Source organism: Antedon bifida, chromosome 2 (genome assembly GCF_963402885.1).
Source record: "Antedon bifida chromosome 2, ecAntBifi1.1, whole genome shotgun sequence".
Lineage (NCBI taxonomy): Eukaryota > Metazoa > Echinodermata > Crinoidea > Comatulida > Antedonidae > Antedon > Antedon bifida.
In genome coordinates, this window is record NC_136227.1 from 9410002 (window position 1) to 9554180 (window position 144179).

The window sequence follows — 144179 nt, forward strand, 5'->3', positions numbered from 1 at the left end:
TCAATATCTGATCCCTAGGTATAGTAGCAGAGCATCTAACCCACCAAGCTACATAAAGATGAAATGATATCTGATTCCATATTCGATTTTTTTTTCAACTTACTTGAAGGAATGTGCCTGATGCATTACGCAGCTCTAAAATGATGAAGATTGGAATCAAAATTATTGTGGAGCATGTAATGAGCCATCCAATTGTATGTGCCCAGGTTGGGAAGCCTCCGTTGTAAGATGGAGCACTCCAGTTGACAAAGCTGTACACTTGTACAAACTGTAAAATCAACATATTTCTCAGTCATAGACTTAAGTTAGTAAAACAGTCAGTTGACTGCAGTAACTAACACAATCATAGAAAAGCCAAGTCGACAAAGGTTTTTCTACTTGAAGGAATGTGCCTGATGCACTTACGCAGCTCTAAAATGATGAAGATTGGAATCAAAATTATGGTGGAGCATGTAATGAGCCATCCAATTGTATGTGCCCAGGTTGGGAAGCCTCCGTTGTAAGATGCAGTACAGTACAAACTGTAAAATCAACATATTTCTCAGTTGACTGCAGTATAACTAACACAATCATAGAAAAGCCAAGTCGACATAGGTGGTCCAAGGAATTGCCGAATGGAGGGCCTGATGCCCCAGCATTATTTTTTTCTCCTATCACATCAAGTTATGACAGAAATATGGCATAAATTATGACATTATAGGGGTGCTATATAAGCATGGATATAATCAAATAGTTTGTGTCAACAAGTTTCGCCAAGACAAATGTGGTGTAGGCTTCAGTCTAAGGAACTGGAGCCCTGGGTTCAATGCCCATCAACATCATCTGTGTTTTTAAATGGTTGAGATTTAGGAAAAGGTCAGCTATTTTGAAAATAATTAGGCTCATGCATTATTCATGATTTCTGCTCTAACCTGATGGGAAGGGGGATCACCAAATATGTCTGCAGAAATTGGCGAAAATTAATTAAAGTTTACTCACACTGAGCAGAGCTGGTGTGATAAAGCACCAACAGACACGCCAGTAATTGAAGAGTTTGTTGTTAACTATTGCAGAACCAATCATGGTGGAGATGTCTTCCTTCAATCTCTCATAGCCATACACCCAGCTTACAATTACACATTCCATGGTGGCAAAGGTCAACATGACAAAGCTAGCTGAGTCCAATAGAATCACCCAGTAAACTCCAGCCTGTAAAGAGAAATTCTTTAAGCCTCCTGATAATCATGGATCCAAATATTTCAGTGATCTCCTGTCTACACCTAAAGGTAAAATCTCTCACAATTCTTTTTCTCTCTTTTAGGCTCTACTACTACTCGTTTGGTTAAGCTATTTTTAACAGACTATTTATATTATATGTTAACACTTCCTCCATTTGTAAAAATACCTCAGTGACACAGATGAGAGAGGCGAGGCACATCATTGTACAGCTGGCTACGAGAACCTTTGGTTTGTTCCTTCTCAGATTTGGAAAGAAATCCATAATGAATGTCATAATCGTCTCCATGAGGGTGAACTAAAATCACAATCATTGTTATAGTGCATTGGTGACATACCATTACAATTAATACATAATATTAACAAAAGATAGGTTAATTTTATGAAAGAGGTTCCCCAAAACATGAAAGTTTAAAGTATGAATACAATATATCATAGAGAAAAAAAAAGTGATTATTATTATTAAAAAATAATTTAATTTAAACCAAAAAGTTGTAAAACTTGGCCAATGGGCTTTTCAGTTGACTATTTTTTCTTTGAATTATGTTTCAAATATTTTTGGTCAAAGTGAATTTAACTACTGCTATGTTGTCATCATTGATGGAGGATAAATACTTTCTAGTCTGATGAGGAAGCGGTCTATTTCTCAATTTTGAGGGTACTGTACATGTATCTAGCACAGATTTTGTGCTTTCTTGAGATACATCACCCTCTGATACCTGAGATTCGATGTCTTCTATGTTAGCAATCAGCTACACAACAAATAGATTTTTAAAAATACATAATAGATTGTAACAATCATATAGTGTTGTCTGTGGTTTTTTTATTCTCTCATTCTCAATAATATTTAGGGTACAGGTCTAGTAGGCTACAGTACTGGTGAAAACTATATCCATATATATATGTTTATAAAGGTAAAGTTTTTAAATAATAAACCAAAAAAATTAAGATGCTTACTGCCATCATTTTCGTAAAACAGATAAGGAAATCTCCATACTCCAGACAAACAACGGAAAATCCGTTTGCTTGTCCCAGGTTCCAAGACTCGAGGTGCTATTTTCATTACTTTGTCCTTACTATGTCCCAGAAGCCATCTGATCCTCTCTGACCTGCTCATCATTGATGGAGGAATGAATTGAGACTTTCTGGTCTGATTAGGAATCGGTCTATTTCTCAATTTTTGCACTTTGATTTTATTTTTTACAACGCCAAGAGCAATGATCGTTGGAATGGTGCTTTAAAATCGATTGATTGATTTATTTTGTAAATGCTCCCTCTTTCTTGACCACCTCAAGTGATCCCATTAATTATGAGTATTTTACAAATTTATAGCCTACATAATGTTAATACCTTGGTCTACTACTTCACTGACTTCTCGTCCAAGTTCATTAGTCATATAGCCCATGATGGAAAAGATAATCTGTCATAGCCGGCCATACACCCAGCATACAATTATGCATTCCATGGTGGCAAATGTCAACATGACGAAATTAGCTGATAGGAGTCCAATAGAATCACCCAGTATACTCCAGCCTGTAAAGAGAAATCATTTAAGCCTCCTGATAGTCATGGGAATATTTTCAGTGATCTCCTGTCTACACCTAAAGGTAAAATTTCTCACAATTCTTTTTCTCTCTTTTAGGCTCTACTGCTACTCTTTTGGTTAAGCTAGTTTTAACAGACTATTTATATTATATGTTAACACTTTCTACATTTGTAAAAATCCAAAATACCTGTGACACAGATGAGAGAGGCGAGGCACATCATTGTACAGGTGGCTAAGAGAACCTTTGGTTTTGTTCCTTCTCAGATTTAGAAAGAAACCCATAATGAATGTCATAATCGTCTCCATGAGGGTGAACTAAAATCACAATCATTGTTATAGTGCATTGGTGAAATACCATTACAATTATTACATAATATTAACAAAAGTTAATTTTATGAAAGAGGTTCCCCAAAACATGAAAGTTTGAAGTATTAATACAATATATCATAGAGAAAAAAAAAGTGATTATTATTATTAAAAAATAATTTAATTTAAACTAAAAAGTTGTAAAACTTGGCCAATGGGCTTTCAGTTGACTATTTTTTCCTTGAATTATGTTTCAAATATTTTTGGTCAAAGTGAATTTAACTACTGTTATGTTGTAATGTCATCATTGATGGAGGATAAATACTTTCTAGTCTGATGAGGAAGCGGTCTATTTTTCAATTTTAAAGGCCAGGTGCGGGCAAAAAATTTCTATTGATCATACATTCCAATAATTATCGATCTATAGTTTCCCCTATGTTTCATAATTTTTGGGATTTTATTTTTGTTACACGAGCTTGTTGAAAATAAGCACTTTCTTATCAGTGGGGGGATAGTTCAAATTACACAGTAAAGTCTCTATTCTTTTGTACACACATTTTGTAAATAGAGAGGAATTTTAAAAAGCTATAAAAAAATAAACGGTTTGGTAAAAAATGTCATCAGATGACTAAATATAGGTAATATAACTTGAATTTTACATTTCTGGTATTTTTATTCAACTTCAGATTTTTATTTTCATGCTATAGCAAAAATTATCCACCGTATATCCACCATCTTTTTTCACCTTCTAGGGAGTCACCAGACATGTTATTACATTAGGTTCAACTACCTAACTACTGAAAAAAAGTCTTCCTGGTTTTTATAGCAGAATTTTTCCAAATTTTGTATTTGACCATTTTAAGAGAAATTCATGTTTTTTTCGTCTTGATTTCTGTTACAAATATTTGATTTATGTACAATTAACCAGATATTATATTCAAAATTCATGCCTGTACCTGAGCTTTAAGGGTGCATGTATCTAGCACTGATTTTGTGCTTTCTTGAGATACATCCTCTGATACCTGAGATTCGATGTTTTCAATGTTATGTTAACAATCAGCTACACAACAAATAGATTTTAAAAAATACATAATAGATTGTAACAATCATATAGTGGTGTCTGTGGTTTTTTTATTATCTCAATAATATTTAGGGTACAGCTCTAGTAGGCTACAGTACTGCTGAAAACTATCCATATATATACAGTATTTATAAACATTTTAAATAATAAACCAAAAAATTAAGATGCTTACTGCCACCATTTTCGTGAAACAGATTAGGAATCTCCATATATTGCATACCCCATAGACAGACAACAGAAAATCCGTTTTCTTGTCCCAGGTTCCACGACTCGAGGTACTGCTTTCATTACTTTGTCCTTCAGACAGACTCTTGTCTTTTGAGTCCTGAGATGTCCCAGAAGCCATCTGATCCTCTCTGACCTGCTCATCATTGATGGAGGAATGAAATGAGTCTTTCTGGTCTGATGAGGAATCGGTCTCTTTCTTCAGACAAAACAACAGAAAATCCGTTTTCTTGTCCCAGGTTCCACAACTCGAGGTGCTGTTTTCAGTACTTTGTCCTTCGGGCAGACTATTGTCTTTTGGGTTCTGAGATGTCCCCTCTGACCTGCTCATCATTGATGGAGGAATGAATTGAGACTTTCTGGTCTGATTAGGAATCGGTCTATTTCTCAATTTTTGCACTTTGATTTGCTTTTTCACAACACCAAGAGCAATGATCATTGGAATGGCGCTTTAAAATCGATTGATTGATTGATTGATTTTGTAAATGCTCCCTCTTTCTTGACCACCTCAAGTGATCCCATTAATTATGAGTGTTTTACAAATTCATAGCCTACAAATGTTCACACCTTGGTCTACTACTTCACAGACTTCTCGTCCCAGTTCATTATAGCCATAAAGCCCAGGATGAAAATGATAACAACTCCACCGAATACACTGGTCATGCAATTGGCTAGGGCTATTAATACGGCATCACTGTAAAGGTAATCTTATTTATTACTGTCATGGCTGTGAAAACGCTAAATTATTATTATATATATATTATTATTTTTATATAAGTTTATCATGTAATAATAATAATAAAAGGTTTGCATGGTGAAAAAACAATTAAACAAAATTTCCGACGTCGAAAACCAAGCTATGTTGATGTTAATTTATTGTACTTATGCAGGGATATTGGATATGTGTTTTTTAGCTCCAACCCTTGACCCAGTTTTGATGGACCGATGACACATTGAGTTGGCATTGGTCTTCGCAAAATGAAAGCAATTCCTGTCAGATTCCGTCAATAGAATATTTCTTCCAAGTTAATAAATAATAGTATTTTTCTAGGTGCCGAATAGATATTTGGTTCCAACCAGATGGTCAAATTTTTTCAATATTAACATATGCAAAATATTTTAGTTTAAAATATAAAACAGTGATTTACTCACAGCAGTTGTTGTGAAACTTGTTGTATGAGGACAATGTCAGTAATCCACCAAATGATGTACTAAGGGAGAAGAAAATCTTAATTGCTGCATCCAGCCATACCTAAAAAAATAATGAAATGGTGATTATTTGTATTTGTGTGTATTGTCAAGTGCCATCTTCATCTTATTTTAAATAATGAAGTAAGAAAATAAAATGTTTATTTGAAATTGAAAGGTCAGGCGGCACCATGGCTTCATGCTGACAAGAACCAGAACACCATTATTGTAACCCCTTATTTATGAGGAAGGATGAACTGGGTTCTCTCTAATGAGCACACAAGCTGTGTGTACTTCCTGTGTGTACCTCCATTTTGAAGTAATTATTAGAAAGAGTTGTTCCACCACCAGAACTATGTATGAGGAGAGCTCCAAACTGGGCCTGCATTAAAGTGTTTGTTTCTTTCTATATTTGTTCATTAGCAGGATTACTCAAAAAGTTATTGTTCAATTTTTATACGATTTTAAAGGATGGTTTCATAGCTGTTGTATGGTAATACATGATTTCTAGTTGTTTATAAACCACATCAAAACAATACTGTAATAAAATAGCACCATCATAAAAGCATGAGACATTTTAGTAGTGTCACTAACAGTTTGTTCTAAGGTAATTTCTAAATTCAGTACATAGTACTATTAGTACTACAAGATGAATATTTACAACCATAAACGTTGAGAGCAGATTTAGTTATAATCAGATAACATACCCAATGTATCACATATTTTACATGTGATATCCCAAAGTTGCTGTTATATTATTAACAAGCAAGTCCAGTTGAATAGATGTATCCTTCTAAACTTTATACTACCTAGATGAATGACAATATCCACACCCACAATAATAAAGAGATTTAACCAGGGAGGTATACCTCCCTGATTTAACAAACTTACTTTTGGTTCATAGAGGATTTCTCAGCGTGGGGTGAGGAAGAACTTAATGCCGTAACTACCTTCCAATGTCAGTCCAAGTATCAAGAAAAGTACCAATAAAATGTATGGGAATGTCGCTCTGAAGTACGGTATACCATTGCCATCTATATAAAACATGATAGTCAAACATAATGTCATTTTACACTAACCATATACATTTATTGGTTACTATAAATAAAAACCTTACATGCAATTCCCTAGTATCCGACCACATTCATTAAATAAACTGAACATCTATTTATATGAGATTAAACCTATAGACATTGAGAGATGTTTTCTCCCATTAAATGTAAAGATTTAATTATTATAATATATTGCATTGCTTACTTTTCCTGAAGATTTAATGCCTTTTTGAAGACAGAAATAGATGATGAACCAAGCAAAGACAAGACAGCTTTAGTAATGGCCAAAAAACAGTGCCCAATTCACCAATCCCAGATGCCTCATGCAGGACAGCATTCCTAAAATAAAATTAGTGAGTTTTTGCAACCATTTGACATTTCAAGTTCTGAGCTGATCCCTGTTTCAATTCATCAAAGTTGATTTTATGAATGTCAATGGCTAATGTTCGTAAGTACAATATGAACATAGTACTTGATCTATTACCTAGCCATCATATTTTAGAAAGCATATTCTATATTTTTAATTTCTATTTTTTTCTCAAGTAAAAAAAGTACATGTTTAGAGTTACTCTGTGGTATCACTGATAAAACAGTAATCTAATCAGACAACATCAATTTTCAACTCTTTATAAAATAAGAACTATATTACTTGAAATACTCTTCGCTGGGAAGTTTCTGTTTTGACTTCAATTGATCGATGTAGTTACTTAGATCTATTTCTCCTAGTGTGTCGAGTCCAATACTGTAAAAGTCAAGTTGTTCTTCTGGTCGACACCAACACATGTGTTGTTCACCGTCATGATCTTGTTACCAGTGCTCAGACACTCGTCGTAGATGCTGTTACACATGTCCATGTTCCAAGGGTTGTTACATCCGATCCAGGGCAGTTTGTTAGTGAATGAAGCAAACATGTAATACAATATGTATGTTATGATCACATTGTAGTAAAGGCCGATAAAAGCTGAAATCAGCACCATTCCGTAACCCATTCCTATACATAACAACAACAAAACTAAGTTTGAAAACAATTATTCCTCAGGAAGGAATAGGAAACAAAGACCGTAGCCAAAGAGAAGTGAATAAAGAATTAACAAAACACATTTATAAAGAAAAAAAACATGTCATGAAAGGGCGACCAAAACATTTGATACAAAACTGGAAAAACGTATAAACAGATTTTAAATTTTCCCATCATGATGCAGTAACATTCAATCTAACAATGTGAAATGATAAAATTGAGACAATTAGTGGGACACCCCTATTTAGAGGACATCCCTATTAAGGAGACACTTTCCCATGACATGAACAATGGAAATATATAAATAAGGGGACACTTTTTTTGGTCCCAAAGGTGTCCCCTTAGTGTTATCTTTATTCATTATTTAGCGTTTTGGATTTACCTCTAAACATTGAAGCGATCCTCCAGACAGTTGCTGGTCCACTGCTGGAGTACTGTCCAAGGCAAAGCTCCATGAAGAACATGGGAAGTCCAGCTAAAAACAGCATGGTTGCATAAGGTATAAGGAATGCACCGTCTTAGTTTAAAAATAATGATTCTTCAGGAATAAAGAATAGGAAACCATAGAGAGATCATAGCCTAAACGGTTTCTGGAGTTGGCTTACAAATTCCAAGTGAATAATGATATTAATAATTATGTTAGTCTTAACGCCTAATACAATGTTTCTAAGCACTTTACACAAAAACATGATCCATAAAATAGCCTAAAATACAACAAAAAAAAGAAGAAAAGCAGTGGAACCATTTACACCACTCTGTTCTCCAGAACTTTGAAGCTCCCATATAAGAACTCGCCGGAACAGTATTCACTGGAGCTCAAGAATAAAGAATTAACAAAATACATTCATATAGAAAAAAAAGACCAAAATATTTTATTCAAAACTGGCGAAATTTTAAATGAGTTTCCGGTCATGGTGCAGTAACATTAAAATGTAGTGTTGTTTTTATTCATTATTTATAATTTTGGATTTCAAACCATCATTTTTTTGATCTACAAAGAAAAGTTTAATGACCTACAGGAGTGGGAAAAAAATATAAAAAGACATAAGAAGACCGAACTGGACTTTAAATTTCTCCAAAATTGCAAAAAGTTCGAAAACTGAATTTACTTCTAAACATTGGCGAAATCCTCTGCTGATCCGTTTTCTTGTCCCAGGTTCCAAAACTCGAGGTGCTATTTTCATTACTTTGTCCTTCAGACAGACTTTTGTCTTTTGACCATCTGTGACCAATTAATAACAATATTTATTTGTTCATAGTACAGTATACGTTTATTAGAATTATTCATAATTGATTTTATTTACTACAGATTTTGAAAGTGTTTTTTAAGGACCAATATCTTTCAAGACACTAGATGCAAACACTCATGTAAACTAGCATTTACTCTATTCACATTACAATATTATATATTCTTACCCATTCAACCAGATCTGATGGTGGAAACTGAAATTTCAGTTCACTTTGTTGAATCCTGAAGTATCTCTGAGTTCTACTCTATAACATGGTTGGAAGTATCTTATTAGACTCTAAATAATAGATTGTAACAATCATATAGTGATGTCTGTGTTTTATTTCTCTCAATAATATTTAGGGTACAGCTGTAGTAGGCTACAATACTGGTAAAAACTATATCCATATATATATATAACGCAGATCATGAAAGCGAAAGTGCTCGAAATGTAGAGCCAAATATAAATAAATGAAAGACGCTAGTAAATTACCAACTGAACATTTTATTGCACTACATGCTGTTTCATGAGTATGAACTCAATCTTCAGGTGCTTGGCTCTGAATGATAGTCACAAGTGAATACAAAAAGCTATAATGAAGTTGTAAAGCAAACTGTTTATGTGAACAATAGTATGCTAATTAGCAAGTACAACACATCTCTATTTCCTGGACAGTCTATTGTTAACCAAATTCTTATTATCTAAATTACTGATACCTTAATAGAAACTATGTCTACATGCACTAACTAATTCGTTCCTATGGTTAAGTGAGCTGGTTTCAGGCTTGCATATGATATAATACTTCTCTTGTAAGCATAGATTACACCGTTTGTTAACATTGGAATATGGTTTACACTTCTTTATTATTCGCCATTTAATGTTATACTTTATGTTATCATCTTTTAGCTTCCAGATGTACTGGCTAAGCGCTGTGCTGTTTTTGTATTTAACATTACGGAATGAACTATTGTGTGCGTTATATCTGCATTTAAATGTGTTTTCGGTTAGTCCGACGTATGTTTCAACTTTATCATCATCATTTGTTGTTACTGTAGCCTGATAAACAACACCACTGGTTAGGCATTTCCCATCTAATGGGCATTCATTTCGACAGTTACATTGCTTGATGTTATCACAGGGCATATCATTACGTAATACATTTTTGTTTTGGGCCGATATTACAGACCCTATATTAGGCATACAACTATAGCTGATTTTAATGGTGTTTCTATTAAATATTTTTCTTAGCTCATGGTTATGTGGAAAACATTCATCTACAGTCTTTAAGAACTCGTGCCCTATTTTGGTTTTCACGTTGGCACTGTAAGGCGGGTTGAACCAGATGATATTTCTTTTCCTTGTCTTCTTCACGTTATTTTGCGCGCTGGTATTGGTCGGGTTGTACTTCAGATTGTGGTCGTATCCACTTTCATACAAGGCTTCTTGGTACGGTTTCTTTGATTCATTGAAAACAGTTTCATTCGAAGAAATGTTTGATAATCTTTTGTTTATGCCTTCAGGGATGTTCTTAATTATTGATGCTGGATGATTACTTTTGCAATGAACGTAGCGTGGTTTGTTGTTTTCCTTTAAGTAAGGCTTATAGCTTCCATCGTTGAGATTAAGCGTTACATCTAGGTAGTTTATAATTTTCTTATTCGCTTCGATCGTTATCTTTAGATTATGTTGTTTGAATGTGCTGCAGAGATCTTTTTTTATTTTTTCAATAACATGAGGAGTTTCATTAAATGCCGCGAGTCCGTCATCCCTGTACAATCCTATGTTATTACCGTACTTGGGTTCCAGTTTGGCTAACAGAAACAGACCAATTAACTCGCATGTTTCAGCACCGTCGTAGCTACCCATAGTAACATTGTATTCACTTGTGACTATCATTCAGAGCCAAGCACCTGAAGATTGAGTTCATACTCATGAAACAGCCTGTATTGCAATAAAATGTTCAGTTGGTAATTTACTAGCGTCTTTCATTTATTTATATATATATATATAAATCAATTGTGTTGTGTAGCACTGTGAAAATTATATATAAATCATACTGTAAATTATAGAAACAGTGCTCATATTCGGAACATGATCTCATAATCGCGTCGAGCATTTCATACAACTAAAAAATACGGAACTTTCGCCAATGAGCTATGCTCGACGCGATTATGAGATCATGTTCCGAATATGAGCACTGTTTCTATAATTTACAGTATGATTTATATATATATAATTTAAGTTTCAATATTAACCACCATTTAAGCTGTTTTTTAGTTTCATTCCAAAATTGTTTATATCTCTACCAAGCTACCTTCTTTGTTTTCTACTCTTATTCAGACTCCACCCTGTCTCCTTTTGTTGTATTTCTTTTATTCCTGTCCACCCAGGCAGCACTTGCCAGTTCTTATACTATGACGTTATCCAAATTCCTTGCACTGATGAAGGGCTAGTGTTGCCCGAAAGCTCTGCTAACTTTTCTGGCTGTTTAACTTTTTCGTTTTGATTTAGCTTTTCGCTTTTTTTTTTTTATCTCCATTGAGATCCAGCCACTGATACCCACAGCATTGTCATTTTTTCAGTAATTTGCCTTTGGATTTATATATATGTTTATAAAGATAAAGTTTTTAAATAATAAACCAAACAAATTAAGATGCTTACTGCCACCATTTTCGTAAAACATAAGGAAATCTCCATATATTGCGTTTCCTTGTCCCAGGTTCCATGACTCGAGGTGCTATTTTCAGTACTTTGTCCTTCAGATAGACTCTTGTCTTTTGGAATTGGGTCCTGAGATGTCCCAGAAGCCATCTGATCCTCTCTGACCTGCTCATCATTGATGTAGGATAATGCTTTCTGGTCTGATGAGGAATCGGTCTCTTTCTCAATTTTTAGGTTGCATGTTTCTAGCACAGATTTTGTGCTTTCTTGAGATACATCACCCTCTGATACCTGAGATTCGATGTCTTCAATGTTAGCAATCAGCTACACAACAAATAGATTTAAAAAAATACATAATAGTATAAGTTATAAACTTATACCTCGAAACAATGGTGCCAGCTTCCAGCTGCCCCAGTCCATTAAAACTAAAAAGAACATTGGCAGGCCAGCAACGAATAGCATGACTGCATAGGGAATTAAAAATGCTCCTGAAAAGTTAAAATCAGAGAAGGGGTTATAGCTATTGAGCCTGATTCCGTCTTAGACAGTATCAATGTGCTACAGTATATCATAAACGTTGGGCATTCACTGTCACCTAATAAGAGAACAAGATTTTTTTTAATCCAAACTGATTTAACTTTGTTATGGTTTCTAAAATAGGAACAAATCAAATCAATATAAAACGAAGTCGAATAACATATGTTTTTACGAACAAGAGTTAACAAAATGAAGTAAAGAAGAGGCTAGGCTAGTACCCTAGGCTCAAGGGGTAGCCTAGGTCTACATCATTCATATCAGTTCTGGGTGTTCAACATCTACAACCTAAACATTACACAGATATTATGATTTTTATTATGATTTTTACTTACGCAACACCAGTCACATGGTTTTTGGATCCACACGGTTGGGTTGTTTTTTTTTTGTGTGTTTGGTTTGTTTTACAAATTACTTTATATTTAATAACATTTGATCTATTTCACAGAAAGGTAAGAGAATAAAAGAAACTATACTAGACTACTGTGTAAATAGCAAAACTTTGTATATAAACAAAATTAAAAACACAGCTGTGAGGGAAAGTGGAGAATTAAGAAACTAGTTTGGCTGCCATTGGATCAAAGATGGCAGATTATTTCAATTCTAGTTTAAAATCGTCCCTGTACAATTTCAGTCATTTTGATGTCCCATGGATGTGTTCAAGTAGCAAAAATGTGTATAACAATTATACAAACTCTCTTTTATAATACCTTAATGCTGGAAAGAATTATTTCATCTAATTTATTTAATACCTGTTAACCTCTTTACACCAATGGTTTACAAGGTCTTCTAAGATTGCCACAGTATCAGGATTGGCAGCAGCTGATAAGCATTCCCCAGGTGTAGCAAGACTAGTGACATCAAACCCATCACAACCATGTAGCTTCACTGCACCAGATATGCTGGTTTAAACCCTGGAATAAAATAGGTACTGTGTAAAAAGGCACACTTATTTTTTAATTATATTAAATTATATTATATACAGAATTATATATTATTTAAAATGTTCGGGTGGCTTCCATGCATGCGGCTTTTGGCCTTAATGGAAGTCTCCCTGGTCCTTTTGTCTATTTTTTGCTTTGTATTTTTTTTTCTTTTGGATCAAATATACTGATTTATGACTTGTGTGTGTGACTTATTAAATGGATAATTAATCAGGTTTATCTTATAACGTATGATGTTATATCCATGTTACAATTATCATAATAATTCCCATATTGTGAAACAAATTAATGTTATACTTGAGAACTTTATTGAGTCAATAATCAATAAGCATATAACCATAGTAATAATATAGTACAATGATGACTTTTTTAGAAAGCGTAATAATGAAAATACTATACAGTATAATACATGTTTCATATTGGCTACATATTTGTCTGATTAATATTTCAGTTTCTATAATTTACTCTACTATAAACCAGACGGGGAGAGACGTTCCTATGCAATAGGCATATTTCTTTGACTTGAATTCTGCACGATATCACTGGACTAGTTTATAATGATATGCTAATGACATGCTAATATTTGCCCGGTAGGGCCTTGTAGGGTTTTATGATATAAAATGATATTAAGAAAATGTTATTAACACGATTTAGTGGTAAATTTAACTGAGATATATTTTTCTTTCCAGAAACAAGTTAAAATCAAATCTTTTCAATCGTCGCAACGCGTCAAAACATCGGTACATCACTTATCACCATGTACAAATCATCACAAATGTACGTATGGCATGCCCATAGTGCCTTTAACAGGAGAATAATGAGTATTGAACAACAGCAGATCGAACACCACACCAGAGCTTTTAAAATATGAAAGAATATGATTCTATAAAGAATAGAAATGGGTTTATTATTTATTTGAGTATATAAATATGCGAAATAATGTATGCTAATTTAAATGTATTATTTGTTTATTAAAAATAATTTAAAGTTTAAAAGTATCATGGAGAGACAGGTTGTCAAAATTTAGACATTTTCAACATATGTAATTATCAATATTACGAACAAAACAACTGCTGACACTATGGAGAAAAGTAGAAGGAATCTGAGTCATGCTCATCAATGTACAATTCTATTGATAATTTCTCCATTGTTACATGATAAACAGTATACACCCAAAATTTAGTTTTGCTAACCAATTCTAAAAAAAATTGTACATCTTAATCATTAACACAGTAGTGTCAGCAGTTGTTTTTCTTCTTCCCTTATTATGTGTTCGGTGATAATTGCATATGTTGAAAATGTCCATGATACTTTTAAACTTTAAATTATGGCGATAAGTGATGTACCGATGTATTGACGCGTTGCGACGATTGAAAAGTTTGATTTGATTTTAACTTGTTTTTGGAAGGAAAAATATATCTCAGTTAAATTTACCACTAAAGTGTGTTAATAACATTTGCTTGATATCATCAATGGGTGAAAAATGCATTAAAAATTTGGACACCAAGTTGAAAAATGTTCCTTATGGTATCAAAAACACATAAATAGTCAGGTTCAAAGATGTCATAAAATAGGGTCCCATCTGCAATTTGTGATGAAAGTTGGCAACTTGTCTAAATATCTTTAGTGGGTCAAAATAAACCAGAAAAACTTTGTTGCCCAATCTGTAACCCCGTGGGGGGTCTTTTATGGGCCAAAATATTGAAATAGCTTATATCTTCGTAATGGCTGGTGTTACGAGGTTCATTTTAGTGTCAAATAATTCACAACTTATATATTTATATTCACTCTAATACAACATTTTGTCCAAAAATGGCTGCAACTACCATTTCTGGCATTTTGAACTTTTCTTATATCTCTGTAATAATCTTAGAGACAAAAAAATAAATGCAAATTGCTTAGGGCCTATATATTTATATTTGATCTAATAAACTTTTTTGTCCAAAAGTGAACGTAAATATTATTATTATATTATTTATTTAAATATTTATTGACCTTTGACACTGACCTTTTTCTATCTCGATAACGATTTTCTATCGAACAACCAACCAGACACGTCGATGAAAAACTTCTGACCAATCAACAACCGTTTACAATTAATGCGCCCTCTATGTTGAGTAAAATCAAAGGTGGTAAAATTACGCACCGATCTCGAAAAAACATAGTCCAATAGACCATGGATTAAAGAATAGAAGGATATGCATCGACGTGAGATCAAGGGTTCCTTGACTCTCGCCGACAGACCGCGGACCGCCCACAATGTTATCAGTTTAATTAACCGCATGGTAACAACGAAACGGTCGCGTGCCTAATATATTGTTTACTGCACATGTGCAACGACATCTAACCTTGTTGGCTACGCTTCTTTCGCGCGTTCTTTGGTGGCATGATGTTTTAGCGCTAGCAACAACGGCGACGAACAATTTATACGACAAATTTAGTTATAACCTTTCTGATGAGGAATTGTAAATGCTATAATTGTAATTAGTATAGGTTTCTGCCGCGATTGATCTACGCTAATGTTTTTATGACATTAAAGTAGCATTTTATGACCTGTAGTAGCCCTACATCTGAGACAATATTGTTGTATCGGCCTAGCCTAGCCCTACATGTAAAATTACAAAATCAGCAAGGATACTAGGCCTAGGCCTTTTCTTCTAGGCTTACTAGTAAACCATATGATTTGCCGACATTGATACTGCCTAGGTAGGCCTAGGCTAATCTTAAGTGTAGTAGATACAACGTGTAATCATGATCTATATACTCACCGTTGTCTTACTTCTTGTGTGAATAATAATAGGTACTTCGTTTTTTCGTGATTAAGTTTGCCCTGCGTGTACTTTTCAAAACGACCGCTAGGTAACGAATCGCAACTATACATAGCCAGCCAATCCCGGATCAGGGATCGCTGTTTTCATTCAATTAGACCCGATGATTGGATGTGGTGTGGATGACATAACCACTAGCCAATCACCAGGCACTACAATTTAAATATAATCACATCGATAATTAAGGAGATTTATGAAGAAACCACTGCTTAGCCATATATTAAAAACACGATTGTTGTATGGGTGAACACCGGCCACGCTAACAACATACATGGTCAAATGCATAATTTAATATTCTATAGATTAACGCAATTTTTAATGACAGAAGATGGCAGGCAAATAATGATAATTCAAATATAAAAATTGCATATTTTATTAATATTACTAACTACTTAAAATTACTAGTCGTAAGAAAGTGAACTTTTCGTAGTCCGATTGTGATGAAACTAAAACAGAATTATTCAGCAATATATTGTTGTTGTCAATTAATCATCGACGCAGACATGTCAATAGAACATTCAGACTGCGCATACGATTTCTACATGGTTACGTTTTGGTCTCAAAAAAGGTAACAGTTGATTCGCAGCGTTTTACAGAGGGCCGCGGTTAGAGACACGGAGTTCAATGAGCGTGTTTGTTTGATTGGCAGCAGTGCTTTAGTATAGGCAAGCGCGTTGTAAAATCGTTTGATGTCACCGTCGATGCATATCCTTCTATTCTTTAATCCATGAATAGACATAGAATAAATCGGTCAATTTCCTTATTATGTAATGTATGTTTAAATTAAAAACATTTCTAAAACACATAATTTGATATGAAATGTTGAATTTAGCACTGAAACAATGCATTTAAAGAAATGTAACATTGACTTTTATTCCGATTTATTTACTATAACTGTGAACTCGAAATAAAGTCAACTCAATAAAAGTATTTCTACACTATCAAACTAGTTTGACAAAAATTGCGATGTGGCCAAGTATTGTAGTGATATGCCCAAATAATTATACAAATCTATCGTCCTCATCTTAAATATTGTTCCGTAATTTTCAATTCAATTCAGGCCCGTCGAATTGACGCTGTTCAACGGAAGTTTGCACGATTCCCGTCTTAATTGTCCCATGGAACTATTTGGTTCCATTAATTCTGTTCAGCAATCGTCGAACGATATCTGATATGTTTTTTTTATATAATATTTTAAATTTTGAATTTGACTGTTCATTAATTTCGCTATATTATATTAAAAATGTCTCTGGCCGTACACGTAATAGACCATTCAGCTTTTTATATGCCACCATTTATTTTGGAAACGCATTTCGCCCTGAACATCCATTTATTCGTTTTTCATAATTGTTTGAAATGGAGCAGATAAACCAATGTAGTAGACTAATATACTGGAAATGAATGTTAAAACACAAGTTCATGACAATCGGCGCGCTTGATTTTAATGTGATTGTAAATGTTTTATTTTTCTATTTTCTTTTCCGATGTGTTTTAATTGTATAGTAATGTATTGGTAAGTGTAATATAAAACAAGGAAAAAAGTGTGGAAAACCATTATGATTCAACATTTCCAATTTTATGCCATATAATTATTGTTCTCAATATGCTAAATATTCCGTACTTGAAGATGCCTAAATTAAAATAAATATTAAATCACACGACTCAATTTTAGACTAGAATCTAAATCACTTTAGGAAGAGATAAATTTTGATATGATTGTAAATAACGTTTTATTTTAATTGTTTTCTCAAGTCTACTAAAGACTTTATTGCTGATTTATTTACACTTTTAAATATTTGAGATATTTTTTTAGAAGCAATATTAGCCTTTGTGTTTTTTTGTTATCGTATATTTTGTATACCCGAAAACAAATGAATGAAAAAAAATAATGATGTGAATATAATAATATGAATCACAACACAAAAATTATAATCTGCGCATGTCCTACTGAACTTTCTAGGTACGATGGCGATCATCGCTTCTTTTGATGACGTAACAATTATTGACCTTTGAGTTAGTTTGCACGTAGTAGAGCATACTGTGGTTATTTATCGTTTACAATTTTGCTAATCAAAATGTCAACATTAAACATCCGTTTTATTCAAGTAGCGCCAGTAAGTTATTGAATATCATTTCCTACAAACTGTGTATAGTTTGATTTTATTTTATTTCAGATTTAGGTGAAAATACAGTGATTTTAAAAAATTATATTTGGCGCTCATCGGGGGGACGGCATAGAAAAATAAGGTCCGCGCACAATGTGTGATTTAGGTTGGGTATCATACATCTGTCAAAAACTCGGAGGGAAATATTTAAAAGTTTACCACATACACTATTTAGTATAAGGCTTTAGCTATAACTTTAAACACGGGGAAAATGCAAATGTTGCTTTTATCTCTCTATTGCTATATTATTTGTAGTAAACAAAAAAAGAAAACAATAATATTACAAAACCGTAATAACGCAAATTTGTCCTCTGCACATACCAACAGCGCAGGTTCTGTCTTGACAACAGTTACGCCCCACTGTTGTTGCGACATCATGGAGGGTTTTCTTCACAACGTAATTCAGCCGCAGAAATGAAAGTGGTTACGTCATAGACACGTCGGTGGTGTGATTGGCGGTTGTGTGTGACGTGCGTCTACTTTTAACCAATAAGCTTCTGCTGTCTGGTATCTATAATTTACATATTATTGTGGGGATCATCTCATATTAGTTTTCTTTTACGATGACACGAAGGAGGGGCCAAGCAGGCAGCAGCAGGTACGCGGTAGGGGCGAGATCGAGAAGAGACAGGCCGTAGCATAGGCCAAGGCTATAATTAATAAGCCTAGCTAGGCGTAGTAATGGTTTAAGGTTAGGCCTAATGATGTATTTCAAAAAAATCTATTTGTACAGATTGATAACATTGAGGAGGACATCGAATCTCAAGTATCAGAGGGTGATGTAGGCCTATCTCAAGAGAGCACATCTGTGCGAGATGCATGCATCCTCAACATTGAGAATGAGACTGAGACTGAGAGTGATTCCTCATCTGCAGACCCAAAAGACAAGAGTCTTTTTGAAGAAGGGCAAAGTAGTAGTGAAAACAGCACCTCGAGTCGAGGCACATGGGACAAGAAAACGGATTTTCTGTTGTCTTGTCTAGGGTATGCTGTTGGGTTAGGAAATGTTTGGCGATTTCCTTACCTGTGCTATGAAAATGGTGGCGGTAAGCATCTTAATTTGTTTTAATTTTTATTTAAAAACTTTAATTTTATGTTTATAAACATCATAGTATAGAGGCCGAGATAAAAAAAGTGCATCCTTCACTCTACACTGTACCACCACTAGGCCTAGCCTAGGCTTATAACATTAACAATAAAAAAAATATCTTTTCTAAGGCCTATGCTAGCTAGAGTAGTACTAGTACTACTAGGCTAGGCCTATAGTATAGTAAATTAGTAATGTACTGATTAGGTATATATGCAGTCTACATAAAATAAAGCATCTGGTGGAGGCCTATTATACCATATGTTCTGAATAGGCCTAGGCCTATTTCATTTCTTTTTCTAAACCAAATTATGGAATGAACTTAAACAATATTAAATCTCTAAATTAGAATCTTAAAGATGTATTTTCCCCAAAAACATGAAAAATGAAGAGTAATAAAATCAGACTTTATAGGCCATTTTGCAGTTTGCAGTAATAAAGTTATCCACTTCTTTAAAAAAAAAATATTTCACAAAGGGTTTCAGTTTGGAAATAATTATTTTGAATGGTTTAAGAAAAATTGTTTGATATTGTATTCATCTATATTGCTCTGATTTGACTATTATTATTTTATTATATTATAATCATAATGATTAAATCATAAATGATTAAAGTAAAATGTTTAGCTTATTATTGCACACTACAGACTGTGTAATGGGAATGTGTAAATAAAATCATGTATCATTTTAGGTGCATTCCTTATACCTTATGCAACCATGCTGTTTTTAGCTGGACTTCCCATGTTCTTCATGGAGCTTTGCCTTGGACAGTACTCCAGCAGTGGACCAGCAACTGTCTGGAGGATCGCTCCAATGTTTAGAGGTAAATCCAAAACGCTAAATAATGAATAAAATTAAAGATAACACTAAGGGGACACCTTTGGGACCAAAAAAAGTGTCCCCTTATTTATATATTTCCATTGTTCATGTCATGGGAAAGTGTCTCCTTAATAGGGATGTCCTCTTAATAGGGGTGTCCCACTAATTGTCTCAATTTTATCATTTCACATTGTTAGATTGAATGTTACTGCATCATGATGGGAAAATTTAAAATATGTTTATACATTTTTCCAGTTTTGTATCAAATGTTTTGGTCGCCCTTTCATGACATGTTTTTTTTCTTTATAAATGTGTTTTGTTAATTCTTTATTCACTTGGAATTTGTAAGTCAACTCCAGAAATCTTAGGCTACGGTCTTTGTTTCCTATTCCTTCCTGAGGAATCATTGTTTTCAAACTTAGTTTTGTTGTTATGTATAGGAATGGGTTACGGAATGGTGCTGATTTCAGCTTTTATTGGCCTTTACTACAATGTGATCATAACATACATATTGTATTACATGTTTGCTTCATTCACCAACAAACTGCCCTGGATCGGATGTAACAACCCTTGGAACACGGACATGTGTAACGGCATCTACGACGAGTGTCTGAGCACTGGTAACAAGATCATGACGGTGAACAACACATGCGTTGGTGTCGACTCCCTTTCAGAAGAACAACTTGAATTTTACAATATTGGACTCGACACACTAGGAGAAATAGATCTAAGTAACTACATCGATCCATTGAAATCAAAACGGAAACTTCCCAGCGAAGAGTATTTCAAGTAATTTTATAGTTTTATTTTATGCACAGTTGAAAATTGACATGTGATTAGATTGCTGTTTCATCAATGATGCCACAGAGAAACTCTAAACATGTACTTTTACAGAAAAAAAAAAGTAAATAAAATATAATGGCTAGGTAATAGATCAAGTACTATGTTCATATTGTACTTACGAACATTAGCCATTGAAATTCATAAAATCAAATTTGATGAATTGAAACAGGGATCAGCTCAGAAGTTTGAAATGTCAAATGGTTGCAAAAACTTACTATTTTATTTTAGGAATGCTGTCCTGCATGAGGCATCTGGGATTGGTGAATTGGGCACTGTTGTTTGGCCATTACTAAGCTGTCTTGTCTTTGCTTGGATCATCATCTATTTCTGTCTTCAAAAAGGCATTAAATCTTCAGGAAAAGTAAGCAATGCAGTATATTTCAATTAAATCAAAGAAGATCTTTAAATTGAATGGTAGAAACCATCTCTCAATAAAAACAATTTGCCCATGCTAATTTTAATGAAATTGATTTAAACTTACGAACTAAGGGATGTTTACCATATAACTTGTATGTAATGTAATGAACAAAAAGATTGATATTTCTGAACCATCATGGAACCATTCTAAAGAACAAATGGGTCACATTAACAACTAAACAAAGTACGAACACCAAAGGGTGACATGAAATACTTAACAATTAGTTACAAAGACTGAAAAGTCTAAAATAATAGGCTTCTCTCGTTAATTATTAAACAATTTGGCTTAAAACAGGAACTTTTTTATTTAAGCTTTGACAATGAGATTTCTATAGGTGTGACTTGGTATAAATAAATTGTATGTTTAGCTAATCAGTTTATTCACTAATGGTGGTAGGAATTACTGAAATAATTTTTCATTTGTTTTTAAAGCATAGCTACCAATAAATTAAATTTTATGTTATTGATGTTTGAATGTCATTTTTTATATAGGTGGTATACTTCACAGCGACATTCCCATACATTGTATTGGTACTTTTCTTGATACTTGGACTGACATTGGAAGGTAGTTACAATGGGATCATGTTCTTCCTCACCCCACGCTGGGAAATCCTCTATGAACCAAAAGTAAGTTTCTATATTAGTATTATTATTATTATTGTGTTTGTGTATCATGTGTCATGTGTATGCAGATCCATCCTATCCCCTCAATTCTGTAAAGGTCTCCAGATGTATTGAACGGAGCGGTAGACTCCGGTCATCGTCGACATGTACGAACCGCTATAGAAATATCCCTACTGGGATATGATGTAATGATAATTTTCAGATAATAATAATAATAACTAGATAATCTGTTTGATGTATTTAATTAAATAGTTGTTTTTAATATAATCATTATTGTATTCTTGAACTTTGAACAATGTAAATTTCCCGTGAAGGAGTAAATAAAGTTTATCTGTATCTGTATGTGGTACATTGGGTAAAGTTTTTATGAAACTCAAGTAATCTTTATTATGTTTTCAACAATAGGTATAAAACCAAAATTGCTTACTGGTTATGTGACAGAGAAATGGATATCAAATACAAACATATAAAAAGCTTTTAGGCTTATGTATTAGTTATCTGATTATAACTATAGGTATCCCAATGTAAATATTTAAATTAATGATGGTATTTTTTCTTTCAGTTAATCAAAAGGAACTTACTAAACCTAAACTTTTGCAATTTAAATGATTGAAATCGGATTATCCATTCAAAAGTTATGGTCCGCTAAAGTTGCCAAAAAAAATAAGAAAAATGTTCTTATTTTTGCCAAACCCATAGATACCACAGAGTTGTACATGACTTTTGTTTGTGGGGGGGTCCTCACAATTTTTTTTCTTGAGATATCGCCCTCCAAAATTGGTCTTAGGGGTTTTGGGGTTTTTTTTCTCTCAAAAAGTTCCCGTCTTTAAATGATTTGTAACTTTTGAACCAGTGTATGAATTGGCTTCTTTTTTTTTTTGCATTGCATAGAATGTATTATGTATTTTAGTAAGATTATTTATATTGACAGGTAGGTATTTCAGAAATACAACATAATATTGTTAAAAAATGTTAAAATGTAAAAAAATATATATTGTGTTAAAAAACTGTGTTTTTGTTTCTTTCATTAAATATTTTTCGTAAGTATACATTTTTTATAATTCTAGAATTTAAATTTATAATGCTAAATTCTGCCGAAAAAATATCGGGAAAAAATTTAAAATTTAACTAAGTAATTACCTCAATAATATAATGTTAATATGTTTATTTTATTTCATTTTCGATTATTCTAACCGTAAGGTGCACTTTAAATTGAAATACGGAATCAAATTTAGGCCAAAATACAGCGTATACATAATTATAATGGCAACCCTGACCAAAACGCGTTTCAACCGCCTAGGCAATTCCATTGCCTGGGTGACAGTAATTTAATAATAAACTGAAAACTGAACTCCCTACAAGGAAAATGGTAAACACTTTTATTATAACAGTGGTTGGTCAGAGAGCGCAAACCTCCACATTAGGCATATACTGTAATTAAATCACATATTCCCATACAACAGCTATGAAACCATCCTTTAAAATCTTATAAAAATGGGACATTTTGAGTAATCCTGCTAATTAAAAAATGTAGAAAGAAACAAACAAACCCAATTGACATGACCTCATAACCTCTCACCATTAAGACGGAGGTAATGATGTATGGCACAGGTTTAAGCTCCTCACACATAGTTCTGGTAAAATATAGTCATAAGAGAGAACCCAATTCATCCTTCCTAATAAGGTTACAATGGTGTTCTGGTTCTTAATCAAGCCATGGTGCCCGTCCCTCAGATTTAAAGATGGCGTTTGACAACACACAAAAATACAAATATTCACTACTTCATTATTTTTTTTAGGTATGGCTGGACGCAGCAGTTCAGATTTTCTTCTCCCTTAGTACATCATGGGGTGGATTACTGACATTGTCCTCATACAATAGGTTCCACAACAACTGCTACTTGTGAGTGAATGAAATATATTAATATTAATAAAACATTTTCTGAATTTGAAAAAAAATGAAATATTATTTGACTGTATGATTGAAACCAATCTGAATTCGGAAAAAAAAATGCTATTAAACTTTGAATATTTTATTGACAGAGACCAATGCTTGACCCAATGTGTCATTGGTCATTGTCTGGACATAGAAACCATCAAATCTGTGTCAACGTGGGGAGCGAATAAATATGTCCCAATATCCTTGCATGCATACAATAGATTAACATTAAGTTTTATCGTCGGCGCCGGAAATTAAAAGTGTTTTTCACCATGCAAACCTTTTAATGCATAACAAAATTATATAAAATAATGTTTGTTTAGCATTTGTACAGCCATGACAGTAATAAATATGATTACCCTTACAGTGATGCCATATTCATAGCCCTAGCCAATTGTATGACCAGTGTGTTCGCTGGAGTTGTCATCTTTTCCATCCTTGGCTTTATGGCTAATGAACTGGGACGAGAAGTCAGCGAAGTTGTAGACCAAGGTATGAACATTTGTAGGCTATAAATTTGTAAAACACTCATAATTAATGGGATCACTTGAGGTGGTCAAGAAAGAGGGAGTATTACAAAATCAATCAATCGATTTTAAAGCGCCATTCCAAAGATCATTGCTCTTGGCGTTGTAAAAAAGAAAATCATAGTGACTTGAAACTGTCCAATGATGACAAGTTTCTAATGTGTAAAGGTAGATTGTTCCTGATGACCAAAATGTATATGGTCATTTCGTTGTTTATAACAAACATTTCAAACAATATGTAACTACTAAGTAATATATATTTTTTGTGTGTAGGCTTTGGTCTAGCTTTCATTGCCTACCCAGAAGCCCTTGCTAGGCTGCCTGCAGCACCAGTCTGGTCAATCCTGTTTTTCTTTATGCTGCTCACCTTAGGCCTGGACACCCAGGTAGAGTTTATTCATTGTAGTTTGTGCTTAGGGATGACCTTTGGATTAAGAGACATCCTTTAGTCGATGACTGGGCTCTCCCCAGTGCTCCTTTTTCACTAAAAGAAATAAAATAAAACAAATATGTACATAAAGATAATATTGTACCCTATCATTTTGAAACAATTTCTTGGTGAATATGATTATGCCATTTTAACAACATACTAACAATAGTTATTTGAAATATGATTCAAAGGAAAGAACAAGTCAACTGAAAGCCCATTGTATTGGTTAGGGCCAATTTTTATTGTTTCAATTTATTTTTATATTTTTGATTGTTATTAATCACTTCTTTTTTAAAGAAAAAAACCTAAACTAATTAAATTGTTGATTTAGTCATCTTTATTTTTCATGTTTTGGGGGACAAAACTCATCCTTTGTGTAATATTATGTATTATTTGGTATGTCAGTATTATGATTTCACTAACAATGATTTTTTATTTAAGTTCACCATCATGGAGACTGTTATGACATTCATCACAGATTTCTTTCCAAGCCTAAGAAGGAACAAACCTAAGGTTCTCTTAGTCAGCTGTATCATGATGTGCCTCGCCTCTCTTATCTGTGTTACTGAGGTATGTTTACTTTTTACAAATGGGGTGGTGTGGAGTGTTAACATTATAATACTAACACACAGTCTGTCAAAAATATATATCAAAAATTCAAGTTCTTTTTTTCATTTTAAATGTCATGCTCCAAGCGCAACCCAAATGGACCTTTAGTTAATCAAAGGGGGGCTAGTAGTAGTACCTAAAAATTGTACCTTTAGCGGTAGACAGGAGATTGCTTGAAATATCGGGATATCTCATGATTAGCAGGAGACATAGACAGGAGGTCTGTCACTGAAAGAATTTCTCTTCACAGGCCGGAGTTTACTGGGTGAGTCTATTAGACTCATACTCAGCTAGCTTTGTCATGCTGACCTTTGCCACCATGGAATGCATAATTGTAAGCTGGGTATATGGCTATGCAAGATTCAAGGAAGACATCTCCATCATGATTGGTTCTGCAAGAGTTAACAACAAACTCTTCAATTATTGGCGTGTCTGTTGGTGCTTTATCACACCAGCTCTGCTTAGTGTGAGTAAACTTTAATTAATTATCTGCAAATAACAATAAGATTAATCAGAATTGACAGAGAATGTAGTAAAGAAACTAATTATTTATCTACCTAAAAACTTACGAATTAAAAGACGTTTACTATATAATTTCAATATAAAATTTAATGACAAAAAGAGAGATCGACGTTTCGGTACCATCATAGAACCATTTTCAAGATCAAGTGAATACAAAACAATAATAATTATGTGCACTAAGCACCAAAAACTTTCTTGCTAAAATGAATTATGCTTGAACATGGACAATGTTATTGAGTAGGGAGCATGACAAACTGCCAAATCTGAGTAGCCAATTTCTAAAGACTTATTTGGTAATCTTTCCCTTTTTATCAGGTTAAGCTAACCCTCTATTAATACAACTATTTAAAAAACACAGATGATGTTGATGGGCATTGAACCCAGGGCTCCAGTTCCTTAGACTGAAGCCTACACCACATTTGTCTTGGCGAAACTTGTTGACACAAACTATGTGATTTATACCCATGGTTAGATAGCACCCTCTATAATGACATAAATTATTATTATTAATATCATGAATTATTCATGATTTCTGTCATTACCTGATAAGAGAAAAAATAATGCTGGAGGGGCATGCAGGCCCTCCATCCGGCAATTCCGCACACCACCATTACTGACTTACTGTTTCTATGATTGTGTCACTACAGTCGACTATCTATCTGTCTTATTAAGTCTATGAGAAATATGTTGATATTACAGTTTGTACAAGTGTACAGCTTTGTCAACTGGAATGCTCCATCTTACAACGGAGGCTTCCCAACCTGGGCACACACAATTGGATGGCTCATTACAGGCTCCACCATAATTCTGGTTCCAGTCTTCATCGTTGTAGAGCTGCATAATGCATCTGGCACATTTCTTCAAGTAAGTAGAAAAAAATGAGTTAGGTGTCGAATCAAATATCATTTCATCTTTATGTACCTTGGTGGATTAGATGGTACTGATCCTAGGGATCTGTGTTCATCAGCTGATAAGAATTTTTTTCTCAGGACAAAAATAACTCCACTCCCCAAAGACTTGTAATATAAAGCTATGTCTACACTTTATCAAACAAAATGTGATGTGTTCAAATATGGACACTTGTCATATTACTACTATATTTGGGCCTATCACACACTCACACACTAGTTTGATAACAGAGCTTTAGACTTTTTGTAGAGCATCTTGTGTATATGTTTGTGAACAGTGTTACAGAATTTGCTTATGGTTATAGAGTACTCTTGGCAATTTGCCTAAACACAAGATAGATTTATTTTGGAATTTCACTTAAATAAAAAATAAAATGTACACAAAATAGCATCATAGATTGATGAAATACATCTCTGAGAAGTATTAAATTAGCCGACCACTAATTTTTGTTTTTAATTGATTAATTTCAGCGATTAAAACTCATCAGTGCTCCTGCTGCAGATTGGGGACCACTGAAGTACGAACATCGGGCCTTGGTCAGGAAATCTGAAAGTTCAGTTTCTACCATATCCGATCTGGTTCAACGGGAAAAGGGTAACAATATATTATATTATAATTGTAATAGAGTAAATGTTAGTTATCTAAATAATTATAGATCAGTAAAAAGGGAAAGTGCATTTCAACATCTGTAGTAAATAAAATCAATTATTCATAATTGATTTTAATTCTATTTTTGATTTGATTTTCTAATATTGACGTACTGTTCTATCAAATAAATATTATTATTAGTTATTAAGAATAATGCAATGCTTTTTCTCTCTGTTTTACTTGTTTAGGCCAAACGAGTGACTCCATAGAGCCTATCAAAGCCTCACATGACCCTACTTGAAGGATCAATAACGAGTGACACCCTGGTAGAGGGTGTGCATGGGAGGCTTCAAAATAATGTGGTAGGAAAATATTATGTTATATCAAATAGATATGAGTGTATTGTCAGTGATCCTACCTAAACCTTATATTATTAGCATTTTGAAGAACAATCAAAGCAGAGAGCTTCACTGGAACACATTTTAGCTCAAGACATTTTCATATTGATTGTTTTTTAACACATTAAAAAGCTTGAAAAATAAGCTATTAAATAACTTAATTTAAGTTAGGAGAAAAATGGCAAAATCAGTACTGTGGTCATGTTACAAAGTTCTGAAAACAATATATATACTATCTGATAACTTAACCACATAAAACTCATAGAAAGTAGGAAGTCTTTTGCCATTTTTCCCCTGACTTATATATTATGACTAAACATTAGTGTTGTGTCACTGTCACTGACAAAATGTTTGTAAAAAGAGAATGTTTAAAAAGTAAATTAATGTTTCTATTTGTTTACTCTCAAACAGAATAAACATAAAAAACTGATGAGGACAAAGGAATCGGTCCTAGTGTAACTCTCTACATAAAATGGATCTGGACCAAAGGCCATGTAAAGGTCAAGACAATAGAGGAAAAAACCTGGACTACATCATTACAGAAATGGACACAGTTTTCACCAGTACTGTAGCCTACTAGAGCTGTACCCTAAATATTATTGAGAGAATGAAAAAACCACAAGGACTACATCGTTACAGAAATGGACACAGTTTTCACCAGTACTGTAGCCTACTAGAGCTGTACCCTAAATATTATTGAGAGAATGAAAAAACCACAAGGACTACATATTACAGAAATGGACACAGTTTTTACCAGTACTGTAGCCTACTAGAGCTGTACCCTAAATATTATTGAGAGAATGAAAAAACCACAAGGACTACATCATTACAGAAATGGACACAGTTTTCACCAGTACTGTAGCCTACTAGAGCTGTACCCTAAATATTATTGAGAGAATAAAAAAACCACAAGGACTACATCATTACAGAAATGGACACAGTTTTCACCAGTACTGTAGCCTACTAGAGCTGTACCCTAAATATTATTGAGAGAATAAAAACACCACAAGGACTACATCATTACAGAAATGGACACAGTTTTCACCAGTACTGTAGCCTACTAGAGCTGTACCCTAAATATTATTGAGAGAATAAAAACACCACAAGGACTACATCATTACAGAAATGGACACAGTTTTCACCAGTACTGTAGCCTACTAGAGCTGTACCCTAAATATTATTGAGAGAATCAAAAACCACAAGGACTACATCATTACAGATATGGACACAGTTTTCACCAGTACTGTAGCCTACTAGAGCTGTACCCTAAATATTATTGAGAGAATGAAAAAACCACAAGGACTACATCATTACAGAAATGGACACAGTTTTCACCAGTAGCCTACTAGAGCTGTACCCTAAATATTATTGAGAGAATAAAAAAACCACAAGGACTACATCATTACAGAAATGGACACAGTTTTCACCAGTACTGTAGCCTACTAGAGCTGTACCCTAAATATTATTGAGAGAATAAAAACACCACAAGGACTACATCATTACAGAAATGGACACAGTTTTCACCAGTACTGTAGCCTACTAGAGCTGTACCCTAAATATTATTGAGAGAATAAAAACACCACAAGGACTACATCATTACAGAAATGGACACAGTTTTCACCAGTACTGTAGCCTACTAGAGCTGTACCCTAAATATTATTGAGAGAATAAAAAACTTCCACAAGGACTACATCATTACAGAAATGGACACAGTTTTCACCAGTACTGTAGCCTACTAGAGCTGTACCCTAAATATTATTGAGAGAATAAAAACACCACAAGGACTACATCATTACAGAAATGGACACAGTTTTCACCAGTACTGTAGCCTACTAGAGCTGTACCCTAAATATTATTGAGAGAATAAAAACACCACAAGGACTACATCATTACAGAAATGGACACAGTTTTCACCAGTACTGTAGCCTACTAGAGCTGTACCCTAAATATTATTGAGAGAATAAAAAACTTCCACAAGGACTACATCATTACAGAAATGGACACAGTTTTCACCAGTACTGTAGCCTACTAGAGCTGTACCCTAAATATTATTGAGAGAATAAAAAAACCACAAGGACTACATCATTACAGAAATGGACAGTTTTCACCAGTACTGTAGCCTACTAGACCTGTTCCCTGAATATTATTGAGAGAATAAAAAAACCACAAGGACTACATCATTACAGAAATGGACACAGTTTTCACCAGTAGCCTACTAGAGCTGTACCCTAAATATTATTGAGAGAATCAAAAAGGATACCACAAGGACTACATCAGTACAGATATGGACACAGATTTCACCAGTACTGTAGCCTACTAGAGCTGTACCCTAAATATTATTGAGAGATTAAAAAGAATGCCACATACAACACTATATGATTGTTACAATCTATTATTTAGAGTCTGATAACATGTTATAGAGTAGAACACTGGGGACACTTTCAGGATCCAACAAAGTGTTCTCTAAATACCAAAGCATTTGATCCAAAATATCCGGTCATTATACATATGTAGGCCTAGCTTTGTCGAATTTGTATTATTAGTAAAAAATCGTTTTAGCAACCAAAACAGTAACAAATCAATACTGATGCAATGTTTTCATGATTCAATTATGAATTCATTATGAATTTTAGAAATTTGCTTTTATTGTCTACTTGAAATTTGGATTATGAAGGATGTCATTTTCTCCCCATTTCTCATCAAAAGTTCTTCACTAAGCAGGCCTATTGTGTAAACTATAAATGCACCATAAACAGACTACACCAATGTAATAACAAAGTAGTTTATTACCACACAATTATTAGAACATCTCGTTTATTGCGGAACTGTTTTATATACAATTTTTTTCAATATAAACTTTAATTTAATATGTTTACAAAAATGATATACACTACTGTAAAATGTATACAAACACAATTTTAATTAAAACATTTTAAAACAACGTCCTTTCATAAAATATAAACATTTCTGTTTATTAAATATTTGATTTATACAATAATTGTATTTATAAAATGTACAAAAACCAAATCTTATGCAATTAAATATATTACAATTTTCATTTAACTTTTTGAATAACAATATTCAACGTTAACTTTGGAAAAAAATTTTTTTTAAAATTTATTTATTTTATAAACCTTAACATACAAACTTTTTGTAAGTAATACTTCATAAAAACATCTTAGTTTTTCATGTTTACTTTTTAAACATGTTATGAGTTTACTTGATGTCGCACAGAAGAGCAACACCACGTAAAATCCAATGATCTGGACTTTGCACGGTCTTCAACCAAAGTGGTGTAATATACGTCAAGTCAGTTCGTTGAGGCTTCTTGTAGACCGGGCATTGGTAGAGACGAGGATCTTTAGGAGCGGTTGAGTTGATAGCAAACACGTGTACAACAGGCAGCAGTGTGAATAGCACTTTAGGTGTAGCTTCCATCAGCTTACAACCTTTTCTATCCCAGCCTGCACCATCTAATGACAACCCATGTACATATACTCCTTCCTGTGGTTATAATAATAATAATAACATGAATGATGACTAAAGACTAATATTGTGAACAAGAGCAACCAGAGAGGTTGCGTATGCCACCAGAAGTAAAAAGTGGAAACTCCCTCTATATAATCATGCGTCCGGATTCAGATTGGCGCCCTAAAATAAATATCATGGAAAATGTGCTCAGTGCTAATAGGATCGTACGATTTGAATCCATACCAGATTCGGAGCGATTGATCCATTTGTTTACTGAAATGGTATGATTGTATTTCTTTTGACCAATCAACAGTGAGCATGAATGACCTCAATTGACACAGTATACAATTATCCCCTCAATAGGGTACTCTGAATAGAGGTTGGTCATATTATTAAAACGTATGTCTATTTCTTGGGACAGTATACCAATTATTTGTTTATTACTAATTATTTTTCAAATGTTCTTGTGGTTCAGAGTATTGAAGAGCCAAATTGATAGTGTTTAATTGTACTGTTGACAATCCGCAGGGTACTCTGTTCACAAATAAATAGTCACAAAGCAGTCAATGGTATAATGCGGAAGGCACAGGCCTCTGGTTTATATTCCTAAGGCTCTCCAAAGCTAGGTAGTTGCAGTGTTCATGCCTTGAGGGCTTCTCGGTTTAGCCATAGCGCTCATAGCCATTACGCATAGCAGTGGTTCTATAAAAATTGAACTCACTTGTGGTGGTGCTGATATATCTTCTTTAAAAGACTTGATAACTTCATTGTGAAGTGTGACAGAATCCAAAGCCCATCCCTTGTGAGCTCTTGTTACTTCTTGTCTCATAGCAGTCAGGAAACCTATATATAAAAATTTGATTTTTTTGTGATGGCAATTACTATATTAGTGAATGCTTGTGAAATTGTATTGGTAAGGAATTATCGTGTGAACTAAATAAATCAAAATTTTATGATATATTGTCCCCCTGAAAATTGTTGTGAAGTGAAAACATTATTTTGTTCCTACATAAGTGAATACGTCTATTTAAACTGCGAAATGGCTTATTTAAAGTCTTCATTTTTCATGTTTTTTGGCCATATTTAATGGCCACTGTTTTTATCCATTACCTTGTGGGTTAAAGAACCCAGTCATCCAGAACACATTTGGTCTTCCATCCCAGATCCAACTTGAGAATTGCTGATTCCGTTCTAAAAACTCAGTGAACCAGAACCCTAGTGTAGATGATTCCCAGGATACTTTACGCCACAGTGCCGGTATTCTCGCATCGTACATGTTGTCCAATGCGTCACGCAAGCTCTGAAATCAAATTTAGAGAATTTGCCTACAAAAAGGTCCATGTGCATGCAGGCCAAACATGTATACATTATTAAGCCTACTCTAAAAACTACAAACTTTTGTATAAAAAAAAATGTGTTAAATCGAGTATGCTACATTTTCATGAATTTTATTACTAATGAAAAAAATATGAGAGAACACATTGCATGTTTCAACATATAAATAACAAATATTTATGTAATAATTAATTCTTGAAGCTTTTTGAATAAGTTATTTTACGCATACTTGGTAATGGTAATGATTTGCTGATGTCATAGACACAAGAAAAAGAAAACAAAATAAGTTTACCTCACTCATTATGATAGTGCCTTCGATGGCCAGTCCTAGATCCAGCAGTGTGGAGCGTACAAGACCAATAACTCTCTGCATCCGGTCTATCTCTTGACGCAAGAAGATGTTCATAGACGACAGAGCTCCCATCTTTTGAAGGCGTGCTTTCACCTAGGATAGACACAGAGCCAGATATAGTTTTAACACAGAGCCAAAAGTGTTATGACATTCAAGTCGTTGATCGTATTTTTGTTGCCATGTAAAGTAAATGGATAATGTCCAACATTGCCCTAGCCTGTGCAGATAATATATACATTTAACTCAATTCTCAAGTCATATTTTTAGTGTCACAAAAAGTCAATAAAAAAAATCATAATTATTATAATAAAAAACAATGATTTATTACCATATGAGGAATGTAATCTGGAGGTAATTTCTCCAACATATCTTTTGCAAGACGGCTAACCAGACTTTCTCTTGTTTCACCTCCTCCCCCTCCACTGTCCTTGGGCTGTATGTTCAGTATGGTGTCAAGAACTTCTTTTGATGTGTTGCTCTGATAACTGAAGAAGAAGAAGAAGAAGAAGAAAATAGATCGTAAATATAAAAAGAATTTCATTATCCAGTAAAATCCATGTCAGGAAACCTTCCAGTATCTTACCCATGTTGTGGCAAGTCAATTTTTCACTTCATATAGGCCTACATGTTAAATTTGGGCAAAAAAGAAAGCTGGATTACTGGCCCCTGCAAGTTAAAAACAACTACCTGTATAGACTCTACATATGCCATTATTCCCAATATGGACACCCATCGAAAGGAAAATGGAATAGTCTAGGCGCCGTAGCGGGCCATACAAATGTCTCTCACGCAAGACATCGTCCTCATATCAGTTCAACAACGTAAGTCAAAAGAACACGAAAAAATATAGTACTACAGCGCGTCCTCGAGTACATTGGGTGAACCAGGTCGAAGTCTACTTTCGTTGACGCACAACAAGCAGTATCTATGTAGCTTAACATTATGTAAAAATGGTTACAAGATTGACTTTTAATAGTCGCTAGTACTTACGTAATGTCTGCATTAGGATGCAAGCCAAACACCTGAGGTGTGTCTGTTAATGGTAGAGTCTCAATATGTTCCATATACTCTGTGATGGTCTTACACTTTGGAATCTTGTAACCTGTGTAAAATGCAAATGCATCTTGGAACATGTGCTCACCAAACCATACCTACATGACAGAATAGGGAAAATTTACAATATTCAGATAATTTTGAATATTATCACAAATTATATTAAGATGCCAAAAGCTTGTTATTAGTACATGTAATCCTCCTTTTATAATTTTAAAGTATGTTTTTTCTTTGCTAATGTTAATGTTATGCACAGAAGGAGACCAAAGCAAGCTCTGCTCTGGCCCACTTACCATAAAATTAACCTACATAAGAGTAAGACTTTTTGAGGACGATAAAGTTGCCATTTTCCCGTTTACGGAGTACGACTAGAAATAATGTACATATAACCTTAAACAACAGTTCAAATTACATTTAAACGTGGAATTTTCAAAAACTCGCAAATGGTGTGTAACTAATAGAACGGCTATGTCGACTGTATATGATTTTATGCTCCAGCAAACACAGGATGTCTGTCGTCCTCCTTTAACCATCCTGTTTTCTAAAGTCCCTAGTATCAGAACACTGGCAATGGCAAAAGAATCTACTGTTTTATATCTATTGTTTATTATAAAACAAATAATGAATGTTATTTGTATAATAATTTACCTTTGAAAATGTGTTAAGAAGTCTCTTGTCATAATCATCTGTTACCCTGCCTCCATATTGTACTTCACCCAGCATGTACCGTACTGTATTCCAAGACACACCCTACAGACAAAATGAAGATGTAACTTGTTTGTTCAATTACAATGGCTTGTAGCATGGAGGAAAAAAGATCTCAAAATACACAAACCAACAGTGGTGTTGGTAGTCTATGAGTGAGATACCTACCTGTATAGACTCTACATATGCCATTATTCCCAATATGGACACCCCTCGAAAGGAAAATGGAATAGTCCAGGCGCCGTAGCGGGCCGTACAAACGTCTCTCACGCATGACATCGTCCTCATATTCCGAGATCCACGTGATCACGGCGAGGGGAGGCGGGAGGGATTGCTATACAGGTAGGTATCTCACTCATAGACTACCAACACCACTGTTGGTTTGTGTAGTCTATTTCGTGAGATCCCTACCTGTATAGACTCTACATATGCCAGAGTAGCACCGGCATCAGGAGGAGGGCGTGATTGTGACTAAAACCAAACTTACCCTACTTAGAAGGCCGACAAATCGCCGACGCTACGGTCGCCTGGGACGAGACAACGTCCTGAAGGTAGCACGATGAAAAAGTGGTCTGAGCTCTCCACCATGCCGCCGCTAAAATATCCGAAACGGGCACACCCCGAAATAACGCCCACGAAGCCACTGAGCCACGCACCTCGTGCATATGAGCTGGCGGCGGCAAGCGTGAAGATGCATACGCTGACTTGATGGCGGAAACGACCCAACGGGCTATCGTATCCTTAGAGGCGGGGCCATGGGGTTTTATTGTCGTCACAAACAGATGTGACGTTCCGTTTCGTAAATGTTGCGTGCGATTAACATATATTTGTATCGCACGCACTGGGCACCAAAGCCTGTCTTCTCGCACAGAGGAGTGCGAGGAAATTTTAGAAATAAAAATGGTTGGTGGAGAGTGATTCAGGGTTTGGGTCTTTGCTAAGAACCCTGCTCGGAAAGTGAGACGAACACCGTTGTTCTCAAACCGAATATGGCCAGGGTCTAAGGAAAGTGCGTGAATCTCACCCTTACGCTTACATGACGCTGCGGATACTAGAAACGCAGTCTTAATAGAAACATCGAGCAGAGATGCTGAACCAAGGGGTTCGTATGGCGGTTTTGTAAGGGCCTCAAGGACCGAGTTTAAGTCCCACCGGGGAAGCAAAGACCGCACGGGAGGTCGAACATTAAACATTCCTCTTATCAGCATCGATAGTTCTAAAGAGGAGGATACTGACGATCCGTCGGGAAACCTCGGTAATACTACCGCAATAGCTGACCGGTACCCCGCTATGGTTCTGACCTGGAGTCCCGACTCAAATAGGTCATGGAGAAACCGGGAGACTTCGCCTAGAGAGGCGGAATGAGGATCGATTTCATAACCGGCACACCATTGATAAAAACGCTTAAGGCGGCTGTTGTATAGTGTTCTTGTCGACTCCCGTCGAGACTGGGCTGCCAACAAGGCAGGCCCGTCTGGAATTCCTGCACTTCTGAGGCGATTCCTGACAAGGGCCAGGCAGTCAGCGTCAGGGATTGCAGGTTGTGAAGGCCCAGCCGGGCCCGGGATTGAACTAAGAGATCGGGCCGAATTGGCAGGGTCCTGGGCTGAGAATAAAGCACCACCCAGAGAGGGAGGCGTCGACGGTGACTCGCACCGACGGAATAGGATCGGAGAAAGGTTTTCCCCCGTCCAACCCTCCTGGTTGAAGCCACCACTGAACGTGAGAAGCTACGAATGTATTTAGCGGGACCTGGGCCAGAATGTTTCTGGAGGAAGGGGAAAAATGATAAAGGAGGTGGAGTTGCATCGGACGCATGTGAAGTCGGCAGTCCGGAACTAAATCTACGAAACTCGCAAGGTATCCCAGAACTTTCAGCCACATCAGGGCTGGAGATGATGGTCGGGACAACAGGAGTTTTATTGCTGCCCGACAGGTCTCTATGCGAGCTTGTGATGGGAACGCCAGGGACCGAATGAGATCTAGACGGACCCCAAGAAATAGTGGGGACTGAGACGGGGTGAGAACTGATTTTTGATAATTGATAATGAAACCTGCGGCTTCTGTGATCTTCAATACAAGGCCGACGTGGCTTACGAGGGCCTGTTTGGAATTTGCGAGAATTAGCCAATCGTCCAGGTACATGAAGATTCGTACCCCATCGAGTGGAATACTGCCCCCAGTGCCTTGACTACCCGAGTGAAGACCCGTGGGGCAGTGGACAGACCAAACGGAAGGGCTCTGAACTGGTATAGTTCCCCGTCCAGGAGAAACCGTAGCCAATGACGGTCCTCTGGGGAAATGGGAATGTGGAAATAGGCGTCTTTTAAGTCTAGAGATGCTGCCCAGTCCCTGGGACACAGGCCACGTAGGACCGTGACCAGCGTGTCCATTCTGAACCTTACCGGGATTATAAACTGATTTAAACTTCGGAGGTTGAGAATAGGACGCCAACCCCCCGATGCCTTTTCTGTGAGAAATAGTGTAGAAAGGTAGCCTTTTGTAAGGGATGTGAGAGGGACTCGTGAGATTGCTCCCTTCTGCATTAATTCTTTGACCCCATCGAATAAGGCCTTCTTCCTGATTGGGCAGGAAGGAATTTGAGTTGGCCTCTGTGGACCCATATGCGGAAGTGAGGTGAATTCTATCCTGTAACCCGCGTACAGGGTACTTACAACCCATGAGTCTACTCCCATGGACTCCCAGACCTGTGCGAACATCCCTAATCTTCCCCCCACCCGCTCGGTTACAGAAGAACCGAGCCCATCCCCAGGAATGTCACTTCTGGTTCCCACGGCGACCCCGACGCCGCCCTCCCCCACGGGAGGCATGTTGGGCCGGGTGGGAACTGGCCCGAAAGGGCCGGGGGGAGTAAGTAGGTCCCATGAGAGGTGGGATGGAAGACGAGGAATGTGGCTGAGGAGGAGGCCTCGGTTGGCTTGGCACCTGGTAAGGGTTAGTGGCCCAGCGTTGCGAGCGAGAAGTGCGACGGTCACAACGCTTAACGCCGCCAGACGCTTTAGAATTGGTTTGGCGACGCGCCTCTAGCTCGCGGGCCCAAGCCTCTTCCCTTGATGCGAACAGACCGGAAAATAAATCTTCGGACTGGAAGGAAGGGGAATCCATGAACCGTTCAAAATGACCCGGATCAATAGACGACGCACGCAAAACGTTTGTGCGCCGGGCATCCCCTGCCGAGACCACTACGGTGTTGAACTGATCGGCAATAAGCCCCATACATTCCCGGAGAATGGTAACGGCGTCTGGGACCAACGTCGGAGCCGCCTCATTGTCCGAGAGGAATGAGAGGAGGATCCCGCAGATGTTAACAGCGCGGATCCCTTCCCGGGCAGCCCTATCCTGGGTGCGCAGGGTACTTTCCAGGATTGCTTGCGTTTTATCTGGGAAGATGTTCGCTGATGGCTTTAATTGCTGATCATCCCGGAGCCGATTCTTTGCGGCCCGGGGTATCTGTGGTTCACGAATCATTGTTTTAAATTGCTCTTCGGGAACGGGGAAGGTGCTTGCCAGGCACCGGGCCGATGGTTTTATGACCTTAGCGGTCCTTAATATTTTGGCCTGACGGTTAATTCGTCTCAGCAAGTCTGGGTGGATCCCCACAACAGGCACATTAGAGGTCGTCGCAGTTTGGGAGAGCGAGTCCTAAAGGCCACCGCCCAGAGAACCTCCAGAAGCATCAGGTGTTTCATACGGGATTCCCAAGTGGGAAAGAATACCCGGTAGCGCCCTAGAGACGAGCTGCTGAAGTCCAGACGGGAGAGGCGTATCATCGTCAAATTCAGGCTCCGACCCATCATCTATGTCAGTGGAATCCCCACAGACCCGCACCTCGATACCTGGATTGTTAAGCGAGGGGACGGGAAGAAGTGCACTGGACGATCCAGTTTTAATACGCTCCCTCTCCTCTAGGGTCTTACTGACCTGCTCTGATATTAATTTCAGCATATCCGGGCTTAGCACCTGAGGTACAGGCGGCGGGTCAGGGAGTACGACCCCGGAGCTAACAGACATGGCTCTACCAGGGGGGCTAGAGTGCGCCAAGGCCCACTCATCGGCGGTAATGAACTTCGCCGCAGGCCAGCGTATGCATACCTCGCAGGTCGCAGATTGGCTGCATTTGCGGCAGCGCGGGCACGCCAAATGGCGGTCCAGCTTCGTGGACGGGCGGGGCCCGCCACACACGGAACAGGCTGCGGCTTTACGAGCAGACATGGCTACAAAACAAGTAAGGATACTGTTGGTAGAAGCTTCCTTCACAAGAATGCTAAACACAATAAATCCACAAAGGTATGCGTTGCTAGCCAGGTGTCCTTTGTTATTGTTCTTTTAATTAGTTTTCCTTCAAGGTTTCAAGGTCACACGTCCGCTTTCCATGGAAAGCGAAAGGAATATGAGGACGATGTCATGCGTGAGAGACGTTTGTACGGCCCGCTACGGCGCCTGGACTATTCCATTTTCCTTTCGAGGGGTGTCCATATTGGGAATAATGGCATATGTAGAGTCTATACAGGTAGGGATCTCACGAAATAGACTGTTATTTTCCCAGGAAAGAGTCCCTTTAATAGGACAAATTGCGATAGCAGGCTGTTGTTTTTTTTGTATGTATTATACAAAGACAAAGCATACCTTCTTAGGATCGATATCATCCAGATGATTTTGGATGAACTGGACACTGGCAGTCTGATCAGCAGCGTTGAACTCGTATGGTATGTTCCATCCAAGTGGGCCAAACTTACGACGTTCCTACATTGTATAGAGTAATACTCATTTAAAAATCCTTTCAAAATTTAGTAATACTACAGTAATAACAATACAGATAGATTCAAAACAGCAAAAAAATTAATATTCTTTGAAGATGAAAAAATGTAATTACTCGATACTCTAACAAGCTTCTTCGGAAAAAACACTTTTAATCAACATGTTTATATCATGCAACTTTTGAGATAAACATATTTATTTATCCTTTATACTGTACATATTATTTTATATTTAATATAGAAAAGACCTGTGACCTTGTCAGTTGTATACAAACCTGTACAGTTGTGTGCAGCATGGCTACAGCATATAACATGGGTTTCCACTGTGGTAGGTTGTTAATATCCAGCTGATCTTGCGTCACACTGGCAAATGTTCGTTTTAAGCCTGCTTTCACACCTTGAGGTGGTTCATTAGTGAACTTGATTGAACTCTGTAAAAATATATATTTTATTTATAGATTTAAAATATTTGTTTAGGCAATATTGAAAAACAAAATGGAGGAACAAATGTTTTCAAATGACTCATTGGATACCTTTGTGGATCATGTCAAAATTGTGCAACTGCAGTTACTACATTTTACTCTTTATACCTGTAATGCAATTATCTTGCAAGATTTTTTTTGTACCCATACACACTGTTTAATGCAGTGACTGCCTGATAAATTTCTACATTGAACAAAAATCATACATTATTGCAGTAAAAATGTAGTTACCGCAGTAACTGCAGTAGAATAGTTTTAACATGATCACTATCTGTTCACATACATATTGGATAATTACTGGTGTTAAAGGAACTGTAACTATCGCCAGTGTTTTGCATTATGAAAAAATATTTGTTTCAGCGGTGGTGCTTGTTGTACAAAATGGAGAGCTGTTTGGTGGCAGCTAGGTGCGTTTGAAATCTCAAGTGAGATGGCATTTGTTTTATGTGTAACGGTAGTCCACTACTATTTGTCATTGTAGAAAATGCATTATAAATACGAAGCAATGATCAATTATTAGACATTACACACCTGTAGCAGGTTGATAGGGAAGGATGGGTGAACCTCAGTAGTAATCCACACTCTAAATGATTCATGTACTGGATCTTGAGTGATGACTGTGTCAAGCAGTTCATCCATGAAATCAAGACCAAGATGACAGTTCTGAAGCAACACCCAGCCACCCTAGATAACATTAACAATTATAAGAAAAATTAAAAGAAACTCGTTACCAAAAGTAGCATCACTCTGGAATTCTCAAACTAAGGAGTTTCTTCTTTGTCTACATGTGAGTCACATGTATTTTTCTTCCAATAACAAACTATCTTGTTTGGTTTTGTAGAATGTTTATGTTTTAGAATTGTTTAAATCAGTGTCATTTATATGTATTCACTTGTGAAATTCCACAATGGAAATAAGTCAGCCATTTAATATTATGCCGACTTAATGAGTTATTTTGATATTATTTTAAAATGTTTGTATGTATTTCAAATAAAGGATGTCTAATAAAATCAATCTACTGTTGGAGACATTGCTAGAGGGATATTTGAAATAAAACAAAACAAATAATACACCACCAACAACAACAAAAGTTTCTATTCAATATTTTTACAGTTGTAAATGTAACACTCTACACTCTATATGTTTTCTACATGAACCATAAATTCTGCAAGTAAACTATGACATTTGACAAATAATAAATAATGACAATGAGAGCATATTTTACCCCAGAAGCTGATTGTGAAACCAGTCTTCTAGCATGTACTTCTTGTCCCTGACCCATTGAGATAGCTCGACATTCTATATTAGACAAACAATTTAAAAAAAGTAACAGTTTTTCACTACAGTATAAATTAATTTTAAACCACTACCTGCCCTGTTGTATGGTATCGGTAAAACTAACCCTGCTAAGACTCATGTAAACACATGACCTTTACCATGCGAGTAAAAATCTAGATTTTCAGGTTAAATTTAGATAAAAGAATGGAAAAACTAACTTCGTGAAATTATCCAAGTGCAAACAATGGCCAAATTTGACCTTGTATATGTAAAACTACCTTGGTATATACCATAAAGTTCAGAACTTTAGACTTCAACTTTCTTATTTCTAATAATCCTAGTGTAAGAACAATTTCATGACAACAAATCAACCACCTTACCAACTTTGAGTTTCTTAGCTAGGCCTTCAATCTGGTTGGTAGGATCGGAGCCCATTGACAGGAAGCAGATCAAAGGTGATCTGACGTCACTCTCTTCCCAAGTCTTCTCAAGGTCAAGTATCACTGGGTCAGCATATCGTGCACCTTGAGATGAAGCAATGTATTTACGTGCCTGTGGGATAGTACGATCTGGGCACCAAGACCTATAAAACAAGTCAATATCCATAATTATATACATAGTACTCAAGTTATTCACATGGCCTAAAAAAGCTGCAGTGTGTATGCACATTTTTGGGTCAGGCCCCAGATCTGATTGGTTAAAAGTCAGTTAAATAATTATTCCCTGGCCATTCAGATGTAAAACCTACACTGTTTATGACAACTGGATCTACAAGAAACATGCTGCCTTAATACAAAATTTAATGTTATGCTTAAGTATGACCTTTCAGAGTTTCCTGATTATCACAAATGATGTAAACATAGTTAATCTTAAAGCTCTGTTTACACTATCAAACTTTATGTGACAAAAACATGTGGTGTCCATATATGGATGTCATATCACTACTATATTTGGGCATATCACTACCATTTTTGCGAACATCACACTTATTTTGTCATACTATTTTGATAGGTAGATAGAGCTTAATACACTATTCAAATGTAGCCATTCATCTAGTAACAAATACGACATGAATGTGAATGACCAACTAACCTGACCAAAAGAAGCTTTCTAAAAGTATCAAGTGAACTGTTGTATCCATCAGGAATTGGTTCCTCTTCTGGAGCATCCTTGTCAAACCACTGCTTCCAGCCACGCTCATTTCGAGTAATCTACAGTAAATTAGAATTTAATCACCTTTTAAAATTGTAATTCTTAAAATCTAAACATATTACTATACTTTCATTCCTAACAAAAGTTTTACTACCTCAGAACATGTTTATGGATAGCAGATTTAAAACTGCAATAAAGCTGCAATTGCCTATCAAGCCATGGAAAGGTAACTGAATGTGGCTTGCGGGACTGGAGAATTGAGTAAATCTTATACATTTTAAGATAGACATAAATATGTACAGTACGTACCTGATTAAGGATTTCCGAGAACTGTGATAGTTTGCTCAGCTCAACTAAATTCAACCATGTTATATCAGTGATCCATTTACTTGGCTTAGGTTGACATGCCTTCAAGTCTAAGGCAGCACCACCTAAATACAACAACAAAGACATTTTCATACAATACAACTTCTATGTCAAAGTCAATGTTGAAGTCCTAATTGTAGCCAGAATTTAGAAAAATAGGGGATGCCAATGGTGGTGAATTATCGGACAAATTACACACAATTTTTCCTAATAACTTAAGGGACACATTTACACCTCCATTAAGGAGAAATCAGTAACAGTACCTTTAATCAGTGTTTGGAATTCCTGGTGTCTGACATTTTCTTTCTGCAGGTCAATCTTCAATGCCAGCAACATAGTGAACAAGAACTTGTGGTTTTCATAGAGACCACGGCAGGAATAGCAGAACACCTCATACGTCAGGCAATCAATAATGTTAGCAATGCGCTTAGCTGGGATAGGAGATTTATCAGACCTGGTAAAAATTGAAAAAAGAATGTTATGACAACCAGTTTAAAAAAAAATAATTTTAAGAAAATCAAATAAATTACCAAACATTACCCTCTGAGATTCCAAGATATTGTAAAACCTTTAATACATAAATAATAGTTTGGGTACAAGCAAAAAACAACAGTAGGTCATTTATTAAGTTTAGTAAAGTTAAGTTAAGTAATGTTTTATTGTTGATTAATTGATAGCATATAGACACTATTCTTTGATACATACAGTAGTTATATTCTACAACCCAATTTGGCACCCATTTTCTCTTTTTAAAGAAGGCTTTTATACCACAGCATGACATTCACGCTTCTAAAAACTCACTTTGCCATTGAGAGATCAAATATCCCAAGGAACTGCTTGAGTGATGTCTGGTACATGACGTTCACCATACTCATTTCAGTGATCAAGAAATACAGGATACTGCCTCTTGTTGCAACTGAAAAAGAACCAAACCAGGTATGCTTTATGCAGCAGTCCATATAATGTAGGACATTCAATATCTTAAGCTCTGTCTACACTATTGGTGTTTGACAAAAAGTGTGATGTCACATCATCACATTTTTTTGTCACATAAAGTTTGATAGTATAGAAAGAGCTCTACCACAGTAAAACTTAATGTCATTTGTATAATACTACATTTATATACCTGTCAAATGCAGTATTATTAACAAACCTTCAACTTAAATACATTGCACCTCAAAAACACGAAAAGTGCTGTTAAAAAAAAATATTAATGATTTTACTTATAAAAAGATAAAATAAATATAATCAAAAACCTATTCCCGGTCAGTTTTGACTATTTTTTGGCTTTAAATTAGGCCTACAGTTTTTTCAGGTAAACAATTTTGTTATTATTTATTCAGGGGGCAATTTATCTTTTAGTTTAATATAATCAACCTTCTATTCAAAAGTCCTCAATACAAAAAATATGCTTAATCTTTAAAGTAATTCCAATTAGAACTGCTTTAAAAGTGGTATAAGATACAACAAATGTTCTACTCTACCAGGTCTAAATTCCTCTCTAGCTTCATTAATTTTAATCTCTGTCTCAGCAGCAACCACAAGCTTCTCAGTGACTTCTTCAGCCGTCTCTTTAGTGATTCCAAGTACCGCAATCAAAGACTCATCTTCCACAAGTGATCCTTGAGTACTGGTCAAACGGAAGAGAAGGTTGTCTTCAAGTTCTTTCATCTTGCGTTTGTTTGCAGTTACATCCTCCATTAGCTTGGTTCGTTCCGCTTCTAGCTCTTGTTTCTCTGTAAGGATGACACGACCAAGCAACTGGTCTTCCAGGCCTTTCATGGTGACAGTGAAATCTATGATAGATGTTCTGGCAGATACCTACGGATGAAAGTAATTTAAAAATTACAACAGCGTAAGAAATATTAATAGACATCGGACTAGTTGCTGCAAATCTGTCTTTGCAGATGCAGTTGATTTCTCCCTTTTGATTTTTTTTATAAGCCTTTGCTATGCGTTACATTTTTTATTATTGCTGTTTGGACTTACCTCTGGTGTGTATGTAGGGTTAGCCAGTTTGGTTGTGACATACAAACGGAATCCTTTCATCACATCCACTTCTTTGTCACCAACTTTGACCTAAAAAGAAAACAGAAATAGGTCAAATGAAGATAGAAAATCCTGTAATTGATGTTTTAATAGTATTATTATAAATGTTTATTATTTACAACATAGTAAAGTAGTCAAATGAGGCAACTACCAAATCTAAATGACTTACCTTCAATGTTCTGCCAGACTTGATAAAGTTCTTTTCCAGTACATTATCTAGAGCAGGATCCAACTCCTCGCCGATGTCTTCAATAAGTAGAGGACGCCCTAGAGATAGACTGTCTTCCAAATGAGTTCTGAAGTACTTGTGATTTAAAGAAGTCACCTAAAGGAATGAAGTTAAAAGAATATATCAACTGCTAAAACGTTACTGGTTTGAACCCCTATTAAGGGGACACTTTTGAGACCTAACAAAGCGTCCCTTATAGAGGTGTCCTCTGAATAAGGGTATTCCAAAGGCAGGGGCGGACGCAGGAGTGTTGCCCAAGTTGCCCGGGCAACACCCTTAATCCCATTTCATCATATTATAATATATTAACCGTTAACGTTATAGAAGTCCAGGGTTAGAAAAGACTATATGTAAATTGACAGACTGCAGCGTAAAATTAACCAGCAGTCAACAATACCGTGCATAATTTACCGGCGGTCAGCGTTTTTGTTTTGTTGACTGTTTGGATTGCTTGTGTGGGTGAGAAGATACGAAAGGCCACTACACATTGTGTTCATGGTAAACCCCGTCATATGGGTCGTTGCAATTTGCTGGGGATTCCCCATCATTTAAGTATTTCCGTAGGACCCTATTTATCTTCATTTCCCTACGTCCGTAAAATTTGGGTGAAATTTATTTCAAAATAATTAATTGATAATAATAATTCAATTTGAATTAATTGATTTTAATTTCTAGAATTTAATACATTACCGGAAGTACCTTCGTCGGGGACCTCCTCTAAACCTTCGCATTGAACGCAAATAATGTTATCCTATTGTTTGTCGCTTGTGTTTTACCGGCGGAAAAAACAGGTCGTTATACGATCTGTTTGCTACTGTAGCCTGATATAGAGTTTTATGTGCGAGAGTACCATTTGCGGCCATCTAGGAGTGTCATTTAACAAAAATTCCCTCTGCCGTAAATACTCACTACGGCCCCCTGAGGACTCTTGGGCAACCCCCTTAAAATAGTCATGCGACCGCCCCTGAATGAATTGGTTTTACTGTATATATCAAAATAGATGTGTCTGTTTTTGTGTACAATCTCCTTTACCATATTTTTGTTTATTAAGTTAAAAGCTATTTTCAAAGTTTAGGACTTTATTAACTGTCCTTATTTTTCTTATGTATGAACAAATACAGACACCATAGGCAAAACCAAAACTCTCTGAACAATTCCTACTAAACCATGCAACACATACTATTAAAATACCACACGCACCTAATCCTAGACACTATCTATTCATCTTAGTACTCACCTCGTAAATAAACCCTCCCATCTTGTCAGAATACTAAAGTGCATTTATAACCTAGGTGCATGTGGTGCAATTTACAGCTTTGTTTTGTAACATGTAGTGTTTAACAGGACTGTGATGTGAACTGCTGAATGTTACCAATAACTCAAACTCCTGTTCCCTATTATTATGTTACCAATAACTCAAACTCCTGTTCCCTATTATTATGTTACCTGTAGTTCAAACTCTTGTTTTCTATTCCTATGTTACCTGTAACTCAAACTCCTGTTCCCTATTCTTATGTTACCTGTAACTCAAACTCCTGTTCCCTACTCTTATGTTACCAATAACTCAAACTCCTGTTCCCTAATATTATGTTGTTACCTGTAACTCAAACTCCTGTTCCCTATTCTTATGTTACCAATAACTCAAACTCCTGTTCCCTATTCTTATGTTACCTGTAACTCAAACTACTGTTCCCTATTATTATGTTACCTGTAGTTCAAACTCTTGTTCCCTATTCCTATGTTACCTGTAACTCAAACTCCTGTTCCCTATTATTATGTTGTTACCTGTAACTCAAACTCCTGTTGCCTACTCTTATGTTACCAATAACTCAAACTCCTGTTCCCTATTATTATGTTACCTGTAACTCAAACTCCTGTTCCCTATTCGTATGTTACCTGTAACTCAAACTCCTGTTCCCTATTATTATGTTACCAATAACTCAAACTCCTGTTCCCTATTCTTATGTTACCTGTAACTCAAACTCCTGTTCCCTATTATTATGTTACCAATAACTCAAACTCCTGTTCCCTATTATTATGTTACCTGTAACTCAAACTCCTGTTCCCTATTCTTATGTTACCAATAACTCAAACTCCTGTTCCCTATTATTATGTTGTTACCTGTAACTCAAACTCCTGTTCCCTATTATTATGTTACCTGTAACTCAAACTCCTGTTCCCTATTATTATGTTACCAATAACTCAAACTCCTGTTCCCTATTATTATGTTACCTGTAACTCAAACTCCTGTTCCCTATTATTATGTTACCAATAACTCAAACTCCTGTTCCCTATTATTATGTTGTTACCTGTAACTCAAACTCCTGTTCCCTATTATTATGTTACCTGTAACTCAAACTCCTGTTCCCTATTATTATGTTACCAATAACTCAAACTCCTGTTCCCTATTATTATGTTACCTGTAACTCAAACTCCTGTTCCCTATTATTATGTTACCAATAACTCAAACTCCTGTTCCCTATTCTTATGTTACCTGTAACTCAAACTCCTGTTCCCTATTATTATGTTACCAATAACTCAAACTCCTGTTCCCTATTATTATGTTACCTTTAGTTCAAACTCTTGTTCCCTATTCCTGTGTTACCTGTAACTCAAACTCCTGTTCCCTATTATTATGTTGTTACTTGTAACTCAAACTCCTGTTCCCTACTCTTATGTTACCAATAACTCAAACTCCTGTTCCCTATTCTTATGTTACCAATAACTCAAACTCCTGTTCCCTATTCTTATGTTACCTGTAACTCAAACTCCTGTTCCCTATTATGTTGTTACCTGTAACTCAAACTCCTGTTCCCTATTCTTATGTTACCAATAACTCAAACTTCTTTTCCCTATTATTATGTTACCAATAACTCAAACTCCTGTTCCCTATTATTATGTTACCTGTAACTCAAACTCCTGTTCCCTATTATTATGTTACCAATAACTCAAACTCCTGTTCCCTATTATTATGTTACCTGTAACTCAAACTCCTGTTCCCTATTCTTATGTTACCTGTAACTCAAACTCCTGTTCCCTATTATTATGTTACCTGTAACTCAAACTCCTGTTCCCTATTCTTGATCCATGTCTTGCCTTGTCCTTGTGGATCAATCAACAACGGGTAGCGTGTTGCCTTAGTAACTATGATTCCGTTTTGTACCGATAACTCGTCATTTGGTAATCCTTGAAGATTCCACTCTCCAATCTTTATACAACAAAAGTTTAAGTGTTAATTATTTTTAATGATATTCATATACTACTTTCAATATAAAATTTAATGACAAAAAGAGAGATCGACGTTTCGGTACCATCATAGAACCATTTTCAAGATCAAGTGAATACAAAACAATAATAATTATGTGCACAAAGCACCAAAGTTGGTGACAGGAAATGCTAATTGAGGGCTAATTAAGTAATTAGCTCCTCCTACTGAGTTAGATAAACAATTTAGCTTTGATGGAATCCGATTGTTTATTGAGTGTAGGTTTTATCTCTTTGATCCAGATACTACATTATCATAAGTATGTCCTTGTAACAGTAAATTATACATGTAACCAGTATCATCTGTACTCATAGCACAGGTATGAAATTACCACTGTGTGATAACCACAGTATCCGGTGTATTACCACAATGAATATTACTCATCATTTTATACCATGAGTTTAGAATACTTTTAGTAAGTTACTTTCACTTGTACATTGAACATCGAATAAAGATCATATTATTATTAGCAACTACGCCTCGTGTATATTTTATAAACTATAGTAATAAGTTTACAATACAGTAGGCATATTTACATCCCATACACTTTAAAAGTTTTCAATTTGAACATCTCACTTCAGTCTACTTACCGTTGGCCCATCCACTAACATAGCTGATATATTGAGATTCTTTGTAAATGGAATCTTGTTAGTACTTAGTTCACGTTGCCAGTTGTTGTTGAGGTTGATGCGGAATACTTGATTGAATGGACCGGAATAAGACAAGAAACCAGTGGCAAGTAGAACATCACCAACCAACCTACAACAAATAATTATAAATAGCTTTATTTAAGTTACAGTATGTTCAGATGGCCTTACGTCTGATGTACACCAAACATGAAGTTATACATGCGCGTTACCTATAATGAACATCCACACAATGCTATTACAAGGTGAATCACACCAATTTCCTGATGTACCTTGCAATTTTGCCATAAGTGAATAGTGCTGACCACGTTTACCCGTAATATAAATATATACTTACTTGTGAGCTTTGAGATAATAATAAATAAATGCTAATTTCATTAGCATGTATTCTTTACATTCATTGTGTACGTGGAAATAACACATTAACTCCTTAGACTTCCCAGGAGTAAATTGTCTGTAATAAGGTTTAAACAACTAAGTACAATACAATAATGAGCATCTTCACCGCACTATCCATGGCTTACAGCAAACTGCTACATCACGGCTTATTTTTAAGCTCTGTCTACAATATTAAACTACTACTTCATACTCATATTTTGTACTTGTCTCGAGATCAAGGTTATTTGGATATACTGTAGTTTATTGTAATGACCTTGATTGTATTTGAAAAATGTATTCTTCATAGATTAATTTAATATGATAATTATTGTATTTAATCAAAGCTATCACTAAAGTGGGTAACTGACCGGTTAGTCTGTGATTTGAATTCTTTACTCTGTTCTGTCCATCTGACTTTCTCACCACCAAGGCCATTGATGAGAGCTGATGCTGCTACCATCTTACGACGACAACTTTCCGCATCGTCAAGTAAATCCTAATAAACATAAATATTGATATCAATTAAAAGAGGACATGTTTAATTGATATCATGTAGTAGGCAAATATCTTGAGGTGTTTATACTAAGTTTTCAATTTGCAACCAAAGTATGTCATGTTTTGTCACCAGTTTGCACATGCGGACATATTAAGACGCTAATCATCTCAATAACGTTTTAACACATTGATTGACCTAACCTATTTGGGTTGTCGGTTTTCGCAAACAGAAAGCTCCCTGTTATGTAAATATGATCAAATACTTGTACAAGATAACTTGTCTGGAAGTCGTATCTTTAACAGGTCTTTGAACCTGATTAAAGTTGCAAATAAAATTGTAATAGCCTCAACCAAACACGCTAATTAAATGTGAACCAAATTGCGACAAACCTGTTTTAATTTCATGGCAGCATCAAACTTTGCTTGTACAAAATCCAATTCCTTTTGCTTTTCATCTAAGGTAGCTTGAGCTTCATTCAGTTCATTGGTTGCAATGTTTAGTCTGCCTTCTTGGATAGCAAGACTTGCCTATACAAAACACAACACTGTTTATAATTACCTAATACTTAAAAGATTATACAGACACACATGGAACATGATTTACCAATCTTTAAGTTTTATAGTTTTATTGTAAGTTTTTTAATGTTTTTTTTATGAATGTTTTTTAATCTATCTCTAAAAAACAGGACCATATGTAAAACAGGTGCAATATCTATACCTGATAAGTTTTTTATCCTGTATTCAAACATAAAAAAAAAATCTTATGCACTATTTTTCTTATACAGTCAACTCTTCCAATACCGGACTCTATGAAAACCGGAAACTTCCCCAAAACCAGGTCCAAAATATCCAAAATTCATTTTTGCAAATAAAAAGACATTCTGAATAACAGACTTTCCAGAAAACCAGACATATTTTGGCAGTCCAAAGATGTCCGGTTTTGGGAGAGTTAAACAATAGAACAAAGTTTAGAACCGCACACAAGCTTTATATTAACAAATCAAATAAAAATTTAATTGAAGGAATGAAATTGTTATTTGTGTTTTAGTTCACCTTAAGTGGAAGAACTTCTTTATTGATTGTGAAAAAAAATGCCATAGCCTGTGTCCAGGAGCAGAGACCAGCTACATCGCCACACACTTTCTTAGCAGACTCTAAGCTGTAGTCTTCCATGTCAAGGTATGGTCTGAGTAACTCTACTGTTTCCTCATTGATGGTGTCTTTAGGAAAGGTTTGTAAAGATGCCAAGAATCCAGAACCACTCATCAGCTATGAGAAGAAAAGGTATTCAATTCAATGTTTTTTGCTATCCCACTGGTTATTATTTAGTACATTATACTAGCCTTTGCTAGTCTGAAAAAAACATTCCAAAACTAGGCCTACTTGCTTTTGAAATATAAAATAGCACAAATCTTATATTACTCTAGTGATGGTGGGAACTATAAAGTAGACCTTCCATAGTAAAAGACGATGAACATGTTATCTAGTTTAAAGTGTGGTGGCTTATCAAATTAAAGCAAGGCTATAAAATAAGAATTCCAAATGAACTTTTTTATCTTCTATTAAAATGAACGATTTCAACTTGGTTAAAAAGGTAGTGTAACCAACTAAAATATTTTAACGATAAAAATATATTATACCTTTAAAGATTCACTCCATGACGGTTTAGGACAAGGCCTATCAGGATCCAAGCTATTAATATCAAGCCTCTTCTGGAATAGCAGCATCACACAGTCCATGATACGCATAATGAGATGAGGGGGTTTACCCAGTTTACGTACAGTAGATATATGAGATGGTTTGATGGTGTTGAGAGCATTTTCAGCCTCTTCAAGAGCTGGTCTGGCTGCTTCTAACTTTGTCTCTGCTATTGTCTTGTCTGCTTCGATCTCATCTACAATATGCTGTGCTTTATCTTTTACTTTCTGCACTGCATTTTTGACTTTCTCGGCTGCCTGTGCCGACACTGTTACCTCTGCCAATACCTTAATTAAATAGTAGTATGATTTATTAAATGTGCACATGTATTGAATAATACACAAATCCACCATGCCAGTATTGGAACCAAGGTGCAGTGACAATAGGCTAATGATTTTAATTATGTTCTTAGGATGGGGCTCGGCTATTGTTTATGGGCTTGTTATAAAATATTACTTTTTTCATATACTCACACACATCATTGAATTGGGAGAAGAGAAACCATTAAATGCATAAAACATAATGTTACCTTACAGACAAATTATCTTTGTACGTAGCTTTGGGGTTAAAATTTCTATTTCAAAATGAGCATCATTAAATAAGGCATAGGCATTGTTTTTTATAAGGAAAAATGCATAATTAAAAGAAAAATAAATTTACATTGGAAAATACTATTTGATTCTAATTACCCAAAACAATTGTAATTCTTATCTATAACATTACGAAAAACATTTTGTCGCGTGGACGCGACTCTATAGTTCACTATGTCGGTCGGTCGGTCGGTCTGGTATCACTATGCGTTTTAGCACGCGACTTATGGCTGTTGGCCTTGTTTTTTGTTGCCCTTGTTTTTTGTTGCCCTGGTACCAGAAAGTTTGTATAGGCCGCCTACATCATATCAAGAGTTCATATCAAGAGTTAAAGTATTATGTTTTGTTGCCTTGTGTTGATATCAGAATGTTTGTATAGGCCTACATCTTATCAAGAGTTGAAGTGTTTGTCATGTTTTGTTGCCTTGTGTTGATATCAGAATGTTTGTATAGGCCTACATCTTATCAAGAGTTGAAGTGTTTGTCATGTTTTGAATTGCCTTGGTGTTGATATCAGTGTTTGTATAGGCCTACATCTTATCAAGAGTTGAAGTGTTTGTCATGTTTTGTTGCCTTGTGTTGATATCAGAATGTTTGTATAGGCCTACATCTTATCAAGAGTTGAAGTGTTTGTCATGTTTTGAATTGCCTTGGTGTTGATATCAGTATTTGTTTATTTATTTATTTTATTTTATTTTAACCATATTTAATGAGGGTGATCCATCCAGCATTTGCTGATCATTTGGGACCCTCAGAACAGATATATTTGTATATGTCTACATCTTATCAAGAGTTGAAGTGTTTTTCATGTTTTGAATTGCCTTGGTGTTGATATCAGTGTTTGTATATGTCTACATCTTATCAAGAGTTGAAGTGTTTGTCATGTTTTGAATTGCCTTGGTGTTGATATCAGTATTTGTATATGTCTACATCTTATCAAGAGTTGAAGTGTTTGTCATGTTTTGAATTGCCTTGGTGTTGATATCAGTGTTTGTATATGTCTACATCTTATCACGAGTTGAAGTGTTTGTCATGTTTTGTTGCCTTGGTGTTAGATATCAGTGTTTGTATATGTCTACATCTTATCAAGAGTTGAAGTGTTTGTCATGTTTTGTTGCCTTGGTGTTGATATCAGTGTTTGTATATGTCTACATCTTATCAAGAGTTGAAATGTTTGTCATGTTTTGTTGCCTTGGTGTTGATATCAGTGTTTGTATATGTCTACATCTTATCAAGAGTTGAAGTGTTTGTCATTTTTTGAATTGCCTTGGTGTTGATATCAGTGTTTGTATATGTCTACATCTTATCAAGAGTTGAAGTGTTTGTCATTTTTTGAATTGCCTTGGTGTTGATATCAGTGTTTGTATATGTCTACATCTTATCAAGAGTTGAAGTGTTTGTCATGTTTTGAATTGCCTTGGTGTTGATATCAGTATTTGTATATGTCTACATCTTATCAAGAGTTGAAGTGTTTGTCATGTTTTGTTGCCTTGGTGTTGATATCAGTGTTTGTATATGTCTACATCTTATCAAGAGTTGAAGTGTTTGTCATGTTTTGAATTGCCTTGGTGTTGATATCAGTATTTGTATATGTCTACATCTTATCAAGAGTTGAAGTGTTTGTCATGTTTTGAATTGCCTTGGTGTTGATATCAGTGTTTGTATATGTCTACATCTTATCAAGAGTTGAAGTGTTTGTCATGTTTTGAATTGCCTTGGTGTTGATATCAGTATTTGTATATGTCTACATCTTATCAAGAGTTGAAGTGTTTGTCATGTTTTGAATTGCCTTGGTGTTGATATCAGTGTTTGTATATGTCTACATCTTATCAAGAGTTGAAGTGTTTGTCATGTTTTGTTGCCTTGGTGTTAGATATCAGTGTTTGTATATGTCTACATCTTATCAAGAGTTGAAGTGTTTGTCATGTTTTGTTGCCTTGGTGTTGATATCAGTGTTTGTATATGTCTACATCTTATCAAGAGTTGAAGTGTTTGTCATGTTTTGTTGCCTTGGTGTTGATATCAGTGTTTGTATATGTCTACATCTTATCAAGAGTTGAAGTGTTTGTCATGTTTTGTTGCCTTGGTGTTGATATCAGTGTTTGTATATGTCTACATCTTATCAAGAGTTGAAGTGTTTGTCATGTTTTGTTGCCTTGGTGTTGATATCAGTGTTTGTATATGTCTACATCTTATCAATAATTTGTTAATGATTAATGAACATTATATCTCTATTCACATAACTGTTGCTTACAATTTTGTTCTGTTTGATTAATTTTGATTTGAACTGAATGGTTTCAAAAATTGTTTAAATTCTGTTGTGGCTAACTTCTCCCATTGTAGGCCTATATCTATTTTGAAATGTATTCTAAAATTATTCTAAATTTAACATTTATCATTACAATGTATAAAAATGTATTTCCATATGACACTAGAGACTATATTTGTTATAGGCTTTTGACTACTATTAAGAGGCCCGGTATTATATTTATGGGGAAAGAAAACCACTAAATGAACAATCACTCCTCCCATTTTCTGTTTTCAGTTAAATTATTATGGATGCACCTGGAGTGATTATAACAATGTTATATCTTTCTTAATCAATAGTTAATTAAATAGACTGACCTGTTCAGCTTTCACAGATGCAACAGCAAGTTCTTTCTCCTTGTCCACAAGTTCTAATGCAAGCTCAGCTACAGACTCTGTTGCCTCAATCAGCTTGTTTAAGCCTGTGTTCATACGCTCAGCCAATTCATTGATTAATGCGTGTTTCTCTTTGTAGATTGTTTTGTATCCTTCCAGAAAGGACAGGTATGACTTTGGTGTGACATGTGTCTGCCGTCGATACCTTTCAAAAAAAAATTGTTGTACATGCTTCTAAATTTAATATAAGCCATTGTGTGAAAATGAGTGTTATCACTAAATCCCACTCCCATAATTGCCCAAAAACTCATCATGATAATTATGTTTAAAATATTCAAAAAGTGATAACACAAACTTGTTTTGCAGTGTAAAGCTCTGTCTACACTATCAAAAGGTGTGATGTACCCAAATATGGTAGTGATATGATGCCATCATGTCCATATATAGGCACATCACATATTTTGTCAGTGTAAAAGGGGTACAAGACCATACCTCTGGAAGTACTCAATGCAAATCTCAGCAACTCCATCATGAAACACTCCCATAGTGTTGACAACAGACTGCTTAGTCTCTGGTGTACAGACAATATCAAAACTTGACAAGAAGTGTTGTGCCACAGCGACCAGAGCGTCTTTAGGCCAGCGAGTGAACCAATCCATCGTACAACCGGATATAAGTCCCGGAAATTTCAAGGAACGATTACGGAACTTTTCTCCAACCTTTAATAAAATGTACGCAATGATGCTTAAAACTTAAAGAAATGTATTGTAGTATGTATGTATGTATGGTCTCCAATTAACATACAAACAATAATTATGAGAGGGATGGTACAAATAATTTTATACGGTGAAAGATGATATAAAAATAAGAAAAACGTGAATGTCTGAAACCATTATAGATATTCTTTATGTGTGCTGGAGGCCTTTGTTTATTGAAATAAAAGAAAGAAAGGAACTTTCTCTAATTAAAGTCAACTGTTGGAACCAGAGTTTGTATACTAATAGGCCAAACTACTGTTAAATAGCTTGACCCTGTATTCATCAAGGCAGCAAATCTTCACTGGTCTTTCTCCCTTGGTCACATACATATGATTTATTTTTGAGTTTCTATCTTATAATTGATGTTTATACAGCAAGAAAATATGAAAATGAACACATCATACTACTTTTTGCTGATAATGTAACTTACTGGTGAAAAGCACAATACTACATGTAGGTTGTTTCTAGCTCTTGAGATGAAGTAATCGTACAAGTTATCTTGAGTTGGTGGATGTCTGGGAAATTCCTTCTTCATGACTGGAATCAATTCTTGCGTTATCTCATCCAACTCATCACGAGCAAATAAATTAGAGACCTTATAAAAAGAAATAGAAAAAACAAATATTATTATTAAAACAACAATATTGTTGTACCAATGTTGCATTAAAACAAAAAATTCTTTAAATTCTGTTTAATTTAAAAATAATCCAAATGAAAAAAGCGCTATTTAAAAAAAAAAACAAAGTACACGTAATATTTGAGATTCATATTTTCAATCATGGTGGAGCTAAGGTGGTAGTCTTTTTCGTATTTAGTACAACCAAATTCTGCGTTATCCCCAAGTGTTTGTTAAGAAAACAAATTAAATAATAAAAAAACATTGAAATTCAATTAAAAAAAATGCTTAAAACTTGGCTCATGGGTGGTCAGAGCTATTTTGAGGTTTATATTTTTAATCATGATGGGGTTTAGGTGGTAGTCTTCATGTGTACATTACTAAAAAATTCAGTGGCATCCTCCTCATCCTCTTCCAAGAATTTACAGGGTTAAACTTACAATATATTAACATGTAACAAGGTATAAGATTTTCAGTAGGGCTTGTAAATTGTGCTTATGATTTAGCTTACCTCTCCAGAGCTGAGGACATTGTTGATATATTCTAAGAAGGCTTCATCCTTGACTTCATTATCAGTGAAGATGAATGTGATACCTTGGCCCTCACAACCAGCAACACGATACATGTACTTAAGATCATCCATCAAGTTCGTAACATTGTAAGACCTTATTTTTTACAGAATTTAATTTTTAAAAAGACATATGAAATGTGATTAGGATAACCTGTATATATTGCAATTTAAAAAAAGCAAAAGAGAAAGGAAAAAATTAATCTGAAGTAAAAACTGATTTAGACAGGACAATGCATGGCATTGTAATAAGCATGAACACATTATAATTAATAAAAAAAGATATATAATGTGATTATAATATATTGCATATAAACTATCTGATTTAGATATGGCAATGCATGGGATTATAATAAACATAAAATATATCATAATTTAATAAAAAAGATATTTTATATATATGTGATTAGAATAATACTGATTTAAAAAACAGAAAGCAGAAGTAAAAATGGAAGGAAAACACCACATCAACCTTATTTTGACAGGACAGTTTATGGCATTGTAATAAGCATAAAACAAATTGTATTTGGGTCAGAAATTAATAGTAATTCCCATGTAAATCAGAATTTGTTAGTATGTATACCTACAAAATATAGTCAGGATGGTTTTATTATATTTTATTATATTACTTCCCAGAAATATAGACCAAGCAAGTTGTTATTATAAATTTAGTTAAGATTATGTGAATGCTGACTTGAACTTATAGTAATGTTGTTTACATGAGCAGTCTCTGAACAATTCTGCTATGTTTATTTGACATTATGGTTTGTTGGTCAAATAAATAAATGAAATTAAACAGGTCATTTGTGGGTGTTTTTAGACGGCCATACTGCGTTGAAACACCAGTTCTCATCAGATCACCGAAGTTAGATATATTGCCCACCTAAAACAATTTTGTTTTCACATTTTTTCTTTTAATATGCCATTTTAATGCCAGTTATTCATTTTGACCAAAAACCAGATCGAAAAAAAAATTATTTACCTGAAAAAAATGTAATTTAAAGCAAAACAAGGCCATAGATGGCTGCAGTCGCGTGCTCAAGTTAGTGTTTACCGACCAACATAGTACGCGACTAAAAATGCTTTTAAAAATTGTCTGTCAGACAATGGTTTTTGGTAAAAATTAACCGTTTATTTTGTCTTTTTATAAGTTAAAAATAATTATTTAAAAAAATAAATAACTTTATTAAAACTGCAAAATGGCCTATTTAAAGTCTGATTTTATTAATCTTCATTTTTCATGTTTTTGAGGGACAATACTTTAAGCAACGTTAGGCCCGGTTGCATTCTGGATGGGAGACGGTATGGGAATAGCAGCGAGTGCTGTTATATACCATACCAGAGTATTGGTGTAATGATAATATCGGCATGTGATAGCATGGGTTCGAGCCGATTTGTACCATACTGATTGCACCTTTAGGCAAGGATCCTTTACTTTGATTGCCTTGTCCATGTACATATAGCGCACTTTAAAGAACTTGGTACACTATTTGAAAAAAAGAGTAGGGTATCGTCTCCCGGTGTGCTGATCTGGTAGGTGCTGCACTGCCAACTGCCGTAGGTACGTGGAGGGCCTAATCCAAATTTTCTCAGTTTCCAGTTAAGCTTGAGAACCAAGAATAGATACATTTAACATTTGACTACAGTAGGTGAACCCCACTATACTATAGAGTACCCCTACTTTATTCAATCATTTTCAAATCAGAGTAAACAAGACAGAGTTAAGCAAACTAGAACAGATTAGAAAAAAGACCTTTGTACAACAAAAAGCAATCACTATTTACATGATCATCACACCCTTCTAAGATACAGTACAGTAGACAGTGTTAAATTGGTTTTCAGTTCACTCTACTGCTTTAAAGTATTGCTGTTGGAAATCTCTCTAAATTCTATCTTTATTAATAAATTACTGGAAATAACCGTAAGTTTGTGTACTATTACGAATTGCACCTGTCGGCCAGTAGAAGTATGAGCAGAATTATATGTGATAAAATGGATTCAATTGCAGATATGTTTCTTAAGATGGCCCTGTCAGATAGGGATCTTCGCATTGCTAAATTTAGAGTCGAAGAGAAACTATTTGATATTGCTTCAAGGAAATTACCCTGCATATCCTACAGCAGATATAGGGTGGGGAGTTTTTTTGAATCAATGCCGATCTCAATATGTGGAGATCAAGATTCAATGCTTGTTCTACCAATTTATCCAGTTGTATTGTGGCCGTATGAACCAGCAAGGAAGTATCATAAAGGTGGCTATGTAATGGCTCAGCAGAATGCAAATGAACCAGCTTATTTAACACTGAAAGTAAACAGCAACTGGCCTCTGGATGAGTCTTTAAAAAACATTGTAGATAAGAATGGTTACATTATGCCTGCTGTTTTTAGAAATGATGAATTCAGTAAAGTTTGTAGTAATTCTCCACTTTATGCGTATAGAAATCATGGTCCTTCAATAGAAGTAACCAGTAGTAACATAATAATGGATTACCTACATTGTTTGACCTGCCAATCACAGCCGTTGCATTCAAACATTTTTTTTACAAGAGAAAGACAAAACAACTGGCCAACAACAGCAATCTTAAGAAAGATTTCTGAGCTTGATTGTTTGTTAGTTAGTATTGGTCACCTAAGTAGCAAATTAAAAGAAATTGAATGGAGGTTATCTTTCTCACCAGCTGAAAGAGAACTCTGTTATGAACTAAGTGAACCATATGTTAGGTGCATGTGTGCTTTAAAGGCAACAAAATCTGTAATGCCATTTAGTGAATCTGATTCTCCAACACCATTCTGTTCTTACTTTATTAAGACAGCTTGCTTCTGGATGTGTGAAACATTTCCTCCTAAAGGTCATAGTACTATGAACTTAATCAGGAAGACACTTGATTGGCTAATAAGTTGCTATAAACTAAGACGCCTTCCTCATTATTTTGTTCCTCAACAAAATTTAATTGGACATTTATCAAGTGAATGTTGTGAACAAGTAATAGATTCATTGAAAGCAGTTAAAACAGACCTGTGGTGTAATATAATGTCAAGTAATACAGTTGTAACTGGTGACATTATCAACATCAAATTTTTGTTCAACCTCCCTAAACTAAATAGTCCAAAAGATTATGCAAAACTGGTGTCTTTCCTACTAGCTAGCACAAACGGGATTGAATGGATGAAAGATGTTTTACCACTAATTGTGGATGAAATTGCTTGTATCAAACAACTATTACTTTTAAATATATTTTTCTTAGAATTTAATACAATCATATATGACTGCGAGGAAAACGGAATTGATCAATTGGAAGTTTTTGAGCTAAAATTGGACAATATAATTGAATCTGTCTTTGAAAATGATGACAAAATAATAAGTGGCTACACTAAATTCTTCAAGCATAGTTTGTATTGCTGTTTAGGAGATACTTGCCTAGGATTATTGAAATATTTACAAAGTACTGGGAGAAATGATCTACATGACTACCTCAATAAGCCATTAGAATATTATGAGAAAGCATCTGAGTGTGTGTACCCTGATGGGTGGAGTGATCAAGGTATAAGTACTAACATTTATGTGATTAAATATTACTATTTAATGAATGATGAGGACAAACTCAAAGAGATGCTTGCAAAGTTTGAACCAGTACTTAGCAAAGTCAAAGGAGACAAAGATGTAATGAGAAAACTAAGAAATGTTTTTGTAATAACTGATGATGTAATATCTTACGATGCATTTGCATGGAAGAATGTTGACAATGACATCATTGGTCTTGTTGACCCTAAACAAAAATATAAACAATTTAATCCAATTGTATTTATATTTTATGTAAGTGCAAAACAATCACTTAGAGAGGGAGACATTTATAGAGCATATGAAAATTTAAATGAATTGAAATCAAGTTTGGATGTGATTCCAATGATGGTCTATAAGCAAACACACTCATTAATTAAGCTTATAGAAAGATTATTGGCTGGTTCTATGTATAGGTTTTGGTTCTTATTTAGAAAGCTCTTCTAAATAGGAGACCTGTGCAGTTACTCAGCTGTGTGTACAGTATCTACCTATGTGTTAGTTACCCTAGTTTGTTCACACAAAGCACATAATCATTAAGTTATAATTAATGATGCTTCTGAAAATGCACAAGCATCTAAATTTAAATATGTTGAGTTCATCATGTTTATGATCCTACTATGTGAATTTGGAATTTCACGATCTAGACAACTGGACCAGATGAAATTTTCTTAACCTAATCCATCAAAATGTGATAAATCCTTGCAAATTTTTTTTTAAATCATCCGCCCGACCCTTCAAACTTATTTATAGGTTAAATTTATGGATTTTGTTCCTAAAATAAAAGTTCTTGGTATTGTTATTCAAGCCAATTTATGGTTGGATACCCTTGTTGGCAAGAATTTAGAGTTCTTGAATACGATTTTGTGTCTGTTTATGGGGTATGTTCAACCAATTGTATCACTTGTATACAACAGTCTCTCAAGAGATTCCATAACAAAAAGTCTTAGTAGATATAGCTCTATATCTATTAGCCTTATAAGTTGTCGCCTTAATAGATATAGCTCTATTACCTATTAAGGTACCTACTAATAAGTAGATTTTAGGCAGATTTTAGATAGGTCCTAATAGGTTTTACCTCATTAGCATAATTCAAAATCCCCACTAATAGTATTAGATAGATTTTTCACTATTTTCATAGTAACACAGTTGTATACATCTATTGTCTACCTACAATAGCTATACCAAGGGCTACCAGCAACCTATTAATAGACATAAACAAACTGATAATAGCCAGTAACTGTTAATAAACTATCTATTTTATACAATAGATAGATATGGACTACCAGATAGCTATTAGAAATCTATGAGTGTCATATCTATCAACTGTCTACTTATAATAGCTATACTAGGGCTACCAATAACCTATCAATAGACTGTTAACAAATAATTAATAGCCAGTAACTATTAATCAACTATCTATTTTATATAGCTGGGAAGTAGTCATTCCATCGTTGACTCATTGAGTTAAAATCCTTAGTAGGCGAGATAAAAAGGTCTACTTAAAAACTATTAGGGCTACTAAAAATAGAGCTATTTCTACTTACGACTACTTAAATCTACTAATTTTTTTTGCTATGGGTGAGTTCCAATAAATTCAAATAACGGTTTCCTTCCTGAGTGCCATTTTTTTATGTTTATCATCTGTAAATTCTCTCTCGCATGTATTTTTTAAAATAATTTTTTTCTCGTTATTTACCTTTTTAACCTTTATATTTGTATTTATATTTTAATGATATTTCCTATTGGTTTTTTTATATGTATTTGTTAATATTGTTCCAATTCAGCCTTGTAGGGCCTACTGTGATCACGATATTTTTTAATAAATGAATTAAGCAGATTTTGTGACGTTCCTTATTATATAGTGTTGAAATGTGTTAATACTGTATTTAAGTACTGTATGTAGAATTAAAATGTTTATGAAATTAATGTAATCAAGGGACTTGGGAGGTCTGAATGAAATTGATTAGTTTATCAAATGGTGATGGGTGTTAAACACAAACACAGAATTTAGCAGATAGTAATGATGGTTATGAATAAAGATATAAACATGTGTACAGCAAACTACTAGAGTACATGCAGTGATTTTGATTGTAACAATGATGCATTTATAGTACAGGAAAGATATGTTTAGAATCAATAAAAGGTTGAAAAAATTGCAACAGAATTTTTTTCACCACAATGCATTTCTATAAGGTTCCTATATGAACATACTAAAAGTCTAGAAAAAATGTCTAAAAATGAACAAAAAACATATATTGTATATCTAATTACCACTTGATAGCAGTTTTTATAATGCTTTTTATATTTCTTTAGTGTCAAACATTTAAACTGCAATATACATATTAATTTAAGTGCTATTTAGCAGCAAAAACACACATTTAAGTATCAAGATATTACCACGGTTATAATAATAGACAACGTAGTCCTATGCATTATAATGCAGGACTACGGTGTCTAATAAAACAGTTCATTTACATTTGTACTGTCACAATAATCTTACAATCTAGTATTAATCCATTTATTTTCATTGTCCAGTTATCATCCTCTGTCTATAGGTAGGAATTAAGCATGTGCTGATGCCCTGGTATTCGTCACAAACATTTGTAACTTTCCATCCCCCCAGTCTGTGGGTTGAAGAGTATTTTCTATCCACTGCTGTACCATGGTAATATACACGCAGGGAATGACATTTTGCAGCATTTGTTGTTGGGGGAATAGACTTTATTTCAAGTGCTGTTTTGCTTTTTGCTACTTTCTCCCAGAACGTATTCCTCCATACAGTATATAGCTATACCAATGCCAATTCCTCTGATGCGATGGTTTCTTTTTTTTGAAGACGTTTGGTTTTACAGGGTTTGTAAGCACCTTTTCCTATACCAAATAGATGGGATGTAGTATCACATCCCTGGATTCCATGTATAAAAAGCAAATTTTTTTTTTTTAACTAATTTTTACAGAGCTTCACACCAAGGAAATACTTTACATGCATTCACAGTGCTCCCCCATCGAGAACATACGGTATTAAATCAATGAATGAAGCAATCGTGACAGAATATTAATTTAAGAGGAAAGAACATAATAATTATTACACATGGGTCAAAATCAACCATATTCATCAATAGAGAAGCAGTGCACATTCCCTCACATATACTATTTCATCACTGATGGCTATGAGAGACAGTCATACACAATGCATCATTTGTTGAAAAAGAACCTTGTACTTTTCCTGCAGCCCTCTTTTACTCCATTGACTTCATACACACTGCTAGACTACTCAGAAACCTTCATCTCACTGCCCACTGTATGTTATCAATGGGGGAGCACTGCTACATCAAACCTCTTGGCCCGAAACAGCAACATTTCAAGACATTTATTATGTACCATGTTTGTTTGTTACGTTATGTGAAGGCAAAGTAAACTCTTGTGTTTAATGGCTATAATTATGGGCCGTAAGTAAATTTGGTTTAGGAAAAGGTGTTGGTCTTAAAAATCATCACATCACAGTTGGAGTTGTATGTCAAATTCTGTAAACCAAACAGTTTCCAAAAAAAAAAAAAACATTGCATCAGGAATTTGGCATTGGTAGCTACTGTATATATGGAGGGAAGTCAATGGAGATTTAGACAGCCTACTTTTCTTTGAGAAAGTTGCAAAAAGCAAATCTATTCCCTTGCTGCAAAATTTCATTTCGTGAGTCTTTATTACCAGGTATAGCAGTGGATAGGAAATACTCTTCAACCCACAGACTAGGTATGGAAAGTATTGATGACAAATTTACTACCAGCACCAGAGAAACTATTAAAGTTGATTAGATGTACCTGTAAATAAGGTTGTAGTAAAATGAATTGCAGTTGCAGAAAATATGGTTTGGACTGCTGCTCCACTATTTTTTAAGAATGCCACGGCATCAGCACATGCTCAATTCCACACCAATAGATGGAGGATGAGATACTGACAAGATGAAAGTGAAATTACCGCATTTATTTGAATAAATGCCCTTGGTGGTTGATTTTTAAGGAGGGTAGTGGGGGCGTGTAATCGTCGTGAGAAGTTTATTCGGAGAGGCGTTTATTTTTGTGGGTGTAATGTGGTAACATGTATAATCAAATAAATACACCCTTTAGATATGAACAAATACAACACCATCATGTCATTCAGTGAATTCTATTACAAATAGAGATGTGTTAAAATACAATATTGTGTATAATATGCATGTGGCGGGGCGTACATTCGAGGAAATAAATGCAAAATGATGTCCGATAGGGGCGGGGAGGGGGGTGCAGTGGCGTAGGTTATTCCAAATGATGTCCCCGGGACGTTTATTCGATTTTTCTTAATGTAGCGTTTATCCGAATAAATACGGTAATAGATTGTAGTCCAGTGATGGCGCAAGGATTTTCCCGATGAGGGGGGAGAGCGCAGCTAGCATCAATTGGCTGGGCCATCAATGGGAGCGCCACCAGAAGTTCCGACAATATTATACCAGTAAAGGGTAGTTTTAGTCCTTGAAACAGCACTCAAAGGGGTATTGTTTTATATTAGGAAATATCATCCTATTGTCTACATATACTCCCGAAAATAGCCAATTGGGGAGAGGGGATGGGGGGGGGGCCGGACAGACTCCCTCACCCTTCCCATATGATCTCCCATCCTTATACCCCTCCCCACTGGCACCACCAATGTTGTAATATATTGTTATAACAGTACAAATGTAAATGAACTGATTTATTATTAGACACCGTAATCCTATGCATTAAGCATAGGAAGGACTGCGTTTTATATTATAACAATAGGGATATATCTAGATACTTAAACATTTGTTTTTCGGCCATTTTCTAATTAACAGCACTTAGAATAATGTGTATATTGTAGTTCAGATCTTCGAAACTTAACTGTAAAGAAATATATAAACCATTGTAAAAACTGTTATAAAGTGGTAATTAGATCTATCATTTATGTTTTTTTGTACTTTTTTAGGCATTTTCGCCATTGGTGGCCATTTTGTTTAAAAAAACCTATTTCCCCTACCTGGATTTTTCTAGACTTTTAGTATGTTCATATAGGGACCTTATAGAAATGCATTGTGGTGAAATAAATTCTGTTGCAATTTTTTCAACCATATTTCATAGTTTTCCTGTACTATTATTACAATTTACAGCTTACCCTTTTATCCAAGACTGTTTGAACAAATAAATAAAAAAGAATATTATTAGTATAACAAGACGTTGCATTTACTCTATGCAGCAACAGTCAAAACAGACAAAATAACGGAGGCAGATTTAGAGGGGAGCGCAAGTACACTTAGAACACAAATAATTCTCAGGTGGGACTCAAACCCACGACCTTCAGATCACTATCATGGTGTTTATACCTCTAGACCACCAAGCCTGCGCTGATGGCTAGGGGTTAGATTCAAGCCCAAGTAAGCAGCAGGTACTGCATTAACAGGATTTTAATTGTGTTTAACTACAGTACTGTGGAGTAGCATTGCGTCAGGGAGTTGAGTAATTGGTCAGATGTTTTTCCCTACTCTGACGTAATTTGTACTTTATACTAAGTACATTGAGAACACTTGTGAAAAATTCGCAAGTAGTTCTCCGGTGGGATACAAACCCACGACCTCCAGATCACTAGCCTGGCGTTCATACCTCTAGACCATCACGCTTGTGCTGATGGCTAGAGGTTAGATTCGAGCCCAAGTATGACAAAAAAGCCGCCAGCCACCCAAAGGCAACAAGTTGTTGAACACCTTGTTCTAGCTAACTTTCTGGCTTTCCCCCGGGACTATCTCAGAGGGGTATGTACTGTAGACCCGGAAACAGACCATTGATAATCTGTATGAACAAGTGATGTACCAGGATTTGTGACGGCCACTAATGAGTACCTGGAAGTACCAGTTAACATTCAAAATTTAATGTTAAAAATGTTCATTATTATCATAATAAATTGCAGATTTTTACCTTGTAAGTGTTATTTGAAAGTTCTTGTATCCAGCAATAAATGATGATAATCTAGTTAAACTCTGTTTACCGGATCCACCTACGCCTACCAGGAGAGCGTTGCCACGCGGTGTACGAATTATCCGAGATATCTGGTTCAAAATCAATAAAATATTCAGAATAATGCATTTGGTTCTGTCCATAAAGTACCAGAAATATCATTCATTCGGACGATAACATATTTACTATAACATTTTGAACCCTGTGAGATTTTACACATATCAACAGTAGTGTTAATAGTCTATGAGTATAGGCCAATTACACAGACAAGCGGTAACGGTAAGCAATAAGGGAAGGTGGTTATGGTAAGCGGAAAACCGAGTAGCATATGTTCCATTTACACAGTGCGCAGAATTTGTGAGCAGTGGGATGGAACGCAGGTGCTTGGTAGGCCTCAAGCCTAGTGCATGTTGCAGGCACTGATGACCTGGACTAGACGCATTATGATTGACTGTCATTAGGCCTAGCTCAGTACCTACCACTGGCCTATAGGCCTGGTTTTAGAAGGCCTTGTTGCCTAATAACGTCCCAAATGTATCTTTTCTTTACTATCATTATACAAACAATCAGTCACGTCGTAGTTGTTTGTATATATCTGAATAATAAGTTCCAAAACTAGGCTAGGCCTACTACTAATGGCACTCGTTTGGACTCGACGGACACATAGAAAAAGTTGTTGATAGATGTCACATCAATTATGTCGTTGATTAGCCAGAATCCACAATTACCACGCAGTATTTTCACAAAATCAAATCTGTTTGTCCTGGGCGGATTTCCCCTTAACGCCCATCTGCTTCGTGTTCTGTATAAATGGTCATAAGAAATAACATAGATTCTATTTTTTTTGTTTTCCGCTTACCGTTACCGCTCGTCTGTGTGTAAATTGGCCTTTAGATACCTCTATAGATTCTACCATATGCCATATTTCCAAATGTGGACACCACTCGAAAAAGAAAATGGAATAGTCCAGTCACCGTAGAAGGCTGTTTAAACGTCTCTCACGCATGTCATCGTCCTCATATTTGAGAATAATGGCATATGTAGAGTCTATATCTATGTAGAGATTTCACAAAATAGACTTTGTTTTCCATCACTATTGAGTATGTAGTGAATTTTTAGTACGTATTCTACTTTTGGTACTTAATGGTGATTTTGGTTTTATGAATTAATTAAATTCCTGCAAAAATGTGTTTAATTTGTGTGCATATCCAAAGAATATAATATCAGAAGAATGAGCAATCCGCAATTTTGCATTGGAAATTTGTATCACACTATTAGCATAGCATGGATGCCCGCCCTCACACAAATGGATGTATACAAATCAAAGAAGACTTGATTTAATAGATATTATACATGTCACATTAAACAGAATTATGATAATATATTTTGCAATTATATAACATTTTATAAAACATATTTACATATATATATATGTACATTCACTTCTTGAGAAATAAAGTAATGTTTTTATGATATAAATGAGTATAAGTATGTGTTATTAATAGGCTACAATGTTAAATTAAATTAATTTTTTTTTTTCTACCAGAAACAAGTTAAATATTGAAATTTATGAACTATCCTTCATGAAAACACGTCAACAACAAGGCGAACGGTACAGTAGCGTCTGGTAGTAGTGAACTGTCTATTCGGCAGTTTTTCAACTATCAAATTGCATAAAACGAACAATTAAATACCTAAATAGCATTTAACATGATGTTAGCATGTAGTTGATAACATTTTTGATCATGAAAACACTACCAGTGGTGGTACAAGCTTAGATTAGTATGACTGTCAAAAAGTTATATTCATCCAACTTATGCCGTGCCCTACCACATGGAAAACATTACTATCACAGGGAAAACCACAGCTTACTCATTCTTCTGATATATATTCTTTGGCATATCTAATCACAAGACTCAAACCTACCTCTCATAACATGCCTTTATTAAAATAAATGGAAGAGGAAGCACATACCTTGACAAGATGTGTCATTGCATCTTTAAAGAACACCAGATCCATGTGACCTCCTCTCACTGTGTCATTATACTGTGCCATAAATAACTGTAGCTTCTCTGAAAGGAAGTCTAAATCTGGAACCTGTGAATAAAGAATATATCAAGCAGTCAGCTCCACTTTATATGGGAGGGAAAAGGTGTATTGTGGTATTGTATTTTTTTCCCATTATTATGGCAGCGTGTTACATCTTAAAGAAAAATACATCAAAAGAGAGAAGTAAGAACAATTCAAACATCTAATAGGCAGTCAGGCCTGTCATGGACACTGATATCAACAGGCATTCACTCATCTCACTTTGTTGGTAGATCCTAAGTTGACTTTTTAAAAGTGTAAGTGAGGGTAAGGGTAGTTCATTCAAGGATGGAAAGTGAACTGCAATCAGTCTTGGTTTTCATAAGTGCAACCACATGTCTGTGAGTGTCAGTGGCAGACCTGACCTTGCAACTTAGCAAAGACTTTGGGATCATGGTTCAAGTAATGAAGCCTAAAATACAGTGGCGTAACGGCTATGATGAGAACTCACTGGCTAAACCCAGGGGCCTCAGAGCATGAGCAGCCCCAACTTAGTAGAGTATAGAGGGCCATTAGGAGTGCTAAACCAGGGCCCTTTTCTCATGTGTTACGCCACTCTTGAAATCAAGCTTAAATTATGAGGTGTGTTAGAGCATATACAGTGATGTTTACCAGTTCATATATCTTTGGTGCATCAAGATCAGCATCTTCTGGTTCTTCACCAGTAGGTTCCGGTGCATCTCTGAGGAAGTCTACCAAGTATGGTTCCTCTGACAGCTGACTTGCTACCTCGTCGCCTAACTGATCCTTTACCACACGTTTAACAGCTGCTATGAACCAGTCTTTGTCTTCGAAGTTAGTGAATCGATCTGCAATAACTCTTGAACATTCATGCTGCCACAGGGCTAGCAAGGTCTTGCCATCGGGGCACTCATCTCCTTCAATGTGAAGCATTCCTTCCCATATACGCGACAGGTCACGCAGGTTGAATATGTAATGAAATTTGGCTGGTGTTGGAAGCATTTTTACCTTTCAAATATTAAAAGTAATAGTTCTCAATACAACTTAGTCTAACTATAGTAGCCCATTTTGGTGTTTAAATGTTAAATTGTAATTTCATTAGTCTAACTAAAAGTTAAAAAATGTTTGACCAAACATACTTTAAGCTTGGTTCTCACTAGAGATGCAATGCAAGGATGTAGCACAAGCAAGTTGACCAATGACAAGCGACATTTTGAATAATCCATCGCTTTTGATTACTTACATTATGCTTACATTCTTGTGTTTAGTTACAAACTATTTTGACCATAGTCATGCTTTAGGTTTAACATTCTGAATAAATTGCTTATTATTTGGCACAGATATTATTTTTCAATCGATTTAAGGGCCTTTCGCACCAGCTCCAGTTCCGTCCCGGCAAATAAAATCACATATCAATATTTCATTGTCATGAATCACCACGCGGCTCGGGGTAATTGAAGTTGCTATTGCTATACATTTTTTATATGCAGAAAAGTTTTATTTTAAAATGTTTAATTCAGTAAATACCTTGGTTGCTTGCCATAGAACTCGTGTAGTTGCAACAAGATCATTGGCCAATGCAACAACTTCATCATTGAAGCGTGATGAACAGAAGTAACCACAACCAATGATGCCTGCAAAGAAAAGTTAATAAAAATATTTATCTGATGAAAAATTCAACAATATTAAACATTTTTTTGTGGTGGAATGAACATGGCACAAGAAGAGAAAAAACTTTATGTGTTTTTAACAATAACTATCTACTGGACTCTCTGAAAACCAAAACTCTCCCAATTTTATTTGCTTTTTTATTTTTACTTTACAGTACTACAAAGAATATTTAAAAAATATCAATGAATGTTTTAGAATATCTCATTTGGTTGGATAAAGGGTTTAAATTATGCTGGGTAGATTAGATTTGCTTTTTTTACTTTTTTTCTTCTGTATAAAACTATTACGATAATTGTAAATAATAATATAGGAAGAAGCTAGGCAAAATAAAATACTTATATACATCATGCCCAGCCCAGCCCCTGTATTTATCTATCAGAGTTACACATAAAAAATACAATAAAATATCAAATAAAACATAATGTAGCACAACTAAAAACTCTGATAGCATGCAAGATTAGGCAAAAAATGTTTCAAAGAATCGTATTTTCAATGGGATCTTCATGCCTTAAAATTCTTATGGGCACAAGAACTTAAGACTGACTGACCCCAACCAACCAATGTGATGTGTCCATTACAGTTGAATCAGATAAACACAATGTCATTGATAGTTGTGTTGCTACTCACCAAATATCTTATCAATGGAAGCATTTGACGGTAGAGTGCAGTTGAATATGGAAAAGCCACGTTTAAGTCTCTCAGGAATATCATTTCTACCACCACCTGGCTGTATCATAGCTGCAATAAACTGGATATCAGCAATGTGTGTAAAATCTCCAGGCTTCTCCAGATTATAGAACCCGTCCATCTCCATCATTTGTCTCACAATCTCATTGGTCACTTGGTCTCCCCACTCGTTGATGATGGGCATGTTGATGTCATCTACAAAGACTGTCATCCTGCGTCCTGCAGGTGGACCATACGTGCTGCCCATTCGTTTGTCAACAAAACTCTCAATTGTTCTCTGGAATATCAAAATGTTATTACACAATACTGAAAAAGACAATGACAATTCTACACAGAATATACATTGTATAGTACATGTAATCAAAGTTGGTCATAAATGCATTAGGTTTCTAATTTTCATATTTATTTATACATACTCTTTATATTTCATATGGTATTAAACATACCATTTAAGTATGAAAGTTCCGCAAGGATTTACTATTTATCTAGTATAAATCTAACATGCTTATTTAAATATTATTGTAATGTAATAATATAGAATTATAATTGAAGAATCAACCTTTGTATCACAATTCAAATGCGTTCACCAATTTGCCCCAGAAACGACCATGACCATTAGGCCCAATTAGTTCCCAAAAGAAAACATTTTATCTGACCTTATGAACTTTTCCATCGTATAACTATTAGATATTGACAGTATTTAAGCACAGATTTGACAGCCAATCCATAGATAGACTATCGTTCATCCCCTCCAAAAAAGAGACATAGACAATTCTTTGAGCACACACCTTACCGACACTTCCTCAGAAGCACATCTACAGCCACACCTCACTTACATTCCTGAATTTCTATTGTATTGTGTATTATACCGTATTACTGAATTTCAATCAATCAACCAAGCGAGTAGAGTCTTTAATACAGTCAAACCCTCACACATTATTACCATTATTATTTCAATATACCTGAAACATGAGTGGTGTAGTTGCAGAAGAGAAGTTGAAGCTTTTAGCCATGTGTCTATCCGGATCATACTTGCTCATGTAACCTTTAATCATTACAGTTTTTGCAGTTCCTTGTTCACCAATCAACAAAACAGCCTATTTAAAAATGGATATTTATACTGTAGCAAAAAAGTGAAAGTGATCTTAATCACATCCAAATTGAGTACACCTGTATATTGTATAATACTTGACATTAATAACCTTTGTTAAATTTTATCCAAAACATGAACAAAATTGTTTAATACATAAGCAGAGAAATATACAAAATAACTAAATGACTCAAGTTAAAAATTTCAACATTTTTGCACACTGCAGACTGTTTCATTCAGGTGCTAGGGTTTTTTGTTTGTATTATTCTTACTATGGTAGGCCTATCAAACTTGATGTGACAAAAAAAATGAACATGGTGATGTCATATCACTACCATAATTGGTCATATCACTGCCATATTTGGGCACATCACACTTTTTTTTTTGTCAAACACAGAGCTTTTAAGTTCAAACGTGTGTGACGGTGATGAAGTGCAGATGTCCCAAATTTTAAAAAGGAAATTAATTCTGACTTTTTCAAAGGAAATTCCAGGTCCAGCTAAAGTTTTTGTTACAAACTACACGCCTTTTTTCAGGTATGATCCACAACTAGTTCCAATCATTATTATGTATTTTAATATCAGGAATGAATTCAAAAATAATACAGCATATAACAAAATTTACCTTTTCTTGTTTTGAAATTGTGTCAAGCAAAAAGTTTGAACAAACATTGTCTACATTTGGTACGAGAATTGAACTGTACTCAGGAACTGAATCAGCAGGATAGATGTATTCTTGAACTCTGTTTGACCAGTGCTCCCAGTCGCCTACAAAAAGTTAACAATTCAATCCTTCATAACAAAAACAAAACAACATAACAAAAGCACCTGTACAATAGGCGCTGATCCATTTTAAATGTAACAGTGCAAAGTTATATATTTACGGGGGGATCCCCTCGTTACAAGTATGTTCTCTTATGCTATGTCTACACTATCAAACTAGTTTGAAAAAAGTGTGATGTGTACAAATATGGTAGTGATATTCCCAAATATGGTAGTGATATGACATCATCATGTTCATATATGGGCACATCACATTTTGTTGTCACATAAAATTTGATAGTGTAGACAGAGCTTAAGGAACTCCGATTAAGGAGTAGAGAAGCATATAATAATGTACTGTAAAACATAATGTAAAATAAATACTTATACTTACCGTTGCTGTCCACAACATATTCAAATATGGTGTGTCCACTTCCTTCAGGTAAATTTGGGTAAGATAGTTGACTTTCATGTTCTAGCATAAATGTCTGCATCTTGGCTCTGTCATCAAGTTCCAGCAGGGCTCCAAGGCTCCACATCAGTGAGAAGATAAACAGTTTTTCAAGATAGGCTGGAGGAAGTGCACTGTGATCGTGTTCTTCTTTCACAGGTAACAAACCAACTAGCAGATCTATAGCCTAGAAATAATATAAACATGAACATTTCTATTGATTGAAGTTTTATAAAAAAGGACATTTCAGCATTGTTTTCTACAGTATCCTTTAAGTTCATATACATCAAATTATCAATTAATCAGTTAAAATGTTTAGCTTTCTCAATGTGGACATCACATCACACTTTTTTTTTTGTCAAACACAGAGCTTTTAAGTTCAAACGTGTGTGACGGTGATGAAGTGCAGATGTCCCAAATTTTAAAAAGGAAATTAATTCTGACTTTTTCAAAGGAAATTCCAGGTCCAGCTAAAGTTTTTGTTACAAACTACACGCCTTTTTTCAGGTATGATCCACAACTATTTCCAATCATTATTATGTATTTTATTAAAAAAATATTCCGTCACCATTTGGAAAACTGCTATCTGTCTACACTATCAAACTTTATGTGATATGCCGCTATATGGATATGATGATGTCATCATATCACTACCATATTTGGGCACTTCACACTCTTTTTGTCAATCTAGTTTGAGAGTATAGACAGACTTAATATAAAATAGAAAGTTCCTGTACCTGTTTAATGTAGTTGCACTGCAAGATGATCATCTTGGGGTGAAGTGATAGTGTAACATAGTTGAACAAATCCTCAAAAATCTTATTAAACAGTTCTTGTAACACTGCAGCTTCTGATGGATTCTGCTTCATTAACCAGCTCTTAAAAGACATGTTACAGAAAATAATTATTTAGTGCCACTTAAATGATATTATAAATAATTTAATAACAATCAACTGAATTCATTTTGTTTGTTTCCCTAATAATGCTGCTTGGTTCGTTACTTATTTATATACCTAAACTACTAACAGATTTGTATTTTTTGCTTCTATTACTGTATAATTAGAGTTTAGTTTTGTTTCTATTAGGGCCTACTGTATCAGCTTTATTGTTTCTAAATTCATTTTTAATAAATCACCAGATGGTTTAGTATTTCTCCTGTGCGCCTGTGAAAGGTTTTGTTTTACAAAAATAAAGATGGTATTACTATTATTAATACTATTATTATTACGTCCCACACTTCCTTTTGATAGCTTCATGCAACAAAAAACCTTATTAGGACATAATATAGATCACAATCAGATTTCTATTTCCATTTTAATCATGATTGACAGATCAAGTAGGTCAAGGAAGTTTACATGATCGTACCTAAAGATACAATACTTAAAGATGTATTGTCCCTTGAAACACAAAAAAATGAAGGTCAAAATATTCTAAATTTAAATTTGCCATATCAAAGTAATATTAAAGTTATTCACTTTAAGTCGAAAATTCGAGCCAAAAGCAACAAGTTTACGTAATTAACAGGTAAATTAGTTTCATTACATTTCATCTGGAAAATCGTCGCGAGCGAAAGTAAACAAAGATTTCAAACCACGAGTACGCATTATGCATATGCTAAGTATTAATTAAATTATTTACAACTCATCACGGTTGAGAAGGTATTTTCACACAGATCGTGAGGAAGTTTTATGATTATGCATACAGAGTAGCCAAACAAGCGCGTGGTTTCATTATGGGATATGTTTTGATCGAAAAGTTTGACTTCCAGTCAAAGTTATTTTTTTAACAAAAAACGTCTGTATTTCAGTTAAATGATTTTGTTTTCGACAAATTTTTGGTGATAGTTAATAACTATTAAAATGGACCTGAAATGGATTTTCGATTTTTTTCATTTTAGAATGATGTTTTGGGGGCTATTAGGTGTTGCTAGAATGTATATTGTTACAAAATATAAATTCGCCCTATTGGGGAAAGCCCCATTTGAAAATCAAAAAAATTCGCGGGTGACGTCACTTTGCGAATATATTCCTATCCCTCCAATGGACAATTTGCAGTTTTTTGGCTATAACTCTTGAAATCTATGGAGTATTTTCTAAAAAATGCTTGTGCTTTTGCAGAAACGTATTTAGAATTTTTTTAGATAAAATTATTACCGTATAAACGGTTATTCATCGAGTAAATGACGATTTAAAATCTCCAAATCAACGGTTTTTTTTCTGGCAATCCGGACGTTAGCCTGGCAACGTTGTCCGGGATACAGCGCCGTGTGCAATGATGCGTATCCATATTTTTCCGTTCGTGTATTGTGTATATCGTTCGTAATTTATACTGCTAAAATGTGTTAGTTTCTTTAGTTTTTAGTTTAGCAGAATTAAATTAGTAATATGAGATGATAATTTATTTGTCACGAATCAGGCAGTTCGAAAACGAATTTGATTCATATTTTACTTTGGCTTGACAATGAGCAGCAAGTTGTTGTGGATATCGCTTTGGATGCACATGAAACGGAGCCTCGCATATGGGTGGGTGGTGGATCGACTCCGCGCGCTGGGGCCTAGGCTAGGTCTAGTAAAGGTTTGGGAGGTAGGCCTAGGCCTTCTAAATTCAGGTTTTAGAACAAACAAAGTACATTTTAGGGCACTATATTTCAACAACATTATATATTGAATAAATTAGTATTAGTGTGAACGCTTCGCGTATCTTTCCAGGCCGTCGATCATTCACGGACTATCGGGCGGCATATACGCTCTCGATATCGTCGTGTGTATATGTGACGTCGTGAATATAGATGCTCCCGATGGCCGTTGAAATAGAATATTGCAATGGCGTGAGTAATTTTCGCTAATTTACCAAGGTATCTTAAAATTTCGTTTTTTCTCAAAATACTATACATTTTGTTTTTATTTGTATGGACTTGTGTTAATTTGATACATTTAAATAACATGTGTGAATTTCTTGAAAATCGAAAGTCCATTTCAGGTCCATTTTAAGATACTTCAAAATGACCTACCTTTTTTCGAAATCTGTTATTTTTTAGGAATTAGTCAAAGGGACAATACATCTTTAATATAACAATATTTAATAATTACAAACAAATGACTAAAAATAACTGAACGAAAATAAAAAGTGCAATGAAATTTTAAATAATTTATCAAATCCATAAGATATTGCATCCTTAGGCAATGCTTTACTCTCATTGCCTTGTCCTTCGGATGGGATGTAAAGCTGTTGGTCCCGTGTATGTATATTGCATTAAAAAAAACTTGGTACACTATTCTAAAAGTAGGGGATAGTCTCCTGGTGTGCTGATCTGGTAGGTGCTGCACTGCTGGCTGCCATGGGTCTGTAGAGGGCCTAAGTTTCCAGTTAAGTTTGAGCTGGAGGATATCTTTATCTTTTAAATAGAACTTACTTGTGATATAGGTCTCCAATCCAGTACAGATGAACTCATGTACACCATTCCATTCCTAGACACTGTTGCTGGTGATGCATTATCAATGTTATGAACTTCAAAGACTACCTTACAGTTAGGAGCCATTGGAATACGATCACCATTGGCTAGGGTCAGTGTCCTATTATCATCTAGTACACTGTTAAGATTCTCAATCCAAATGGCATCTACTGGGCCATCTAATATTATCCAGATATGATCCGCTGTTAAAAGAAAATAGGTTAAATGTTATACATACGGAAGGTCACTAGTACACTGTTAAGATTCTCAATCCAAATGGTATCTACATATATTATCATGATCAGCTATTGAAAGAAAATAGTTTAAAGGATAATAGATAGGTATTATCATCTAATATACACTGTGATGATTCTCAGTGTATTGGGCCATCTATGTGATCCACTGTTGAAACTCAAGGATCGAGGAAACATATAATTATTCGGGCTCTGAATTTGGTGCGATGAATCAATAAGCCATTTCTTTGCTGAAATCATACGATTTTGTTCTTTTGACCAATCAGCAGAGGTCATGAATGACCTTGCTTGACAACGGATAACCGAATTCATGCTCGATGTGAAAGTATAGCTTTAGGCAAGAAACTTTAATTACGTTTGTTTTCTCCACTCAGGTGTACAAATGGATACTTGGTATAGGTCAAATTACTAGCTGGAACATTATGGGAGTATGTTTCCATACATGTTTGAGCCGGTTATATTATAATGTGAAGCACTCAGAAGCTTTGTGTATTAAGCGATATACAAGATCAATGTATTAGTATTTTAAAAAACTAAACATTCTTTGTTTATTGAAAACTTGAAAACCAAAATGTTGTTTTAATTGTTACCATACCAACCAAACAATCACATGGTTGCTACATGTTATAATTTGAATGTTACAATGTTATAGATGAACATGAATTTTATAGTTTGAGTTAAAATTATATTTTTGTAATGAAGTGTACACTTACTTTTCTTAGCCTTCAATGTTTTCCTCCACAGGGTAGAAAAGATGCCATCTGTCCAGTCATTTGTGGCTACATCTAGCCTACCAAACATTTGCGGTGCTGTGATAGCCTTGGGATTCATACGCATTTCTTTATGTAGAGCTCCACAGTCTCCCATAGCCTTCATAAGGATATTAATACAGCAAGTCTTGCCAGCTCCTGATGGGCCTAACGCCATCATGCCATGGCGTACTCTTTGAGTCTCAAAAAGCTGTAATAAAAATGACACTTAATAACTATTCAAATACATATATTGCGGCAATTAAACAAAAGCCTGCTGGATCAACTTCTGCAATAGCTAAAAATCATTAGTAAGACTCAGAAAGCAGAGGGAAAAAATATTAGGATTTGTTGGGTGTTACCTGAACAACTTTAAGATTCCAAGCAGGGTGATTAACTAAGCCCGCTGCATCTACTTGTCCTGCAACGGCTACTTGCAATTCCTCATACGTGGCATTATCAAGTTGAATGCCAGGAAACAAATCACTGATGAGGCTCAAGAATAGAGGTTCATCTTCATCAACCTGAATAAAGCAAGATATTAAGCGACTGTTTAGTTAAACTCGGAATCTGAAGATGCTAAAGTTACAGTTCAAACATTTTTTGAAGACATCGCATTTTGGATTTATCTAAAGTGTTTGGTCTCTGATGATTAGAAAAGTCTAAAAAGTAACATCAAGCAGAATAATTGAATTAATTCTAAATAATAACCAAAGATAACATAACATTTTTTTCTGTGCTTCAAACCTTAATATTTTAAAGAAACAAGTTATATTTGCTGGTGGTACAGTTAAGTAAATAGTCTTCTAAACAGTTATTGGTATTGAGATATAGAGCAATGGGATAATCCTGATCAAGCTCCTTCAAAAGGCTCTTGTAACATCCAAAAGCCATATCTTTAAATAAATAAACCAGACAAGCACAAACAACAAACTTACCAATTTAGAAAGATTCATGTCTCGCAGCACTCTCATTACAATAGTTGATTCACTCTCTGATGGTCTAGCCCGCTTTTGAGCTCCAAGTGTTCTCAATACAGATAGAATGTTACGTAAACCAAAATCATAATGGACCTAAAAGAAGTAATAATAGCATTATAATAAGTTTTTGCTTGACAACATGCAGTTGAGTGTGGACAACTTTTGATGTATTAAGTTTCAGTATTACAGGTGCTTGTAGTGTGCTGTGTGATTGTGCTGTAACATAATTCCCCAAATGTGAACATCCTGGGGTTTAGGAATAATCTATACTACCTACAGTATCTGCTCTATTCACATATTGCAAACATAACTATTTGGAACATTTCAATTAAAAGGACACTTTTCCATGAAACGAGCAAGGAAAATATGTATTAACACTAAAGCCAAACATATTCAGGGATACTCCTGCCAAGAGACATTTTCCCATGAAACAAGAGTGGGGCAATATATACTTAATAACACTATGGCCCTATTAAAGGGAAACTTGGTCCTGAATGTGTTCTCTTAATAGAGGTTCTACTGTATAAAAAAAAACCAAAGTTATTTCTACCTGTTTGGTTAATTGTTCTTCACAAAGTTTGTACAAAGTAAAGAACTTCTGAGCTAATAGTACATTCTCTTGGAAACCACAGCTGGCCAACTTGACTCTCATAATAATCTGTCTATCAGGGACCATCATAGCTACAGTACGGAACTGAATCTTTAAGTTCTCTGGTAATTCTTGTCGACCAGCATATCCAGGGTTCTAAAAGGTAAATACCATACTAAGTATGTTTACAGAATTGTAAAATGTACACTATTGTTATAACAACATTTAGGTGTAAAAAATAAATAAAAAAGTCAAGAATTAAAGTGAACAAAAAGTACAAACCAACCAAAACTGTAAAAGTAAGAAAAAGATATGAAATAATAATGTTCTTCTTCCATCAAAAGATGAAAAAGTTGAAATTATTTATTATAAGGAATAATAAAAATAAGACATATATTTTGTTAACCATTAGAAGGTTATAAAAGAACATTACAAATATTTCAGTCTGTTGGTGATTGTTTTTATGTTTTATCTTATGCAATATATTTAAGTAAGTACAAGTAATTCCAGATGCTTTTAAATAATTTGATATGGTAAAACATAATTATTTTAATAATCATTCATAAAGCCTTTACCATTGTCAAGAAGATACCAAATTCTGGATTGAGTGAGACATTATCACCATCTGTAAATATGAATTCTGTTTTGCGATCTTTCTTAGCACCAAGCACAATGGCAATCTGCTGTGCAGCTACAGACAGCACTGGTAATTCAATTCGATTGAATTCATCAAAACAACCCCAACTCCCAGATTGTGCAAGACCTAAGGAAAGAAATTTTGATGTTATTTATACACATAATGAATGTTTATGAGTTGTTAAAACACTGGTTTTCGTCAGATCACCAAAGTTAAGCAACATTTGGCCCGGTTTTCTGGATGGGAGACCATTTGGGAATATCAAGTCGGGTGCTGTATATACTGGAGAGTGATGTTGTATTGATACTTTCGGACTAACATGTGATAGGCATGGGTTTGAGTTTATCTGTACCATACTAATTGTATCATTAGGCAATATGCTTTATTATCATTTCCTTGTCCTTCGGATGGGACGTAAAGCTGTTGGTCTCGTGTACATATAGTGAATGTCGAAAAAAGTAGGGGATCGTCTCCCTGTGTGCTAATATGGTAGGCACTGCACTTCTGGCTGCCGTGGGTCCGTAGAGGGCCCATTCCAACTTTCCTCAGTTTCCAGTTAAGCTTAAGGACCAGAATAAATACCTTTACCTTTTATTTTCTCAAATATATTTTCCAATGTTTATCATTAAATTTACCTTTATAGATTCTTCCTAAGCCTCTGTAATCCATCTGATCCGAACAGTTAAAGACAACAACATACTTGCCAAGTGCTTTACCCATGTCTTTAGTAGTCTCAGTCTTGCCTGTACCAGCTGGACCTGCTGGGGCTCCTCCCATACTCATACCAAGAGCCTGGGCTAGTGTGATGTAACATCTAAACAAAGTGTGATCAACCGTTAAGTAATGTTGTAAATGCACTCAAATCCCACCTTTTTAATTTGCACTTTCAAATTCAATAGTTTTGTGCTTTTTACATTTTCTGTTGATTTTTCAGTGCTTCGGGTGAAAAATAACCTTGCTGTAACAAATTTGGCCATGGGCTTAACTTCCAGACACTTTTTTTGAGTTTTGTGGAGAGTGATGGCATTAAGTTCCAACTGTTTATCAAATTTGTTTGTTTTAACTAAAAAGATTGTTAAAATGTAGCTACTGTACAGCTATCTCTAAGTGTGAAACAAGCATATCAGTACAGCCTAGAAACTTATTTTTATATACAAGGCACTGCCATATGGTATTGACACTGTCTATAAAGGCAGGCATACACAGTCATACATTTGTCTGTCATACACATCATACAATGTATGATCAGACAAAGTCTGATCGTGTATGCCTAAATCAGACTTTGTCTGATTGCCATTTTATGTGTCTGTCAGTGTCTGATGAGAGTAGAACAATGCTCTACTGATAATACATGTATTATGAATGTCTGAAGACAATATTCACTATTGACCAATCAGAGCACAGAGATTTTGACAGACTATTATTTATTTTTGCAAAAAGATCAAGATGGTTGAGCGCGAGGATTTTGACACAAACAATTTAATTGATCTCTTTTGAAGAGAACCCATGTTTATGGAATGTCAAATCCCATGAATATCACAATAAAACTCTCAAAACTCTCACCTACAGTAACTGAACGGTTGGAATCAGAAGGTATGTTTAAAGCTAGGCCTACTATTTAGACCTAGCCTAGGCTAGAACTAAATTTTAAAGCCTGTCAGAAGTGCTTCAGTCCACTTAAAAACATTAGGCCCTAGCCTAGACAAATGTATGTGTGTGTATGTGACAATGTATGCTCAGACTTTGTCTGATCATACATTGTATGATGTGTATGACAGACAAATGTATGACTGTGTATGCCTGCCTTAAGCCTACTGTATTTCATCTTGTCAGTGAGTGGTTACATGTTTGTTGAATGTGCTTACTTATCTGTGAATGGTGTGATAACAAGCCTATCAGTACCGCCTAGAAACTTATTTTGATATACTGCAATGCGGCCATGGTGTCGAGACTGTATTGTGAACCCTATCTATGTTAATCATCTGGTCTTTAAAGGGGATACAAGTTTGTTTAATGTACTTACCTATCTGTGAGTGGTGTAATAACAAGTCTATCTGTACAGCCTAAGAATTCATTCTGATATATAGTATCTACATCTGTAATTGATACAATGCATTGGTCTGTGTCTTCTTTAAAGTAGAACCGTGCCTGCTTCAACCATTCAAAATCCAATGGGTTGCGAATATGCATATTTACCTGAATAAAAAATGTTAGCAATTGAATAAAAATCTAGTTTAATGATAAAGTAGTTTTAATCATTGTTGTATTAACTGATGTACACATTAACATCATAATTTATATATAGTGCACATTTCTATAATAGAATTATATTAACAGCGATTTACATCAATTAATAACGGTTTTCAACTGTAGTTAATGAAATTATATTGTACAGATTATTTCATATTTGTCTCTGGCTATACGATCAATAAACAAAAACTATATATGTATTCTTGATTGACCACAATTACAGTAAATGAATACACTGTACAAAGCCATGTTGTGTTTACTGTTGTGCAATTTGTTCCTCTTTAGTGTATTTTAACATATTTTAGATTTTTATAATGATCGTTGTGCTTCTTGTATTTTTATGTGCTTTTTTTTAACATATCTCGTTTATCTTTGAATACCACAACCAAATGAATTTCCCAGTTTGGGATAATAAAGTTTTATTGAATTGAATTCAATAATTGTAATTTTATCTGTATGGAATTCTTTACGACAAACCAATAAATAAATACGTATGTGTGTGACAACAAGTCGAAATGTTGCACACATACATATTTAATTATTATTAATTATTGGTTTATTGTAAAGAATTTTGTAATTATCCTTTATCTTACCAGATCGTTGAATATATCTCTCTGATGCACATGAATAGTAACCAAGGTCTCAAACTTGATTCTTTCTACTTTGGTCAGTTCATGAGTGGTTTGCTCAATCAGCTTGTTGAGAATTTCAAGAAACTTAACGTTCATAGCTTGCATAATCTTGCGGTCAGATCTAGCTAATGTTAGCGCTTCCTCCGCATCACGTGTCCATAACATTTGAATACCAAGCAGACCAACCTACAACAATGTTTACAGTATATATCATTAGCAAAGTTTCATTTTCCAAATTATGCACTGTTCGACAACGCAGCTGGCAAGCTAAAAAGTCATTCTTTTGACTTTTTTGATAAAAATAAAGAATGTTATGGTACATTATTTTTCCGATATTTTTATTATCAATAATAATCATATCTACTATTCAAATGATTTTTATTATTTTGATTTTTTTTTGTGATGGTGACATTTGTGTCTTTTTTTTTGTAGGAGAAATGTGGCATTTGCAGAGTTGTATGGCATGTGTTTCAAATCTTTCTTCCTTAGCCTTAATATTTCTAATGTTAGTATCATCCTATTTTGTACACTAGTTTCATGAGGGGTGGATCCAGGATGTTTGGAAATTAAAAAAAAAGGTTTTCTCACTCAAAACAGGGCTTTATTTTTTAGCCCTTTAAAAGGGGGTTGAATAATTTTTCAATTAAGCTCTGTCTACACTATCAAAATAGCTTGTTTGATGTGCTCAAATATGGTAGTGATATGCCCAAATATAGTAGTGATATGACATTATCATGTCCATATATAGGCCACAGAGCTTTAGAGTGGTTAACTTACTTGTGCAATGAATTCGTTGAGGAAGTTAAGCAAGTCAAATGAAGCATCATTTACTACCCTATACCCATCTCTTATAATGCCATGCAATGATGACATCTGGTTGTTAAGTAATTCTCCTAGCCACATCTCTACATTTCCTTTAGCAATAACTGGTTTCTCCAACTGCAATCATAAAAAAGATACATCAATATATAATATTACTTTTTTATTCATTAACACAAATGTCTTAAAATAGCTGTTTTTATAGTTTAATTATGTTTTATAGTTCTCAGAATTTTGTTTAGAAAATCTAAACTAATAATACGAAGCTTTTAATTTGTGAGGCCAAACAACTAACGACCAAACTTAATTCATTGTGCGCATGCAGAGAAATTGTGACAATGTTTCCTTGCTCCCCACCTCGACAGTTTTGATAGTTTCTAGGTCCGACAAATCGATTGACCTGACCTAGTTAGGTCGCCGCATGTTGCAAATCTTTTTGTAGAAAGGTTTTATAGGCCTATAAAGAGTATAAGAATAATAATGCTTCTACAAGATTTAGATACACTTACAGGAATGGTTTCTCCTTCTCTTGATATAGCTGATACAATACGATCATAGTCCTTAGGGTGAAAACCAACTTCAGCCACATTCTCAAAGATGCCCAGTAGATGGGCCTGTAAAATGAATTGTAGTACAGTATATTTATTTGATATTTATGAGATGAATAAGGAGAATGTTTTCAAGATTTTCAGGTGTTACGGTATTGAATCTTAGCATGTTGGCATGCATTTCAGTCTGGATTATGTAGAGTAGTACTGTACACTTTCAGAGATGCTTTTTATTTAAAGCCACAATACTGTACACTTACTTGAATTGTGTGAGAATCAGATGCCTGTCCCAAAATCTCTAACAATGCAGGATCAGAAATGAAGAAGAATCGAGGGAAAACAAGACGCTTCTTCTCAAGATATCTAATATTTAATATAAATTTATCTTTATAGTTAGAGCTAAAAAACTTAAAAATAAAACAATAATAATGTACAAATATTGTTTCAACACGGTTTCAAATATGCTAATATTAGTTGTGGAGCTGTAGCTTGCTGCTTGCCTTCCAATATCAAGCTCTGGTATTAAATCCTCACATACTGCCAGGGTTGTAACTCAGATGTTTCTACTCCACTCTCTAAGCTTCAAGTGACATAAGTTTATTATAAACTTATTTATATATATTTATAAGAACGATATAGTTTATCTGATCTTTATTATAATGGGCAAGTTACAAAACAAAAAACAAAACAACAATTTACCCTGTGAGTGATTTCTGACAAATCTCTAGTTGTTCTAGCAGATGAGGTAGTAGTTGGCCAAGTGTTTCATCGCCCACACAGCATATTACTACGTTATCATTCTCATGAGCTCGCTGCATTATTTTCACCCATGACTTATCAATGTTTGCAAATCGCTTTGCTTCCTATAGTTTAGACGAAAATGCACGAGTGTTTGTAAACCTAATAATATTTTCATCTCTAACTCACTGGATAAAAAAAACTCAATGGAATGGAAGAAACGTTATTCAGGAGCTGCTTGGCAGAAATGATCTTTTTGATCAGAAAATGAAGTTTTAAGTTTAATCAAAAAAATGTTTCTACTGTTTTTATTTTATATACTGTAGACATTATGTTTTATTTGACTGCACCACCGTTTAAGTGTCTTAAGCTATGTCTACACTATCAACATTTATGTGACAAAAAAGTTTGATGTTCCCAAATATGGTAGTGATATGCCCAAATATGGTAGTGATATGACATCATCAAGTCCATATATGGCCACATCACATTTTTTGTCACATGAAGTTTGATAATGTACACAAAGCTTTAAATAAATAAATGTTTTTTTTCTATCTTACCTGAGGCAACTGTTTAGCAATATCTCCACCAACAAACACAGCTTCTAGGTACACCCACAGATTCTGCACAATCAACCAGTTTTCAATGATATCTGATGAGTTAGATAACTTCTGAACCCATGATTGAATGTCCTTCTTAAATGGAGCATTGTATCTGTTGCTAAGTAACGATCCTAACACCATTAAACTGTCCTCCATGAGTGCAACTATCTCTGAAGTTTCACCACCTTTCAACAGCAGCTCACCACGTGTCTTGAATGGTGCAAAGCTCAACGTCTGTGAATTCCATTCTGCTACTACTTGTGATAGCTTCGCTTCAATGTCCTTTTCCTTTACAGCTGATATGCAAATATCCTTTTGATAAAAAAAACCATTTTAACTAAATAATTGTTTTAATTGATAATTATTTTTGGACCATCAAAAAGAAAATGCTGTAAAAATGCTAATTAGTGTTTGTAGATGATAAACAAACACCTGCAGTATAATACCACATAAATAGTTGAAAGAACTTGGTTTGAGTCATATTCTAGTAATTACATGTTGTTACTGGTCAATCTTCCTACTTCGTGCCATTTATTTTACTAATGTACTTGTTTGGCATTTGTATCATTTCACAATTGGCATTTGTATCATTTCAATCACAAAGTTCGTTTTTAAGTCTGCACTATAGGAACAAACCTCAATGTCTTCTTTGTTTTCAAGGAGTGGTGCCTCCATGATGTTTCGTAGCGAGAACGAATCCAGGTCAATTTCAAAGACGTGTCCCGTAACATTTGTGAGACGTTCCCAATGCCGATTCTTCATTGCCTTGTTGGCCATTAGCTCCAATAGAGGGCAGGATTCACTGAAGTCATCAATCTTTTTCTTGAGATCTAAGAAAGCCTGCCATTCCTTCAGACCCTTTGGTAGTTTTCGGCATCTAGAAAAATAACAAATACTTAGTTAAATAACTCTTTCAATCAACCTGTGATATTGTTTTAAGTTTTTGTGATGTTTTTAAAATATTTGATATTCATTGTTTTATACATTTTTAATCCATTTTGTTAGTGGCGGGTTTTCTGCTGTCGAATATAATAAATAATATGTTATTTGTAAGGTAAACAAAGTTCTCAATACAAAAGCAGAGCAAAATAAATAAATGACAAATAAATGAACACTACAGAACGTCTTTAAAGTGATAAAATCACTCTTCAACTATCAGGTGTAAGGCTGCAAGTCATTTATTTATTTAAATAATTAAATAAAAAGATTATCTCATGTTCTTTCAGACTGTTTTTATAGTTATTCAACCTTAAAGCTCTGTCTACACTATCAAACTGTATGTGACAAAAAAATGTGATATATGGACATGATGATGTCATATCACTACCATATTTGGGCATTTAACACCTTTTTTGTCAAACTAGTTAGACAAAGCTGCATAAAATGCATACAAATTTCAAAATCATCTATACACTATTCAAGAAGTATTTACCTGTTTTGAAAGTCCATGAGTTCACCATTAATCTTCTCAATGTCCACTTCACTCCACAAGATATCATAATACCCATTGATACCATCAATAACAGAGTTATACAACCCATATAGCTTGTTCAATAGGTTCAGCTCTTTCTTGGTCTTTGCAAGGATTGGGTAGTCAGTATTTTGCAGTCCAAATAGTTCTTCGCCGCCAGAGTATGTCTGGAACTTCCGCCATAGCTCATCAAAGCGGCTTTGGTAAACATGCAATCTATCGCTGGCTTCTTGAGGAGGAATACCATCTGCCATTGGTCCATTCTTAACAAATAAAATTATAAAAAATTGTGTTGTAATGAGAATATTAATAAAAATGATAACAACAAACAATATTTCTTTCCCGAAGTACTCTATTAAACTTCAGCAAATTATATAAAGATATCAGAAAACCACAATACATGAGATTTTGTTTTAATGAATAAAAAAAATACTTACTATCAAATAATCTCCCTCAAAATTGTCTACACTGTGGACAAACACTTCAACTGACTCTAAAAGATCTGCTTTAAATGTCGGCTGAATTCTTACGAGTTCTGTCTGAACTTTGACCTATGGAAACAAATGAACATTATTACAGAATGTAAATACAGTACTATAATACGATATTAAGAAAACTTTCTCTATCAATAATGGTGTCCATTTGTTTAGGTTGACCAAATCCTAGTGTACACGCCAACAAACTCCCTTTCTACATTTGTGAAACATAACTAATCACACACCAAGATTTTTTTTTTAACATTCTTAATACATTTTTTTCTCATATAATATATTAAGCTCTGTCTACACTATCAAACTTTGTGTGACAAAAACATATGATGTGCCCATATACAGTATGGACATGATGACATCATATCACTACCATATTTTGGCAGCTCACATTTTTTTTTGTCCAACTTGTTTGATAGTATGGAAAGAGCTTTATTTTTATGTTGTTCAAATTAGTGCTTTTGAGCTTTTTTGAGATTTGTAAAAATGAATAAATTAAGCTTACAGCTTGTCGGCTTAGTTTCTGGAATGAGTATCGTAGTGAATCAACTCGTTCAATCTCTTCTCTTGGTACCGTCACTTGGAACTTCTGTAATAAGCTGTATGCTTCCTGTATAATTAAGATTCAAATGCCATATTTTTATAATATTATACTGTATATATATATAATATAATATATAAATCCAAAGGCAAATTACTGAAAAAATGACAATGTTGTGGGTATCAGTGGCTGGATCTCAATGGAGATACAAAATAAAAGCGAAAAGCTAAATCAAAACGAGAAGTAAAACAGCCAGAAAATTTAGCAAATTAATAATATAATATATATATATATATATATATATGTTATAGAGATTCAAACATCCAAACAGTCAAGAGCCACCTGTGTTCCTAATAAGTTTCTTGGAGTAAAGTTATTTTAAATTAAATTCTTTTAAAACAATTAATGTTAGTTTTAAAAGGGCAGCCAATTTGATTTTGTGATTTGGGAATGTTTCCAAAAAGGGATTCTATGTAATTTTGTGTTGTGAGATTCCGAAAACAAATCATCATCAAATCTGCCTACCTAATAATATGACCATGCATGCACAGTACAACCATAAGTATGGTGGTTTTTACAAATACTCATTTGATACCCATCAAATTTTAACAGGCACCTTCCTTATAGTAAAGATCTTTTTAATAAAAAAATAAGGCAGAACACCCTTTTAGCAAAAAACAAACCTCAATTGGACCAAGTGTCATGTCAATTCTTATCTCATTCATTCTGATATCACGAAGTGCTGCCATAGCATCTCTGACATCATCAAGATCATTAATATGTCTTCCTAGTCTTTTAGAATAATCCATTACAAAGTTGGCAATGTCATCCATCTTGGCTAAGAACTCATGGTTCAAGCTCTTTCCAAACATGGTCTTCCATGCTTTTGCCTCTATCATCAATGCCATCTTGATGGGCTCTAGAAATTATTACAATTAATTTGGTTTATTTTCAAAAGCAGTACAGTAAGAGGCACTGACAAGAATTTAAACCACATACCTTGGGATTGGTAATCAAACATGTTAACCAACTGTTGAGGTGAATATTCAATTTTGTTATTTTATATAAAAACCTATCTCTTACCAGTAGTGAGTTCAATACAACCAACTCTAACTTTAGGATCCAGTTCATCAATGCAGTACTCTAAATCTTGGTAATGAAGAATCTCTGCTTTCCATTCTGACAGAATTGGCTCAGTTTTCAGAAAATTCTACAATAAAACACACGACTGTATTGCAGTACAACATAAAATGACACTAGGCTGTACAATTTGGGCTCCTCAACCTTTCTATAAAATCTTAAATGTCCCATTTCTTTTCTATTAGTAAGCTTGTGATTTTTGTTATAGGCACCTACGATCTAAACATATTGAACCATTGGTTGTTGTTTGAACCTAGAATCCACAAAACTGTGTCAAGGAATAAGTTAGGAAGCCCATACGAATGCCCTCAAATGCACACAATAAATTAACATGACATATTATATAACTATAGGTTGTAAATTGAAAGATCCTTATTTCAATACCCACAACATTTTTGAGAAACTCTATACACAACCTAGGCACTCGGGCTTTGATTGTATGTGTTCTTTAAACAAATAAATGTACCATTAACCATTAATAAAACAATTACAGAAACTGTGATATTGTTACAACAATGAAAGAAATAAAATAAAATCATACATCAACTGATTCTTTCCTGTCTTGTTCCCAAAGAAATTGGTATTTGGTGAAGATCTCAATAGAATCCTGTACAATAGGTCTTGTTTGAGTGATAGCGTTACTTAGCATCATTATCAACTTTAAGATATCTTTATGCTCTGTAATGCTCTTGTAATAATTTCTCAGAGTGTTGGCTGCGATAAGTGTTGGTATTGAATCTACAAGTACAACGTAACAATGCATTTATTTATGTTACTGTATAATATACAGTAGGCTTACCTGTTAATACGGCTTTACCACCGGTTCTCATCAGATCACCAAAGTTAAGCAACATTGGGCCTGGTTAGAGCTTGGATAGGAGACCATCTGGGAATATTGGTGCTGTATGGAGCTGGGGTCCCATTAGGCATTTGAAATCAGCACTGCTGACTCTTTTCTTATGGCAGCCCCTGCATCTAGAGTCTGCCTCACGACGTATTGGCCCATATCTTTCCTCTGGTCAAGGTAGGCACTGCGAGAAGCCCCTGATAAATGATAGGACCAATCAAGGTGCTTTAAACAGTCCCAGCTTAGTTTCATCCATCATTTAGATGAATGCAAATCTAATTGATATTGTCGTTTGTGACAGACGTCAGCCATATTTAACCTAAAAGAACTACCTGTACCCACAGGATTCAATTAAAAGGCTTAATATGACAGACCTGCAGAGATTGGGTGAATTATAGTAAAAAGATCAAAAAACTGTGTTACAGTACAGAAAAAATTGAACAAATTTGAATATTAAAATCAACCAAAAACTAATTTTCATTCTGTTTTAAAAATTTACAAATATTTAGGATTTCATGATATAAACAGTGCATATTAAGTAGGAAACAAGTTTATGATGTTTTGCTTACTGTGAGAATGATTAACCCCTCCAGATCTTCGATGTTGTTTATCAGTAGCCTTTTCTTTTGTAGCAGACGCCGGTTTGAATCTTTTCTGACCCCACTGAGCAATATTTCGACTGACATCAAGTACAAAGTTTGTGACCTTATGCACTGAATGTTGAATATCATCTAAACTCGGCTGCATCACCTGTAACCAAACAGTTTCCGAGTTAATTAAACATGTGGTTAATATGATTGCCTTCCAATCCCGAGGTTCAGGGTTTAATCCTAACCTAGTGCAAGGGTTGTCACTCACAACTCTTTCAACTCCACTATCTAAAGGCCAATTTACACAGACGAGTAATAGCGGTTACGGTAACCTGCTTAAGACTTGGTTTTATAAGCGCGATAAATATAACACAGTAGTTGGATGAGTATAAAAATAATTTTTTTGTTTATTTATATTGTACATTAGTACCAGGGCCAGTGTAATTAACAATAATATAATAAAAAAAATACAAACATCAACTTACCACATTGGGTATCTCAAGAGCCACTTGACCTAGGAAGAAAGGGTTATTTTGCTTGCGTGTTGTTCTGCCGGAGCCATACAATCTTGAACCACCACTAATGGATCTAAAAAGAAGTCAAAAATAAAAAATAATTATATTAATGATAAAATGAATGAATATACAACACACAGAACTTCCTGGTGTTAGTTATGTAATCTTGTTTTTCTTGGTTGATTGAATTAAATTGAAGTATATTGATTGATTGAATAAAGTAGATTTGTTGATTAAATTAAATTAAAGAAAAAACTAAAAAGTAGATTGAATGAAGTAGATTGGTTGATTGAAGTGGATTGATTGAATGAAGTAGATTGGTTGATTGAAGTGGATTGATTGAATGAAGTAGATTGGTTGATTGAAGTGGATTGATTGAATGAAGTAGATTGGTTGATTGAAGTAGATTGATTGAATGAAGTAGATTGGTTGATTGAAGTAGATTGGTTGATTGAAGTTGATTGGTTGAATGAAGTAGATTGGTTGATTGAAGTAGATTGGTTGAATGAAGTAGATTGGTTGATTGAAGTAGTTTGATTGATTGAAGTAGATTGGTTGATTGAAGTAGTTTGATTGAATGAAGTAGATTGGTTGATTGAAGTGGATTGATTGAATGAAGTAGATTGGTTGATTGAAGTAGATTGATTGAATGAAGTAGATTGGTTGATTGAAGTGGATTGATTGAATGAAGTAGATTGGTTGATTGAAGTAGATTGGTTGATTGAAGTTGATTGGTTGAATGAAGTAGATTGGTTGATTGAAGTTGATTGGTTGAATGAAGTAGATTGATTGAATGAAGTAGATTGGTTGATTGAAGTAGATTTGTTGAATGAAGTAGATTGATTGAATGAAGTAGATTGGTTGATTGAAGTAGATTTGTTGAATGAAGTAGTTTGATTAAATGAAGCAGATTTATTGATTGAAGTAGTTTGATTGAATGAAGTAGATTGAATGAAGTAGATTGGTTGAATGAAGTAGATTTGTTGATTGAAGTAGTTTGATTAAATGAAGCAGATTTATTGATTGAAGTAGTTTGATTGAATGAAGTAGATTGGTTGAATGAAGTAGATTGGTTGATTGAAGTAGATTGGTTGATTGAAGTTGATTGGTTGAATGAAGTAGATTGGTTGAATGAAGTAGATTGGTTGATTGAAGTAGTTTGATTGATTGAAGTAGATTGGTTGATTGAAGTAGTTTGATTGCATGAAGTAGATTGAATGAAGTAGATTGGTTGAATGAAGTAGATTGATTGAATGAAGTAGATTGGTTGAATGAAGCAGATTTGTTGATTGAAGTAGATTGATTGAATGAAGTAGATTGGTTGATTGAAGTAGATTGGTTGAATGAAGTAGATTGGTTGATTGAAGTAGATTGGTTGAATGAAGTAGATTGGTTGATTGAAGTAGTTTGATTGATTGAAGTAGATTGGTTGATTGAAGTAGTTTGATTGATTGAAGCAGATTTGTTGATTGAAGTAGATTGATTGAATGAAGTAGATTGATTGATTGAAGTAGATTGGTTGAATGAAGTAGATTGGTTGAATGAAGTAGATTGGTTGAATGAAGTAGATTGGTTGATTGAAGTAGTTTGATTGATTGAAGTAGATTGGTTGATTGAAGTAGTTTGATTGATTGAAGCAGATTTGTTGATTGAAGTAGATTGATTGAATGAAGTAGATTGGTTGATTGAAGTAGATTGGTTGATTGAAGTAGATTGGTTGATTGAAGTAGATTGGTTGAATGAAGTAGATTGGTTGATTGAAGTAGTTTGATTGATTGAAGTAGATTGGTTGATTGAAGTAGTTTGATTGAATGAAGTAGATTTATTGATTGAAGTAGTTTGATTGAATGAAGTAGATTGGTTGATTGAAGTAGTTTGATTTAATGAAGCAGATTTATTGATTGAAGTAGTTTGATTGAATGAAGTAGATTGAATTAAGTAGATTGGTTGAAGTAGATTGAATGAAGTTGATTGAATGAAGTTGATTGATTGGTTGAAGTAGATTGAAGTAGATTGATTGAATGAAGTAGATTTGTTGAATGAAGTAGATTAGTTGCTTAAAGTAGATTGGATGATTGAAGTAGATTGATCGATTGATTGGTTGAAAGGTGATTGAAGTAGATTGATTGAATGAAGTAGATTTGTTGAATGAAGTAAATTAGGTTATTAAAGTAGATTGGTGGATTGAGGGGTAGATTGATTGAATGAAATAGATTGTTTGATTGAAGTAGATTGATTTAATGAAGTAAACTGGTTGATTGATTATAAGAGTTACTTACGGTGAAAAGAAAACCCTCCTCTTGATTGCATCTAGTGAAAGCCTTGTTGCTTTTAGTATGGCTTCTAGATTACGTTGATTAAAGTGTAGAGTTAGTTCTTTACAGTCTTCTTGCAGCTGGTGTTCTTCCTCAATACTCTCTGCTATGATGGAGTTAGAATCTGAGTCTGATCCAGAGCCTCCTTCATGTGCAGCTGCAATATGACATAATGATGTATCAAATACTGTAGTTGATGTTATTATATTGATTAAAAACAAAATGATGTTAATAGCAGCATGGGTGGAGGGGATATGTTCCTAATACAATCACTACAATATATTTAGTTCTGTTAAAGCTTATTTTTAACTTTTCAATGACAAAACCCATAACATTTGTAAGCAGCAAGTTAGTACTGTAGGCCTACTTTTAGATACTTCACAGATGCCAAGTGTCTTCCTTTCTCCTCAAATATTAATATAATAATATATTGGCTTGCAAAATTTCTATTTACAAAATATGGGTGATGTTAAGCAGGCTACTGTAGGCCTACACTATATATTTTTCTAACCTTCTTCATCAACTGGCTCTTCAACTTGTTCTGGTGTTAAATGATTGTAACATTCACCAAATCCTGCCTTGTGAGTTTTGTCTATAAAGACATTGATCAGCTCTGTAACAGATTCTTCAACTCTCATACTCATCTTGTACAGCTCAGCTGCTGAGCTTTCACACAGTTTCTAAAACCAAACAAAAATAGTTTAATGACAAAAAGAAAGATCAATGTTTTGGAACCATCTTGGAATGATTTCTAACATCAAATATCATATTAATTTGAATAAACGCCCCAGGTAGTTGTTTCGAGGGAGGCGTTCATTTTATGGGTGTAATATGGTAACATGTACAATCAAATACATTCTCACTAACGCCAATAATGTTGATGTTTATATGCCCCAACTCTACAGATCACACATAGACCGATTAAATGCGAATAATGTATTTTAATAACTGTCAATAACTCAATACAACAACATGGAAATCAAAGCAACAACGAACAAACAACGCCAGCCCATGAGGGCGCACTGGCGTAAAATATATGAAAAAAAAACATAAAATGTTTGGTCAATTGTAGATTATGAAATCAATGAATTCTACTACTATTCTAGAAATATTTTATAATACATTGTGTGTATATATGCATGGGGTGGGGAGTTTATTTAAGGAAAAAATGAAAGACTCTGGGGTTTTTATTCAAAGCGGGGCATTTATTCGAATAAATTTATATATATTTGCATCATAGTGACAGGAAATGTAGCTAATGAAGGTTAATCAAATAATTTGCACCTATTCTTTAAATAAACAATTTTATTTTGATAGAATCAAATTGTTTATTGAGTGCATATGGTCACCTACACTCAATATTAATTGCAATTAGGCAAATTTACATTATTTCTCCATGATCAGTCTTGACGCAATCACATCTCACTTTAATGATGCAGCTTCCTTTAGGCATTGTGGAGCAGTATTCAAATTCCAGAATAAACCTAGATTTTATCTTGGATTGGTATTTTACTTAAAATTGCATAAATGAATAATTAATATTAGAAAAAAAAAATTAAATATGATGTATTTGATTTGATTCTATAAATAAAATCCTATTGGGTGCTATTGTGCATCGATTAGTATGACCATAAAGATTACCTGATTTCTTGAGCAAAATTCATCTACAGTCCATGGCTTATCAGATGGAAGATCACAAAGGATCATTGAGCCCATTTCATCAAGTAGAGAATCAATACGGGCTTCACGAATGTCATTTACCTGTAACAGAACATTATTTTGTGACAATTTAAGATAAATATTACATTGATATACACCAGATTTTCTAAAAAACCAGACATATACCAACTCAGTGGTATCTGAGTTGACTGTAGTACTATATTTGTGGATGTGAACCACTGTATAATGTATGCACCTTCTTCTTGGTCGAGTGCCACTGTTGTAAAAGTGTAAACTCCAAATAAATTATTATTATCTAAGTATACATAGGAATTGTTTATCTATTTATCAGTAGGAGGGGCAATGTGCTACTGTTTGGCTTTGTTATTGGTGCTTTCTTTCTGTTATGCTAATTGTTATTCATCTTGGGTCAATTATGCATTGTTTAGCTTTGTGTTTTGTTGTTGATAGTATGTTTCTTATTTCGCAAAATGCCAAGCACTGCCTATTTCATGATTAGTTGCTTAATATATGTTTGTTTTCTGACAGACCATGCCTATTGCTTTTCATGACAATCGACGTCACAAAAGCTTATATTAAACTTTTATCTGCATCTTGAACAGGCCGAAATATTACATACTGTATATATAACACCCTGTCACTCTCTGTATTAAATAATCCGTTTCAGTTGAGTGCTGAATTTTTAAAATGTGATGCTTAAGTCTTAAATTCTGTCTTTCGATACTATCAAACTTTATGTGACAAAAAGATGTGATGTGTCCATGTATGGACATGATGATGTCATATCACTACCATATTTGGGCACATCACACCATCAAACTAGTTTTATACTGTAGACAGAGCTTTACACTAAATTATTATTGCAATGTATGTGGGTGTCCTTTTTTTAAATTCTGGAAAAAAAAAATGTTTCTAAAAAGAATTTAAACATTTTAAAGAATTTTTCTCTGATTTTATCTTTGACCTAACAGTACAATTGAAGTACCAAATCATTCAGACTATCATTGTAAACACGTTAGTTCAAATGTTAAGGATTAAAATAAATAATAGTAACAGAAGTACAGTACCTCTTTCACCAATAATGCTAAGTCTTTCAGAGCCTTCCTGATGCTGTGAAAGTAGGTTTCAATGTTAAGAGATGTCCAAGTAAGAACGGCAAGGCCTGGTTGCATGATCAAGTCTACCTTCTTTAAATGTGGGGCCATGACTGCTTGAAATATGGTTGGAATTTTAGCACGTAATGAGTCATTCTCTTCCAGGAGCGTCTACAAGTAAAACATAATTTTTTTTTATTAAAATATTGTATCATCAATAATTATTAATAAACAATAATTCATATTAATACGGAAAACTAGATTTGTGATATTTCCAGCGCACTACATAATCAATAACATTGTCATTAACATGATTTAAACCTCAATCTGGAAATTGTATTGTTTATTAAACATTTTCTGTAATTGCTCCATATATCTTCAAATAATTATTATATTTAACACATATCACTTTCTTTCAGCAATTTGTTAAGGATCAAGACAAATGGAAGCCTAGGAGACCATCTACCATCATCTTCTTTACTGCCTCATGCATTTTGCACCATGATTTCCTCCATGGTCGCACATAGAGTATGTAGTAGTTATTCCCAATTCAAATACCCTAGCCTGGGCCTAGACCAAACAAAATAGCCAAAACATCTCCATCTCTGCCTTTGACAAAACCTGTCTGGTGTAGGCCTACAGTAGCAACATGCTTGTTTGGAATATTTCTTTACCTTTAATGTTTCACAGTTCTTTCTGAGTTTTTCTTGCGACAAACAAAGTACATTAGCGGCAGTTGGTACTTCTAAATCAAGCTTCCGCATGCATTCTGCTTCTCTGATCACTTGCAGAAGCATCGGGTCAAAGTTTACAAGAAGTATGTTAGTTTCTGGATGTTTTACTAACAGAGATGCCTGTAACCCTAAGAAATTGAATATATAATGTCACTATACTGATGTTGAGTAGGAAATACAGGTCATTGATTATTGATTGACAATTCAATTCTGATGCTCACTATTTGTTTTAACACACCTACTAGATGTTATTGGCATATTATTGGCATTATCAATTTTAATTTTTTGTCAATCTTAGGAGAAAATAATACATGACAAAATGATACAAAATCTATCAAATGGCAAAGATATTAAATGTGTTATAAAGTTTAATAATGCTACATAAGTCTGATACCTATCTTGACGACATCAACTTGTTTCACCCATGCTCTATGATACAGTAACTCAAACTCCATCAGAACGGATGCCATTCTATTGTAGTTGCGAATAATGCGTTTAGCATCAGGAGTCTTCATAACATTTGCTTCAGTCTATAACAAAATAATGTTTACTAATGCTAATCTACAACACATAGGAATACATTTCTTAACAGAGCAGGATCATAATTTCATTTTCATCATAGATCTTCAATCTGCATGATAAAAGATTTTTTTTGTTTTGAACATTTTAATCTATCAAAATGGTAGACTTCTACAAAAACCTTGTTAAGTTATGTTATTCTTAAATGATTTAAATATAGAATATGAGACTAAAGTATAAAACCACATTCACACTTGTTCTAATTCACAGAATGAAAGACCACGACGTTCAATTCTTGATATGCTTCTCCAGTGTTTAACAAAACACACCTTATATGGAGCAAGTGTGAATCTAGCTTAACATTGTAATTCTTACTTTTATAACATCCATTGGTTGTTGTATTCTTCTGAAGAGTTGTCTAGCCCATGAGATCTTGCCTGAAACAGGTGGCATATCTCTTGGAACAAGAGGATCTTCTTTGTTCTTTTGATACAGCTAACATAAAAGAATGTAATTTAATGTAAATAAAAGTAATTAGATAATTCTAAAACTTAGAATGTGAAATGTCCTGTATTCATTCTAAACATAGGGGAATTAGCTGTTGGAGGTAACTATACCTAGCCTCAGCATTATGTGGTGTGACCGATTTCTTTCCACCACTTTCTTCTTATAGGGAATTGAACCCAGATCTTTCTGCACCCAGCTACCACTGCTCAGCAGCAAAGCTAAAGTTTGGGTTTGGGTTTAAGGAATCCTATATCGCTATGATACCAACAAAAGATAAATACTATTTTGCATATGTGTATTGCAAACCTACAGAGGATAATGATTAGGAAGCTTTTGATTTTAGATGAACGATGACTGATGGCCAAACCATGCATGTTATTTCCTTGCGCGCAAGCAGGGATAAGTGTTTCCTACTATACCTTGCGTATTGTCTCAAGTTCAGTTCCAAAATGATGCAGAATCACAGCATACTTTGCCTCAATGTTCAGATGTGGAATATTCAGTCTCTCAAATCTGAAATAAAAACCCAACTAAATATTGTATTGTAATGGTTTGTCCATAAGGATAGACACAACACTACAAACTGCCACTGCATGATTCAATAATCTTTAATTCTCCTTGCAACGTCCAATAAGAGTACACAATAATATTAATAATGATTTATTGCCTACCTAAGACTCAAATGGGAGGAGATATTTCAACAGTTTAGGTAATTCAGTCAAGTAATAATAATATAGATCTTATATATGGAGGTTGAATTGCTGGACAGCTTCCCATGTGGGTTTCTTCCTTCTTATGTTACCCATAACCCACCAATCAGTAGCCTCATAAGAGGACTGTTCCATAAATAAGAAAAGGGGTGTCAAAGTCTTTACTTAGGGGTATCAAATTTCACTACAGTATAGTAATCAATATTTAGTATTTTCAATTCAAGACCATATTTAGGGAGAGAATTAATGACTTAAAATGTATTCCATGCTGTCTAAAATTTATTGAGAGAATTTTAGGTTTCATAATCATCCCAGATGAAATTAAAATTATTAATTTTATATCTTCATTTAAGTTCAAACTACATGAATACCTTGTTTCTACTATTATTGTTTAAGTTGATCATATATCTGTCTTAAGTCAAATAATAACTGCATTTGTTAAGTTAAATGTCTTTTTTGTTCATTATCATATATTATATATATTTCTTACCTTACCTTATTTTTAATTATGTTGCCAGGACCCCACATTTTAAAGCTTAAGCTTCCAGTGGGGTACCCCTTTTTCTCATTTATTATCTATTATTTCTAGAAAATGTTAACTGTATTTTATTTTTATTTGAGAAATAAAAATTATTGATTGATTGATTGATAAAAAAAAAAAAAAAAAAAAAAACCTTCATACAGTTGGGAAGGCAGGGAGGACGAGAACCCCTACAATTAGTTAACTAGAATTGAGCAGTTTAGAAGCTCGGCTACTGATCCCAGAGTCCTGAGTTCAAATCCTGTCAGATGCCAGTGTTTTTTCTCATAAAAGAACAAACTAAAACTTAAAGAATTGTAATAAAACTTTGTGTATTGTCATTAAAAAAAAGTATATGAAAATAGAAGGAACAATAGCAGTTGAACATTGAACAAGTTTTCACTTACCGTCTGAGTAGTACAAGAGCCTGCACAGATGAGGTTATTTTGCTGAAACAACTGTCCAAGAAGCCTTGAAGCATGTACTGTGGTAAAAAAAGATATTTATTGTATGTATTATTAATTGTCCTCAGTTAAAAATCCAATGAATATGTACGGACATCATTGTACACAGTTAAACACTGTAATCTCAATGCACTGTAAACTATTCTTTAAAACCAAAAGGTTGCATTGTATGAATTGTGAAACAAGAGATTCGTCATTTTCCACAATAATTTCATTCAAGTTTATGAGTAAAACGCTACTAACCTCTAGATCATAAATAGACTTCTTGAACTCATCATAATCCACGTCAAAGTCAATTTTTCGATGGTCCAATATTTCATAAGGCTTCTTCTTAATGTTGGAATAAATGACTTGGAACTTGTTTGCAATTGGATCAATGCCTTCAATACTTGTTGTGGCCAATACAGAGAACACTTCAATTGTATTGACTACATCTATAATCTAGAATTATAGTATACTTTTATAATATGTATATCAACTATCCTTTCTGATAAAATTCTATAGTTCCTATAGTTTGTGCTTATTAAACAATACTTTTTCTCGCCCTAGTAAAATGCAATATGAAGGCAGCTTATGTATTAAAAATATGTAAAAATATTCAATCCTTCCCATCATAATCTTTGATTAATTTTCAATAGAAAGTGTTTGTTAATGCAAAAAAGAACTTAGATTAAAAAAGAAAATTAGAATTGAAAATCAATAAATCATTCTATCAATCAATATAAATCAATCAATCAATAACATCATTCTGAAAATCAATCCTTATAAATTAATCAATAAACCATTCCATCAATCAATCCCTGTAAATCAGTCAATAAATCATTCTATCAATCAATCCCTATAAATAAATCAATAAATCATTCTATCAATAAATCCCTATAAATCAATCAATAAATCATTCCATCAATCAATGAATTTATCTAATGTAATATGGCATACCTTCTCGCATCTCTTGCAGAATGCTTCAAATTTACCAAATATGTACATTTCGGAGAACTCAAATGGACGTTCCCCTGGAATTTCATCAATCCTTTTCTTGGTTCTATGGAAGCTTTTTTGATACTCCTTGTACAGCTGTATGGAAGCCTCAAGCTTGGCAATAAGTGGACCACAGCTTTGATCCCAAATACGGTCCATTCCATTATTTGTAATGAAATTCTTACAGGCTGTTACCATTTGGTTGGTGACCTATATGTAGTAATAAAGAATGTTTGGTACAAAAAATATAATATTGTGCCTTACGAGTGATTAACCAACCATTTAGCACACTCAGTCATATTCCTGTTCCTAAATAGAGGTGTCCCCTGATGTTAAAACATATATTGCCCCTCGTTTCGCAGGAAAGTTTCTCCTTAACAGGGGTGTCCCCTGAATAATAGGTTTCCTCCCGAAAGAGGGGTTCCACTGTACTTCAAAAAACAAGACTGGCAGTTTATCACAGTGTATAATTCATATACATTTTTATTTAAATTATATTTATATAATAACTGCAAAAAAAAACAGAAAAGGCAAAAATTGATGGCAGAGAGATATGTAATCGAGTATATAATAAATAAATGAACTTAAATTTTACCTTAATGAATAAGGATGTCATTCTCTCTGATGTATTGTAATACTGTGAAATACTGTGGATCATTCGTATAGCATTGATGAGGCTTGGAATACACTCAACCATGCCAATCTGAAAATAGTTAATTTATAATTTGGATTTGGATATCTACAAAGGTCTTTCGTTTAGTATGTAGAACTGTCAGATTGACATCACTGAGGCTTGAATGTGTACCACAAGTTACATTACAAACAGTATGTTTATGAGGTGACTGAGATACAGAACCTGAAGCAAATATACAATACAAGACATGCGAATTTGAATTGACATCTTAGGTATGAGAGACTGGAAGCAAAGATCGCATAGCTTTTTCATACAGACCTTTCATACACGCTTTTAGCAGTTGAAGAAGCACACTATACAGAGTAATACACAAAATGTATACAATAAAAGGTGGCCTACATACTGGATTTGCATGATAAAGTGGCTCACAGAACTTCTCCAATGTATATAGAAACTTAACATTGTCTTTGGCTTCATTGGCAGAATCTGTAACACGACAGTCAAGTTCCTTCCATATCTATAAATAGAATTTAAAGTAATTGACAAAAATGTTACCACTGTACCTGCTCAATAAGTGCAAATTAAGGTTGGTAAAACTAAACTTTAATTTACATTAAAAAAAATTCAACAGTGGTTTTGGCAATCTATCATAGCAAATATGTCAGAATGAACATCCCTCTCAAGTAAAATGAAACAGCTCAGACCAAAAATTGTGATTATCATAAAATAGACTTTACTAAATGCTGCTGAACCATAGTTCTAGTGATAGAACAAGTCTGGCTTATATGCATTTAAAAAACCAAGTGCATCTTTCGCTGTAGGGGATTACCTGTGCTTGTGTTCATTTTAAGCCACTTAAATCTCTGTGTTGGATCACAAGAGTGGCCCCATGTGTCCCAATTGCAGGAAAAGGATCGGAACGTAACTGTACCTTAAGGACCTTGCTCTTAGCAGCATTCAAAGTACTGATAACCATCTTGCAGTGTTTACTCTTGATCTGATCCATGATGGAATTGAAACGTGCCATCAACAAGCGCCAATGCTCTAGTTCAGCTAGAGGACCGGTATCATCAGCTTCTTTTCTCATCTGTTCACTTTCAGTTAAAACCTAAATTATAAAAGTCAAGCTTTGTCAACAGAATCAAACTATATGTGACAAAAAATGTGATATGCCCATATGGACAAGATGATGTCATATCACTACCATATTTAAGCATCACTATAATACATTAATAGATTGGATGAAATTGATCATATTTCACAGAAAGGTAAGAGAATAAGGAAACTACAGTATATGTATACAGTCCTACTACTACTATGTGTACTAGATTTTAATTTAAACTTCAAAAATATGTCACAAAATTATAAGTGTATATTTATTATGGGTGCAAATGATCCCGATATCATCAAGCCAGTTATGAAGTATGTATGTTCGGCGTTTGTTCTTTTTTTTTTGTAAATGTTGTTGCTTAACCATACCTTGATGTTAAGGTAATGTTAATACATTTTGAATTGAATTGTACATACTGTGTAAATGGCAAAACTTTGTATATAAACAAAAATAAAAACACACCTGTGGGGAAAAGTGGAAAATTAAGACACCAGTTTGGCTGCCATTGGATCTAAGATGGCAGATCATTTCAATTTGAGTCATTTTGATGCCCCATGGATGTGTTCAAGTAGCACACATTTGTATAACAAACAATAATCATACAAACTCTCTTTTAATTCTGTTTGCTGCTAATTTATAAATAAAACAAAAATAATGACCTGTTCAATCTCTTTACACCAATGGTTTACCAGGTCTTCTAAGATTGCCACAGTATCAGGATTGGCAGCAGCTGATAAGCAGTCCCCAGGTGTAGCAAGACTAGTGACATCAAACCCATCACAACCATGCAGCTTCACAGCACCAGAAATGCTGGTTTTGGCCCCTGGAATAAAAGAGGTACTGTGTAAAAAGGCACACTTATTAAATGGATAATTGATTAAGTTTATCTTATAACATATGATATTATATCCATGTTACAATTATCATAATAATTCCCATATTGTGAAACAAATTAATTTTATACTACTTGAGAATTTTATTGAATCAATCAATAAACATATAATCATAATAACAATATAGTACAATGATGACATTCTTAAAAACATAATAATGAAAATACTATATAATATATGTCCCATATTGGCTACATTAATTATTAATTATTAATAATGATTAATATTTCTGTTAGTGTTAGTTTCTATAATTTACTCTAATTTAAAAAGTTGAAGAAGAATTAAGAGAATTCAACAAATTATTAATTGTATCACTCACCATTAATAAAGTCAATAAATGTATCAAAAGAATCAAGAAAATTCTGTCTTGTCTTTTTGCCAATAGGTGTTTCTGAAAGAGCTCCCCAATCATCAAGAGCATGTGCTGCCGGGTTATGCACTTTCATGAGTAATTGCTGGATAGCAGGAAGAACAGTCAGAGTACCTGCATTGGCACAGCTGAAGTTGCCAAAGTTTACCATCTATTAGAATAATAAACAAGAAAAGAAGTTTAACATCAATGAGGTTCTTAGAATTATAATATTGACTGATTCAATCACACTATATTGTCATTTTTGTAATATCAGTTTTTTATCACTTTTTATTATAACCAATGTTATGAGAGTATGTGTATGCCGCTGAACATCTAAATGTTAATGTTTTAGTTTTATTCATTCCCTGATTGTATATTTATTGGAATTAAAGAGGTTCTTTGAATATCAACTGGCATTTTATTTTGAAATTCAAAAAGAAACAAATAAATAAATGAAAACAAACTGAACAATCATTGATTAAAATAAATGGCTGTGTAATGTACCTGCATGAAGACATTTTACAGTATGTGTTAAGATCTGGTGTGTAGTAGAATTTTAATTACAGTGACAACAAAAAACATTTTTAAAAAATAATTTAAGGAAAATTAAATTGTCCCAACCTCATGAACATTTCTAGGATTAATTACACTGGCCACATCAGACTTGATAAAGTATAGACATCTGCCTGTAAGAGCTTCACAGGTGCCATCAGTCACGATAATACCTTGCATCTTGGTTCCTTTAGGAAGACCAAGGCTTCTCCCAGAGTCTAAACAAAATATAGTTAATCATCATTCAACTATTTCTGCACTATCTTTCCCACTAACTAGAATTGTCAAACAGCTTGGACCAAAGTTTACAAAATAACTGTATACAGTATAATTTTTCTTCCAGACTGACAGTGACAATGGAATGGAATTCATGATTTGTTTTCATTAAAATATGTTTATTAAAGATATCAGGACTTGCAGTTCAGCAAGAAAATCACTTTTACTAGGTGGTCAGTATTTGGGAGATTTCACTGTACATTATTACTTCTTTTCCATGTTTTTCACTCTATAGGAATAAGAGTCAATTGAGGTCTCTCTCTGTCTCTTTCCATTCATCACTTTACAAATCTCCCACATTCTGTCGAACAAACCCTTTATGTACTAAATTGATTATTTACACAAATACTCACCAAATCCAGGAGGTTCCATTTCTTGGACAAAAAACATCAATACCCTTAAATCATTTTTGTCCAAGAATCTTGAAAACAATTCCATGTGCTATAAATAGATTTATTAAAAAGAGAAAAAAAAAAAGTAATGCAGTTAACATAAAAACACAAAATACATTATAAAATTATTCAATATGTGTAGGCTTTTTTTTTTCTTACTAGTGGATGGAAAAAGTTCTAATAAGTTGTTGAAAAAAAATTAATTATTTGTTGATGGACATAGAGCAGTGGAAAACAAGATATTCTGGGGAGAGGTTGGGATGGCTCTCATCACTTGATATTTGATGGGACTAATACTTCCAATTACAAAATGATCCTGGAAGGCCTAGATAGAATAGAAGGAAATGGTGTGATGACTTTAAGACATGCACTAAACCTTTCCTTTAAGCTTTATATGAGAGTGACTGAGAGTAAAATGGTAAGAAAAACAACCAGGCAGTAACAAAAGCACTTGCAAAGGCCTACCTTGGCTGAATCCAGGACAAATTCCTCTACCGCCTGAGCATCAAAATCCGTGTTTTGGGCCAATATTTCTATAATGTATTTGTGGGCAGGTGTTAACCCCATTCTTCTTATGTCACGAGCCTCTTTTCCCCTAGCCTACAATACAGATAAATACAGTAAACATATAAAAATTTTTTATTTGTGAAGTGAAATTTGATTTAGATTTTATTATAAATATAGATTCCATCAAATACATAAATACTGTACAATAGTTTAGTAGGCCTAGGCCTAAGTTATGTATGTTTGGACATTATAAAACAAACATAGGAATATCATCAGATAATTAATAAATTATACATTAACGATTAACGATTATTTAATGATTTAGGCCTAGTTACCTGTCTTTCTCGTATTGTTTCAGCTTGGAATGCTATCATTGCAATACTCTTTCTTTGAGTGCGAAGACGTGCGGGCAAATTTTGTTTTTTTCCATCGCTATCAACAAAGGATGTTTGGCGGGACTGCTGCATGTTGTCTTTAGACATTTTAAAAGCTTTCTGCTGTGGGTAAAAAAATATTATTTTTCTCAATCTCAATACCCTAGGCTAGGCCTACTTATTATTAATTAGGGGCATCATAGGCCTAGCCTAGGCCTATATTATAGGCTAGGCTGGAACAAAATTAGGCCTAGCCTAGCCTAGGCCTAGTCCCTAGTTAGGCCTCTAGGCCTAGCCTAACTAAAAAAGAATACATTGTCGCCTTGTTGAATGTTGGTGCATTATTAATTATTGATGCTAGGCCTAGGCCTAGCCTAGGGCCAGGCCTGCCTAGCCTAGAGTTGACGGGTTGATCAAATACACACATCATGTGTATTTAATCCTTTCTAGCCTAGCCTAGGCTAGGCCTATTTAGCCTAGACCCCTAGGTACTAAAATATATGTCCTATATTTTAGGCCTAATCTAGTACTGGGCCGATGGTGGGCACGGAGAGGGAGGCTAGGCCTAGACAGGATGGCTAGCGCTCGACCCGCTCCTCGACGACCAATAAATTCGTCACACATGCATGCTTCAAATAATCCCGCAGCATCGGCGGGCCCTGTTAATGTTTGAATTCAATCAATAAAAATTCAATTTACTATTATTATTATTTACTATTAATTAAAATAATATTTGTACATACCTAGATAATATAGTGAGCTTTAATTAAGATGAAAAAGCATGTTTTTCCAACATTTCCAACATTAAAATAAGGGCTGTACTAGCCTAGATCAAGCAGCGCAGACGACAAAATCAAATTCATTTTTTGCCTCTTAAATCTACATGAAATATATATACGCGCACGACAACCAACCAGACACGTCGATGAAAAACTTCTGTCCAATCAACAACCGTTTACAATTAATGCGCCCTCTGTGTTGAGTAAAATCAAAGATAGTAAAATTACGCACCATTTGTAAAAACCTCCTAGCGTGAAATCCTTCCGATCTCGAAAAAAAAGTCCAATAGACATAAAATAAATCGGAACAAAAGTTAATGTTACGTTTCTTTATTATGTAAAATGTTAAATAAATAATGTCTAAAACACATACCGGCTTTTAAAAAGATAATTTGATATATGAAATTTTGAATTTAGAACTGAAACAATGCATACTGTAATTGTGAACGATTCATTTCCATACACATAACATTTCTTATATATTTCGCTTTAAAAATATCCTGTTTAATTGGTTGCCAACCTAGATCGCCATAAATTGCCTCTTTTGCAGTGCTTCTACTCGCTTTAAGAATTGTTCGCGCCATTTGTAATTGAAGAGACCAGGGAAGAGTTAAATTACAATTTAACTCTTCCCTGAAGAGACTCAATCCTTTGTATGTCTTTAGTATTAGTTTAGTTTAGGATTAGTACACATACAGCACAAGCATAGTTAATAGTCGGAAGGCCGATACTTCTCCAAAGGATATCTCCATATACAACGCGATCAAAATTGTTGAGTCTATAATAGATTTAATGTACGCAATGATCATATTACCCTTTTTAATAACTTGATTGATGTGGAAATTGTCTTTTAGATTTCTAGAAATGTATACACCAAGATACTTATATGTTTCAACTTCAGATATAAAAGTGTTTCGCTATTCAAAGTCTGGCCTATTATCAAAACATTTGACTTTTCACTATTAAAATTAAATTTCCATTTTTTAGCAAATAAGGATACTAAATCTAACATTTTATTGAGTTCTTTTTCGCTATCTGCTAAAAGTACGATATCGTCGGCCCAAAAAAGGCTACCAAGGCAGATGTCGTGTATGCGCACACCTAACGCGTGTTCTCGTAATAATTTAGTGAGTTCGTTCATTATTATGCAAAACAGGGTTGGGGAAAGGACACACCCTTGCTTAACACCTTCTTCTATATCAAAAGACTGTGTTTCAATGTCACCAAATCTTACTTGCCCCTTAACATTGTCGTACAAGCTACAATATTCTATAATCTAGGCCTTCCACGAATTCCTATATTCCATATTGCCATTAGCAATCCATCACTCCATACGCTATCAAATGCTTTTTTATGTCAAGGAATGCTAAGTAAGTCTTCTTGCCTTCAGCAAGTCGGCAACTAGCAATGTTTTTAAGAGTGAAAATGTGGTCTTCGCATCTTCGGTCTAAACCCTCCCTGAACTTCTGAAAGGGTATTGTTTTCTTCTAAGAAGTCGGAAACTGTGTAATGTACAATTCTATTGAATATTTTAGAAACGCAAGATGTTAAAGATATTCCTCTAAAGTTATTTAGGTCCCTTCTATCACCCTTTTTATATATTGGTACAACAATGCTACTATTCCATTCCGACGGTAGTAATTTTTCAAGACTCACAATTTTTTTGAATAGTGATAAAATTAATCTATTTAAAATTGTCCCACCGTTTTTTAGTAATTCATTAGATATATTGTCAGAACCAGCAGATTTGTTGTTTTTTGATTGGTAGATAGCAGATTTCACTATATCTAATGTGAGTTTAATGTCAACGATTGATTTAGTGCTATCCTCAACATTTTGCCTACAGTCATTATTTATTTTAAGGTTATTAACGAAATTGACAGTCTCTATATAATCTTTATCATACTCGGAATTTATATTTCTATTCATCTTTCCTAGTGTTCTCCAATACTCTAAGACGGTATAGTTCATTTTATTTCGGTCACAAGTTATTTCCTAGTGCCCGGTATTTTTAAGCATTGTACAGTGTCATTTTATTTTTGCGTGTATTTCCATTTAAACGAATTACTAATTTGTTTAAACAGATTAATAATCTGTTTGAACGAATTAGGAATCCGTTCAAACGAATTACTAATTCGTTCAAACGAATTACTAATTCGTTCAAACAGGATTAGCAATCCGTTTAAACAAATTAATCATTTGTTTAAACGGATTACTAATTTGTTTAAACAGATTAATAATCTGTTTTAGTAATTAATAATTTGTTTAAACGGATTACTAATCTGTTTGAACGAATTAGTAATTCGTTTGAACGAATTAGTAATTCGTTTGAACAAATTAGTAATCCGTTTAAACAAATTACTAATCCGTTTGAACGGATTCCTAATTTGTTTGAACAGATTATTACTCTGTTTAAACAAATTAGTAATTCGTTTGAATGGATTAGTAATCCGTTCAAACGAATTACAACATATACTTTAAATGGCACTTGTTGTATATGTTGCAATTCGTTTGAACGGATTACTAATTCGTTTGAACAGATTATTAATCCGGATTACGTTCGAAAAACATATACTTAAAATGGCATTAATGGGCGTTCGTACCTATTCTTGTAGACACGTCCCCTATTAAGAGAACACTTTGTTGGATCCTGAAAGTGTCCCCAGTGTTCTACTCTATAACATGTTATCAGACTCTAAATAATAGATTGTAACAATCATATAGTGGTGTATGTGGTATCCTTTTTATTCTCTCAATAATATTTAGGGTACAGCTCTAGTAGGCTACAGTACTGGTGAAAACTGTGTCCATTTCTGTAATGATGTAGTCCTTGTGGTTTTTTTATTCTCTCAATAATATTTAGGGTACAGCTCTAGTAGGCTACAGTACTGGTGAAAACTGTGTCCATTTCTGTAATGATGTAGTCCTTGTGGTTTTTTTATTCTCTCAATAATATTTAGGGTACAGCTCTAGTAGGCTACAGTACTGGTGAAATCTGTGTCCATATCTGTACTGATGTAGTCCTTGTGGTTTTTTTCATTCTCTCAATAATATTTATGGTACAGCTCTAGTAGGCTACAGTACTGGTGAAAACTGTGTCCATTTCTGTAATGATGTAGTCCTTGTGGTTTTTTTATTCTCTCAATAATATTTAGGGTACAGCTCTAGTAGGCTACAGTACTGGTGAAAACTATGTCATTTCTGTAGTGATGTAGTCCTTGTGTTTTTTTATTCTCTCAATAATATTTAGGGTACAGCTCTAGTAGGCTACAGTACTGGTGAAAACTGTGTCCATTTCTGTAATGATGTAGTCCTTGTGGTTTTTTTATTCTCTCAATAATATTTAGGGTACAGCTCTAGTAGGCTACAGTACTGTTGAAAACTGTGTCCATTTCTGTAGTGCTGTAGTCCTTGTGGTTTTTTTATTCTCTAGTCTTAATAATATTTAGGGTACAGCTCTAGTAGGCTACAGTACTGGTGAAAACTGTGTCATTTCTGTAGTGATGTAGTCCTTGTGTTTTTGTTATTCTCTCAATAATATTTAGGGTACAGCTCTAGTAGGCTACAGTACTGGTGAAAACTGTGTCCATTTCTGTAATGATGTAGTCCAGATTTTTTCCTCTATTGTCTTGACATTTACATGGCCATTGGTCCAGATCCATTTTATGTAGAGAGTTACACTAGGACTGATTCCTTTGTCCTCATCAGCTTTTTATGTTGTTACTGTTTGAAAGTAAACAAATAGAAGCATTAATTTACTTTTTAAACATTCCCTTTACAAACATTTGGTCAGTGAAACGACACTAATGTTTAGTCATAATATAAAAGTCAGGGGGAAAATGGCAAAAGGCTTCCTACAGTACTTTCTCCTAACTTAAATTAAGTTATTTAATAGCTTATTTTTCAAGCTTTTTAATGTGTTAAAAAACAATCAATATGAAAATGTCTTGAGCTAAAATGTGTTCCAGTGAAGCTCTCTGCTTTGATTGTTCTTCAAAATGTTAATAATAAAAGGTTTAGGTAGGATCACTGACAATACACTCATATTTATATAATATAACATAATATTTTCTTACCACATTATTTTTAAGCCTCCGCTTGTCCCATGCACATCCTCCTTAATGATCCTTCAAGTAGGGTCATGTGAGGCTTTGTTAGGCTCTGTGGAGCCACTCGTTTGGCCTAAACAAGTAGAACAGAGAGAACAAGCATTGCATTATTATTATTAATAACTAATAATAATATTTATTTGTTCATAGTACAGTACGTCAATATTAGAAAAAATAAAATCAAAAATAGAATTAATTAAAATCAATTATGAATAATTGATTTTATTTACTACAGATGTTGAAATGCACTTCCCTTTTTACTGATCTATAATTATTTAGATAACTAACATTTACTCTATTACAATTATAATATAATATATTGTTACCCTTTTCCCGTTCAACCAGATCGGATATGGTAGAAACTGAACTTCCAGATTTCCTGACCAAGGCCCGATGTTCGTACTTCAGTGGTCCCCAATCTGCAGCAGGAGCACTGATGAGTTTTAGTCGCTGAAATTAATCAAATGAAACAAAAATTAGATGTAGGCTAATTGAATACTTCTCAGAGATGTATTTCATCAATCTATGGTGCTATTTTGTGTACATTTTTTTTTATATTTAAGTGAAATTCCAAAATAAATCTATCTTGTATTTTATAGGCAAATTACCAAGAGTACTGTATAACCATAAGCAAATTCTGCAACCCTGTTCACAAACATATACACAAGATCCTCTACAAAAAGTCTAAAGCTCTGTCATCAAACTAGTTTGACAAATAATGTGTGATATGCCCAAATATAGTAGTAATATGACATGTGTCCATATTTGAGCACATCACATTTTGTTGTCACATAAAGTTTGATAAAGTGTAGACAGAGCTTTAAGTTACAAGTCTTTGGGGAGTGGAGTTGTTTTTTGTCATGAGAAAAAAATCTTAACAGCTGATGAACACAGATCCCTGGGCAAGCTACATAAAGATGAAATGATATTTGATTTGACACCTAACTCATTTTTTGACTTACTTGAAGGAATGTGCCTGATGCATTATGCAGCTCTACAACGATGAAGATTGGAACCAGAATTATGGTGGAGCCTGTAATGAGCCATCCAATTGTATGTGCCCAGGTTGGGAAGCCTCCGTTGTAAGATGGAGCACTCCAGTTGACAAAGCTGTAAACTTGTACAAACTGTAAAATCAACATATTTCTCATAGACTTAATAAGACAGATAGATAGTCAATTGTAGTAACACAATCATAGAAACAATAAGTCGATAATGGTGGTGTGCAGAATTGCCGGATGGAGGGCCTGCATGCCCCTCCAGCATTATTTTTCTTCCTATCAGGTTATGACAGAAATCATGAATAATTCATATTAATAATAATAATGATTTATGACATTATAGGGGGTGCTATATAAGCATGGATATAAATCAAATAGTTTGTGTCAACAAGTTTCACCAAGACAAATGTGGTGTAGGCTTCAGTCTAAGGAACTGGAGCCCTGGGTTCAATGCCCATCAACATCATCTGTGCTTTTTAAATAATTGTATTAATAGAGGGTTAGGTTCAGTTATATTTAGGAAAGGTCAGCTATTTTGAAAATAATTAGACTAATGCATTATTGTGATTTCTGTCTTAACCCGATAAAAAGGGAAAGATTACCAAATAAGTCTGCAGAAATTGGCTACTCAGATTTGGCAGTTTGTCATGCTCTCTACTCAATAACATTGTCCACGTACAAGCATGAGTCATTTTAGCAAGAAAGTTTTTAGGTAGATAAATAATTAGTTTCTTTACTACATTCTCTGTCAATTTTGATTAATCTTATTGCTAATTGCAGATAATTAATTAAAGTTTACTCACACTAAGCAGAGCTGGTGTGATAAAGCACCAACAGACACGCCAATAATTGAAGAGTTTGTTGTTAACTCTTGCAGAACCAATCATGATGGAGATGTCTTCCTTGAATCTTTCATAGCCATATACCCAGCTTACAATTAAGCATTCCATGGTGGCAAAGGTCAGCATGACAAAGCTAGCTGAGTATGAGTCTAATAGACTCACCCAGTAAACTCCGGCCTGTGAAGAGAAATTCTTTCAGTGACAGACCTCCTGTCTAAGTCTCCTGCTAATCATGAGATATACCGATATTTCAAGGAATCTCCTGTCTACCGCTAAAGGTACAATTTGTAGGCACTACTACTAGCCCCCTTTTGATTAACTAAAGGTCCATTTGGGTTGCGCTTGGAGCATGACATTTAAAATGAAAACAATTTTTGACAGAATGTGTGTCAGTATGATAATGTTAACACTCACTTACATTGTGTTCCTTTATTAATAATCTACACTCCCTCCACCCTCCATTTGTAAAAAGTAAACATACCTCTGTGACACAGATGAGAGATGCGAGGCACATCATGGTACAACTTGCTAAGAGAACCTTAGGTTTGTTCCTTCTTAGGTTTGGAAAAAAATCTGTGATGAATGTCATGACAGTCTCCATTATGGTGAACTTAAATAAAAAATCAGTGTTAGTGAAATCATTACTGACATACCAAATAATACATAATATTACACAGAGGAGAGTTTTGTCCCCCAAAAACATGAAAAGCAAAGATGACTAAATCAACAATTTAATTAGTTTAGTTTTTTCCAAAAAAAAAGAAGTGATTAATAACAACTAAAAATATAATTTAATTTAAACCAAAAACTTGATACAATAAAAATTACAAATACAATGGGCTTTCAGTTGACTTTCCTTTGAATCATGTTTCAAATACTTTTGGTCAAAGTGAATAACTATTGTTAGTATGTTGTTAAAATTGCATAATCATATTCACCAAGAAATTGTTTCAAAATGATAGGGTACAATATTATCTTTATGTACATATTTGTTTTATTTTATTTCTTTTAATGATAAAAAGGAGCACTAGGGAGAACCTAGTCATTGACTAAAGGATGTCTCTTAAACCAAAGGTCTCCCTAAGCACAAACTACAATGAATAAACTCTACCTGGGTGTCCAGGCCTAAGGTGAGCAGCATAAAGAAAAACAGGATTGACCAGACTGGTGCTGCAGGCAGCCTAGCAAGGGCTTCTGGGTAGGCAATGAAAGCTAGACCAAAGCCTTACACAAAAAAAAAAGAAAATATTATTTAGTAGTTACATATTGTTAGAAATGTTTGTTTTAAACAAAATAACCATATACATTTTGGTCATCAGGAACAATCTACCTTTACACATTAGAAACTCGTCATCATTGGACAGTTTCAAGTCACTTCTAAACACTCGTCGCCAAGAGCAATGATCATTGGAATGGCGCTTTAAAATCTATTGATTTTGTAAATGCTCCTTCTTTCTTGACCACACCAAGTGATCCCATTAATTATGAGTGTTTTACAAATTTATAGACTACAAATGTTCATACCTTGGTCTACAACTTCGCTGACTTCTCGTCCCAGTTCATTTGCCATAAAGCCAAGGATGGAAAAGATTACAACTCCAGCGAACACACTGGTCATGCAGTTGGCTAGGGCTATGAAGATGGCATCACTGTAAGGGTAATCATATTTATTACTGTCATGGCTGTGAAAATGCTAACAAACATTATTTTATATAATTTTATTATGCATTAAAAGGTTTGCATGGTGAAAAACACTTTTAATTTCCAACGCCGACTATCAAACTTAATGTTAATCTATTGTATGCATGCAAGGATTGGGACGTGTTTATTCGCTCCCCACCTTGACACAGATTTGATGGTTTCTAAGTCCAGACAATGACCAATGACACATTGGGTCAAACATTGGCCTTTGCAAAACGAAAGTTCTCCGTCAACAGAATAATCAAAGTTTAATAGCATTTTTTTTGCTGAATTCAGATTGGCTCCAATCATACTTTTAAATAATCATTTTTTTTCAAATTCAGAAAATGTTTTAATTATTAATAATATATTTCATTCACTCACAAGTAGCAGTTGTTGTGGAACCTATTGTACGAGGACAATGTCAGTAATCCACCCCATGATGTACTAAGGGAGAAGAAAATCTGAACTGCTGCGTCCAGCCATACCTAAAAAAATAATGAAGTAGTGATTATTTGTATTTTTGCTAGGGGGATTCAGTTTTCAGTTTATTACTAAATTACTGTCGCCCAGGAAATGAAATTGCCTAGGCAGTCAAAACGCGCTTTGGTCAGGGTTGCCGTTATATGTATACGCTGTACCTTGGCCTAAACTTGATTCCGTATTTCAATTTAAAGTGTACCTTACGGTTAGAATAATCGAAAAGGAAATAAAATAAACATATTAACATTATACTATTGAGGTAATTACTTTGTTAAATTTTAAATTTTTTTTTTCCCGATATTTTTTCGGCAGAATTTAGCATTAAAAATTTAAATTCTAGAATTATAAAAAAATGTATACTTACGAAAAATAATATTTAATGAAAGAAACAAAAACACAGTTTTTTAACACAATATATATTTTTTTACATTTTAAAATTTTTTAACAATATTATGTTGTATTTCTGAAATACCTACCTGTCAATATAAATAATCTTACTAAAATACATATTACATTCTATGCAATGCAAAAAAAAAAGAAGCCAATTCATACACTGGTTCAAAAGTTACAAATCATTTAAAGACGGGAACTTTTAGAGACATTTGGAAAAAAACGAGCGCAAAAAGACCAATTTTGGAGGGCGATATCTAAAAACTAAAAAAAAATGTTTCGAGGACCCCCCACTAACAAAAGTCATGTACAACTCTGTGGTATCTATGGGTTTGGCAAAAATAAGAACTTTTTTTTTTCTTTTTTTTTGGCAACTTTAACGGACCATAACATTTGAATAGATAATCCGATTTCAATCATTTAAATTGCAAAAGTTTAGGTTCAGTAAGTTCCTTTTGATTAACTGAAAAAAGAAAAAATACTATCACTAATTTAAATTTTTACATTGGGATACCTATAGTTATAATCAGATAACTAATACATAAGCCTAAAAGCTTTTTATATGTTTGCATTTGATATCCATTTCTCTGTCACATAACCAGTAAGCAATTTTGGTTTTATACCTATTGTTGAAAACATAATAAAGATTACTTGAATTTCCTAAAAACTTTACCCAATGTACCACATACAGATACAGATAAACTTTATTTCCTCCTTCACAGGAAATTTACATTGTTCGAAGTTCAAGAATACAATAATGATGATATTAAAAACAACTATTTAATTAAATACATCAAACAGATTATCTCTGAAAATTGTCATTACATCATATCCCAGTAGGGATAAACAAATTTCTATAGCGGTTCATACATATCGATGATGACCGGAGTCTACCGCTCCGTTCAATACATCTGGAAACTTTTGAGGGGATGGGATGAATCTGCATACACATGACAAATGATACACAAATACAATAATACTAATAATAATAATAATAATAATAATACTAATATAGAAATAAAAAAAAACATACTTTTGGTTCATAGAGGATTTCCCAGCGTGGGGTGAGGAAGAACATGATCCCATTGTAACTACCTTCCAATGTCAGTCCAAGTATCAAGAAAAGTACCAATACAATGTATGGGAATGTCGCTGTGAAGTATACCACCTGTATAAAACAAGACATTTAAACATTAACAATTTATTGGTAGCTATACTATAAAATTGAATACAGTACATATTTCAGTTGTTGCTACTACCAAAGAACTTATAACACAAGAATCTCCTGTTCTTCAATTTGCATTCAAAACACAGTATCGGAAGTACAGGGTTAAAAGGTCAAACTGGGCGACGCCATTTCACAGCATGGAGCAGCGCCCCCTCCAAACTAGGAAGTCAATTACTCGACCCCCCTAGAGTATTAGCAGATCCCCTCTATGATTTTGACTTTCTAATTTGATGCGGGCGCCCTACTCCTCAGTCAATTACTCTACCCCCCCCCCCCTAGAGTATTAGCAGAACCCCTCTATGATTTTGACTTTCTAATTTGATGCGGGCGCCCTACTCCATGGCTCACAATGGCGCCACCCATAGCTCTATTCTATCCCACAATGCCTTTCGAAATTGTTACGCGCTTCGGACGAACAGGAGATTCTTGTGTTATAAGTTCTTTGCTACTACCACTAGTCAATAAACTGAATAGCTAAACATAAAATTTATACCAAGTCACACCTATAGAAATCTCATTGTCAAATCTTAGATTAAAAAAAAGTGCCTGTTTTAAGACAAACAAAATGACTCGGCCAAATTGTTTAATAATTAACGAGAGAAGCCTATCATTTTAGATTTTTCAGTCTTTGTAACTAATTGTTAAGTATTTCCTGTCACCCTTTGGTGTTCGTACTTTGTTTAGTTGTTAATGTGACTCATTTGTTCTTGAGAATGGACGTTCCATGATTTTTTTTGTGACCATATTTAATGAGGGTGATCCATCCAGCAATTGCTGATCATTAGGGACCCTCAGAGCTTCACAAGAAAAACATATACACAAGATGCTCTAAATAAACAAAGTCTTATACAAGTCTTTGGGAGTGGAGTTGTAATTTTGTCCTTAGAAAAATCCTGACATGTGACGGGCTTGAACCTTGGAGTGGTAGCCAGTATCATAACCAACATGGTTAATATAAATTGAAATATATTGCATTGCTTACTTTTCCTGAAGATTTAATGCCTTTTTGAAGACAGAAATAGATGATGATCCAGGCAAAGACAAGACAGCTTAGTAATGGCCAAACAACAGTACCTAATTCACCAATCCCAGATGCCTCATGCAGGACAGCATTACTAAAATAAAATAGTGAGTTTTTGCAACCATTTGACATTTCAAACTTCTGAGCTGATCCCTGTTTCAATTCAATGGCTAATGCTCGTAAGTACAATATGAACATAGTACTTGATCTATTACCTAGCCATCATATTTTAGAAAGCATTCTATATTTTTAATTTCTATTTTTTTCTCAAGTAAAATTACATGTTTAGAGTTACTCTGCGGCATAACTGATGAAATAGTAATCTAATCACATATCAACTCTTTATAAAATAAAACTATAAAATTACTTGAAATACTCTTCGCTGGGAAGTTTCCGTTTTGGTTTCAATGGATCGATGTAGTTACTTAGATCTATTTCTCCTAGTGCATTAAGTCCAATACTGTAAAAGTCAAGTTCTTCTTCTGAAAGGGAGTCGACACCAACACATGTGTTGTTCACCGTCATGATTTTATTACCAGTGCTCACACACTCGTCGTAGATGCCGTTACACATGTCCGTGTTCCAAGGGTTGTTACATCCGATCCAGGGCAGTTTGTTGGTGAATGAAGCAAACATGTAATACAATATGTATGTTATAATCACATTGTAGTAAAGGCCGATAAAAGCTGAAATCAGCACCATTCCGTAACCCATTCCTATACATAACAACAAAACTAAGTTTGAAAACAATGATTCCTCAGGAAGGAATAGGAAACAAAGACCATAGCCTATAAGATTTCTGGAGTTGTCTTACAAATTCCAAGTGAATAAAGAATTAACAATACACATTTAAAAAGAAAAAAAACATGTCATGAAAGGGCGACCAAAACATTTGATACAAAACTGGAAAAACGTATAAACAGATTTAATGATTTAAAAATTTTTAAATCATGATGCAGTAACATTATTTTAATTTAACAATGTGAAACGATAAAATTGAGACAATTTGTGGAACACCCCTATTTAGAGGACATCCCTATTAAGGAGACACTTTCCCATGACATGAACAATGGAAATATATAAATAAGGGGACACTTTTTTGGTCCCAAAGGTGTCCCCTTAATATGGGTTCTATTATAATACTATTTATTATCTAAGTTAAACTTCAAAATTTATTAATAATATAGTGTAGTATAATTTTGTGGTCGGTTACTATTGTAGTATTGAAAACAAATTGAAACCAGTTTTCTGTTTGTTCATTTTGTTGCTGTAGTTAAATCTTTAACCTAAATGTGTTAAATTAAAATGTAGTGTTATCTTTATTCATTATTTAGCGTTTTGGAGTTACCTCTAAACATTGGAGCGATCCTCCAGACAGTTGCTGGTCCACTGCTGGAGTACTGTCCAAGGCAAAGCTCCATGAAGAACATGGGAAGTCCAGCTAAAAACAGCATGGTTGCATAAGGTATAAGGAATGCACCTAAAATATATACATATTCTCATTACAGTCTGTGCAAAAGCTAAACATTTTACTTTAATTATTTATGATTTAATCATTATGATTATAATATAATAAACTAATAATAATCAAATCAGAGCAATATAGATAAATACAATATCAAACAATTTTTCTTAAACCATTAAAAATAATTAATTTCCGAACTGAAACCGTTTGTGAAATATTTTTGTTGTTTTTTTTTTTAAAGAAGTGGATAACTTTATTATTGTAAACTGCAAAATGGCCTATAAAGTCTGATTTTATTACTCTTCATTTTTCATGTTTTTGGGGGAAAATACATCTTTAAGATTCTAATTTAGAGATTTATATTGTTGAAGTTCATTCCATAATTTGGTTTAGAAAAAGAAATGAAATAGGCCTAGGCCTATTCAGAAGTCTTAATTAAGGCGAACATATGGTATAATAGGCCTCCGCCAGACGCTTTATTTTATGTACACTGCAACCTAATCAGTACAGTACTATACTAGCGAGCATAGGCCTTAGAAAAGATGTTTTTTTTATTGTTAATGTTATAGGGCTAGGCCTAGGCCTAGTGGTACAGTGTAGTGAAGGATTCACTTTTTTCTCGGCCTCTATACTAATGATGTTTATAAACATAAACTTTACAGTTTTTAAATAAAAAATAAAATAAACTTAAGATGCTTACCGCCACCATTTTCATAGCACAGGTAAGGAAATCGCCAAACATTTCCTAACCCAACAGCATACCCCAGACAAGACAACAGAAAATCTGTTTTATTGTCCCATGTGCCTCTACTTGAGGTGCTGTTTTCACTACTACTTTTTCCTTCTTCAAAAAGGCTCTTGTCTTTTTGGTCTGCAGATGAGGAATCACTCCCAGTCTCAGTCTCATTCTCAATTTTGAGGATGCATGCATCCCGCACAGTTGTGCTTTCTTGAGATAGGCCTAGGCCTACATCACCCTCTGATACTTGAGATTCGATGTCCTCCTCAATGTTATCAATCTGCACAAATATATTTAAAAAAATACATCATTAGGCCTAACCTTAAACCATTACTAGGCCTAGCTAGGCTTATTAATTATAGCCTTGGCCTATGCTACAGCCTGTCTCAGGGCCGGGCGCGGCCCTCCGTCGATCGTGTACATTGTGAAAGAAAACTAATATGAGATGATCCCCACAATAATATGTAAATTATAAATACCAGACAGCAGAAGCTTATTGGTTAAAAGTAGACGTTACGTCACATACAACCGCCAATCACACCACTGACGTGTCTATGACGTAACCACTTTCTTTTCTGCGGCTGAATATTACATTGTGAAGAAAACCCTCACAACAACAGTGGGGCGTAACTATTGTCAAGACAGAACCTGCGCTGTTGGTATGTGCAGAGGACAAATTTGCGTTACTACGGTTTTGTAATATTATTGTTTTCTTTTTTTGTTTTACTACAATTCAAATAATATAGCAATAGAGAGATAAAGCAACATTTGCATTTTCCCCGTGTTTAAAGTTATAGCTAAAGCCTTATACTAAATAGTATGTGGTAAACTTTTAAATATTTCCCTCCGAGTTTTTGACAGATGTGATACCCGACCTAAATCACACATTGTGCCCGGACCTTATTTTTCTATGCCGTTCCCGATGAGCGCCAAATATAATTTTTTAATATCACTGTATTTTCACCTAAATCTGAAATAAAATAAAATCAAACTATACAGTTTGTAGGAATGATATTCAAGAATAACTTACTGGCGCTACTTGAATAAAACGGATGTTTAATGTCGACATTTTGATTAGCAAAATTGTAAACGATAAATAACCACAGTATGCTCTACTACGTGCAAACTAACTCAAAGGTCAATAATTGTTACGTCATCGAAAGAAGCGATGATCGCCATCGTACCTATAAAGTTGCGTAGGACATGCGCAGATTGTAATTTTTGTGTTGTGATTCATATTATTATATTCACATCATTATTTTTTTCAAATTCATTTGTTTTCGAGTATACAAAATATACAATAACAAAAAACACAAAGGCTAATATTGCTTCTAAAAAAATATCTCAATACAATTCTTTACTAGACTTGAGATAAAATACAATCATACTAAAATTTATCTTCCTAAAGTGATTTAGATTCAGATTAACAACTAGTCTAAAATTGAGTCGTGTGATTTAATATTTATTTTAATTTAGGCATCTTCAATTACGGATTAAATATTTAGCATATTGAGAACAATAATTATATGGCATACAATTGGAAATGTTGAATCATAATGGTTTTACACACCTTTTTCCTTGTTTTTATTACACTTATCAACACATTACTAGGCCTATATACAATTACAAGCATTTAATATAAGCTGCGAAATTAATGAAAAGTCATATTCAAAATTTAAAATATTATATAAAAAAAACATATCAGATATCGTTCGACGATTGTTGAACAGAATTAATGGAAAAGGGAAAATTAGGACAATTAAGACAGGAATCGTACAAATTTCCGTTGAACAGCGTCAATTCGACGGGCATGACATGGAGAAATTGAATTGAACAATATCCATGGTGAGGATGTATAATAGATTTGCATAATTTGGGCATATCACTACCATATTTGGCTACATCGCACCTTTTTTGGCAAAATAGTTTGATAGTGTAGACATAGTTTTATTGAGTTGACATTATTTCAAGTTCACAATTATAGTACATAAATCGGAATAAAAGTAAATGTTACATTTCTTTAAATGCATTGTTTCAGTGCTAAATTTAAAAATGTCATATATCAAATTATCTTTTAAAAGCCGGTATGTGTTTTAGAAATGTTTTAAATTTAAACAGTTTATATAATAAAGAAATGTAACATTGATCTTTATTCCGATTTATTTTATGTCTATTGGACTATGTTTCGGAGGGATCGGAAGGATTTCACGCAAGGGAGAGGTTTACAAACGGTGCGTAATTTTACCATCTTTGATTTTATTACCCAACATAGAGGGCGCATTAATTGTAAACGGTTGTTGATTGGTCAGAAGTTGTTCATCGACGTGTCTTAGTCTCGTCTGGTTGTTGGTTTCGAGAATTAAAAACACGAAATAAATGATGTGTATTTAATCAACCCGTCAACTCGATGACAATAATTAATAATGCACCAACAAGTCGACAAGGTATTTTTTTTTAGTTAGGCCTAGGCCTATTTAATTTAGTTTAGTCTTCCTGTAGGGACCAGACCTCTGGATAAGTAGGCCTACCCTCCTAGCTAGCTAGGCCTACCTCTCTCTAGGCCTAGCTAGGCCTATGCTAGGCTAACTAAATAACTAGGCTAGGTAGTAGGTAGATAGTAGTTAGTAGGCCCTACTACTAGCTAGATTAGGCCTAGCCTAGGCATAGTTAGTATATACGCACCTGCCTAGTATAGCCTACTAGGCCTAGTATAGGCTATGGCTATGCCCCTAATAATATTATTAATTAATAATAATAGGCTAGGCCTAGGCCTATTGAGATATAGAACAGCAGAAAACTTTTAAAATGTCTAAAGACAACATGCAGTCCCGCCAAACATGATATCCTTGATTGATTAATGATAGCAATGGAAAACAAACAAAATTTGCCCGCACGTCTTCGCACTCAGAGAAAGAGTATTGCAATGATAGCATTCCAAGCTGAAACAAAATATGGGAATGACAGGTAACTATCATTAAATAATCGTTAATTTAAAACTGGTCCGGCCGGACCAGTTTTGGCTCTAAATTTGTGGCCAAAAGCAGTCCGCCACTGCCAAAATAGGTCCGGGTTTTTCTTCTGGCGATTTTAATTACATTACTAGGCCTACGATATGTTTTAAGTTGTTTATGGCTGAAAAATATCCCATGATATATGTAAGTTATCTTGTCGGATAAATACTATAAATAAATGTATTTTATCTAAAAACATGACAGGTGTTCAGTCAGATTTCAGCCTACAACACACGCACTCACTCACATGAACAAGTATGAGGCGCTGATATTGCCAGCAAGATTTTATTTCATGATTGAGTCCTTTTTTCTTTCTAGGCCTAATCAATTTTTGGTATAATTGTTTTATAATGTTTGTATTGAATGAAGATGTTAAAACAAAAGAACAAAGTGGATTAAAAACAGATATATTGTACACAAAAAGCCTATAAACAAAAGTACTAATTATTGATGAGTTGCTACTAATAATTAAAAACAGGCATAATTTAAAATATTAAAATAACAAATGAAACCGCATAGTTTTCAATATAACGGCTAATCATTTTTTGAATGATAATTTATATACATTATGACTAATTTTGCGCACCATATATATTTGTATTTTGCGCACCATATATTTTGGCGGTCAAAACAGTCCTACTGCCCGGACCGATTTTATCCAGGCCGGACCAGTTTTGGTGGCCATAAATGGTCCCCGGACCGATTTTGTCAGCCAAAACTGGTCTGCCGGACCGATTTTGGTGTGACAGCCCAAAACACAGATTTCGATGCTGATGATGTACAGAAATTTGTCCTGGATTCAGCCAAGGTAGGCCTGTGCAAGTGCTTTTTTTTACTTCATGATATCAGTCTCATATATAAAGGGTTAGTGCATGTTTTAAAGCCATCACACCATTTCCTTCTATTCTATCTCGGCCTACCAAGATCTTTTTGTAATTGGAAGTATTCCAATCTAATATGATGATGAGAGCTATCCCCAGCTCTGCCCAGAATATCTTGATTTCCACTGCTTTATGACCATCAACAAAAAATTAATTTTTTTTCAACCACTTATTTAGAACTTTTTCCATCCACTAGTAAAAAAGAAAAACCATAAGATTTAATCATTATTTGTTGTGTTTGTATATATACAGTCTAATTATTCGTACAGTAAGATATATCAAGACAAAAATATCTGTGGGAGGCCGCCTACTGGTACGGTACCTGTTTTAAATAAATAAATATATTGCCAATCTAAAAACAGTATGAAAACATCACATTGATTTTTATCTTTGTATAATAAAACAAAAAATAGAAGTTGATGTTGTTTGTGGGTTATTGTTACAATTTATTGCAGAAAAAACATGTTTCGTTATCGTCTATCCCTACTCGTCGTGAGAGGCGTCCTATCTCAAGCGGTTCTATAATTGTTTAAGCAAAGTGTGACATCTTAATATTTGATTCATTTAATAGAAGCATTCATTTTCAGATCAGATATTACAGTTAGGCCACTATAGTCAGATTGTTGCAGATCAGACTGAACCTCAATATCCAACCTGATATACAGTACAACATTTTCTGAAAACAATTTCAAACTCTAACTATCTGTTTTTTATTTAAATATGTTTTATATTGCATAAACAGCATTAAAGATTGTTTTATAACGTACAATATCTTTAAATAAAAACTACACATACCACTTTTCTTTGGACCACTTTTTGACATATTGGCATTCAATTTCTTGAAGTGATTTAAATTTTTGTTGAAATGTAATGTTTTTATACTTATTATTATCTTTGCTAAAGTATTTTTAAAGAGGAACACTGTATCATTGAGCAGTGTCAAAACCAACCGACATGAACACATTTCGAGAAAACCAATTTTAAAGTAATCACCAATAGAGCTACACAACATCACTGACCAAAATAAACTCAACAGATACTATAGTGCCAAAAATGCGTTAAACCTCCTGGACCTTGACATTATCGCCCAAAATTTACAGTATTTAAACTTTACAATACTTAATATTGGGTATTCTGGAATATACTGCTCTATTAGCCTTCATTCTTGAAAACTAAACCTTTTAAATATTATTTTGTAAATAATGAATACAATTTCACAGTCAAAGGATATCAATTGTACTCTAAATAGATGACCTGGTTGGAAACAGGAATGCTGTTGACCGCACCAGGCATTGAGATGCGAGATGTTATTTTTGCTATTCTATGCTTTACTCATGCTTTTTAACTTCTGCTATCAATATTTCTTATAGTACCTTTTTTTTTTCATTTCATTTATTTTGTCTCCATAATATACAATATAAAAAAATGTGGACAAAGAACAAGAAAACATCACACAAAACCAGGCAGAGACAGGATTCCTAAAAAGCGAACTTAATCACTATCCAGTAGTCTCCTACTGTATTATTAGGTACAATAACCCATTTGGTATATTCATGTTTTACATTAAGTCTATAGCAGCTACAGCAATTGTTGGCAATTTCCTGCTATGACTGTAGCAAGTGTAATATGCTATTTTCAATCATGCTAGAATCCTGCGCATTATTGCAGAACCTCAGAACATTTTGCTTTGTTTTGATACTTGAGTTTACAGACTAGGATACACACAGCAATACTAGATTTATGTTAGAAGATCTTTCTAAATAATAACCAAAACATATATACACTTTTAATCAAATAATTTTCTATGATCTTAATTAACAATTGTGTATCCCCAGTATCCTCAGCTAATTTAATGACATGTAAAATTGACTTCATTTCATTTAAATGTCCATATGCTCTATAAATGTCTCCTTCTTTAATTGATAGTTTGGCATTTACATAAAATATAAAAACAATTGCATTAAAGCAAGTAATATGTTTTGAATTTTTAGCAATACCAAATATGTCCTTATCAACAATCTCCCATGCATAAATATCCACTTGTGTGTTTTTAGTAGTACCTATTATAACTTTTCTTAGTTTTGTCAATATTTGTTTGTTTCTTTTGACTTTGCTAAGTACTGGTTCAAACTTGGCAAGCATCTCTTTCAGTTTTGTTTCTTCATTCATTAAATAGTAGAATTTAATAACATTAATTTGGGTACCTATACATCTCTGATCTCTCCATCCATCAGGGTACAAAAGCTTTGATCCTTTCTCATAGCAATTCAATGGCTTGTTGAGGTAGTCTTGCAGATTATATATCCTGCAGTCTTGTAAATATTTCAATAAACCTGTATATGTATCTCCTAAACAGCAATATAAATAATGCCTGTAAACTTCCTTGTAGCCAATTGGTACTATTTCGTCATCACTTTCTAAGACTAATTCAATCATATCATCGAGTTGAAGTTGAATAATTCCTAATGGATCAATTCTTTGACAGAAATAATCTTGTATGATACTACTAATACAAAACATTGCAAAGTAGTTAAACACCGTAGTTCAAACTCTTTTGTAGAATCATTGCTAAGTATATTTGTGTTAATCTCCTTAATCTTAATCTTATCTTTGCTATTTATTAGTTCTGAATATTCCTTAGGGCTATTAGGATTAAAGAGTTGATGATCTGGAATAACATCCATACAACCACCAACTATAACAGCAATACTTGACATCACATTGCTCCAAAGATCTCTTTTGACTGTCTTCAGTGAAACTCTCATTTTATCGCAACATTCTCTTGATAAATTTCCAATTAAATTTTGTTGGTAAATAAAATAATGAGGGAGATACCTTTCTTCATAGCATTTTATCAGCCAATCAAGTGTCTTCCTGATCAAGTTCATAGTGCTGACATGACCTTTAGTAGGTGAAGTTTCACACATCCAGAAGCAAGCTGTCTTTATAAAGTAAGAACAGAATGGTGTTGGTGAATCAGATTCACTAAATAGATCAATGTACTTTGAAGATTTTATTGCTTTAAGAGCACACATGCATTCAGCATATGGTTGACTTAGTTCATAACAAAGTTCTCGTTCAGCTAGAGAAAAAGATAACCTCCATTCAATTTTTTTGATGTGCTTGTTGGATGTCCAATACCAACTACCAGACAATCAACCTTGGGGATCTTCCTTAAAATCACCTTTGGTGGCCAGCTGTTTTCTCTTTCTCTTGTAAAAAAATCTACCGAATGCAATGGCGATGACTGACAGGATAAACAAGAAATAATATCAGCTGTTGTAGAGTCAGTCAAGGTTAATTCTATTGAAGGACCATGTTTCCTATACGATTCCTGATATGTTATTTCAGATTTAAGGAATTCATCTTCCGTAAAGACATCAGGCATTATATAACCATTCTTATCAATAGCATTATTTAAAGACTCATCCAAAGGCCAGTTGCTGTTTACTTTCAGTGTAAAAGCTTGTTCATTTGGATTCTGCTGAGCCATTAGATAGCCACCTTTATGATCCTTTCTTGCTGGTTCAAATGGCCACAATACAACTGGATAAAGTGAATGATTTGACATGAAATCTTGATCTCCACAAATTTCAATAGGCATAGCTTCACAACTACTTCCAACTATATATTTTCTTTTGCAGGATGCAGTAATAGCAATATCATATAGTTTCTGTTTTACTTTATTAGAAGTAATATGAAAAGACCTTAAACACATGGCACTTTTAAGAAACTTATCTGCAATTCTATCAATGTCTGTACGTCTTGATTTACATACAACTGCCATACTGTTATTATGTTGTTAGTTGTTTTTAGAATACCACAAAGTAAGAGTGAGATGTTAACAGTACGGTAATAAATAGGAACAGCAACTACACGCCCTACACATTATACACCGGTAATTTTTTTTATCAAACACGTATGGATCATACTCCCACACTGCAGCTAGTAATCCTTCAGACTGGGTAACAAACTTCAATTATTATTATTGTGTTGTATGCTTATACATTAAAATGTTATAGAATATGTTTATTCAACTACGGAGCTAGGTCTATGATTCAACCAACAGCTCTTCAAACAATGAAAGAAGAATCAATATACATATATACATATATATTCCATAGTCTACGTAGCTGTTTTGTTATCTTGTGTTTGTGTTTAAATATAACATTAACAAATAGTAGACTAGAATAATAAAAACACTTATATCTATGAACTTAAACTAACTAAAATACAATATTTTTCGAGGCTCATACTTGCTGGATGATCAACAAGAGATGTCAATACTGATAGACTTTAGCTGTGTTTGTTGTATCTAACAATAACGCAATAATACAATCCAAAGACAATAAAAGCAATGTATTGACTTGTACAGTATACAGGTGAATTTGTTGAATCTATATACCTATACTATACTTTGCGCACAGATTATAGGGGAAGTGTTGATTAAAATGATTAAAGTTGGTACTGTTCACAGCGCATTTTGTATTTTGTATGTGGCCCTATAGTATAACCACATTATAATTGTTTTCATGTGTTTAGTATTTATAAACATATGAATCTAAAGTCAATAATTTAGTAGAGAAGTTGTTAGACCTACCACTTTTGGTCCATATATAAAAATAAAGTATTGTGATTGTGATTAAATTCACAATTCTTTCTAATAAGTCTATGCTCAACACAGTACAATGTGTGTGCGCATATTGTACAGTAGTGCTGCATAAAAAAAAAGTGTAAAATTTACAAGATTAACCAAAATATGTCAACAATGTTTCAGGATATTGTTGACTAATTGGTTGGCATTATGAAAAATGTGACTGCAGACGGCAGCGTAGATGGTTATCCTATAGTTCTAAAAAGAAAAGAAAAATGCATATTTATTTAGTTATCGTCGATCGTTATCTTCCTAGTGTGAATAAGCCTTTAATACAACAAGCTGGGTACGGTCGGAGCTACAAACAAAATTAGGTAAACGTGAATAACGGAAAAAGGTAATAATAATAATAATTTATTTAAAAATCAGCAAGTACCGAGTTGCAAATGTTATTACTATTTTCAGTAAGAACGTAAGTTTCCTAATTTGTAATCGTATTTAAAGCCACCAATGATATAAATGTATATATTATAATGTAGTATTCCTGAATTACCAATATTTAACATTAAATTGTTCTTAAAGGTGTCTGTGCATACTTATTAGATGATATGCGGTCACACTATTTACCATTAACAATGATTGTTAGTCAGATTTAAAATTATAAGTCTGCTGCCCTTTAGCATGCTTTTTGTAACCATTGTTTATATTTAAATACAAACAAAATAAAACAATATACAGTTTTCATTTCTTCTTTAATTTTATTTTTAAAACATTAGAAATAAAGGTGTAGTGGATGCAGATAAGAGGTTTACATTGTAGACCTGCACCCATGTATTTTAGATTTCCAAGTAATGTTTGGTGGTATATAGTTTTTAGTCAGATATTTTGATTATAACTGTCATGCTTAAATGTATAATGTGTTTGGATAGTATAGTGTTGTTGTATATGTTTCATATTTATGTACACTGACTGACTGATGGTATACAGTAACTGACCTGTTATTTATTCATTTTCTTGTGAAAAAAATCTGTTATTTCTACTGAAGCCCAATGTAGAGTTTTACGCTTCATTAAATTACCTGAAAGCATCAGACATTTGTTTACCATTCTTGTCAACAATACAAGATTTATCTAAAGGCCAGGTGCTGTTTACTTTCAACATTCAATCTTGATCTCCACACTGGCATATATTTATAAAACCATCCACCATATATTTGTGATAAGTTATGAAGGGTAAATGCTGATAAGCAACATCCCACATAGAACCACTGTACAAAAATCTTGATGCCATGGCCCTCTTCAGAAATTCCTCTACAACTCTAACTATGTCTTTTTAGCTTGATTTATATATTTCATAATTCTGTTTATGACAAATGTCAATGTATAGTAAGCCTACACAATCTTTATAGTTGTTTATTTTAAACTGCCACAATCAAGGCAAATGAGTGAACAACAGATGTTAGTACTTTATTACAATTCATTACCTAGATAACCCAACATTAGCACGTTTTCCACAAAGAGTGAGGGAAAGGGAAGACAAGAAGAATTTCTACTGGACTAGAACTACTGTATGGCATGCAGCATTTCAGAACATCTATTCCATTTACAAGCTTGTGTACAAAGTAGATTAACACCCAAACCGCACACAGAGCAGCTGCGTAAGTTTTTATTTAGAATAGTTTGCTAAATAAGAACCAAAACTTATACAAACATAACACCAATAGTCTTTCTGTAATCTGGATTAATGATTGTGTTATCTCATGATCTAAAAGATGAATCACAGTCAAACTTGACTTCATTTCATTTAAGTTTGTATGGGCCCTATAAATGTCTCCTTCTTTCAGTGATAATTTTGCATTGACATAGAATACGAAAACGATTGGATTAACATAAAAAAAGTTGGTTGAACTCTTAGCAAGACTAAATATGTCTCTGTCAACAGTTTGCCAAGCAAATTCATCAAAGGCTACAACATCAGTAAGATGTCCATGTATTAAAACTTTTCTTAGTTTCATCATTACATCTTTGTTTGTTTTAACTTTGCTAAGTACTGGTTTAAACTGGGCAAGCATCTCTTTCAGTTGTTCCTCTTCATTCATTAAATAATAATATTTAATCACATTGACTTGGGTACCTATACCCTGATCACTCCATCCATCAGGGTACACAAGCTCTGATCCTTTCTCATAGTATTCCAATGGCTTATTGAGGTAGCCATGCAGATCATCTTTCCCAGTACTTTGAAAAAATGTCAGCATTCCTGTATAAGTGTCTCCTAAACAGCAATACAAATGATACTGAATAAGTTTCTTGTAGTCAATTGGTACTATATCGTCATCACTTTCTAAGACTGATTCAATCATATTGCCAAGTTGAAGTTGAAGAATTTCCAATTTATCAACGTCTACTTGCATATGTTCTTGTATGATTTTACAGAATTCTGCACAATGCAAAACAGTTAAACATAATAGTCGTTTTCCGTTTGAAAATACATCGTAACCTCTAATTAAATCACGTTTCATCATCTCAATCTTACATTTGCTATCAAGTAAGGTAGACTCCAGTATTGCATAGTCCTTTGGACTTGAAAGTTTGGGGAGCTTGAACTTGACACAAAAAGTGTTGTTAGTAAAGTCACCAGCTGCAACCGCGATACTTGACATCACATAGCACCACAGGTCTCGTTTAACTGCTTTCAATGAAACTATCACTTCTTCGCAACTTTTCGTTGTTAAGTGTCCAATTAAATTTTGTTGAGGAATGAAATAATGAGGAAGGTATTTTTGTTGGTAGCAATCTATCAGCCAGTCTAAAGTCTTCCTGATCAAGTCCATCGTGCGTTGATTGTTACAAGGAACGGTTTCACACATCCAGAAGCAAGCTGTCTTAATAAAGTAAGAACAGAATGGTGTTGGAGAATCAGATTCATTAAATAAATTAATGTATTTTGAAGATTTTATTGCCTTAAGGGCACACATGCATCTAACATACGGTTCACTAAGTTCATAACAGAGTTCTTTTTCAGCAAGGGAAAAGGATAACCTCCATTCAATTTCTTTTGATGAGCTACTTGCATGTCCAACACCAACTAATAGACAATCAAGCTTTGAAATCTTTCTTAAAGTTGCTTGTGTTGGCCAGTTTAGTCTTTCTCTTGTAAAAAATTCTGATTCCAGTGTCCATGACTGGCATTTTAAACAAGGAGTTTGATCTGTTTTTTCAGAGTTTATTAAAGTAGCTTCTAATGAAGGACCGTGCATTCTAGACGTTTTGAGATATTTTTCAGAATCACTATAGAATGTATTTGACAATATAAGAGCATCAGGTATTACATAATCATTCACAGCAACATTTTTCAAAGATTCATTCAAAGGCCAGTTGCTGCTTACTTTAAGTGTAAAATAAACTGGTTCATTTGGATTCTGCTCAGCTATTACGTAACCACCTTCATGGTCATTCCTTGCTGGTTCAAATGGCCACAATACAACTGGATAAATTGAATGGTTATACATGAAATCTTCATCTCCACATATCTCCTGAGGCATAGCTTCAAAATAACTTCCAGTCCCATATTTTTGATATGTTATATAGGGTAATTGATTAAAAGCAATATCCCATAGTTTCTGCTCAACTTTAATGTGAGTAATTACAAGATCTCTTGATGCCATGGCCATCATAAGGTAAGTATCTACAATTGTATCCATGTCATCACGGGTTGATTTATTTACAGCTGCCATAATTCTGTTCTAATTTACTGGTTAAATTTCAATCCTCAGTAGTAGGCAAACTAACTGTTGTTTCCAGTGCGTGTAGGCCTACAACAAAAATATGGTAGAAATAGACAATAGCAATCTATGAAGGAAACACTAAGTACTGAAAGCCAAATATTAGTTATAGGAATGTTGAATTAGTATAAACGACTGTTACACCCCAGTGCTTATGGAGATGCTCAACACACAATGCACACAAGAGAATCAGCTTTCAATGAATATGTTAATTCAGCCAATGATTCATTGGAACGATGAATGACAATCAATAAGCATAATAATACAATCTATGTTACAATGTGTATTGTGGCAAGACACAAATGGTAACCTAGTAACCTAAAAGAATGAAATAAAAACACATATTATGATATTTTGGAATAATGGTTATACCAGAACTAAAAGAACATACACAAATTAAACATATAGGGCCTATATCCAATCTGCAGACAGTGTTTCATTATTATTATATATTGTCAGTGAAGCTCAGATTTTGAATATAATATATTGTTATTGTTGTTGTCGTCGTCATCGCCGTCGTCGTTGTTGTGGTGGTGTCAAATTGGAAAGGTCCTGTTACAATAAAATGAGAGATTTATTATTACATTGTTATGTCTTTGTGACCTACTTACGATTATAATTATGTGAGCAAATATTTCGCAGAAATGCAGTCGATATTAATAAAAAGTTATTTTGAAATAAACAGTTTATTCTGCGCTATTCCAGTGCTATAATATTTATGTTCTCACTCAGCTCCAAAAAATAATGATCAGTATGATTTTTATTTAAATTTTATTTAGAAAATCACTTAGTATACAATAACATCCCACCAGTAATAACACTATTAGAAATAAAATTCAAGGATAGCAGCCTAAAACGCTTCAGAAGTTTCATTGATGCATCTTATAATGTAAAGCAAATAATCTAAATATAACAATATTGGTTTAAAAAATAATTTAATAAAGTATGGGCCTACAATGAATATAAAACTATAAAAAAAAAGAAGAATATATATGTCTTTTTTTTAATGTGGCTAATTTACTAATGTTGTTGATACTTTGTTAAATTTTTAAAGATATAATATAGTCATTTTTTTCAATTTAAAGATTTTGTAAAATTAAATAGCATTCGTTTATTATACTACTAACTAGCGGGTACACGTCCGAAGGACAGGCATCATCTTATAACGATTGTAAGGTTCGGGAATCAAAAAGATAAAATAGTAATATAATACAATGCAATATACACAAATCTATAAATGGATGTATAGTGCCGAGAGGCACATTATACAGCATTTATATTAGAAGGAAGATAAAGTTAATAGGCATACAGTATTCTTCTTTATATTTCAGTGTCTATTTTGTTTTAATCCTAAAAACAAGAAATTTTAAATACATTATTGCGTAATAAAGTTAGAATTTATTCTGACTAGTTAAGCCTCCACTGATTGTGAGGGCGTTTGTTGTATAATGTATCATCTGGTGGGTGAAAATCTGTGATAATACCATATATGGCTCTGTAGTCTAGTGATATGATACTTGCCCTGTAAACAAGAGATCGTATGTTCGAATCCCGCCAGAGACATTTTTTCATACAACTAAAAAAATACGGAACTTTCGCCAATGATGAGATCATGTACAGAAGATGCGATTGTAGTTAAACTTGAAAGGCTGTATCGTCATTTAGATAAAACAAAGGTTGGAAATTCAGACCGTGTTATGTATTATGACTTTTCCTCTGCGTTTAACACCATTCAACCCCATTTACTGGTAGATAAGCTGTGTAAGATGGCCATTCCCTTTAATATGATTCTATTTATTCTGAATTTTCTAACAAACAGAAAGCAGTATGTGAAGCTTAGCCCAACAGTATGTTCTGATGTTAGTGTTTCCAATACAGGCGCGCCACAAGGCACTGTATTAGCCCTTTTTTGTTTACTTTGTACACAAGTGATTATAGATCTAAATATGATTCTTGCCCGGTTGTACGATTTGCTGACGATACGGCGATGATTGGCTTGATTGAGAAGGACGATTGCACTTCATATTTAAATGAGATTAATAAGTAATGATAACTTTTTAGAATTGAATGTTGAAAAAACAAAAGAAATGATTATAGGTTTTAGAAAGAAAACGAATAAATGTGATCTAGTTAACATAATGGGTAGACAAATTCAGAGGGTGGAAACATATAAATATCTGGGGGTTGTATTTAACAATAAATTGACGTGTAGTAACCACTTGGATCTCGTTATGAAGAAAGTAAATAATAGAATGTACTGTTTAAGACAACTAAACAAGTTCAGTGTAAATACTTATTATTTTGATTACATTCTATCAGTCTATTATTGTTGGGGTTTGGAAATATTGTATTGCAGGGTGGGGTGGAAATGTTACAGAGGGAGATAAGGGTAGAATTGATCGTGTGGTAAAAAGGGTTGATAGGATGTCTGGTTTGTGTCAGCAGTCGGTGGATTCAGTTTATTGTGAGAACCTGGACAGGCTTTTTTGGGATTGTGTTGAGGAATGAAAGTCATCCTTTGAATTCCGATTTAGGCAGTCTCAGGAGTGTAATGTAATAAAAATTATTTAGAATATTACTACTTAGTTTACACAGACACGTAATTACATATATGATTCTAGTTAGAAGAGCGTTCTAAATGCAAACTAAAATGTGTACAGAAAATAACATTCTATAGTTTTAATTAGATATTGTGTTTCTTCATGATCTGCTTCTTGAATCACAGTCAAACTTGATTTCATTTCATTTAAATATGTAAATGCTCTATGAATGTCTTTTTCTTTGAGTGAGATCTTTGCATTAACATAAAGTATGAAAACAATTACAGAGGGAGATAAGGGTAGAATTGATCATGTGGTAAGAAGGGTTGAGAGGATGTCTGGTTTGTGTCAGCAGTCGGTGGATTCAGTTTATTGGGAGAACCTGGACAGGCTTTTTGGGATTGTGTTGAGGGATGAAAGTCATCCTTTGAATTCCGATTTAGGCAGTCTCAGGAGTGCTCGCAGTGGAAGATTGCGATCCGCAGCTGCTGACACAAACCGATATATTTTCTCCTTTCTGCCCACAGGTATCAGGAGACATCAGCGGAATTCATCCAGATGAGCACCATGAAATAATATGTTCTTGTTGTGAGTTTTTTACAATTGATATTGTTTCATGTTGTTTTAAATATTGTAATTATGATGTATTTTAAGACGAGCAATGTAATTTTCTCCTTGTGGGTACGAATAAAGATTATACTTGATACTTGACTTGATACTTGATCTTTCAAATATGAGCACTTTCTATAATTTGACAGTATAATTAATATATATATATATATATAAAGAAAAATAACAAAACATAATGTTAGCATAATGTACTTTACAATATTTCATATCATAAAACCCTACCGGTAGCTAATGAAATGAGTAGCCTCTCTTAGTCAGACATTATGTGGGCCGAATCGTCCCGTCAAACCTGAACCGAATCAGTAACGGATTAGCAGCTTAAGAATAGTAATTAGTAAGAAACATAACCTAGCCTAGTGTTATCACTGCATTTTGGTGTTTAGAAAAATTGTAAAAGGGTTCTCAATCCTATGTTTGACAGCAGGAGCGAGAAACATGATCAAGTATACTGTTTTGTACTCACCGCCCGTTTCATTTGAAATGGCGCACGGCAGCACTGCTGCTATACTATTGCTATGCTGATCACATGTGCTGGTGACCTAATTGTGACGTAGGAAATGGCCAAGAGTTATCGAACTCAAATTGGTCCAAAATACACATTTTGTGTAAAAATTTGCAATTATAATATAGATTACTAGAGAAAGGAGAATTTAAAGGTGCCCCAGACTTTTTATTCTTAACTAAAAAATATGATCATGACATAGGAAGTATTGGCTTCAGAGTTGCATATTTGTAATCAAACCAAAGTAAAAGTTGTTTAAAAAAAAAATTGTTATGCAATATTTAATGTAATGTAATAAAAATTATTTATAATATTACTACTTAGTTTACACAGACACGTAATTACATATATGATTATAGTTAGTTAGAAGAGCGTTCTAAATGCAAACCAAAATGTGTACAGAAAATAACATTCTATAGTTTTAATTAGATATTGTGTTACTTCATGATCTGCTTCTTGAATCACAGTCAAACTTGATTTCATTTCATTTAAATATGTAAATGCTCTATGAATGTCTTTTTCTTTGAGTGAGATCTTTGCATTAACATAAAGTATGAAAACAATTGGATTAATGTTCAAAAATGGACTTAAGGTCATTTTAGCAAGACCAAATATGTCCATATCAATGTTCTGCCAAGAAAAGTGATCAAAGGTCATAATAGTAAGACCAATTAAAACTTTTCTTAGTTTTGTCATTACACCTTTATTTCTTTTGACTACGTTAAGTACTGGTTCAAACTTGGTAAGCATTTCTTTCAGTTTTTGCTCATCATTCATTAAATAGTAATGTTTAATGAAATTAATTGTGGTACCTATGTGGTCCTGGTCACTCCATCCATCAGGGTACACAAGCTCTGATCCTTTCTCATAATAATCCAATGGCTTATTGAGATAGTCATGCAGATCATCTCTCCCACAATAGTGCAAACATTTCAAAAATCCTGTGTAACTGTCTGCTAAAGAGCAATACAAACCATGCCTAAATATGTGTTTGTAGTCGCTTGGTACTAATTTGTCATCACTTTGTAAAACTGATTCAATCATATCGTCTAGTTTCAGTCGAAGAGATTTCAGTGGATCAAATTTCCCTTTTTTTTCATTTTGAAAGATTCTATCAAATCCATCAAAATGCATAGTAGTTAACTTGTGTAATTGTACTGCTTCATCACTCATGTTAGTTAAACATGATTGTATCACCTTCATCTTATCTCTGCTATTCAGTAGGACAGACTCAAGTTCTGAGTAGTTCAAAAGACTTTGTAGTTCGAGTACTCTCTGAAAGACAGGAATCAAATCAACCGCATCTTCAATACCTGACATTACATTGCTCCAAAGATTTTGTTTAACTGCATTCAATAAACCTATCACTTCCTCACAATGTGTCTTTTCTATATGTCCAATTAAATTTTGTTTGGAAATAAAGTAATTACAGAGGTTCCTATCCTGATAGCATTTTATCAGCCAATCAAGTGTCTTCCTAATTAAGTCCACAGTGCTATGACTATTAGAAGAAGTTTCACACAGCCAGAAGCAAGCTGTCTTAATAAAGTAAGAACAGAACGGTGCAGGTTCACTAAATACAATACGTTTTTTAATTGCCTTAAGGGCACACATGCATCTGGCATAGGATTCACTAAGCTTTAAACAGAGTTCTCTTTCAGCTAGTGAAAAAGATAACCTCCATTCGATTTCTTTTGATTGGCTTGTTGGAGGTGCAGTACCAACAAACAGACAAGCAGGCTTAGATATTTTTCTTAAAATCACTTGCATTGGACAGTTATGTTGTCTTTTTCTGGTGAAACAATCTGTTAAAAGAAACGGCCATGACTGGCATTTTAAACACAGTAGTACATCAGTTGTACGATAGTTATCAGTTAGTTCGAATGCAGGACCATGTTTTCTAGAATTCTTAAATTTACTGAAATCTCTCTGTTGAAGAGCATTTGTCCTAAAATAGCCATTCTTATCAACACCATTTTTCAACGACTCATCCAAAGGCCAGTTGCTGTTTACTTTCAGTGTAAAAAAAGCTGGTTCATTTGGATTCTGCTCAGCCATTAGATAACCCCCTTTATGATACTTCCTTGCTGGTTCAAATGGCCACAATACAACTGGACAATGTGAATAGTTATACATGTAATCTTGATCTCCACAAACTGATAATGGCATACCTTCAAAACAACTTCCAGTCCCATATTTGTGATAATCCATGGAGGGTATTTGATTGAATGCAATATCTTGTAGTTTCTGGTTAACTTTAATATAAGCATTTTGAAGATCTCTTGGCCCTATTGCCTTCGTCAGAACGATATCTGCAATTGAATCCATGTCATCCTGGCTTGATTTAGTCATAGTTTTTTCTGTTTGAAAATGTCTATCCAACAGCAATATCCTAAAGCAGAGTTACAGTACAGCAAAGTGAACTTACGATTCTACAATGCTAGCAATATAAATGTACCTGCCTCAGGTCATGCCTATTCATCAACAATTGGTCCAATTGATCACCTTGTGTTTCCACTCAATCATTGTATGTGCAGTTCTGCTACATATACAGTAGGCTGAATTTGATGCATAAAGAAAACGACAACAATATTAAAATACAATACAAACATACCATTGGTTCATTCATTGACTTATTAAATGTTATTTTTGTTGTAAAAATATAATGATACAAATAGTTGTTTTAATAAACAAAACAAAAAGTTACACTATAATCAATTTACTTTATTTTCTATATATAATCATGCTTAATTCTGAGGAAAGAAACACAATACTAAACCAGGAAGGGTATAGAAATACCTTCCTGGCTAAACTTTAAAGACAAACCTTCTTTGATACCTACCTTATTCAATTCAATTCAATTCAATTTATTTTCATATGATACATCATTGTGAAATAATATTACAGTGTTTTTTTTTTTATAATTAGAATGCACTTATGCAGGAGAAACATAAATAAGCCCAGAGGGATTTAAGGCTAGATCCACCAGAAAAAAAAAATAATTCAAAAAGTATATATAATAAATGTTTCAAAGGTAGTCAATAAATAAATAAATGAAAATAAAATATGAATAAATAAATAACAAGAATAAAGAAAAAATAATAAACAATTTAAGCTACATAGACAAGCACAACAAGACACAGGACAAAAACACGTGACAGAACGAGGACAGAAGGGACGAAGACGCTGGACAAGAGTTAAAAAACTGGGTTAGAGGATAACGACTGAATTCTTAGGGGAGATCGATTGAATACTTTGATACCAACGATGATTTGTAGCTAACTTGAAGGATTCGAAAGAGCGGTTAGTTATGGAGGTGTGAAAAGAATTCCATTCCACTTAGCTATGTCAGATTGTGGAATTAAATTCAGGTAGACAACAGGACTATCAAATACACTGTTTAATTTTATTCCTTGTTTTTATTTTTTCTTAAGCAGTCAGGGTTTCTAACAATAAGAAACAAAGCAAAAATAAAATCAAGCCTATGTTAAAGGACAACTTTATCGAGAACCATATTTTGACAACGTATATAGGATGTACATATGATTTTAATTAAAATAAATTGCTGTGACTTCAAAAGTGTGCTTAGCTAAATGTACCTCGTGAGTTTTCACTGTTGTTACATACAAGAGATAGGTGCCCGTCATTTCAGTTGCTAATTTGATCTGCATTAGACTTAAATTTGCTGACGCTATTTTTCTGTCATTTATAGGGTTGGCCGACATACAATGGTATTCCATACAATTGCCCGACAGACAATAGACCGACAGGTTACATTTTACCAACAAGATACTTTGCCGACAATATAGGCCTACTTTGCCGAAAATGTTTATGGCCATAATCAATACATTAATTATAAATAAAAATATGAGTTTTTAACTTATTTGAAAACGTTTTACACCGGCAATCTATACGTTAAATCTTTAACTTAACGTGAAAATGTAAGTCTAAAGCAGGTCAAACTAGCAATATTGAAATGACGGGTACATATATCTTGTATTTAACAACAGTGAATACCTTTGCTACAGCAATCTACGGCGACGGCTGTACGGCAAGCGGCCGCGTCGAAATCGTAAATCTCGCAATTGTTCTGAAATCATATACATCCATAACACGTCAATATATGGTTCTCGGTAAATTCTTATCAACACTAACATTGCAATTAATGAAACCTATATTGGCCGGCCCTGTGAAAAAAAAAAAACTATAGGCTGTTCGGCCTAGCCGTTCATATTATATAGGCAAAAACAAGTAGGAGAAAGCTTGGGCTTTCCCAACTTCGCTAACTTAAACATTAACTAATATAGTTAGTTGTATAGTTAATAATGAACCAGATGCTCACCAGGTCTTTCTCCGCATAACATACTTTTTAAACATAACATATCACACGTTTAGTTAGTCTGATGCCTTGACGCCATCTTATGGTGAATATCTGCAATTGTCTCCATCACGGGTTGATTTATTTACAGCTGAATAATTCTGTTCTAATTTACTGGTTAAATTTCAATCCGCAGTAGGAGACAAACTAACTGTTGTTTCCAGTGTGTGTACAACAAAAATATGGTAGAAATAGACAACAGCAATCTATGCATGAAACACTAAGTACTGAAAGCCAAATATTAGGAATGTTGAATTAGTATAAACGACTGTTACACCCCAGTGCTTATTGAGATGCTCAACACACAATACACACAGGAGACTCAGCTTTCAATGTTAAAGAATATGTTAATTCAGCTAATGATTCATAGGAACGATGAATGGCAATCAATAAACATAACAATACAATCTATGTTACAATGTGTATTGTGTCAAGATATAAATGGTAACCTAGTAACCTAAAAGAATAAAATAAAAACACATAGGCCTATGGACCTATTATAATATTTTGGAATAATTTTATTAATGGAACTAAAAGATCAAAATTGAATATATAAACATATATCCAATCTGCAGACAGTGTACCGACACTATTATATATCGTTAGTGCAGTTTGTAATATATATACTATTATTGTTATTGTTACTTTTACTTTTATTATGTGTAAAGGTCCATTCCTATTACAATAAAATGAGATGATTATTTGTTTGATAAATTATATGGGAGAACAAATTAAAAGGGATAGCCTAAAACGCTTAGAATTTACACATAATAAAAGTAACAGTAACAATAACAATAATAGTATATATATTACAAACTGCACTAACGATATATATAATAGTGTCGGTACACTGTCTGCAGATTGGATATATGTTTATATATTCAATTTTGATCTTTTAGTTCCATTAATAAAATTATTCCAAAATATTATAATAGGTCCATAGGCCTATGTGTTTTTATTTTATTCTTTTAGGTTACTAGGTTACCATTTATATCTTTCCATTGATAGATCTTAAAATATATAAAATAAATACTATTAGCTTTGATGAGGGAAATGTCGATAGCCCTTGACGCTATGTTTATCTTGAGGAGGTTCACACTACATTGTGTCCATGTCTTTATGTCTTGATATATATTATTCAGTTGTCACATTTTGTTTACAACAAGATCTTATCGTTCAAGAAATCTTTAGTACACTTTACACAAACGTATGGTGTCTAAATGTAATGTTTTTACAAAGAGAGAAGTCAACAATAATGCACTGCATACATAGAAAAGCCAGCAATTCTGTAATGTTCGTTACATAACAGGAGAGAAATATTAACTCTTCAATACATTACACAACATATTATTGATGTGATATATATTTCAAAGAAAACGATTATTTAACCATGGACTCTGTGGAATTAGAATCAACAACAGATCAATTATTGCAACCCAATAGTCTATGTGAGCTTTTCAATAATATATTGCACTGCGGCTTAACATAACCAATAGCAATTAAACTTCTGAGTATAATCGCTACAATTAATCAACATATTGTTATATAATACTTCTAACGAAAGTATTGTATTACTAGTAGGCCTACTATCATCATAACGTAAATAAAAACAACTTTCTTGATGTTTAACAACATTATTTTGTTCAAGTTATTCACTGTCTACACTATCAAACTGTGTGTGACGTCCACTGTGGTAATATGATATAATGATAGTGTGTCTATAAAAGCACCCTTAATCATTCGAGAAAACTGTTTTTAGATTACACTAATGCCGACATTGACAAACATGTGCAATAAGGTGAATTATGTAAAAAAAAAACAACAACATGCTCAAACACCAAAACCACTTCTACCATTACTCATAATTTCAAAGTTGTAATAAAACAAAATATATGCAAATGATATAGACTGGAAGAACTCTGTTTTGCTGAGCTAGATTTCAGGAATTAAAGGAAAGTTTGAAGTCAATAAACCAGCAGTATTTAACTGCCAGTATAGTATTTAGTGAGGATTTAAATTAGTGATGCAGAACAATTGAATAACATCAATTTTGTGACAGAGTTTTACCATTTAACCTAATATGTAGTACATGGATAATTATCTAATCTTATTTGTTTTTATAAATATACATTTTCCATATTTTCTTAAAGAATCTTGGAGGTATAAACATAACTCCATAGAAAAGTAATAGATTATTGATCTATGTTGAAGTGATTTTGAGTGAAGTTTTATCATCATATCAATTGTATACATATAACATAAATTTAGAAAAAAAATGTGTTTTTTTTTATTACTAAATCTTGTTTTAAATGAAAATTGTTAAATGTGAACACAATTTGTTAGAGTAAGTTTAGCAATTGCACATTTATTTATTTGCCATTTATTATTAGAAGCAATCCTTATAGTGATACCATTTGTTTTGTTGTTGATACCGACATAACGAGACACACATAATACACCAACCTTTTTGTTAACGTTTATTGATTTGGTTTATACATTTATTTATATTTATATCTCCTTGTACATCAGTTTATGTAAATGTTATATATACAGTAGATTTGCGTGTAAGCTTGGGCGATGCAAAACCATACACATAGAAGCTACATAAACAGTTTACTAAACTAAGTGAAGGACAATGATATTTTGCAATAAAGATAAACTAAAACTTTTCTATATAGTGTGGTTTGAACAATGAACCTTTTGACCATGTTGCTAGATTACCTTGGTTGAACATTGTCACAATAGAACTATAATATTTATTGATTATAAACAGTAACATAACAAATTACATCATGATGTACTGTAGGGCTATTCAAACGTTGTGATAACAACACCAAGGCAAGAAAACAAATAATTTATAACATTTGTGTTAACATCAATGCTGATACGCATGGACGCAGTCGGTTATAATCTAAGATCGTATAGCGCCACCACTCGGCTGTGTTTAATACTGGAAAAAAATATTATAAGTAAACAAATATTTTTGAATTTATAATTATGATTTAACATTGCCTCATTTCTTTTAAAGGTATAACAATGTCAGTTTAGCAAACAGGTATATGTTTACAATTTTTATAGCCATAAACAAACTTTTTGTGATGGATGTATAATAGTGTCACTTGGATTTGTTTTAAAGTAGATCTACTGTTCTAAAAACATACCCTACGCCATCACACTCGCACGCCCTCATGTGTTGTTGTTGCAGTGCGCCACCTTGCGCCCTATCGAGCGACCTCGTGGTCGCCATAATATGTGTTAGTGGGTCCTAGTAGGCTTAGTGTCGATTGATATTATTTTGGTTTATTAAAAGTGTTCATATCTACGTGAAAGTGATTAGTCTTTATTGCCGCTACAGTCAAGCATTACGTATCAGACGTATCTGTTCTTCAGATTTAGATTTTCAGAACTAACCGGACATCTCCGGAATAGAAATTACAAGTAGGAAGTATGACTGTCGTGAGCCAGCCATAATTTGAATATGCTAATTGGAAAGTTTAATATCACATTTAGATATATTCGCAATGCACTTAGGTGGTCTAAAATCAACCGTTAAGGAGTTCAAAATGGTATAGTAAAAACGGCCATTTTGAATTTATGCTAATTAACCCAAAATAGTTTTACTTACTGAACAAAGTATCAGAGGGTACATTTTAAACTTATGAATTAGTCTACGCTTTATAGTATTTGAAAATTATCTAAGTGTTATTTGATTTGGTATTTTTAGTTGCCATATAAAAACACTTTTATTTTACTGACTAATTTAAAGCAAAAGGTATATTAAATAAATATACTGTATGGTAAACAGTATCAAACTTATTTATTTCTGTCTTTTGTGAGTTCTTCCTACTTGCATTTCATCGAAAAAACGTATCGTTCTTTAATAAATAGGTAGATTTAGAGTATTTAGAAGTAAATTACGTTATCATAGAAACGTGTCCACGTAAAATATAAAGAGAGTCTATAAAAATATACAAACAAATTAGCATGATCCTTAAAAAGTAGAAATAATGGTACAGTTTGGATGTTGGACATGAAACATGTTGGGTAATTTATGTACAAATAACATAATTATACGTGTATACAAGCACACACGAAATATAAGGGTCACTAGGCCTACACAGACGTACTTTTTTGGTAGTTTTTTTGTGTAAACATATTTTGCACAACTACTGATGACAACAACAAAAATATGTGGATTTTCATAACATTTAGTTTTCAAGCTGTCTGAATAAAAAACCAAAATCAAGTCAAATAGTTGACAAATAACTGTTCTATAATTTTAATTAATAATTGTGTTGTGTCATAATCAGGAATATGAATTACAGTAAAACTTGACTTCATTTCATTTAAATTTGCATATGCTCTATAAATGTCTCCCTCTCTAAGCGACAGTTTTGCACTTACATACAAAATAATAACAATCGGATTAATGTAAAAAGTAGTGGGTAAAGTTGTAACAAGATGAAATATGTCTTCATCAATCATTTTCCAAGCACAAGTATACATCCATGTAACATTACTTTTACATATTAAAAACTTTCTTAGTTTCTTCACTACAGCTTTGTCTCCTTTGACTTTGCTAAGTACCGGTTCAAACTTGGCAAGCATCTCTCTCAGTTTTTCCTCATCATTCATTAAATAGTAATATTTAATGACATTAGTTTTAGTACCTATACCCTGATCACTCCATCCATCAGGGTACACAAGATCTGATTCTTTCTCATAACATTTCAATGATTTATTGAGGTAGTCATGCCAATCATCTCTGCCAGTACTTTGTAAATGTTTC

General features: G+C 34.0%; 5 protein-coding genes and 1 pseudogene across 5 annotated transcripts; 1 reads left to right on the forward strand and 5 right to left on the reverse strand.

Annotated features, from left to right (window-relative positions):
* Positions 1-1956: 1956 nt before the first annotated feature.
* LOC144858718 (sodium- and chloride-dependent glycine transporter 1-like) lies at positions 1957-18367 on the reverse strand (annotated as a pseudogene).
* Position 18368: 1 nt separating this feature from the next.
* LOC144858719 (sodium- and chloride-dependent neutral and basic amino acid transporter B(0+)-like) lies at positions 18369-27606 on the forward strand. The gene is made up of 14 exons (XM_078714815.1): positions 18369-18389; positions 18726-19038; positions 19770-19901; positions 20338-20686; positions 20969-21101; positions 21650-21784; positions 23581-23684; positions 24088-24212; positions 24521-24633; positions 25119-25247; positions 25537-25752; positions 26508-26672; positions 27188-27311; positions 27554-27606. The coding sequence occupies exons 1-14, from the start codon at positions 18369-18371 to the stop codon at positions 27604-27606; spliced, it is 2112 nt and encodes a 703-aa protein (XP_078570941.1).
* Positions 27607-30832: 3226 nt separating this feature from the next.
* On the reverse strand, positions 30833-105440 carry LOC144836214 (dynein axonemal heavy chain 8-like). The gene is made up of 81 exons (XM_078691460.1): positions 105295-105440; positions 104918-105052; positions 104414-104501; positions 103854-104002; positions 103200-103401; positions 102647-102810; positions 101808-101984; positions 101280-101393; positions 100838-100945; positions 100204-100452; positions 99508-99705; positions 99208-99284; positions 97990-98083; positions 97439-97558; positions 96939-97074; positions 96485-96672; positions 95784-95981; positions 94678-94797; positions 93548-93716; positions 93001-93181; positions 90692-90794; positions 90186-90366; positions 89311-89507; positions 88713-88839; positions 88313-88548; positions 87594-87698; positions 87038-87151; positions 86562-86863; positions 85766-86006; positions 85088-85441; positions 84489-84652; positions 84050-84152; positions 83751-83855; positions 83200-83361; positions 82384-82608; positions 81564-81736; positions 80176-80354; positions 79479-79666; positions 78865-79059; positions 78273-78407; positions 77697-77858; positions 77299-77545; positions 76293-76534; positions 73618-73758; positions 72824-73067; positions 72293-72435; positions 71541-71675; positions 70519-70855; positions 69748-69854; positions 68872-69228; positions 68146-68268; positions 66133-66263; positions 56555-56708; positions 55858-56022; positions 55162-55388; positions 54652-54874; positions 51379-51723; positions 50792-51007; positions 50129-50266; positions 49612-49739; positions 48809-48977; positions 48006-48161; positions 44894-45049; positions 44665-44754; positions 44160-44496; positions 43477-43591; positions 42939-43129; positions 42619-42740; positions 42250-42368; positions 41538-41740; positions 41105-41178; positions 40411-40563; positions 39673-39828; positions 39267-39383; positions 34563-34664; positions 33852-34012; positions 33190-33346; positions 32802-32954; positions 32285-32474; positions 31896-32017; positions 30833-31207 (listed from the first exon to the last, which is right to left on the reverse strand). Exons 1-81 carry the CDS (start codon positions 105424-105426, stop codon positions 30920-30922), a joined length of 13884 nt encoding a protein of 4627 aa, XP_078547586.1. The 5' UTR covers positions 105427-105440; the 3' UTR covers positions 30833-30919.
* A 4163-nt stretch (positions 105441-109603) lies between these two features.
* Positions 109604-120139, reverse strand: LOC144835419 (sodium- and chloride-dependent neutral and basic amino acid transporter B(0+)-like). Its single transcript, XM_078690504.1, has 15 exons — positions 120101-120139; positions 119032-119350; positions 118215-118346; positions 117234-117582; positions 116828-116960; positions 115651-115785; positions 114129-114232; positions 113589-113713; positions 113176-113288; positions 112546-112674; positions 112026-112241; positions 111184-111348; positions 110548-110671; positions 110189-110294; positions 109604-109835 (listed from the first exon to the last, which is right to left on the reverse strand). The coding sequence occupies exons 1-14, from the start codon at positions 120137-120139 to the stop codon at positions 110242-110244; spliced, it is 2136 nt and encodes a 711-aa protein (XP_078546630.1). The 3' UTR covers positions 109604-109835; positions 110189-110241.
* An 8247-nt stretch (positions 120140-128386) lies between these two features.
* LOC144834999 (uncharacterized) lies at positions 128387-131620 on the reverse strand. Its single transcript, XM_078690005.1, has 2 exons — positions 131375-131620; positions 128387-131342 (listed from the first exon to the last, which is right to left on the reverse strand). The coding sequence occupies exon 2, from the start codon at positions 131290-131292 to the stop codon at positions 129226-129228; it is 2067 nt and encodes a 688-aa protein (XP_078546131.1). The 5' UTR covers positions 131293-131342; positions 131375-131620; the 3' UTR covers positions 128387-129225.
* Positions 131621-135142: 3522 nt separating this feature from the next.
* LOC144835002 (uncharacterized) lies at positions 135143-139541 on the reverse strand. Its single transcript, XM_078690007.1, has 2 exons — positions 139355-139541; positions 135143-137570 (listed from the first exon to the last, which is right to left on the reverse strand). Exon 2 carries the CDS (start codon positions 137362-137364, stop codon positions 135376-135378), a length of 1989 nt encoding a protein of 662 aa, XP_078546133.1. The 5' UTR covers positions 137365-137570; positions 139355-139541; the 3' UTR covers positions 135143-135375.
* Between the last annotated feature and the right edge of the window lie 4638 nt (positions 139542-144179).

Bases quoted from the DNA above. Each gene is read 5' to 3' on its own strand.
- LOC144836214 (XM_078691460.1), bottom strand. From the start codon at position 105,426: ATGCAGCAGTCCCGCCAAACATCCTTTGTTGATAGCGATGGAAAAAAA. The intron at 101,394-101,807 runs GTACAGTTACGT...TTCTATTTATAG, and splicing joins CTAAGAGCAAGGTCCTTAAG to ATATGGAAGGAACTTGACTG. The intron at 88,840-89,310 runs GTATGATTTTAT...GTTTTATTGTAG, and splicing joins ACAGGAAAGAATCAGTTGAT to AATTTTCTGAAAACTGAGCC.
- LOC144835002 (XM_078690007.1), bottom strand. From the start codon at position 137,364: ATGACTAAATCAAGCCAGGATGACATGGATTCAATTGCAGATATCGTT.
- LOC144858719 (XM_078714815.1), top strand. From the start codon at position 18,369: ATGGAGGGTTTTCTTCACAAC. The intron at 18,390-18,725 runs GTAATTCAGCCG...CTATTTGTACAG, and splicing joins TGGAGGGTTTTCTTCACAAC to ATTGATAACATTGAGGAGGA. The intron at 21,785-23,580 runs GTAAGTTTCTAT...TATTTTTTTTAG, and splicing joins AAATCCTCTATGAACCAAAA to GTATGGCTGGACGCAGCAGT.
- LOC144835419 (XM_078690504.1), bottom strand. From the start codon at position 120,139: ATGTCGACATTAAACATCCGTTTTATTCAAGTAGCGCCA. The intron at 118,347-119,031 runs GTAAGCATCTTA...TATATATTTTAG, and splicing joins GTGCTATGAAAATGGTGGCG to GTGCATTCCTTATACCTTAT. The intron at 114,233-115,650 runs GTATGTTTTTTT...TTATTTTTTTAG, and splicing joins AAATCCTCTATGAACCAAAA to GTATGGCTGGACGCAGCAGT.
- LOC144834999 (XM_078690005.1), bottom strand. From the start codon at position 131,292: ATGGCAGCTGTAAATAAATCAACCCGTGATGACATGGATACAATTGTA.